Below are 107744 nucleotides of genomic sequence, written 5' to 3' on the forward strand. Positions count from 1 at the left end.
CAATTTGAAGTTAAAAAAATCTTGTCGACCATACAAAATAAATTTAATAAATCACAGATCATTTCAAGGAAGGATACCTGCTGATACACCAAAACATTTCCTTGGAAGTGTCACGAGATACAAACATCTGTGGCTGTCTTCCCTCTACAGATCATGTACAATATTTGTCCTAGAGACAAACATGTATGTATTTAATCAAGGAAACATTTCTTTTGTTGAACATGTACAATATCTTAAATGTAGGAAACATACATTTTTCACATCACACGTGTACAGATATACACAATATCTCTCTACTCTACAATATATATATAACAATAGTTTTTATATCATCGTGCAAAAAACAGAACTTTTAAACAACATCATTCTGTAACAACATATTTGTGTAGGCACACCTACTTCACATCTCAGGTTTTTAACATCAATCAATACCGTACTTATCCTGTAATGAGCCCGAGGCCAGTAACTAAACTCTGACTACATTTATACCGTACTTATCCTGTAATGAGCCCCGAGGCCAGCAAATAAACTCGGACTATACCGTACTTATCCTGTAATGAGCCCCGTGGCCAGCAAATAAACTCGGACTATACCGTACTTATCCTGTAATGAGCCCGAGGCCAGTAACTAAACTCCGACTACATTTATACCGTACTTATCCTGTAATGAGACCCGAGGCCAGTAACTAAACTCGGACTATACCGTACTTATCCTGTAATGAGCCCCGAGGCTAGTAACTAAACTCGGACTATACCGTACTTATCCTGTAATGAGCCCGAGGCTAGTAACTAAACTCGGACTATACCGTACTTATCCTGTAATGAGCCCGAGGCCAGTAACTAAACTCGGACTATACTGTACTTATCCTGTAATGAGCCCTGAGGCTAGTAACTAAACTCGGACTATACCGTACTTATCCTGTAATGAGCCCTGAGGCCAGCAAATAAACTCGGACTATACCGTACTTATCCTGTAATGAGCCCCGAGGCCAGCAAATAAACTCGGACTATACTGTACTTATCCTGTAATGAGCCCTGAGGCCAGCAAATAAACTCGGACTATACCGTACTTATCCTGTAATGAGCCCGAGGCCAGTAACTAAACTCCGACTACATTTATACTGTACTTATCCTGTAATGAGCCCCGAGGCCAGCAAATAAACTCGGACTATACCGTACTTATCCTGTAATGAGCCCCGAGGCCAGCAAATAAACTCCGACTATACCGTACTTATCCTGTAATGAGCCCGAGGCCAGTAACTAAACTCCGACTACATTTATACTGTACTTATCCTGTAATGAGCCCCGAGGCCAGCATATAAACTCAGACAATACCGTACTTATCCTTCAAGGAGCCCAGAAGGTAAAACATTATGCTGACTCTAAGCAGGGGATAGACTAATTGCAGGACAACAAAATAATATTCCTTAGCACTTTACTGCCATAGGCATGGTGGATATATTGCCACGGAAATACGGTAAACTGTCATCAGTCAATTGGTCAAAATATGTCTCCACAACAGTTCCTCGAACTCGTGATATTACAGGTAGACATTTTATCAACATTGATTTTGAAAACATTTTTTTTTGAGAGTTAATTTATATCTCAAATTACAGGTACTAATTGACAAGCCAAATTGGTAGAATCAAAATATGATTTATAATTTTTTTCTGGTCAAATATGACTGTTCTGTAGAATTAATTGAAGCAATATTGTCCAGTCTATGCATCTAAAGCAGAACTTATAAAAAGCTGAGAAATCAAGTATGTGTGTGAAAATAATTAGGAATTTATAATTCCTTTATCCCCACACTAAATTCAGGTGCAGTTATAAAAAAATAACAAATATTTTGATGATTTTCTGACAGTTTTAACTTACAATAAAACAATGATCTTGGCTTTCTGATGCTCCAGAAGCCTTCCTTCACCTGGTTGATGTCTTATCTATCAAATGATTATAACTCAGCATAAAATGATGAAATAAATATGAGAATGATCTGAGGATTCTGATCTAAATGTGTCTTATGAGAATATTTTACAGTGATATAACTCACGATCACAGACATATATAACTGAACCCATTGGAATCAAACATTTATTTGAACATAAAGTCATGGAATTAAAACTCCCGTAAAAAAATATTCTAAGGAAGTATTGTATTGTATGGGGACTTTGTGTAAACCTGAATTAGTTTGACAGGACATTTCTAAGAATAAAGTAGTCAATTAAAGTGAAATCCTCAAAAAAACCTTATTCCGAGAAACACTTTGTTTTAAGCACACAAACAGGATGTTCATTCAGAACACCAAGGGTTGTGTATAAAAAGTTTTTATATGCTAATAAGTAAATTGTCCATGCAGTTTCATTCAATTTTCCCTACAAGTAAATTGTATATCATTATAAGACAAGCAATCCATGTCCCCTCTCGACCCCCGCTAATAATAATAAATAATACCTTGACCTCAAAGAATGAAGCTGCTAGAGCGCTGACAAACTTTAGGGTTACATACGTACAAAACAGACGGAAAGGAAATCTATAGTTCCCCCTAGTTTCACCAGTAGGAGACTAATGAAATTACTTTAATTTTCATAATTTTAAAAACTTATTTAGTTGAGAGAGAAATCAGCTTAAAACTGTAATTTTCTTTAAGGCTTCAAAATCTGAGCAAACAATCTCCCACATCGAAAGTTGGCAAGCACCTGAAAGAACAGCTTCTTATTTGCAATTTTAAGGTATTAATCTGTCAAAAGAGGGTAAAAAAAACTTTTCTGAAGATTGAAATTGCAAACAGGCACAATCTCTCGCCTGGAAATTACAGGAATTATAGAGATGAGGAATGACAAAAAGCACTGAAGACATGAAAACTAACATGGAAAAACAAAAAGAACAAAAACATTTGGTTTACACTAAATGAGGTAAAACTGGTACTTATAATAATGCCATGCTTGTTTTATAAAAACAAAGGCAAGAAAATGTAATTAACCAAATCAGCCCACACTGACAGCAGACTGCTGGGGAGGCGTCATGTTCAGTAAATCAAAATATTGGTTTTAAATTATGCAAGGTATTAAATATTCAAAATACTTTTGTGCCGCTTCCTATCATTCATTCAATATGGCCAATCAGTGAAAAATAATGGACCATTCATATTTCAATAACTTACATAATAATGTTGTTATAGATTGGGACTAATAGCCATCACCTATTGAAAAAGATCACTAGAGAAATTTAAAACATTTTTTGTTCTATAAATAAATCGAAACATCCTAATCCAGTATGCATGTCTACAATAGCCGAGTCACACTGAATTTTTACATGAATTCACAAATAAGGCGCTGCACTATTCTGAGACCAAATGTTGCATAATACATATTCATAAAAACAATGATTAATAAATATCTATTACTGGTACATGAATTACTGAATATTCATATCATCAAAGACACATTCAATATTAATTAAAATCTTTTGAAATATTCATAATCTCTAATGTAATGGCATGTTGTTATGTTACTACAGACCACATAAAAACAGGAGATCCACCTTCATGTTATACTACAGACCGTTTCATATTTCATCCCGAGTCAAAGACACGTTAATTGAAAATCACATGTAGTTATATGATCAATTAATATGCAATGTTTATTTCAGATGGTTTAAGTGAGATGTAAAAGGAACAGAAAGTCTGATAATCTGAAAATGAAGAATGCATCAGATCTTATAAATTATAATAAATAACAGCAGCTCAGACGTAGGTTTATGACAAAAAATAATCCAATAAGACAGAACTGGTGATAATGTGGAGACGATGAACATATAACATATGTATCTGTGATAAAACAGGTCATTCTCAAATGTTACAGGAACACAAATTATTGAGCATCGGTTATATTTCATACAAGTTCAAATATTAATTCAAAAACTCTTGACAGTGTAAACTATAAATTGAGAAAGGACAACAATTGTAATGTTTATTCATTTGAAATGTGTGTAAGGATATTTGTTTCAGAGGTTTTAATATTCAGACCTACAAGTTATCAAGGGCTGCATGGGAACACCTAAACTTCATTGAGATATCATGAACAAAAGAGTTCAAAAGATTATGATACCAATACTGGCAATAGTAAGATATGAAGATTTGATTTTTTTTTTTATAAACATGTTTTAATAGAACGGACATCATGAAAGATCAACTGTATTAAGTATAGGAACTGCACAACTGAGTGAAGGAAAACTGGACCTGTAGCGCTTGCACTGCACTCACATAATTTATTGCCACTTGAATAGCCTGGGACAATTTGAAGGTCTCCTTGTAGTAGTTGGTGGTTACCTCAACACACCGGAGGCCTGTCACATGCTATCCAAAGTAAGTGGAGTCCTTTTTCAGATTAAATGTGGTCTAGAAAATCTAGCCTCTTATTTCATAGACAAGCATTTCTACTTCTGATATATACAAAGTGATAAACTTTGTCAATTCATTATAAGCATGCATGGCTGCATTATGATCAAATAATTAGATTTATAATTGAAAAATAAATACCTTGAAGTATAAATGTTTTCAGAAACTACTAAAAGTGTATGTTAAAAGCAAGGTCTCCAGTAATGAATAAGTAAAATAAATCTTAAACAAGGAAAAAAATGTCTCAAGCTGTAAGAAATTCTGTTTAGATAAGAGTGTTTCTTATGACAGAAACTAAGAAATTATGACAAAATTATAAACATCAAATAAATACCTCGGTAACAACAACCATAATTATCTACTTGATAAGTAGTTTTATTAAGCACTCCGCTTCCAAGATTTTGTAAGCATTTATAAGGTCAATTATGATATCACAGATTGTATATAGTACAACACACAGTCTCAGGCCTGTAGTATCTTGTGTATATAGTACAACTCACAGACTCAGGCCTGTAGTATCTTGTGTATATAGTACAACACACAGTCTCAGGCCTGTAGTATCTTGTGTATATAGTACAACACACAGTCTCAGGCCTGTAGTACCTTGTGTATATAGTACAACACATAGTCTCAGGCCTGTAGTACATTGTGTATATGGTACAACACACATTCTCAGGCCTGTAGTACCTTGTGTATATAGTACAACACACAGTCTCAGGCCTGTAGTATCTTGTATATATAGTACAACACACAGTCTCAGGCCTGTAGTACCTTGTATATATAGTACAACACACAGTCTCAGGCCTGTAGTATCTTGTGTATATAGTACAACACACAGTCTCAGGCCTGTAGTATCTTGTGTATATAGTACAACACACTGTCTCAGGCCTGTAGTATCTTGTGTATATAGTACAACACACTGTCTCAGGCCTGTAGTATCTTGTGTATATAGTACAACACACAGTCTCAGGCCTGTAGTATCTTGTGTATATAGTACAACACACAGTCTCAGACCTGTTGTACCTTGTGTATATAGTACAACACACAGTCTCAGGCCTGTAGTACCTTGTGTATATAGTACAACACACAGTCTCAGGCCTGTAGTACCTTGTGTATATAGTACAACACACAGTCTCAGGCCTGTAGTACCTTGTGTATATAGTACAACACACAGTCTCAGGCCTGTAGTATCTTGTGTATATAGTACAACACACAGTCTCAGGCCTGTAGTACCTTGTGTATATAGTACAACACACAGTCTCAGGCCAGTAGTATCTTGTGTATATAGTACAACACACAGTCTCAGGCCTGTAGTATCTTGTATATAGTACAACACACAGTCTCAGGCCTGTAGTACCTTGTATATAGTACAACACATAGTCTCAGGCCTGTAGTACATTGTGTATATGGTACAACACACATTCTCAGGCCTGTAGTACCTTGTGTATATAGTACAACACACAGTCTCAGGCCTGTAGTATCTTGTATATATAGTACAACACACAGTCTCAGGCCTGTAGTACCTTGTATATATAGTACAACACACAGTCTCAGGCCTGTAGTATCTTGTGTATATAGTACAACACACAGTCTCAGGCCTGTAGTATCTTGTGTATATAGTACAACACACTGTCTCAGGCCTGTAGTATCTTGTGTATATAGTACAACACACTGTCTCAGGCCTGTAGTATCTTGTGTATATAGTACAACACACAGTCTCAGGCCTGTAGTATCTTGTGTATATAGTACAACACACAGTCTCAGACCTGTTGTACCTTGTGTATATAGTACAACACACAGTCTCAGGCCTGTAGTACCTTGTGTATATAGTACAACACACAGTCTCAGGCCTGTAGTACCTTGTGTATATAGTACAACACACAGTCTCAGGCCTGTAGTACCTTGTGTATATAGTACAACACACAGTCTCAGGCCTGTAGTATCTTGTGTATATAGTACAACACACAGTCTCAGGCCTGTAGTACCTTGTGTATATAGTACAACACACAGTCTCAGGCCAGTAGTATCTTGTGTATATAGTACAACACACAGTCTCAGGCCTGTAGTATCTTGTATATAGTACAACACACAGTCTCAGGCCTGTAGTACCTTGTATATAGTACAACACACAGTCTCAGGCCTGTAGTACCTTGTATATAGTACAACACACAGTCTCAGGCCTGTAGTACCTTGTATATAGTACAACACACAGTCTCAGGCCTGTAGTATCTTGTATATAGTACAACACACAGTCTCAGGCCTGTAGTACCTTGTATATATAGTACAACACACAGTCTCAGGCCTGTAGTACCTTGTATATAGTACAACACACAGTCTCAGGCCTGTAGTATCTTGTGTATATAGTACAACACGCAGTCTCAGGCCTGTAGTATCTTGTGTATATAGTACAACACACAGTATCAGGCATGTAGTACCTTGTGTATATAGTACAACACACAGTCTCAGGCCTGTAGTACCTTGTGTATATAGTACAACACACAGTCTCAGGCCTGTAGTACCTTGTATATAGTACAACACACAGTCTCAGGCCTGTAGTATCTTGTGTATATAGTACAACACACAGTCTCAGGCCTGTAGCATCTTGTGTATATAGTACAACATACAGTCTCAGGCCTGTAGTATCTTGTATATAGTACAACACACAGTCTCAGGCCTGTAGTATCTTGTGTATATAGTACAACACACAGTCTCAGGCCTGTAGTATCTTGTGTATATAGTACAACACACAGTCTCTGGCCTGTAGTATCTTGTGTATATATTACAACACTTTTACTGTTCCTGTTAAAATCCTACTGATTTTTTCACAATACCAACAATAAGTTATCTTCCATATCTACAAAATGTTGTTGTATTATATAACATATGTGTAAATTATTAACAAAATAATTATGTACTAATTTGTGCTCCATACATACAACATTCAAACACAAAAGCACTGCACCATAATTTCAATAATACCTCACAATGCTTGTTGACAAATTGTTTTTTGTGTAAATTTGCCTAACAAAATATGATATATCGTGTTTACAGGACCATTTCAAGCTTCAAAGTTTGGCAGAATGTTTCATGCAATGACGAAACTCTATGGACGGAAATCAACAAGATGGACAAAACATTCAGGACGGCCAAGGGACAAAATTCTCTGTGACATCACAGCACAACAATCTCACTTTCCTCACAGCATGTCATTCACGGGACGAAGATCTGATTTTCCTCATAACTTAGTATCACAGAATAAGGTGCTACCCTTCCCACAAGTCATCACGGGGGAAAGGGTGCTACTCTTCCCACAAGTCATCAAGGGGGAATGGGTGCTACTCTTCCCACAAGTCATCACGGGGGGAATGGGTGCTACTCTTCCCACAAGTCATCAAGGGGGAATGGGTGCTACTCTTCCCACAAGTCATCACGGGGGAAAGGGTGCTACTCTTCCCACAAGTCATCAAGGGGGAATGGGTGCTACTCTTCCCACAAGTCATCACCTGAGAAAGAATCTTCCAACGAATCATCACTGAGAAAAATACCACAATCCTCCTATGTCATCATTAGGCATTGGCCTCACTTTTGGACACAGTGACAAGAATCCCAGTTTCCATGTAACGTACGTATGTCATTGTCTAAAAACACTGGTAACCTTAGGATCATTCTTCAGAGGACCAATGTTCACATCCTGGTTACAGTACCTGTAACAGAGAAAAGAGAGGTTAGAAGCTTAATAATATTGCTTCTGATAAAATGATGGAAATTAAGCAATCTATTAATGAATGGTGACCTGATTGAGTAGGGGTAGAAATCATGATATTGTAATGCAGATCCTAACATAAACCTACTGCTTGTAGGTCACGGAACACATGGCAAAACAAAGCTTCTTTTTATCTGACTGGTTATGCTACTGATGTATTCAATATTTATTCCATGGAATATATAGTGGGAGTCTAAGACCCGGCAGGTTAGAACACCTACTAGGAATTAGTTCTAGAATTGCCAATCGGGGCATAATAGTTGAAAAGACAGCATTACGTAATAGTTGAGAGCTAATCACAATACACTATTATTAGGCTTAGAATCACCATAGCAAAAAAAAAAAAAACAAAGACCAGTAATTTTACCTGCCTAAGAAAGAATCATAACTATTTATAATTAATCAGCAAAGTAGACAGACAGTTTGAAATGATTATTTCTTGTATCGGTCTGTAAAGTAAACAGACTGTTTTGAATTATTGTTTCTTGTACCGGTCAGTAAAGTAGACAGACTATTTTTCATCATAATGGTGTCTTGTACTGTGAAAATAAGTCTGTATACAGTATAGGTTTTACTTCTGTGAAAATACGTCTGTATACAGTATAGGTTTTACTTCTGTGAAAATACGTCTGTATACAGTATAGGTTTTACTTCTGTGAAAATACAATGTAAGTCTGTATACAGAATAGGTTTTACTTCTGTGAAAATACGTCTGGATACAGAATAGGTTTTACAAGATACAAATGAGCGTTTATTATATAATAGCTAAGATTTAGGTTTCTCAAGAAAAGACATTCATCATGAGGTACGAGTCGCTGATCTATAAACATTTCAGTCTGTAGACATAATATACATATCACAAGTTGCAGCTGGCAGATGTAATATGGTCCATCAGGAACCAGATTTATGGGAACTAAAATACACAGTACAGCGAGACAGGCTTTAAAATAGTGAAGTATATCCCATTAAAACAGAACCTTCTGCACATTTGTCACCATTCAGTAACTTTATATCTACCGTATTAAAACATATAGTTTCAAATTTCTAAGGAATCTTCCGACCTCCTCCCTGTTAAACTGACCCCAATTAGGTGTAGGGTCCTTCCTGGTACTGTCATCGTTTGGACGACTTTCATAGCAGTGACCCTGGGTAGAGTTGTCTACCTTGATTGGGATATTCGTATGCAATGTGTATACAGGTTTTATTTGTTCATTTTGCTTGAAATTTACTCCCATCATGAAATCAGATAAACAACAATTGACTTAATTTTTTTATTATTTTTATTTTTCTTAATTTCTTTTCTTTATTGCAGGTGGGAGATGGAAAACAGAATTCATTTGTCTATGAAAATAACAATTTGATTCCTACAGCTGCCCTAGCATTTCTACATAATTTGGTAGAAATTGTACGCTCTGTGAATACCTCTATGACAACTGGTAGGCTACACCCCATAATTACTGGTAAACGCCAGTGTATCGAGTGTTTATTAGATTTTATTTAGGTGGAATATCCTGTTAACTTCTGCTGTCTTAGGTACGGGAGCTTTGACCTAGACCTTTGACCTTCTACACTCCCTAGTTACGACCTTCCTATAACATGATGATGATGGTGTCTTATGTCGTTGCTAAGTGTCAACAAGAAACATTCTGAACACAACAATCAAGTACGGTAAATATTCTTGAATCTGAATTAGAGAAAAATTATCTCACAAGGTCTACTATATTGTTTATGTGATACTAATTCTTGCCAAATGTGTATGTCAGTGTAGATTTAAAAAAAAATGATTATTATAAAAGCCCTCTTTCTGTTTTTTATTCTTAAAATGAAACTGTTTGTATCATAAATACCTTAGAAATCTAAATATGTGATGTACAACAAGAGGCTCAGTATGAAAAATCAATCCAATTATGATTAACAGAGTAACAAGCTAAACCACTTGAACAGGTTCACTATCACAGATCAGGTTCAACTATCACTGATCAGGTTCACTATCACTGATCAGGTTCACTACCACTGACAAGGTTCACTACCACTGACAAGGTTCACTATCACAGATCAGGTTCACTATCACAGATCAGGTTCACTATCACTGACCAGGTTCACTATCACTGACCAGGTTCACTATCACAGATCAGTTTCACTACCACTGATCAGGTTCACTATCACTGACCAGGTTCACTATCACAGATCAGTTTCACTACCACTGATCAGGTTCACTATCACAGATCAGTTTCACTACCACTGATCAGGTTCACTATCACTGACTAGGTTCACTATCACAGATCAGGTTCACTATCACAGATCAGTTTCACTATCACTGAACAGGTTCACTATCACAGATCAGGTTCTCTATCACTGATCAGGTTCACTATCACTGATCAGGTTCACTATCACTGATCAGGTTATCACAGATCAGGTTCACTATCACTGATCAGGTTCACTATCACAGATCAGGTTCACTATCACTGATCAGGTTCACTATCACAGATCAGGTTCACTATCACAGATCAGGTTCACTATCACAGATCAGTTTCACTACCACTGATCAGGTTCACTATCACTGACCAGGTTCACTACCACTAATCAGGTTCACTATCACAGATCAGGTTCACTATCACAGATCAGTTGCACTACCACTGATCAGGTTCACTATCACTGACCAGGTTCACTATCACAGATCAGTTTCACTACCACTGATCAGGTTCACTATCACTGACCAGGTTCACTATCACAGATCAGCTAGGTTCTCTATCACAGATCAGGTTCACTATCACTGATCAGGTTCACTACCACTGATCAGGTTCACTATCACTGATCAGGTTCACTATCACTAATCAGGTTCACTATCACTGATCAGGTTCACTATCACAGATCAGGTTCACTATCACAGATCAGGTTCTCTATCACAGATCAGGTTCACTATCACAGATCAGGTTCACTATCACTGATCCGGTTCACTATCACAGATCAGTTTCACTACCACTGATCAGGTTCACTATCACTGACTAGGTTCACTATCACTGACCAGGTTCACTATCACTGACCAGGTTCATAATCACGGATCAGGTTCACTATCACTAATCAGGTTCACTATCACTGATCAGGTTCACTATCACTGACCAGGTTCACTATCACTGATCAGGTTCACTATCACGGATCAGGTTCACTATCACAGATCAGGTTCACTATCACAGATCAGGTTCACTATCACTGACAAGGTTCACTATCACAGATCAGGTTCACTATCACTGACCAGGTTCACTATCACAGATGAGGTTCGCTACCACTGATCAGGTTCACTATCACTGATCAGTTTCACTACCACTGACCAGGTTCACTACCACTGATCAGGTTCACTATCACAGATCAGGTTCTCTATCACATATCAGGTTCACTATCACTGACCAGGTTCACTATCACAGATCAGGTTCGCTACCACTATCAGGTTCACTATCACTGATCAGTTTCACTACCACTGACCAGGTTCACTATCACTGATCAGGTTCACTATCACAGATCAGGTTCACTATCACTGATCAGGTTCACTATCACTGATCAGGTTCACTGTCTCTGATTAGGTTCACTATCACTGATCAGGTTCTCTATCACAGATCAGGTTCATTGTCACTGATCAGGTTCACTATCACAGATCATCAGTTTCACTAATCACTGACCAGGTTCACTATCACTGACCAGGTTCACTATCACTGATCAGGTTCACTATCACTGATCAGGTTCACTATCATTGATCAGGTTCTCTATCACAGATCAGGTTCATTGTCATGGATCAGGTTCAACATCACTGATCAGGTTCACTATCACTGATCAGGTTCACTATCACTGATCAGGTTTACTATCACAGATCAGATTCTCTATCACTGACCAGGTTCACTATCACTTATCAGGTTCACTGTCGCTGATCAGGTTCAATATCACTAATCAGGTTCACTATCACTGACAAGGTTCACTATCACGGATCAGGTTCAACATCACTGATCAGGTTCACCGTATTAAATTGCATGATAATTTAAAGACCCATTGTTTATGAAATCTAAAGGCTATAAAGCTTTACATATTTATAACATATTTCACTGCTAAGTTTTGTTCTATTTAATATTGCTTCTTCAGAAAACGACATTTCTAATTTATCACAGGTATAAAACACCAACTATACTGTACATCTCACATTATATCTGTCAAGTTTGAATATTGATATTCTCCCATATAAGGAAATTTGACTCTGTTAGCCCTTTCATGTCTTCAGTTAAACATCTTTACAAAGTACTGACAAAAGTGGTTGGTTTTAACACTAGGTTGTGATACAGACAACAGGCCTTTGTTTTATTGCGACCAGTCTGGGTTACTACCATGCTTGTGTCCAGACTAGGTCAGAGTCACAAAGATGTTTATCAACAGTGTATGATACACAAAGTAATCCAAGCTTCACAGTATAGTTTGTAAATACAGATATTCAAATAAGAAAAAAACAAAAATCAATAAAATATTTGGCAAAACTCAATAAAAATTTTAAGTTGAAACAGTAACATACAACACATGGAATTAGACCGATATAAATCTCTGTATACACAACCATGAAGGAAATAATGGTTTTTATTGAACTTTTTAAAAGTACAGTTATAAGCTTTCCTGAAACTGATAATGATTATTATATATTCTTATAATCTTAAGACCTATTGTTGAATTAAATATATAGTGACTTATTAAATTATTCTAAAAGACCAGACAAGACATTCAAATACAGTCATATAGATACATTGTATGTACATGTAAAGACGAGTCACCTGAGTCTGAAATGAATTCCAATACATTATACTGCACTGCCAGAACACTTAACTATTTTGGATTTATATAAAACATATTATGCAAATCATTAATAAAGTTTAAATACTAAATGCAAAACAGCATTATTGATAAAAACAGTATTTAAAAAAAAAAAAAAAAAATGCAGGATTTAGCAGGGACACTTAATTTGCCAAACTGTACATATTCATTTGTGCATCAAAACTATAACCATGATGCTCTATTTAAGGATTAAACTGTCTTTTTTTGGTGTCTATGGTCGCCAAAAAAGACAGTTAAATGCTTATATTTACATTCTCAACATATTTTTTTGTTATTTTTGAAAATTAAAATTGAATTAGCACAAAAAATGCCAATAGTCAGCAACTTCGTCAATGGGGTTCGACAAATGGAACAGCCTATCTTTTTAAAAGTCATTTGTCAAACAAAAAAGTGCATTGAAATAATCTGAAAAAACACAGTCTGTTCAATTCTTTGTATTATTTGTGTAACAATATTGTTTAAAATTTCTTTTTGATACTTTTTAATTTACATAAAAAAATGACATTATTATATATATATAGTCCTAGGCTTTTTTTTCTCTTAGAGCCATATATAATTGTTTACGTTAGTTACAAGTAGTTCCGGTGGGTGAATACATTCATGTGCGGCATGGATTGATGTCACGTTTTGGGTGTCAATTATGCTCACATAGACTACAAATCTTTTTTACTTAGTTTATATATATCGTGGCTTTGCCACCAAAATGTAAATATATATATATATAAACACTTCTATTTAATCTCTTCTCATGAGATACATTAACTACACGACTGTGTTATTATATTGTATCTAAATACTGCTATAATCTGATATGACATAACTTTCTGAATTATTTGTAATTTCCCACACATCTCATCATATCCAGTCCCATTAGGGATAGAGATGTCAAGAGATCCAGACCAGGTATCGTCTTCGATTGGAAAGTTTGATTATTAAGTTATACACCCCCAGAGTAAACATTGACATCATTAATTTAAGGATATGAAATATTACTAATATGTTTAAACGTATCTAGGAATACGCCCCTCAAAATCAATTACTGGGGTTATTTATGCCAACAATTGACATCGTAATCGAGTGTAAAATTTTAATGTATGCATCAAGACCCTATCATTCCGTATCAAGCTGTGACATCATAATCCTCCAAACGTTTGGCACAATATACAATAGTTTTAGCATATACATGGAATGTCTTCTTAACAACCGTGACAAGAATGATCTGTTGTTCGGGTACAGATGGAGGAATACGATAAGAATGTCTCACTACCTTGTGAAAATATCTCCTTTTAATCTCCACACATCACCTACAGAAGAGCCAGTGTCGATTATCACTAGTTTTCAGCTGACATCGAGGTAGACTGGGCCTTGTATTAAAAGGACAAATTTCGGGTTTTATTAAGGTAGAATGGATTCTCATTCATAACATAGAATTTTGTACGGATGAGATTCACCCCGGGGCAGGGGAAAAATCACAAGGGGCATCAGATTTCTTGTATAGTATGAGAGTATGTGCACTCGGGTTGATCTTCTCTCGTTCTTTCACCTGTGGACAATCATAGGAGATATGATATTAAATAATGGCGACCTATTCTTGAGGCGTCGACGGAGAATGTTTACATGGACTAGAATTAAGGCAGATCATATTCACATTAAATACACACCCACCGCCGTCATCATTCAGGTAAATATTTGTCGGAAAAAATAATTTATTTTCGTATTTGCTTTTCAACACTAATAACTGTTATTATGTCTGAAATGCTTTGAAGATCTCCGAGTCAGAATAACAGCAAACATGTAATTGGACCGAGAAAATCTAAACTCCGAGGAGTTTCAAAGATGATCCATATAACCATACCGTGTTTAATGAAACCCCGAGAAAACGACTAACTTTTTAGCAAACTAGGCCAAAAATTGACACTGGGTTATGTAGTCTGAGCACCGTAACAGAGTATTTGACCATTACTCTGATTCCTTACAGTGTTAATTTTGCTATAATTAAGATTGTGGATATGTTGACTAACAGCTATTTAAGACCTATCATCATTATCAACCCCGATCTCTATTTAAACACGAAGGCTCGTGATTTTTTACCATGAATTTAGATATAAATTGTATTGCTTTAAGCTATAAATTAGTCATTATGGTATCTGTGCGTGAACAAAACCTGAATATTTGTACACACATATCTTAATCCCTATGCAAGAAATATGTACGAGTAGAAAAGGTCAAAATAGTAAAAATAATCTTTATTTACATGATATTTGTTTTATCATCATTAAGATATTAAGACTGATAAGAGACAGATATGATATATATTTGTTTACTAACAGACACAACTGTAAACAAATAACTGCTAACTTACTCCACTTATCAGACAGATATCTACTATGTACATTCATGTACTCTATAGCATTCCTATGTAATAGATAAAAGATCACTTCAACTTGATCACAATTTCACCTGGTGAATTCAAACTTAATTTTATTCTCTAGTCCCTTTTTTTTTGTTTTTTTCCCTCTTACTACCACAAGTATTTTTAGTTTGGCAACTATATAGCTAGAGGTCTGTATGATATAATCAACAAAGGGCAATAACTCTGTAGGGAGGTAACTAGAGGCGTTCTAGCTGGCATCCCAAATAATACATGTATTTACATGCAAACTTTGGTACTTGTGGTGAAACAGTAGATGAAATATGCCCATTGATAATGATGAAAATAAATTAAAGAAACAAATTAACAAATTAGTTACCTTGTACTTGATTTCAAACCCTATATTTAAATTGACATTTTTATTATGTACCAATGCTACTACTTCTTATGAATAAAAGAATATTTAAATCCATCTGTCTCAGAGATGGTGACAGACTTAAAGTGTCCTAACTTATAGTCTGATACACAATATTTATAACTCAAACCCAGAACACAGAATTTACAGTTGGTAGACTAAAACAGACTCATCTAAATTTATAATGTCTAAACAGTAATTCCAAAATCAATGAAAGACAAAACATGCAGTTAAAGTTTCACATTTAAATTACCCTGCCAATTTCAAAAATACTTCCAATTGTTAAATGAAAAAAAAAAAAAAAAAATCTTGTGACAAATTTCAATGACTGTCAGCAATATGTCATATTTTTTACCTGAACATATAATTCATTCACAAATTATCATTTGTCAAATTCAAAAGTTTGGAATATCGTTGGCATAAAATTGTCTCCTGAGAAAATATTAAAGGTTTTCGGTTTCATAAGATTTGCAACCTGTCAAATTGAATGGAATTTTAAGGTCACTCACGAACAAAGAATCTTGACTTGTGAAAAATTTCTTAATGAGGAGAGTCGGTTGTTGAATTGACCCCCCTGGTACCAAAGGCCCATTAGGCCCAGAGCTGGATAATTGCGGCAATATTCTTCATATTGTACTGGCAAAGACCTCTTGACTGCATATGCTAATGATGTTGGCCATCACTAGAGTGTATACAATCCAAATTCCCCCAAAATGGCCCTTATTTTGTTAACACGACAATCACACACCATATCAAATTACCTGTAATAGCAATCAAGAGCCTTGGGTTTCTAAGTTAAACAGGAATTACTTGAGCGTGAAGGAAACAACAATGAGCATTTTTAACGACTCTGACTTGTATATAACATTGATCATCATGAATTTGCATTTTTCTTCTTCAGAAAATTTAACTGTTATTCTTTTGAAAATATGACAGAAACACTTTTGGAACCTTCGTTTTATATCTTGTTAGCTATTTTTGGAATGAAATGTCAGAACTGTTGAGAACCAAATTTATCCCAAAATACCATGATATGGTACCAATCAATAAACGATTAAAGACAATTAATGCACACTAATTATTGTTAATTTCTGAAAATAATCACAAACTTTAAGAAATGTTTGGTATCATATACAATTATGAAGAAAAAAAAAAGAAATAAAATAAAGAAATTCTTTCAGATTTTCTGTATTCATTATTGGGTTCTCAAAGTCTTCCAATTATTTTCCTTATTGTATTCATACTCCAAACAATGCACCATATATCTGAATATGAATTTAAAAACATTAATACAAACTGAATATAGACTTATAAAAGTAACCGCTACAATTTTTTCCCCCCAGTGAAGATGTCTTGAGACTGATAAGATTTGGACAAGATTATGCTACATCTATAAATAGCCCTTATAAACATGTCTTTTATACATCTGCCATCAAAATCATTTGAATGATCGGCAGATTCCCTGATGGTATAATTTATTACCATGATCTGAGTGGTAGAGATGCCGTGCTCAAGATAAGGGACATTACCTAGCTACCTAGCCGACACCCGAAAACACAATGCCAGACCAGACGACTCGACTTCCATACCCATAAGATAATCAGATGCACATCTTACAAACCCGCCCAGAACTTGGGAGTATTAAACGATCTGTCAACTTAATTAACAGAATTTTTTTTTCATAACAAGCCCTTTTCCTTCCTGTCTAAAAATCATCAACCCAATTATCTAAATCCTAATGCAATATTTTTTTATTCAATCCTACTAATGTGTATCAAATTTCAAATTGACTTTTGCTTACTGTAAACATGATAATTTTAGGGGGGGGTGGTTAATTTCGCAATTTCAATATGTAATATGTAAACTATACGCGTGGGGGTAATTTTAGCGATCAATTCACTTTTGCATGTTGTTCAAGATTACGCAAATTGCTATCAAAATAATATGTGTTGGGGAAATTTTCGGGAACAAAAGGAGTCAACGTAATTAGCGTAAATTTCCCCCGCGCGTAAATTTCAACATTTACAGTATTGAAATATCTCAAGTAAAATGCATGTTTAAATTCATGGTTTTCTTATCTTTTAAAGCCCAACAAGCTGAATTAGAAAAAAATTACAGGATTCACAAAATTTTTAATTTAATACCTCCATTATGACAGTAAGTCAAAATGGAATTCAAGATTAGAGTGTACCAAGATGAACATTTGTATTGCTTCAAAACATTTTTATGACTGAAGGTATAAATATAAAAGTTCAAGTTCTTATTCAATCTAAGATGGGTAATCTGCTGAATTCTTGTTTTTTCTATCTTTAAATTCAAGAACGTAGAATTGACTAAAACTGTGATCATCACAAACAATGAGTTTGTATGTGTTTGTTCCACCCCACATATCTAGGTACTATTACAATACTTACAAGGATTGACTTTAATTTAAATTACTTCAGATTTTAAGATTTTTATGTCACAAATCAACAATGAAACAAAATATTAAAACAAGTCCAAGATGATGGTATGAGACATTGACATCTGGTTCTTAAAGATCCTAATATATCAAAATGAAATGGACAAACACATGTCACACTTTTTGTTGATGGCAAAAGGTCTAAAGATTTAATATGCTAGTTCCAGCCACAACCATGAGTCTTAATCCTGTTGAGAGCACCGAACATGTCTTATTTAAATAACTTTTACATAAATCACGATTTAATTTGGACGAGAAAAAGTGAAGATTATCTGTGTAGCTAAAAAACCAGCAGTGTTAATACTACATCAATAAAGAAATACTGCAAAGTTATAAAAATAACCTCAAAACAAGCACAGAATACTTTTAAAAGTCCGTAAAACTCTAGCGTCCATGCATTAAGTTAAAAAAATAACACATCAAAAAGTCCCTAATACCAGTACATGAGCTTATGCTGTTGATAGTTTCAGAAAGGCACAAGGATCTTCATAAAAGCGGGATATTCTTCTGTCAAACACATGCACGATATCCAAATATCAATGCATGTGTTTGTGCCCATAAAGGAAACTAATGGCTTCTTGAAAATAGAAGGCAGTGTTTTCATGAATGATTTCACATAGCTATATAGCTGGCATAAAAGTAGGATATTACAACGACGGGGTGTCCTTTTTGACAAAATCCGATTGACAGATTTTTTTTAGGGAGAGCAGACACTGAAATCGAGCCGTCTGTTAAGCGTGGTACTAATCCCTTAACGAGAATACAACCAAAGGATGAACAGCCCTTACCTGATTTCTAATTCAGCAGTTTTACGGAGCACTCACAGCTTTATATAAAAATATCATTAACTAATCAAAAGAAGTTAATATTCTGAAATATTTGCCATCAGTTGTTCTTCTTTTTAAGTTAGAAGAGTATATATTGATTGTTTTAATTGTTCGAATGAACAAAAATTGTATTACAAAACTTGCTTCTAACTTTCTAGACTGATGATATAAAGCTCACCATGCTTCGATGTTTTGAACCAAAAGGTGAATGAAAGAAAAATTTTTGCGGTTACAGAAGGACAAGGTATCGTTACGATTGAGTATGTGATCTCGTGGATTTACTTGAAGACCGCAAAACCCATTCAGTATAATTGACGGCCACAGCGAAACAGTATAGAACTGTAGCTCTGAGCACGGGGCAGCCATGCAGCTTCTTCCAGGCATAAAACAGGATCTTCGCTGATTGTCGACAGTTCTACAGAATGAACATCAACTTAATATTAGATATTCAGTGTGCTTAATCGGACGAATTTATCTTAAATACTACTGAATGGGACGTCTTCAATCTGCTTGCCATTTGAACCCTCAGTTTGGCCGTTTTACGATACTTCTAGGCCACCTATAATGAAACTAGTACATTGTGTGTATGGCTCGTCTGTAGCCTACAAACACGCTGACAAAATATAGATCATCACCAAATGCTATCAATGCCAGACCTGAAAGATCAGTCAATTTTTCCCCTATTTATACGGACAAATGATGCTACCAATGTGACCATGCTGGTCCATTTTGCCGACATTTCATAGCTAAGTCACAGATCTGTACAGAGGATAAAGACCCTTTCCTGTGTGGCAATACGCAGAGATATGATCCCTATAATGATTGCCCACGTGAATATATATAGACTCAATTTGTATTGGTATCACCAGCAATAATCATACAGAGATTTATTTCTCATCTTAGTCATGATAATGTTTGCATTTTAGGGACAATCATTCATATCAGATAATTATAGTCACTGGTTTGACAAACTGTAATTCCTGAATTTAGCACCCATGGTGGTTTTTTTTCAGACAGCAAAAGAAATGTAAAATTCCAACTAAAGCAAGCTATGGTATAAAATAACTGCAGATGATGCACATAAGCCTGAAATGTGAGTAACTGTATGGGGTCCAGAGAGTAATACAAAAACATGCATTTGATCAGATTTAAGTGGTACTTAAGGATATGTATATTTACCACTATTTTTTTGTTTTTTATAAAATTTCACTAAAATTACATGCTCTGTAATACAGAAATTATACTCTAAAATCACTTTGTCCATACAACATGACTTCAGCTAAGCTAAAAAAATGTATCTGGCCAATTTGTTTTACACAAACCTGGTAGCATTATCCAGTCTAGCTAGAGCCCAGATTACAGTATGTTGTCTGTTTTCCCTGATCTTAAAGGATTTCATTAATTGCCTTCTTTTTGGAGCTAAAGTCATGTGATCATGCAATTTCGCTGTTTCATATTACATTGTAGTAACATATATCGAGATTCGTGATATTTACTTCAAATTAATTTATGATTTCAAAAAGTCAAATAAAAATGATTTATGACAATTTGAAGAAAAGCTTATATGATATTTCCTGATTCATTTTGATTTCTTGAGCAATATAGTGCGAGGTTATAAATATATCTCTTTGTGTGGAATATTTCCAGTATGAACATTCAATAACCTTTTCACTGGCTAGTGATCAGAATGAAATGGATATATTCAGATTGTAATTGGAGTTGAAATTGGAAATTTTAGAATTGTGCAAAACATCATTAGAATGAATTTCTACAGCATGATACCCGTCAAGAAGATGATAGTAATTAATAAACTGATGTATAGGAATCTATCAAGAATTATTAAAATTTTAATAGTATTTCTTTTCAGTACATGTTTACAAAACAAACTCTGTCATCTGAATTTTTTAAATGGAGTTCTTTAATTGATAGGGAAAACCAAGGTAACATGTAAGGCCAGTAATAAGCTTCAAATATCCAATTATTCTAATACAAATTTTTATTCAATAATAAAAAAAATAGAGAACTTCAAAATATCGTACATATGACATAACATCTTGGTTTACTTATCAGTGTGAACAACTCATCGACCTAAATCTTCCGTCTACCTCGATCACAAATAACATCCGGTAATTACTATTCTCAAAATCGTACATCAGCGACAGGTGACTTTTAAAAGAATTCCTTAATTGCTAAGACTCAGGTGAGGCCTTCGGGGCCAGGCACATATTACCACGTACAGAAAGACTGACTAAATGTTGTACTCTAAGCATCCATTCATGAATACCTCAGTTTAACAGAAAAAAGCAATTCTAAGCTTACTTAATTAAACATGAGGTAAATAAATTGAATAAAAATAAACTTGATTGTAAGAATAACATCATACAGGTCAGATTTTTGTTGTTTTAAACTGATTAATACATAATCCAATTTGATAAATTTCTAAAGTCGTTGAATAATATAAATTGAGTTTACTAACATTGGAATGTTATATTTTAGTGATTAAAGCTAAGCAAACTTGGATGGAGTCAGCAGGACACTTTGTACTGTGTGACACTGTTTGGTGCACTAAAGGCCCGATCTCCTCCGGTTATATTTCCACTTTAAAACTACTTCTTCTTTTGTATCTTTTCATTCCACTTACAACAGTCTTATTATAAAGATGTTCATTTACCTAGTTTAACTATCGGCCAACCCTTCCATTACATTTTTCATTTTTTCTCTCGTTATACATACCAAACTGTTATTGGGTATAGATACGTCCACCCTGCGGGGATCAAGATTGTGACAATTCACCTTTGAAACATTTGCTGGAAACACTTAAGTCAGATATATCCCATTGCTAAGTTGAAAAGATTCACACGACTTAAATCAACACAGAAAATGGAAGGTTTTAATATTTATTTGCTATTTGTAAACTTTTCTCCATGAATAAGTGAAATGCATCGGATTTGAATCTTTGAAAGATAATGGTACACAATTGTTCTGCTCAAGCGATCACATCCTAGATGGGTAAACTCATAGAGTTCAAATTAGGTCTCAGCTCAATGATATCACAAATATTTTAACCAAGAATGGCAAAAACGAAAGTGGTTAAGTCGGATAACTACCTAACTGTAACATCTGATTCATAGCTGTATATAGTTGTCAGTATCAATCTATTACTCAATCACTAAATTATACCTTCTTAAGTTTGAAAACTGATCTATTTCATTGAGGTTAAGGAATTATCAGACATAATTGAAGCAGATAAATCTTTATTCAAAACGATTTCTATTTTTTGTTGAATTACAAAATCTCACTATAATACCTAGTATATTAATCAATCATAATATTGTCTATCCTATTTTCCAATCCACAATTTTTACAATCTAAGAAATGTTCACATTTTGAAAGCTTAAATGATTGAAAGTTTTAATCTGTTATATTGAGTTTATATACACTCAATCAAGAATGTTTATCCAGCGTTTTAATACTCCAAAAAACATCATACATATTAACTTACATTTGTTTTATTGATATCACATGTTATATATACTGAATAATATAAGTTACATCCAGGTGTTGTTTTTTTTTTAAATCTTAGTTTCTTTCATAGTTTTTTTGTTGTTGCTGTCAGTTGCACTTTTGACTCAATGTTACAGTTATTACGGGAATAATCTCATTAGCTTATAGCCATTGAACAGTTATAAATGTTTATAATTAATGTAGTCCTAATGATTCTGTATTAACAAAACTTTATAATACAGCCAGAACAATTCACCACCATTACCAGACACATCTTTTTGTGTTGAAGATGATGTCCTATAATAATTTTAGATTTCTTGAAAGAGAGGTATCTAAACTATTTTCAAAAAGATTTGTTTAAAACATACTTATTCTACAAAAACCTACTTTTCTCACCTAGTTTTAAGATAAGAGAGGTGTCAATGAAAAGCTTTTGAAATATTTGAGAATTCACTTGTTTGTAAGAATTCTGACAATGTGTCCATTCCTATTGTACATGTAGAAACAGGCATGTATGACGAGATGATGGATAGATGTCAACTCTCCATGACAACATCACAGATGGCATGCAATGATAATGGGATTGAGTTTCACCTGAGAGCAAAGGGGGCCAGTAGAGCAACACAGAAGGAAAGGTGAGACAATATCGTATTTATACCCCATGATGTGTTAGTGACAGGTAAACAAAACAAGTATCACAGGCAGCAAAAATTAAGTAACAATACTGTAGATGAAAATCCCCCATCCTTTCTGTTATTTTCTCTCCTCTCTCACCCCCTTAATTCTGATATTACTGTCCCCTCCCCATCCACTTGATTATGATATTTCTCCCCCTCCCCTTCCATTAATTCTGATATTACACAATATCCCCACCCACTTCATTATGATATTTCACCCCCTCCCCACCCACTTATTCCTAAATCTCCCCACCCTCTTAATTATGATATTTCTCCCTTCCCCCTCCCCTCCCACTTAATTATGATATTTCTCCCCCTCCCCTCCCACTTAATTATGATATTTCTCCCCCCTCCCCTCCCACTTAATTATGATATTTCTCCCCCTCCCCTCCCACTTATTATGATATTTCTCCCCCCCTCCCCTCCCACTTAATTATGATATTTCTCCCCCTCCCCTCCCACTTAATTATGATATTTCTTCCCCCTCCCACCCACTTAATTATGATATTTCTCCCCTCCCCTCCCCACTTAATTATGATATTTCCTCCCCCCCTCCCCTCCCACTTAATTATGATATTTCTCTCCCCCCTCCCCTCCCACTTAATTATGATATTTCTCCCCCTCCCCTCCCACTTAATTCTGATATTTCTCCCCCCCTCCCCTCCCACTTAATTATGATATTCTCCCCCCTCCCCTCCCACTTAATTATATTTCTCCCCCTCCCCTCCCACTTAATTCTGATATTTCTCCCCCTCCCCTCCCACTTAATTCTGATATTTCTCCCCCTCCCCTCCCACTTCATTCTGATATTTTCTCCCCCCTCCCCTCCCACTTAATTATGATATTTCTCCCCCCTCCCCTCCCACTTAATTATGATATTTCTCCCCCCTCCCCTCCCACTTAATTATGATATTTCTCCCCCCTCCCCTCCCACTGAATTATGATATTTCTCCCCCCTCCCCTCCCACTTAATTATGATATTTCTCCCCCTCCCCTCCCACTTAATTATGATATTTCTCCCCCCTCCCCTCCCACTTAATTCTGACATTTCACCCCCTCCCCACCCACTTAATTCCAATATCCCCCCCCCTCCCCTATCCCAGGCAGCAAAACCAGGCCTTTACAGAGCTAAAGTTTCTGCTATATAGGAAGGTCAAATGTATCCCAGAACATTATACAGGTACACAGGTAAAAATATGTAACATTGTCCAAAATCTAGAAAACTGCAACGATTTTATGATAGAACTAGATAATAAATAATTTTAAATATATGGGATTTTAAAATGTTAAGAATCTGTTCACAATGAATTGGGAATAAGTCATGATGAGTAGAAAGAGATGACAATAGATAAACAGTACTGGTCTACAATGATGACAGTGTTACATCCGATGTGGTTTTCTCGGTCAGATCATTTTCACACATTGTATATCTGGTGGTGACTATCAATGTCATTCTATCTGACCACAGGTACGATGATATGTACGATGCCGACCTATATATCACACTGTACCTATAATGTGGTCTAACACTTTTCACTTTGATATTATACCTGTACCGATCTCACAGGCAGGTGTGGTGTAGTAATAATATATTAAATCATCTTCAAAAGTTAATTTTTTATACCATCTAGACAGTTCTGCCTTTTTACATTGGGCAACAACAGAGGCAACCATAATGATTTTTGATCCTTATGGCTTTAATAAAACAGGCTGTGGGTGTTCTTTACTGGGTTATATATGTCCCATATATAGTTAGGACTGTGCTTAAATGGAAAATGGGGATGTCCACATGTAATGACTAGCCCTTATATAGAACTATCCTATTATAATGTCTGTTCTCATATAGAAAAGTTCAATTCTTATTCTGTCCTGATATGGGAATATCTCATTTTATTACATTTTTACCAGTGAAATATCAAAAATTATTCATTCTATAAAAGTGATATTTTCACTAGTGAAAATATCACTTTTGCTGATTTGACCAATCAAATTAATGATTAGAAAATACCAAAATAATTGACCAATCAGAAAGCCCGACATATATGTCAGCACCTGGACAGGGGGAACTACTTTTTTTGTTTACAAATTATCGCTGTAGGCCTAGTTAGCATACGGGGTAGGTTTTTCGTTGATAAAAAATGTAATAAACAGAATATCTAACATTGTCTTCAGTAATACCAAATATATTTCACTCGTGTGGCTAATATTTTGATATTTTTCACTCGTGCTGCGCACTCGTGAAAAATATCAAAATATTAGCCCCACTCGTGAAATATATTTGGTATTATTGAAGACACTGTTAGATATCCTCTATGTCATTGTAATAATGTCTATCCTTATATGGAAATGTTCCTATGAACTGTATGTCCTTATATGGAAAAAAAAACAACACTCTTATTGTGTCCTTATATAGTAATTGTTCTATTGTAATGTCTAATGACTCAATCAAAATATTACGTTATTATACATGTCATTATATAGAAATGGCCCATTTAAAGGAGTCAAATGTATATAATTTTTTTTGAATACCCATTAAGATGACTGTCCTTGTATAGAATATCCCATTGTAATGTCTAATCCATATATGGAAATATCCCATTGTAATGTCTAATCCATATATGGAAATATCCCATTAATATGTTCATATGTCTGTCCTTAAATAGAAATGTCCCATTAAAAGGACTAAAATCCATGGCCATTAAAAAAAACACCTGTCCTTGCATAAAAATATCCAATTAAATGACCTCCTGTAATTCAGGGATGAGAGCAGCTGAATGTAAAAAAGTCTGAAATCCCAATTTGTAGTATGTATTAACTATGATGGAATATTAAAATTAATATCACAGCCAACATGAGAAAAAAAGTCTAAAATCAGTTCTTTATCTAAAAATTACATGCCTGTGTAATTAAAATGTCTGTTTAGTCCATATCATTATGAGAATAATTTCTTGTGAGTCTGTCACACAAGTTATCAGAAACAATAATTCTGTACCAGAAGGTGGAAGTAGATTCTCCTGATGTTTCACTGAAATCTTTGGCAATCATTAGAAGCGTTGGAGGGGAACTCATGAAGAGGATATTTTGACTGGAAACGTGAGTAAGGTCGGTAAAGATGGACTGCGACAGGTGAGCTTAGGACAGGGAGATCCGGAGCCAGAGAGATGTCAAAGGGAGCAGATTTAGCTGGGAGGATGTTCCTACACAATGGTGGGAACACTAAGGAGCCATGCTGTCTTACAGCTTACTATCTAGATCGTTGTTTAATGTAGCTAATCATCAGATAACTCCAGCTTTTTTCTCTCCAGCGATGGACTAAAAAGTTTTCAGGACAGATTGCCATAGCTGTTAATAAAAAGATTATCATCACTACGATCAACTCTGTATACAAACTTACACAAACAAAAAATTATTTATTTCTGCACACAAATCTTTAAAATGTCTTTATAAATGGTAACAAATGCCAATAAATTATATCATATTCTTCTTAACATCGGTGGATCTGACATCCGTGCGACACAAATTACCTTCATGGTGGTGATATCTCTCCCCCCATCCCATTCATACAGGAAAGACGGTAGACATGACAGTTTCTCTGTATCATAGAGATAAAATAATTACCATAAAATCATACCGATGGAGCAAATAAAAAAGAAAAAGAGTGAGAAAAATTCCCACAATTTTACCAGAAAAAAAATCTCCTTCCGAGGTTGATAGAAACAAGTGTTATCAAAGTATACAAAACAAATGGTCTCAATCAAACTGGGTCACATGATTGATAACTAAAAATACACCAAATGGAATGAAAGTCACGGATCTATCTAAAACTATCTTGATCAGTTTCAAATTGCATTTCGTGGAGATTTTTGACACATCAAGTTACGAATGATTTTAAAATGCGATTTGTAGTATGTCATATACCTGTCAGAATATGTAAACTTTTCCTTCATCACTTATCTTCAAACTCGAATTAAACGCACAAGCTTCCACAAAAATCGACTTCCTCACTAAATTACCTACTTAGATTCCGATTGAAAAGTCGGCTTCAAGCTGAAGATTTGATTTCTGTGATGGCTTCCATATCATGGATAATTAATCTGAAATGCACTCATCATTTTTTATAATTTCATCTGAAAAAAACAAACTTTTATCCATGGATTAAAAAAACCCCGACCCTCATGCTATATGCTATGGGTGGCCTCTCCTGCCAAACCACAGGATAGTTTTGCATGGTAGTATTATAAATATATCCTTGGTACAGCTACATATATATGGAATTTCATTCACAAATCTTTAGTAATTTGAGAGAGCATGATTGATACACAGATAAAGCTTCATTTATCCAGTTCATATCCCAGACTTAATTATCTCTTCTGCATCAGCAGATTCGTAAACTGCAGTATCGCTGCCTTAGTCTGATCCAGAATACTGCCAATATTTTGGTTAGACCAAGGGAGGCCATCCTTAAGTGACCATAGCTGTTGATAGGACGTCAAACAATATTAAACCATTAAACCTCCCTCGACGCCGTCCTTAAATGACCATAGCTGTTGATAGGACGTTAAACAATATTAAACCATTAAACCTCCCTCGACGCCGTCCTTAAATGACCATAGCTGTTGATAGGACATCAAACAATATTAAACCATTAAACCTCCCTCGACGCCGTCCTTAAATGACCATAGCTGTTGATAGGACGTTAAACAATATTAAACCATTAAACCTCCCTCGACGCCGTCCTTAAATGACCATAGCTGTTGATAGGACGTTAAACAATATTAAACCATTAAACTTCCCTCGACGCCGTCCTTAAATGACCATAGCTGTTGATAGGACGTTAAACAATATTAAACCATTAAACCTCCCTCGACGCCGTCCTTAAATGACCATAGCTGTTGATAGGACGTTAAACAATATTAAACCATTAAACTTCCCTCGACGCCGTCCTTAAATGACCATAGCTGTTGATAGGACGTTAAACAATATTAAACCAAATTTAAAACCTCCCTCAGCGCCGTCCTTAAATGACCATATCTGTATGTACTAGGATGTTTAACAATACAAAACCAAACCTCCCAAGCTGTTATCAGTAAACAAGAGGCCCAAGGGCCTTAACGGTCATCTGACTCTAAATTAAAACCCTTATATTATTGTAGTATGTATTCTCTGTAGTAAGTATATAGTGGCACTGTTGGCCATGGTGGCCATCTTGGATTTCTGACCGACCCAATAAATAACAACACTTGGTCTGGACCATCTCAGGATAATTTCTGGTAAGTTAGAGCTGAATCCCACTGGTGGAATTTGAGAAGAAGTTTGAAATAGGCATTGTTCAGGAAAACCATGAATGCACAATCATGTTACAAAATGGCCGCCATGACTGCCAAGTCAATGATTTTATGAGGCCAATAACAAAATAACACCACTTTGTTGGCCCTCCTTCCTTAACATCCTCACCAATTTCCAGCTCAATGGCACCAGTGGAACTGCAGAAGAAGTTTAAAATGTGTTTTTCAAGATGGCTGCCATGGCAGCCATCTTGGATTTCGGATCGGCCTGAAAAATAACAACACTTTGTCGTGATCATCTCAGGATAATTTCTGGCAAGATTCAGCCCAACAGCACTGATGAAACTTGAGAAGAAGTTTAAAATATGTTTTTCAAGATGGCGGCTATGGGGGCCATCTTGGATTTCGGATCGACCAAAAAAATAACAACACTTGGTCGGGATCATATCAGGATCATATCAGGATCATTTCAGGTTTTTTGTTTGATATCAAATGTATTGCATACACCAAAACAAATAACTCCATTTCATACATCCCTACTTGACCATTATCTTTCCTAAAATTCTGTATTCATATTATAAAGTGAAATTTTATACCATTTATTTTTAAATATAGCCTATTCACTGTAACTGGACAGTTCTCTGACAAATACTGTATCCTGATCACCCTCCAGCTAAACAGAAATCTGTTAACCATGTCTCTCTAAGGAAGAGAGAAACCCACCCCCAACCCTGTCACTAATGAAGAGAGACCGCCCCCCCCCCCCCCCTCTCCCTCCAAACTGGACAGTAGTCTATAGCACATTGTCTCTCTAATGAAGAGAGACCTCCCCCCTAACCCCCCCCAACTGGACAGTAGTCTATAGCACATTGTCTCTCTAATGAAGAGAGACCTCCCCCCCCCCCCCCAAACTGGACAGTAGTCTATAGCTATAGCACATTGTCTCTCTAATGAAGAGAGACCTCCCCCCCCTCCCCCCAAACTGGACAGTAGTCTATAGCACATTGTCTCTCTAATGAAGAGAGACCTCCCCCCTCTCCCCCCTCAAACTGGACAGTAGTCTATAGCACATTGTCTCTCTAATGAAGAGAGACCTCCCCCCTCCCCCCCCTCAAACTGGACAGTAGTCTATAGCACATTGTCTCTCTAATGAAGAGAGAGACATACCCCCCCCCCCCCAACTGGACAGTAGTCTATAGCACATTGTCTCTCTAATGAAGAGAGAGACCATACCCCCCCCCCCCAACTGGACAGTAGTCTATAGCACATTGTCTCTCTAATGAAGAGAGAGACATACCCCCCCCCCCCCCCCCCCCAACTGGACAGTAGTCTATAGCACATTGTCTCTCTAATGAAGAGAGACCTCCCCCCTCCCCCCCCCCTCAAACTGGACAGTAGTCTATAGCACATTGTCTCTCTAATGAAGAGAGAGACATACCCCCCCCCCCCCAACTGGACAGTAGTCTATAGCACATTGTCTCTCTAATGAAGAGAGAGACATACCCCCCCCCCCCCCCAACTGGACAGTAGTCTATAGCACATTGTCTCTCTAATGAAGAGAGAGACATACCCCCCCCCCCCCCCCCCCCCCAAACTGGACAGTATTCTACAACACATTGTCTCTCTAATGAAGAGAGAGACCTGTAAGACATTGTTTTTCTAATGAAGTAAGACCTACCCCCAAGTCCTAGGAATCAGGAGGCTTCCAGTTAAAAACTGGAGGCAACAGTTAAAGGGACTCAACCCTGACAAGTATTTGTAGACTCCAGCACTGACACAACCATTTATCAGTATCAAATCAGCAATTATATCTATAAATATATAGATAACCATCAGTTATTATCAGGAATCTCTTTTCTATACCCCTACCACTAATTGTGATTGCAGGCATCAGGTGTCCCTTCATCCATCCATCCATCAATCTGTCGTTTCGTCTGTCAGTACGATTTTGCATGGAAGTTCTATTACAGTCAAACAATTGCAACAGTGATGTATGGTGAAATTGGAATTTTTATTTTTTTCTTCAAATTTTAACATTTTTTTTTTTTACATTGACAAAGTTTTGTTTAGCTTCATTTCCATTAAAGGAGACAGTGCCCCGGCTTTAATTCAAGAAAACATTCCAGTTATGTATTACAATGTACCCATCTGAAGTTCTCCACACATACTACCAAACCTCAATAGTTACATCAACAATCTAACAGAGCACATACCCACTCAACAGAATGGTGGTCGGCATGTTTTTATATTTCAATAAAACCGGTTCAAAGAATACAAAATACTTATTGACTTTTTTCTTTCTTTTCAATTATTTTATCACAGAGATTATTTCATGGCCTTGCATGTTATCAATCAAGTTCGGTAACCAGCAGAGAAACAGTTTAACAAATTAAAATGCTCTCCACGAAAAATCAAATTGTTAATGGATGAGCCTAACCCAGTCATTGTGCAAATCCAAATACATTTTCAAATAATGAACAAGACCACCCAATAGTTACCACAAATTACCAGATTTATCCTGTTATATACCCAGGGACCACCCAACAGTTACCACAAATTACCAGATTTATCCCGTTACTTGGGGACCACTCAATAGTTACCACAAATTACCAGATTTATCCTAGCTGTTGTATACCCAGGGACCACTCAATAGTTACCACAAATTACCAGACTTATCCTGTTGTATACCCAGGGACCACCCAATAGTTACCACAAATCACCAGATTTATCCTGTTATATACCCAGGGACCACCCAACAGTTACCACAAATTACCAGATTTATCCTGTTATATACCCAGGGACCACCAATAGTTACCACAAATTACCAGATTTATCCTGTTATATACCCAGGGACCACCAACAGTTACCACAAAATACCAGATTTATCCTGTTATATACCCAGGGACCACTCAATATTACCACAAATTACCATATTTATCCTGTTATATACCCAGGGACCACCAACAGTTACCACAAATTACCAGATTTATCCTGTTATATACCCAGGGACCACCAACAGTTACCACAAATTACCAGATTTATCCTGTTATATACCCAGGGACCACCCAACAGTTACCACAAATTACCAGATTTATCCTGTTATATACCCAGGGACCACCAACAGTTACCACAAATTACCAGATTTATCCTGTTATATACCCAGGGACCACTCAATATAGTTACCACAAATTACCAGATATATCCTGTTATATACCCAGGGACCACCAACAGTTACCACAAATTACCAGATTTATCCTGTTATATACCCGGGGACCACCCAATAGTTACCACAAATTACCAGATTTATCCTGTTATATACCCGGGGACCACCCAATAGTTACCACAAATTACCAGATTTATCCTGTTATATACCCAGGGACCACCCAATAGTTACCACAAATTACCAGATATATCCTGTTATATACCCAGGGACCAACCAACAGTTACCACAAATTACCAGATTTATCCTGTTATATACCCAGGGACCACCCAATAGTTACCACAAATTACCAGATTTATCCTGTTATATACCCAGGGACCACCCAACAGTTACCACAAATTACCAGATATATCCTGTTATATACCCAGGGACCACCAACAGTTACCACAAATTACCAGATATATCCTGTTATATACCCAGGGACCAATCCAATAGTTACCACAAATTTAATACCAGATTTATCCTGTTATAAAATGAAATATCTGATTTTTGAACACATCAAAGTATTTCCATTCCTTTTTTTTTTTTTTTTATCTTTTTATTGTATTTGTAATGTAACAGGGGTGATATCACTCCCCCCCCCCCCCCCCCCCCCCCCCCCCAAAAAAAAAACAACAACCGAAAATAAAAATGTTTTCTATAGGAAGGAACTTCACAACAAACCCACAGGAACTGATAATAGCTGAGAATTTTCACCTGTGAAACACTGTACATGTGTTACCTGTCTAATCTGACACCTGTTGGATGCAGCATGATGGTCAGATTAGATTTTCATCATTTTATCAGGTAAGGCAGGATGTCTGACATTTCAGGCAAAAACAAGAGGCCCATGGGCCTTGACGGTCTCCTGAGTTTCGAAATATTTCAGTTAATTTAGTTGACCCTTTATGGCTCTACCCATCAGTCCATGAGGTCAGTCTGGGCCAACATGTGCATACCATTAAGCTGTCATCCCATGCTGATAATGTTAACAAAGTCAGATATATTCCAATAGAAATCAAACAAATGATAGTCAAAAATGTGATTTCCCAATATAAACTATAGTAAAGTTTACCCCTCCCAAGGGGCAAACGTGAGACTCCAAGATCATGAAATTCACAATTTTGGCAAAGCACCTTAAGATCCTTCCATCTATGAGGAGTATTTGATTCTACCTTAATTGGGTCTTGAGAAGAAGATTTTTGAAATTTCAGTCAATTTGACCCTTTTTAGCCCCGCTCATCAGCCCCTGGCAGTCAGTCAGGGCCAAAATGTGCAGATACCATCAAACTGTCATCTCATGCTAATAATGTTCACCAAGTTAGAATGAATTCCAATACAAATCCAACAAATAATAGTCAAAAATATGACTTCTCTATATAAACTAGAGTAAAGTTTACCCCCTCCCCAGGGGCAAACATGAGACCCCAGGGTTATGAAATCCACACTTTTTGGTAAAGCACCTTAAGACCCTTCCATCTATGAAGAGTGTTTAATTTGATCCCACCATATGTGAGAATTTTGATTGACCTTAAGCCATAGAAGCTTCTTGCCAAATTTCATTGAATCTGGTTGTAAATTGTTTACAACGGACGAAGCGATTAGAATAGGTCACTTGAGACTTCGTCTCTGGTGACCTAAATGTTTTTTTTTAAATCTTCAACATCAACAAAGTTGTCTCCCTTTCCAATTTTCAGAAGACAATATATAGCTCAAAAAGTGAGCTGAAATTGGGAATTAGTTTTTTTTAAATTAGGTCAAAGGTCAAGGTCAGCAGGTCCACAAATATAATACCAATGGAAAGGTTTTGCCACATGGGAACACACATCAAATACCTAAGCTGTATCGTCATTAGTATTGACACAACATAATTTTATAAAAATGTTTACCTAGCTTTGTCTTCGTCTTGGGGAGCTAAAAATCTTTAATATCAACAGAGTTGTCTCCCTTCTCTATCTACAGAGCAAGTTAAAATAACCTGGAATCCTAGATTTCAATTGATACATTAGGAAATACCCTTAGATATCCTTTGAGCACTTGTGACTTTGATACATTAGGAAATACCCTTAGATATCCTTTGAACACTTGTGACTTTGATACATTAGGAAATACCCTTAGATATCCTTTGAACACTTCTGATTTGATACATTAGGAAATACCCTTAGATATCCTTTGAGCACTTGCAACTTTGATACATTAGGAAATACCCTTAGATATCCTTTGAGCACTTGTGACTTTGATACATTAGGAAATACCCTTAGATATCCTTTGAACACTTGTGACTTTGATACATTAGGAAATACCCTTAGATATCCTTTGAACACTTGTGACTTTGATACATTAGGAAATACCCTTAGATATCCTTTGAACACTTGTGACTTTGATACATTAGGAAACACCTTTAGATATCCTTTGAACACTTGTGACTTTGATACATTAGGAAATACCCTTAGATATCCTTTGAACACTTGTGACTTTGATACATTAGGAAACACCTTTAGATATCCTTTGAACACTTGTGACTTTGATACATTAGGAAATACCCTTAGATATCCTTTGAACACTTGTGACTTTGATACATTAGGAAATACCCTTAGATATCTTTTGAACACTTGTGACTTTGATACATTAGGAAATACCCTTAGATATCCTTTGAACACTTGTGACTTTGATACATTAGGAAATACCCTTAGATATCCTTTGAACACTTGTGACTTGATACATTAGGAAATACCCTTAGATATCCTTTGAACACTTGTGACTTTGATACATTAGGAAATACCCTTAGATATCCTTTTGAACACTTGTGACTTTGATACATTAGGAAATACCCTTAGATATCCTTTGAACACTTGTGACTTTGATACATTAGGAAATACCCTTAGATATCCTTTGAACACTTGTGACTTTGATACATTAGGAAATACCCTTAGATATCCTTTGAGCACTTGTGACTTTGATACATTAGGAAATACCCTTAGATATCATTTGAACACTTGTGACTTTGATACATTAGGAAATACCCTTAGATATCCTTTGAACACTTGTGACTTTGATACATTAGGAAATACCCTTAGATATCCTTTGAACACTTGTGACTTTGATACATTAGGAAATACCCTTAGATATCCTTTGAACACTTGTGACTTTGATACATTAGGAAATACCCTTAGATATCCGTTGAACACTTGTGACTTTGATACATTAGGAAATACCCTTAGATATCCTTTGAACACTTGTGACTTTGATACATTAGGAAATACCCTTAGATATCTCATGAACACTTGTGACTTTGATACATTAGGAAATACCCTTAGATATACTTTGAACACTTGTGATTTGATACATTAGGAAATACCCTTAGATATCCTTTGAACACTTGTGACTTAAGTAGCCTACCATGTCCAGTGGTGATGAGGAACATCGTCAGTCCTCTAAGGGAACCAGACCGGGACCTTCCATGTGATCAGCCATATCGTCCAAGTCTGGCACCATAGCCTCTATCTGTTTCTTCTTCTGGAACTCTACTCCCTCTGTGGCACGACATGAAAATGAACATCTCATCTTTATATGACTTTAAAAGAGTGTATATCATTTAGGACAATGGTACTATCTTATTATCAACAAACATGTGGGTTGTGAAAACAAAATGAGATAAATGTGTCATGGATGCTCCATATGTATAATATGTGGGTAAAGGGAAATAATCGCAATAAAATTAAATGAAAATCCAAATTTATTAGGGCTATTCCAATAAAATATCTACCTGACCCTAGGACTCCACATTAAATCACTTCTATCCATGGTTAAATTGCCTTCCTATTACTTCTATGTGACTTATTGAATAAATTATCATTGGATAAGGTGGTACCCCTTAACCAAACCTGGAGTCCTGGGTTGGGGTAGATGTTTTACTGGAAAAGCCCTTATGACTTTGATAAAATAACATGCTTCAAGGGAGTATTTCTTCCTGAATATTGCAGCTGGTGTCTACTTAACTTTGGAAAACATTTTCAATATCTAAAATTGAAAGATATATGTGGCTCCACCTTTATTTTGGAAAAACAATACATTTTTAAGCGAGCCACTGATATCTGCCTAGATTTGGGAAAATAATACAAATATGTCATAAAAATGTATAAAAAATGTCAATGGCTTACCGTCTGGCCGATTTTCAACTGGTAATCCAAGGGCAGGTAACTCTGACATTCCATTGGGGTAAGATAAAGAATCAGCTTCCTTTCGTTTGTGTTTCTGTTTACCGAACTGACTACCAATCAGAGTCTCTGTATCATCACTAGTGTCTATGTGTCCATTCTCCATCACAGTTTTACTCGTGGCCGATATCTTGTTCTTCTTCTCCTTTCGTGGTGAAGGAGCCATATTTACTACAACATAATAGGTTATATGTGAGGGATGAAAAATGAGTATTATCTTGTACCTCTAAGATACATTCTATAATTCTATGCCCCTTCCCTACCAGGACACTACCTCAATTTGTGTTTTTGGTGAGTGAGGGATCCTTTACCCCTTGTGAGGAAGACTTTTGGCTCTGTCCCCAGGCTGAGACATACCAGAGTCTATAAAATTAGTTTAATACTTCTGCTTAAATACGCTTTTGATAACATTTTTGGGAGTAGGACGACTGGTTCGCCCATTGTCTGCATAATGTGACTAGGTGAGATGTCCTGCTGAATGTGTTTAGCAGTATATTTCATTATGGTAGCACTATAAAGCTGGCATCAGTTCTGTGAAAACACAAGGAGACAAACACAAACATACCATAGCTTCCCAAAAGATGAAATAAATTGCCCACTATACTTCCACAAACATCTATCCAAGCCCTACCTTGTTCCACGAGAGATGAAATTCATTACCTGCAGTATTTGTAGGCATGCCTTCCACAAGTCTTCCTCCCTTCCCTAACTTGTCACACATAAGAGCGATGTGTTTCTTGACTTTAGTTGTGTCATCAGGCATCTGTAGAGGTTGTGGATTTAGAGTCTGGTCCTTCGCGGACTTGGCCAGGGTTGTACGAAGAAGGTGTGTCACAGACGCATCCACAGACTCCTCCCAGCCCTGAGATGATACAAAAAAAAAAAAAAATAATAAAAAATTTTTTGATGACATTGCCTGGTTTCCAGCATTCAGATACAAACAAGATACAAACAATTCTGTATAGACATATATACAAACTTTCCATTCTGACATTCAAATTTCCTCTTATTCTACCAGAAGAGTTCATAATGACTCAAAAGAAAACAGTTGTCATACATAATTCTCTATATCCATTAAATAAGAATATTAATTAATTAGTTTGAGGACATCATTGTAAACATGAGGACATAAAGCAAACAATTCAATTGCACCAAATATTAGGTTAGCACTTCCGTATTGACCTGCTCCTGGGATCTGGGTACTTACCTGCTCTTGAGAACTGGGTACGACTGGTGTTATTGTCTGTTGTAGAACTTTAAACTCATCATCTGACATGCTGGTCCAGAGTCGTATGAGGAGGTTGAAGAGACGTGTTCCACAGTTGAGGGAGTTAGCAGCCATGTCTTGTGATTTATTGTTGTCTTCAACAGCATCCGCCAAATGTAACAACTACAGGGGACAACAGAGGGCGATATAGGCCAATGTAGTATCTGTCAAATGTAACAACTACAGGGGACAACAGAGGGTGATATAGACCAATGTAATATCTGTCAAATGTAACAACTACAGGGGACAACAGCGGGCGACATAGACCAATGTAGTATCAAATGTCACAACTACAGGGGACAACAGAGGGCGATATAGACCAATGTAGTAACTGTCACATGTAACAACTACAGGGGACAACAAAGGGCGATATAGACCAATGTAATATCTGTCAAATGTAACAACTACAGGGGACAACAGAGGGTGATATAGACCAATGTAGTATCTGTCAAATGTAACAACTACAGGGGACAACAGAGGGCGATATAGACCAATGTAGTATCTGTCAAATGTAACAACTACAGGGGACAACAGAGGGCGATATAGGCCAATGTAGTATCTGTCAAATGTAACAACTACAGGGGACAACAGAGGGCGATATAGGCCAATGTAGTATCTGTCAAATGTAACAACTACAGGGGACAACAGAGGGCGATATAGGCCAATGTAGTATCTGTCAAATGTAACAACTACAGGGGACAACAGAGGGTGATATAGACCAATGTAGTATCAAATGTAACAACTACAGGGGACAACAGAGGGCGATATAGACCAATGTAGTATCTGTCAAATGTAACAACTACAGGGGACAACAGAGGGCGATATAGACCAATGTAGTATCTGTCAAATGTCACAACTACAGGGGACAACAGAGGGCGATATAGACCAATGTAGTATCTGTCAAATGTAACAACTACAGGGGACAACAGAGGGCGATATAGGCCAATGTAGTATCTGTCAAATGTAACAACTACAGGGGACAACAGAGGGTGATATAGACCAATGTAGTATCTGTCAAATGTCACAACTACAGGGGACAACAGAGGGCGATATAGACCAATGTAGTATCTGTCAAATGTAACAACTACAGGGGACAACAGAGGGCGATATAGACCAATGTAGTATCTGTCAAATGTCACAACTACAGGGGACAACAGAGGGCGATATAGACCAATGTAGTATCTGTCAAATGTCACAACTACAGGGGACAACAGAGGGCGATATAGACCAATGTAGTATCTGTCAAATGTAACAACTACAGGGGACAACAAAGGGTGATATAGGCCAATGTAGTATCTGTCAAATGTAACAACTACAGGGGACAACAGAGGGCGATATAGACCAATGTAGTATCTGTCACATGTAACAACTACAGGGGACAACAGAGGGCGATATAGACCAATGTAGTATCTAATGTAACAACTACAGGGGACAACAGAGGGCGATATAGACCAATGTAGTATCAAATGTAACAACTACAGGGGACAACAGAGGGCGATATAGACCAATGTAGTATCTGTCAAATGTAACAACTACAGGGGACAACAGAGGGCGATATAGGCCAATGTAGTATCAAATGTAACAACTACAGGGGACAACAGAGGGTGATATAGACCAATGTAGTATTTGTCAAATGTAACAACTACAGGGGACAACAGAGGGCGATATAGACCAATGTAGTATCTGTCAAATGTAACAACTACAGGGGACAACAGAGGGCGATATAGACCAATGTAGTAACTGTCACATGTCACAACTACAGGGGACAACAGAGGGCGATATAGACCAATGTAGTATCAAATGTAACAACTACAGGGGACAACAGAGGGCAACATAGGCCAATGTAGTAACTGTCAAATGTAACAACTACAGGGGACAACATAGGGCGATATAGGCCAATGTAGTATCAAATGTAACAACTACAGGGGACAACAGAGGGCGATATAGGCCAATGTAGTATCAAATGTAACAACTACAGGGGACAACATAGGGCGATATAGGCCAATGTAGTATCAAATGTAACAACTACAGGGGACAACAGAGGGCGATATAGACCAATGTAGTATCTGTCAAATGTAACAACTACAGGGGACAACAGAGGGCGATATAGACCAATGTAGTATCAAATGTAACAACTACAGGGGACAACAGAGGGCGATATAGACCAATGTAGTATCTGTCAAATGTAACAACTACAGGGGACAACAGAGGGCGATATAGACCAATGTAGTATCTGTGAAATGTAACAACTACAGGGGACAACAGAGGGCGATATAGGCCAATGTAGTATCAAATGTAACAACTACAGGGGACAACAGAGGGCGATATAGGCCAATGTAGTATCAAATGTAACAACTACAGGGGACAACAGAGGGCGATATAGGCCAATGTAGTATCTGTCAAATGTAACAACTACAGGGGACAACAGAGGGCGATATAGGCCAATGTAGTATCTGTCAAATGTAACAACTACAGGGGACAACAGAGGGCGATATAGACCAATGTAGTATCTGTCACATGTAACAACTACAGGGGACAACAGAGGGCGATATAGACCAATGTAGTATCTGTCACATGTAACAACTACAGGGGACAACAGAGGGCGATATAGGCCAATGTAGTATCTGTCAAATGTAACAACTACAGGGGACAACAGAGGGCGATATAGACCAATGTAGTATCTAATGTAACAACTACAGGGGACAACACAGGGCGATATAGACCAATGTAGTATCTGTCAAATGTCACAACTACAGGGGACAACAGAGGGCGATATAGACCAATGTAGTATCAAATGTAACAACTACAGGGGACAACACAGGGCGATATAGGCCAATGTAGTATCTGTCAAATGTAACAACTACAGGGGACAACACAGGGCGATATAGACCAATGTAGTATCTGTCAAATGTCACAACTACAGGGGACAACAGAGGGCGATATAGACCAATGTAGTATCAAATGTAACAACTACAGGGGACAACACAGGGCGATATAGACCAATGTAGTATCTGTCACATGTAACAACTACAGGGGACAACAGAGGGCGATATAGACCAATGTAGTATCTAATGTAACAACTACAGGGGACAACACAGGGCGATATAGACCAATGTAGTATCTGTCAAATGTCACAACTACAGGGGACAACAGAGGGCGATATAGACCAATGTAGTATCAAATGTAACAACTACAGGGGACAACACAGGGCGATATAGGCCAATGTAGTATCTGTCACATGTAACAACTACAGGGGACAACAGAGGGCGATATAGACCAATGTAGTATCTGTCACATGTAACAACTACAGGGGACAACACAGGGCGATATAGACCAATGTAGTATCTGTCACATGTAACAACTACAGGGGACAACACAGGGCGATATAGGCCAATGTAGTATCTGTCACATGTAACAACTACAGGGGACAACAGAGGGCGATATAGACCAATGTAGTATCTGTCACATGTAACAACTACAGGGGACAACAGAGGGCGATATAGACCAATGTAGTATCTGTCACATGTAACAACTACAGGGGACAACACAGGGCGATATAGACCAATGTAGTATCTGTCACATGTAACAACTACAGGGGACAACAGAGGGCGATATAGACCAATGTAGTATCTAATGTAACAACTACAGGGGACAACAGAGGGCGATATAGACCAATGTAGTATCTAATGTAACAACTACAGGGGACAACAGAGGGCGATATAGGCCAATGTAGTATCTGTCAAATGTAACAACTACAGGGGACAACACAGGGCGATATAGACCAATGTAGTATCTGTCAAATGTCACAACTACAGGGGACAACACAGGGCGATATAGACCAATGTAGTATCTGTCAAATGTCACAACTACAGGGGACAACAGAGGGCGATATAGACCAATGTAGTATCAAATGTAACAACTACAGGGGACAACACAGGGCGATATAGGCCAATGTAGTATCTGTCAAATGTAACAACTACAGGGGACAACACAGGGCGATATAGACCAATGTAGTATCTGTCAAATGTCACAACTACAGGGGACAACAGAGGGCGATATAGACCAATGTAGTATCAAATGTAACAACTACAGGGGACAACACAGGGCGATATAGGCCAATGTAGTATCTGTCAAATGTAACAACTACAGGGGACAACAGAGGGTGATATAGACCAATGTAGTATCTGTCAAATGTAACAACTACAGGGGACAACAGAGGGTGATATAGACCAATGTAGTATCTGTCAAATGTAACAACTACAGGGGACAACAGAGGGCGATATAGACCAATGTAGTATCTGTCACATGTAACAACTACAGGGGACAACAGAGGGCGATATAGACCAATGTAGTATCTAATGTAACAACTACAGGGGACAACACAGGGTGATATAGACCAATGTAGTATCTGTCAAATGTCACAACTACAGGGGACAACAGAGGGCGATATAGACCAATGTAGTATCAAATGTAACAACTACAGGGGACAACACAGGGCGATATAGACCAATGTAGTATCTGTCAAATGTAACAACTACAGGGGACAACAGAGGGCGATATAGACCAATGTAGTAACTGTCACATGTCACAACTACAGGGGACAACAGAGGGCGATATAGACCAATGTAGTATCAAATGTAACAACTACAGGGGACAACAGAGGGCGATATAGACCAATGTAGTATCTGTCAAATGTCACAACTACAGGGGACAACAGAGGGCGATATAGACCAATGTAGTATCTGTCAAATGTAACAACTACAGGGGACAACAGAGGGCGATATAGACCAATGTAGTATCTGTCAAATGTAACAACTACAGGGGACAACAGAGGGCGATATAGACCAATGTAGTAACTGTCACATGTCACAACTACAGGGGACAACAGAGGGCGATATAGACCAATGTAGTATCAAATGTAACAACTACAGGGGACAACAGAGGGCAACATAGGCCAATGTAGTAACTGTCAAATGTAACAACTACAGGGGACAACATAGGGCGATATAGGCCAATGTAGTATCAAATGTAACAACTACAGGGGACAACAGAGGGCGATATAGGCCAATGTAGTATCAAATGTAACAACTACAGGGGACAACAAAGGGCGATATAGGCCAATGTAGTATCAAATGTAACAACTACAGGGGACAACAGAGGGCGATATAGACCAATGTAGTATCTGTCAAATGTAACAACTACAGGGGACAACAGAGGGTGATATAGACCAATGTAGTATCAAATGTAACAACTACAGGGGACAACAGAGGGCGATATAGACCAATGTAGTATCTGTCAAATGTAACAACTACAGGGGACAACAGAGGGCGATATAGACCAATGTAGTATCTGTGAAATGTAACAACTACAGGGGACAACAGAGGGCGATATAGGCCAATGTAGTATCAAATGTAACAACTACAGGGGACAACAGAGGGCGATATAGGCCAATGTAGTATCAAATGTAACAACTACAGGGGACAACAGAGGGCGATATAGGCCAATGTAGTATCTGTCAAATGTAACAACTACAGGGGACAAAAGAGGGCGATATAGGCCAATGTAGTATCTGTCAAATGTAACAACTACAAGGGACAACAGAGGGCGATATAGACCAATGTAGTATCAAATGTAACAACTACAGGGGACAACAAAGGGCGATATAGGCCAATGTAGTATCTGTCAAATGTAACAACTACAGGGGACAACAGAGGGTGATATAGACCAATGTAGTATCAAATGTCACAACTACAGGGGACAACAGAGGGCGATATAGGCCAATGTAGTATCTGTCAAATGTAACAACTACAGGGGACAACAGAGGGCGATATAGGCCAATGTAGTATCTGTCAAATGTAACAACTACAGGGGACAACAGAGGGCGATATAGACCAATGTAGTATCTGTCAAATGTAACAACTACAGGGGACAACAGAGGGCGATATAGACCAATGTAGTATCAAATGTAACATTACTACAAGGGACAACAGAGGGCGATATAGACCAATGTAGTATCTGTCAAATGTAACAACTACAAGGGACAACAGAGGGCGATATAGACCAATGTAGTATCTGTCAAATGTAACAACTACAGGGGACAACAGAGGGCGATATAGACCAATGTAGTATCTGTGAAATGTAACAACTACAGGGGACAACAGAGGGTGATATAGACCAATGTAGTATCAAATGTAACAACTACAGGGGACAACAAAGGGCGATATAGACCAATGTAGTATCTCTCAAATGTAACAACTACAGGGGACAACAGAGGGCGATATAGACCAATGTAGTATCTGTCAAATGTAACAACTACAGGGGACAACAGAGGGCGATATAGACCAATGTAGTATCTCTCAAATGTAACAACTACAGGGGACAACAGAGGGCGATATAGACCAATGTAGTATCTGTCAAATGTAACAACTACAGGGGACAACAGAGGGCGATATAGACCAATGTAGTATCAAATGTCACAACTACAGGGGACAACATAGGGCGATATAGACCAATGTTGTAACTGTCAAATGTAACAACTACAGGGGACAACACAGGGCGACATAGGCCAATGTAGTATCTGTCAAATGTAACAACTACAGGGGACAACAGAGGGCGATATAGACCAATGTACAGTAATCCCTCGACCTATCGCCACTCGATAATAGCGCCACCCTCGCATACCGCCACCTTGTCGATCCCCTAGAACGGATTTTTGCACTCTTTAATTCCCCCGTTAAGTCCGCCACCCTCGCATACCGCCATCCGCCATATGCTTTCAAGAACAAATGTGCCGAATCACTGTATATTTCCCTCGATTTCACCGCCATGTTTTTATCGCCGTGGAACGCTTTAGTGTCCTATTTTTAGATACTGGTACTCCCCATTCAAGCACAGGTGAAGTTACGCTTCAGTGATTCTATTCGCTGATCGAATCGTCATCGGTATTGGCAAAAGGAATGTTTGTTTTTGTAATAAAATAAGTTATGAATTCTACTCACATTGTGTATGTGAAAGACAGCTGACTGTCCGACAATTTGCTGACGCCGATAAACAGACAGAAATTACCGAAGTGCAGACAGAAAGCGACATCATTGACTCCGTTACAAGTTTTGACGACAGTGAAACGGACCTTAACACTGACGATATGACGGTGACGAACCACAACATATTCCGAGCGGAACAGAGGCAAAAGCCAATATAGTAACGGTAATGTGATTTCTAGAAACGTCGGACAAAACAACATAATTAGAAATAAACTCTTGCAGAATGATTTTTAAAAAAAATATCGGAAATTATCACAGACAATAGCAACAAAAGCATTTTATCAGTGATTTTTTTTTTACCAAACTACAAAAACAATAACCATGTTTAGACACTTTTACTGTTCAGTACCTGAAATTGAAATGTTTGTGTTTTCTGATTTGATCACAATAAAAGACATTGGATTCCTACATTTTTGTTTTTTCTTAAATTCGATACTACCGCCACCCTCTTTATACCGCCAATTACAACAAGAACAAAAGGTGGCGGTATAACGAGGGTAGACTGTAGTATCAAATGTAACAACTAAAGGGGACAACAGAGGGCGATATAGGCCAATGTAGTATCAAATGTAACAACTAAAGGGGACAACACAGGGCGATATAGGCCAATGTAGAATCCGCCAAATGTAACAACTACAGGGGACAACAGAGGGCAACATAGGCCAATGTAGTATCAAATGTAACAACTACAGGGGACAACAAAGGGAGATATAGGCCAATGAAGTAACTGTCAAATGTAACAACTACAGGGGACAACAGAGGGCGATATAGGCCAATGTAATATCCCCAATGGAAAAAAAATATGCAAACCTAACGATTGATGTATATAATGAGGAGATAGCTATCCATCTGCCATCAACAGATACAATATAATTCAGGTAGAACTGACAAAATCTTGAGGAAATTATGAAATTTTGTTTAACAAATTGACAAAACATAAGGTTTGACAGCAGCAATAGCCTTGCTATCTTATTACTGTAACTGTGACAAATATAGCTTTAGTGTAAGTAAACTAGAAAATGTCTGTAGGACATAAATGCCCCCACTGCCACTTGACAGCCCGAAACCTTAGCAGTTCCTCAGATTAGCGACATGTAGTTACATTTTTTCAAGGCAGGGGAATAAAAATAATACCAATGATAAAATTTCATATTACACTGGATCCTCATTAATACTAGTGAGAGATATTTAAAACACAAAAGACATTTATATTACCTATTTTCTTCGATTTTTGTTTTTTAATTTGTTTCTTCAAAAAAGGAGCTGTTGTTCAGAAAATTTGCCCCTTACTATTATCTACACCGTTAGAATTATTGCTTAATATGTATTGGTACAATATATTATATAACCTTTAAGTTCGGATAAATATCACAAACCTGAATCATCTACAAATATCTCTATCTATTATTCACCACTGATAATACCATTGGTACAGCAAGGACAATTTCAACACAATGCTTTACCTGTCTGTAAGTGCCTTCTAACAAAGTGTCCAGGTTACCCAGAGGAGCGGGTGTTTTATCCTTAAATCGTGTCAGAAGTCGACGTTGTATTGCACGAAACTGTGATGCTCGTTGAGCTAGCATTTCGCTACAACGCTTGGCATTCAGGCGGTGCTGGAAACGTAAAATACAATTTAAACATAAACTGCATGTCAGATATATATTTAACACATGGACAACATGAACTTATCAGATTTAAGCTGGACGCTTACTTAATACACCCCACTCCCATATAAATCAATCAAAGGGACATAACTCAGTGAAGTATACATAAGTTTTGGTACAATTGATTTTGCTAGACTGATTATTTAATGTGTTGTCAATCAAAATAAGTCGTTCTTACCTCGAAATGACTGTCGATGAGGTCAAAGTATTCCTGTAGGGGGAGCTGTGAGGAGAAGTAGATAGAGTAGCTCTCAACTTTGCCTTTGCTGAAGTGGTTGTTAAGGCGACCCACCATCTCCTTGGTAACAAGCCACAAGCCCTCAAACTTATCACATTGTAGTCTGTAGCGCTCTGAAACACAAAGAAAACAAACATACTGAGCATTGCTGAAGTAATACACAACTACTAAAGCAGAACCTTAAAGACCATATATTTTAGACAGTGCTCACCTGAGGATTCAAGTTTCCAATATTTAACTAGATAATGTATAGACATTAGAATAGAACTATGATATGTTATGATATGAAAACTTAAGTGACGTTTTAAAGGACAACACTGTAACTATGATAAAAAGGTAATGAAAATGTATGTGATGTTTTAGAGGTCAACTCTGTAACTATCATATGTAGGTAATGAAAACTTATGTGATGTTTTGAGGCCAACTCTGTAACTATGATTTGTGGGTACTGTATTTTACCAGCTATAAGCCCATGTTCGGGTAAAAAGCCCATCGCCCCTATTTTTGACTTTTTTTCTGCATAGGCTCATATTTGGGAATAAGCCCACCCCCAACTTTTGAATGTCTAATCCACAATGGAAAAAAATTTAATGAAATGAAAAATATGTAGTGAAAACGAGTAGGTTAATCTAGATCTAGATTCTATTTTTGTATAAAATGATCTTTTTCTGAAAAAAATACGATCTCTTTAAGGAATGAATTTTTTTTTTTTCCCCGGATGAAAACAATCTTTTTAGATTATCATTGATAATTTATTTTATTCTGGATAAATAACAAACATTTTAAACTTGCATATATCTCTAATTCATATTTTGAACATTTATTTTTCGTTGCAAAGCACAATGGTCCAAATATTACACATCGATAGAGTAGATTTTAAAATGACGAGAAAATTAAAGTATACAACGGACTGACACGGTAAAATTACTATTTGATTTCTCGAGTGTATTTCTCTTAATCAAGCTCAAATACGCAAACAATCTGAAGTAATTTATTCAAGACTTAATTCAGAAATTATTTGTTTGCAACAAGTAGATGTACAGCATTAATAACCAATACTTTCTTGATTCGCTTTATAGAAACAAATCTGTTGTCCGTGCCACATTATGAGCGTAAACATCATGATTGGGGTTTGTTGCTCGCTATCCAAGCTTATTCTTTCTAGGGCTCAACCGATATTATGATGTGACAAATAAGTATAATTTCAATCAGCCTGAGCAAGTGATAGCCTATACAAAATGCAAACTTCACCATTTTGTTCATGAAGCGAGTATAGACTACCGTAGACGTAGTTAAAGTTGTACATACCAGTAGACAGATGTACAGTACGTATTCTACAAAATATTTCTTAGTTCTAAGCGCCTTTATCTACTTGTGTGAAAATAAAACGACGAGAAAATGGTTCATACATTCTTATTTGTCTTCACAAATTATGCGGTGGCTTAACACATTTTCCAAACCTTGTAACTTACGATTATGTCATCTGAAATTTGTTGACAAGATCCGAATGGAATAAACGATGTATTGCATTATTTTTAAACAAATATTTGAGCCATAGATCATTATGTAGATTTGGCTATCCTCTTTCGTATTAAAATCTAAGATGGCAGCCGATTTTTTCCCCTTCTTGTATAGGGTCTTATCTGGGGATAAGCCCACCCCCCACTTTTGCCCACTTTCAGAGCACTAGCCCCCTGAGTTTATACCCAGTAAAATACGGTAATGAAAACTTACGTGATGTTTTAGAGGCCAACACTGTAACTATAGGACCTCCATAGTACTGGAACCCTAGAGCGGCTCCCTGTCCCCCAGCATTCTCCCCAGATAAATCTGTAAACACAACAAACTTAATACAGTGCATTCCACTTAATCGGGTAACGCTTAATCGGGTATTTCGTTTAATTGGGTAAAATTTCAAAAACCAAAACCATTTTCTCTTAAATCATGTTAAAAAAATTCGTTTAATTGGGTTGGAAAAGTCGTATTTTTCGGTTATTCGAATAAACAATCGGGTCAAAAAAAAATAGAAATGCTCCGATTTTCATGAAAGTCATCGCGTATTTCTTTAAGTTTTAGACATTCATCAACAAAAAAGGTTCCTTTGATAGTTATGATGTCAAAAACCGGTATAATATTACCTTAATCGTTAATGTTGTGTCGTTTTTATTTACTGTTACGTTCGTTGTTCTTCGTGGTTTTTTTCCCATAACAGGAAATTGGTTAAGCATTATGGGTAAAATCTAATGTTATTTTTAGAGCCAGCATTAGGCCAACGAAATGGAGGTTTTCAACAGCGATATTAATCTACTATGCAATTAAACTTTTTACCGCTGGGATAAAAAGAAAACTTGAAAGCGGAGACAAAAACAATAGGGTTTCAACTGGGTCGGACATTGCTATACAGATCGATTGATATCACCGCCAACTGTTGACTGTTAAATTGCGGTGGATTAAAAGTGAGGGGTTCGCCACGGGGGAAATGTGACGACACCGGTACACAGGTAAATTATTATGACAACGATATCGAGAAGATAAAAGGACAGACGCCCGATGTTAGCTTACACGTTATGCTCAGGTAAGGGTTAGAACTGATTAATAAAACATCAAATTGGATTTTGTGTTGTTTTATGAGGCCATCTCGCATACATTTGTATGGCGACACTGGTACACAGGTAAATTATTATGACAACAATATCGAGACGATAAAAGGACAGTACCCGGCGGTAGCTTACACGTTATGCTCAGGTAAGGATTAGAACTGATTAATAAAACATCAGATTGGATTTTGTTTTGTTTTATGAGGCCACCTCACATTTTTTTTTTTTTTTTTTTTTTTTACTTACTAATATCAAAGATGCCGCTATATATCCTTACTTATTAATAAACTATAAAACGGGGCCCAATTCTATCTTGCAATCATATCAACATTACGACTACAATCGGTAACATGGCCACCTCCGGAAAACGCAAACGCAACGACCTGACCCTTGCTGACAAGTATGAAGTTGTATAAAAATAATAGAACCATAAGGATACCGAGGCTATCAGTAGAAAAATTTCTTATGATAAATAGTTCCAACATCTAAATCTTTATGAAAGAAACTTTTGAATTTATAATAATTTAGTACTCTCAGACTGTATAATTCATTATTTTATCAGTGGATTATTTTTTGCATTTCTTTTGTAGGTCTGTGTTTGCAATTGCTAAATAACTTAAATCACAAAAATATCATTGTTAACTCTTATTTTTCAAATACAGCAGTATGGATGTTAAAACTTACCTGTGAAAATATCTAAAAGGTTAGCAGGAGGTTTGTTTGAATCTAGTGTAATCTTGTATTCCGCATTCTTTACTGGCAAAACTGGCTTCACCACCAGTTTGATAGGGAGCTTGACTTTGCCAGTGGCTACCCTCGGTGCTCCTGTAACAAACGTATACATAATATCAGATCTAGTTCAATAGTTATACAGGTTCTAGTAGGCATCTGTTACAGAGAAGGGTAATACAAACTATATAGAATTAAACTATCATCATGCATGTTCAGGTTATGGTGCGGAAGGTGAACTAGAAAACTACTTTTTACTGACACAGGGTGTTTTTTTTTTCCCAATTTCAATATTCATTTTCATCATTTAAATCAATTTAGAAATAAGGGAATGTATTTGGTTCCATGTTAAAACTAAAAATTTTTTATTGAATATTGAATCACAACCTTGACCTAATCTTAAAACACCAACAACAAAACTGAGAAATAATGAACTAAAGAAGAGGTACATGTATATCTTTTCCCATTATAATGCTTCAAACTATGATGACACAGTTAATTAATTTTACCAGAGGCGCTGATGTAGTTTGCAGATATTGTTGCTGTTAACGTCGTAGGGAGTCCTTTTCCCTGTACAAAGAATGACACAAAATGTTCTGACGGTTTATTGGGATCTGAAACACAAAGAATATGATGTGTGAATTCTTCTCTTGAATGGAAATACATACTGTAAGCAAATGAAAATTAGCCACACAATGACAAGGTTCAAACAGATCTAGTCAAACCAAATTCTAGGCCATTAATTTTCTAAGAAGACTTTCCATACATATAAAGATATTGAAGTAGCCTTTCAAAGGCCTAATAATTAAATTTAAGCCTATTTGAGGTCATTATAGTGAGGATTCAAGATTTTTTAAGTCCCCGTTTATACCAGGATTAAAGGCTTTTTAATGCCAAAATTTAATCAAAAGATTTTCCAGATGAGATATAAAAATTATTTAAATGAAGTCCTTAATCATGAGCATGGGTACCTAATGAAGAGACTAATTATACAAAATGACACAGTCTAACAACTGTTTTCTGACTAGGTACTGATCCCATAAATCATTATTGAATGATACAGGTATCAGTCTGAAGGATGTTTTGTCACGATACTGGGATAACACAACTTATTGACAAATCAAATCAAAGGGCCAAAGGCCCTGAGAAACGTCAGGGTCTGAGGTCATATTATAAGAAATTTAAAATTGGATTTTATAGTCAGACAGTTACATTTGTATCAGATGAAATGTCTTCATCTGGCCCTGGTATTTCTATTCTATATATATTCAAGAAAACATGTATAAAATATATCAGCTGACAACTTTACAATAGCTGAGTATAGTTCTTTCCCCATTTCTTTAATGCTTGTGGCAGATTATTGATATATTCCTGAATCAGTAAAGCTGCATGTAAACTTTGAAAAAAGAATCAACTGAGCGACAAATCGGTCTATTAACAGAACGTGTTGTCAAGTAACTACAACTAAAGATAAAATCCAAGATGTACACAGCCGAAGTTTTTTTAATTTTATTTGTAATATAAGTTATTAATAAGGCCTATCAAACGTCTATTTTATGACCCCTTAGGTAACACATTTTAACTCTGATAGAAAATTGCGGTCGCGTTGTCCGACGAGACATATCTAGTTTTGACACCGCCAGTACATCAGTCACGGATCATAATCATTAGATTCTTTTCAAACAACAAATAATAACCGTATTTAATAAAATCCTCACGAAAAACGGCAATGTAGTTTGTGACAACTTGCCCTCAATTCCTGGTCATATTTCTTGCGTATTCTAGCGACTTACAAATGAATATGAAACTGCGAACGGTCGAGTAGACATAACCGCCATTTTGGCTGACTAGAGTCGTGAAAAGTCACGTGACAGCTAAAGTTATCTCGTGGAATGCTCGGGTGCATTTGACTACGTAAATAGGATTGGTTTTAAGCTATCAAATGTTCCTGCATATGAACTCAGGATGAACAGATGTGGATAGTTTCTCTGTGAATGCATGTAAATTTCTACGACGATCAAACTGATTTTTCTACTTTCGTTTTCAAGGCAGTATCGAGACAGAACTACGTAATCCTACGCCAACAAAATTGCATATACTGACGAGAAAAAAGATTCATAATTATACTCTAAAATGGTCTAGAACACCAAACATTAACATTTCATTTTAAATAATTGCAGTAAACACGGTTTACATCACTTAAATTGTGTCAATAATTGCTATCAAAATAGGAACTATATTAGGCTGCGGATGTATATCATTTGTATGACAGAAAAGAGGAATAGTTAGCCGGAACAGATCTATCAGTAACAACATTCTCCCACCACGCCTATAACGGCAGGTGCCAAAGGCACCCTGACGTTAAAAAGGGGAAGCAACTCCTGAAGCCAGGTTATAGTGTATTCTATTTTAATAGCTGGTTGTTGATATGTTTTGGCCCTAGAGGCCCTTATGACAGCCTGCTTTTAGGCCATAATATGTCAACCAGAAGAAAGTAGAATATACTGTTTGGAAATCTGACTTCAGTACGTAGTTGCTCCTTTTTTTCTGATTTACTTGCTATGATATAAAGGGCTCTGTATCCACTAGGTGTCTACTGTAACCTAGTAGGTGAACCACAACACACAAATATAAACTTGGCAGGATGTTAGTTCTTGGAAATTTTTTCTAACTGGAGATTTCTCTAGTCTTGTTTTACATCAAACTTACCCACATCTGACACATCAAATGTCTGTGAACTGGACGCCAAAGGGAGGTCAACATGTACCATCACTTTTATCTTCTCCAGAAGTAGTCTGGCTTTTAACTGAATCTGCAGCACAGAATATAAAACATTAAGGATGAAAAATAAAGTTAATTACGACCAAGTACTAGCTTTTGGTGTGGCTGAATGTTAGCCAGAAATTCACCCTACTACCAATAGTAAATGTGCCTCGCTGGACACTGGGTGTAAGATAAAATGACCACATTATAAATGTACCAGACAAAGGGTCACCATATTATCGATGTATCAGATTTGCTTTATGGATCCAATGTATCCTGTCGAGGACCATACATTGTATCTACCTCATGGTAAGCCATTCATACCCAAAAATGCACAGAATCGAATTGAAGTGTACAAAATGGAAATGTGGAATTTTCTCCTATTTTTGTGGAACTGCATTATCCATTCAGTAACTCGCCAGACCAAATAATCAGGCAATTATGCCACCAACTGCTTCTACTTAATTAATTAATGAATGGATATTTGGTCAAATGACAGTAATAGGCAACAGGAACTAAGGAATCTAATAATAAAAGTACTGATTTTGTTAAAGGCACAATGGAACAACACTTTGATCCAGATAGGGAAAACCTTATTTCAGGACAACGACAGTAGAGTCTGAGCTAGAAATGTTGCATGTCTTAAACCATTTAAAGAAAATTTCTGCAACTTGTGTATTACAATTTGATTATTAAAACCTAAGGAAATTATGTTTTGAACATTATTAGGACTATTCCAGTAGATATATACATTCCATAGGAGGACTTACCCTAACAGTGATGGACGGCACTCCATCAACATCCTCATACTCCATACCCATGGCAACCTGCAACAGGATTAAACAAATTTTAATCTGTTATAAAAACAATGTAGATACCTTTATTAACTCCAAAATCATTCATTTTAACACTTTATCTTGACCAATGACTTAACTGTATACCAAATTCAAACCAGGTATGGAAAATGATGTTGAACATAATAACAATGTGTTGATTAGAATTTCTATTCAGGGTTCAGATGTACACACTTGCTCCCGTAGAGCGAGTAACAGACAAACAGTTGGATGTACACACTTGCTCCCGTAGAGTGAGTAACAGACAAACATTTAGGAGCATATAATTGTAAGACGATAACATTTATAAGAGAAAATATTTATTTTTCCAGGAAAAAAATTTCCAACAAACATGACCTAGAATGATAGATATGTTAAAGTGTTGTTGCTTACAGACATCAGCACACAATCCTAGCAAGATACACACTATCGGACACTGTTTAGCTGTGACTTACAGACATCAGCACACAATCCTAGATACACACTATCGGACACTGTTTAGCTGTGACTTACAGACATCAGCACACAATCCTAGATACACACTATCGGACACTGTTTAGCTGTGACTTACAGACATCATTACACAATCCTAGATACACACTATCGGACACTGTTTAGCTGTGACTTACAGACATCAGCACACAATCCTAGATACACACTATCGGACACTGTTTAGCTGTGACTTACAGACATCATTACACAATCCTAGATACACACTATCGGACACTGTTTAGCTGTGACTTACAGACATCAGCACACGACAGACGGTTCATCTAGACTAGAGTTGATTTAGATATACAATGTCAGACAGTGTTTAGCTGTGACTTACAGACAGTTCATCTAGACTAGAGTTGATTTAGATATACAATGTCCGACACTGTTTAGCTGTGACTTACAGACAGTTCATCTAGACTAGAGTTGATTTAGATATACAATGTCAGACAGTGTTTAGCTGTGACTTACAGACGGTTCATCTAGACTAGAGTTGATTTAGATATACAATGTCAGACACTGTTTAGCTGTGACTTACAGACGGTTCATCTAGACTAGAGTTGACTTGGCAGGAAATCGTGAGGTCATCTTCCTGCTTCACACTTGGCACAATCACTGTGATATAAAACAATTAAACAACTATAATAGGCCGCATCTACTATGAGACTCGAAAGATACTACTGATTAAGGTGTCCTGCCCAAAATATTTATTTGGCTTAAATCTTGCGTATGTACATGGCCTAAGGTAACACAAATTACCACTGTGTATCCCTCAATTAGAGCATATAGTACCATAATATACACACAGAAGAAAACTTGTTACAATTTACATAAAACATAATTGACATGCCATTAGAATATGTCTGATCTGTTAAAAAAAAAAAGGAAAGATTTTTTTCATTTTTAAGCAGATGAAAGTTATTCAGCTGCAGATTGTTTTAGGTACCTGCAGTGTATGCAAACTTTTCTAGATTGGAAAGGACATTTTTTTCCCTTCTTTGTCTGACCAAAGTTTCAATACAAATTGAATATTTTACCAGATGTAAGTTACATTTTGTGGGACTATATATTAAGTATATTATATATTCAGACAAGTACTATAATAATTTCAGAACCACTAACTTTAAATACTTAATTAAGAGATTTTGACAACTTTTATTTGGAGTGAAATTTAATTTCCCAATCGTCTATATTTTTTACCCTGCTTAAGTACAACGATGCGATTTTTCAATACGTTTTGGGTACAGCTCAGATAACTGTGTAACAATTTATTACAAACAAAAATTCATTTTTTTACAGAATTTGATTTTTATGACAGATGATTCAACCAAATCAAAAACAACATCTTCTCGATCACAGGAGAGCCAAAACTACTGACATACAGAACTCATGATATAGACCATACCTGATTTATTTGCTAGTTGTTTTATCTTCTTCTGCAGCATGGCCATTTCACGGTCCATGTCGGGGTAGTTGAGTTCTCGTGCCTCCGTCGTCGGAGGAATAAATAGGGCCGGGTCTGTCCCCAGGTATGAGCACTCCAATCTGCCTTCATCACTCAGAGTGACTAGAACGCCCTTTAGGTCCCTGTAACAGGAAAGATACAATCCTTCACTTTGGTTGTTTACCATACTGTGGTCAGCTCTGTTATATATCAACACACTTCTTAATGTAAATAAATAACTGTTGATAAATAGGACTACTAGAGGGATAACAAAGTGTGATGGAAAAGACAGACACAAACAAGGGGATGGACAGTGATGACAGAGTGTGATGGACAGAAGGACAGACAGTGATGACATTGTGATAGACAGAAGGACAGACAGTGATGACAGTGTGTGATGGAAAAGACAGACAGTGATGACAAAGAGTGTGATAGACAGAAGGACAGACAGTGATGACAAAGAGTGTGATGGACAGAGGACAGACAGTGGTGACAAAGAGTATGATGGACAGGACAGACAGTGATGACCGAGTGTGATGGACAGAAGGACAGACAGTGGTGACAAAGTTTGTGATGGACAGAAGGACAGACAGTGATGACAAAGAATGTGATGGATAGAAGGACAGACAGTGATGACATAGAGTGTGATGGACAGAAGGACAGACAGTGATGACAAAGAGTGTGATGGACAGAAGGACAGACAGGGATGACCGAGTGTGATGGACAGAAGGACAGACAGTGATGACAAAGAATGTGATGGACAGAAGAACAGACAGTGATGACAAAGTTTGTGATGGATAGAAGGACAGACAGTGATTACAAAGTTTGTGATGGACAGAAGGACAGACAGTGATGACAAAGAGTGTGATGGACAGAAGAACAGACAGTGATGACAAAGAGTGTGATGGACAGAAGGACAGACAGTGATGACAAAGTTTGTGATGGATAGAAGGACAGACAGTGATTACAAAGTTTGTGATGGACAGAAGGACAGACAGTGATGACAAAGAGTGTGATGGACAGAGGATAGACAGTGGTGACAAAGAGTATGATGGACAGGACAGACAGTGATGACCGAGTGTGATGGACAGAAGGACAGACAGTGGTGACAAAGTTTGTGATGGACAGAGGACAGACAGTGATGACAAAGAGTGTGATGGACAGAAGGACAGACAGTGATGACATAGAGTGTGATGGACAGGACAGACAGTGATGACAAAGAGTGTGATGGACAGAAGGACAGACAGGGATGACCGAGTGTGATGGACAGAAGGACAGACAGTGATGACAAAGAATGTGATGGACAGAAGAACAGACAGTGATGACAAAGTTTGTGATGGATAGAAGGACAGACAGTGATTACAAAGTTTGTGATGGACAGAAGGACAGACAGTGATGACAAAGAGTGTGATGGACAGAAGAACAGACAGTGATGACAAAGAGTGTGATGGACAGAAGAACAGACAGTGATGACAAAGTTTGTGATGGATAGAAGGACAGACAGTGATGACAAAGTTTGTGATGGACAGAAGGACAGACAGTGATGACAAAGAGTGTGATGGACAGAAGGACAGACAGTGGTGACAAAGTTTGTGATGGACAGAGGACAGACAGTGATGACAAAGAGTGTGATGGACAGAAGGACAGACAGTGATGACATAGAGTGTGATGGACAGGACAGACAGTGATGACAAAGAGTGTGATGGACAGAAGGACAGACAGGGATGACCGAGTGTGATGGACAGAAGGACAGACAGTGATGACAAAGAATGTGATGGACAGAAGAACAGACAGTGATGACAAAGTTTGTGATGGATAGAAGGACAGACAGTGATTACAAAGTTTGTGATGGACAGAAGGACAGACTGATGACAAAGAGTGTGATGGACAGAAGGACAGATAGTGGTGACAAAAAGTGTGATGGACAGAAGGACAGACAGTGATGACCGAGTGTGATGGACAGAAGGACAGATAGTGATGACAAAGAGTGTGATGGACAGAAGGACAGACAGTGATGACAAAGAGTGTGATGGACAGAAGGACAGATAGTGATGACAAAGTTTGTGATGGATAGAAGGACAGACAGTGATGACAAAGAGTGTGATGGACAGGACAGACAGTGATGACAAAGAGTGTGATGGACAGAAGGAAAGACTGATTACAAAGTTTGAGATGGACAGAAGGACAGACGATGATGACAAAAAGTGTGATGGACAGAAGGACAGACAGTGATTACAAAGAGTGTGATGGACAGAAGGACAGACAGTGATGACAAAGAGTGTGATGGACAGAAGGACAGACAGTGATGACAAAAGGGTATGATGGACAGGACAGACAGTGATGACGAAGAGTGTGATGGACAGAAGGACAGACAGTGGTGACAAAGTTTGTGATGGACAGAAGGACAGACAGTGATGACAAAGAGTGTGATGGACAGGACAGACAGTGGTGACAAAGAGTGTGATGGACAGAAGGACAGACAGTGATGACAAAGAGTGTGATGGACAGAAGGACAGACAGTGGTGACCGAGTGTGATGGATAGAAGGACAGACAGTGGTGACCGAGTGTGATGGATAGAAGGACAGACAGTGATGACAAAGAGTGATGGACAGAAGGACAGACAGTGATAACAAAGAGTGTGATGGACAGGACAGACAGTGATGACAAAGTGTGATGGACAGAAGACAGACAGTGATGACAAAAAATGTGGACAGAATTATAGACACAGAATCAGTGGGATGGACAGAGGGTCAAAGTCAAAATACCTATACTGTATATGCATATGATTTTATTTCACATAATAAATATTCACTTAATTTTTCTAATGAGATAAAATAGGAATGTGTTACCTTTACCTGAAATCAATTTTTTTTTCAATTCCAACAAAATTTCACTGACAAATTTGTCAAATGAAATATAAGTAGGTTTAGGCTTATCAAATTTTTACCCCATCCGCAGTTACACCAATGACCAGCTGTGGTAGCAAACTTACGAAAATGTGCCAACACAGACTTGCATTGGTACGTTGTCCAGCTTGGCGGCCCATTTGAGGGTACAGTCCTGGTAAACCATTAAGGACTTAGTGTGGGATCCCACTAGGTAATTAACTCCTCCGTCACTGACTACAGACAAAAAACAACATCACTGTATCAAATATAACAACTGGTAATCTATATCATGAATGTGCCTAAACTTAGGAAAGTATATAATGCAAGGCAGAGGCAGAATTTAAGTAAGTTCCCTACTGGTAACTAAGAATCTTTCATAAAATAAGAAAGTTTCTTACGCTCAGTAACTTTGTAAAAGACACACATGTGTCCAGTTTAAAAGGTCTTAATAGAGTCAATGTATAATTATTATACCAAGATGTTTTTTTTTTATCTTGTGACATCAAGTGTACAATACCTTACATACTATAATACCTGTTTACCTTAGATACCTAGCTTCCTAACAGATACTACATGTATTAAATTAAATGTGTTTTTAATACTAAAGATGTGTACTATATCATACTGCGAGTGATCTGTTAAATAGAGTTGATAATGTGTAAATGATAAATGATGTCCATGACTATATTAACAACTGGGGTTAACCTCTGAATTATAAACTATATAAAAAATCAAGGGAGATAACTAACACAAAATGCCAGACATGATGAGGGCTTGGTAGTATACCACCTTAATATCATATATCTAACTGACCTGAAGCGTAAGGTAGGAAACAGCTGGGATCACACTCCATCTTCTTCATAAACTTAAGTTTACCAGTTTCTGTTAAACAAAATATAGTCCTTTCTCCTGCAAGAAAAAAGTATTGTTATATATAAACTATGATCTTCCTCAAATTATCAATCTCTTAGAGATATCAAAACCTACTTATACCTGGTGGTCTAGTGAGATGATGCCAGGCTATGTGACTAGTTATAGAGGCCTGGTGGTCTAGTGAGATGATGCTAGGCTATGTGACTAGTTATATAGAGGCCTGGTGGTTTAGTGAGATGATGCTAGGCTATGTGACTAGTTATAGAGGCCTGGTGGTTTAGTGAGATGATGCCAGGCTACGTGACTAGTTATAGAGGCCTTGTGGTTTAGTGAGATGATGCCAGGCTACGTGACTAGTTATAGAGGCCTGGTGGTTCAGGGAGATGATGCCAGGCTAAGTGACTAGTTATATAGGCCTGGTGGTCTAGTGAGATGATGCCAGGCTATGTGACTTGTTATAGAGGCCTGGTGGTCTAGTGAGATGATGCCAGGCTACGTGACTAGTTATAGAGACCTGGTGGTCTAGTGAGATGATGCCAGGCTACGTGACTAGTTATAGAGGCCTGGTGGTCTAGTGAGATGATGCCAGGCTACATGACTTGTTATAGAGGCCTGGTGGTCTAGTGAGATGATGCAAGGCTATGTGACTAGTTATAGTGGCCTGGTGGTCTAGTGACATGATGCCAGGCTACGTGACTAGTTATAGAGGCCTGGTGGTCTAGTGAGATGATGCCAGGCTACGTGACTAGTTATAGAGACCTGGTGGTCTAGTGAGATGATGCCAGGCTATGTGACTAGTTATAGAGGCCTGGTGGTCTAGTGAGATGATGCCAGGCTACTTGACTAGTTATAGAGGACTGGTGGTCTAGTGAGATGATGCCAGGCTATGTGACTAGTTATAGAGGCCTGGTGGTCTAGTGAGATGATGCCAGGCTATGTGACTAGTTATAGAGGCCTGGTGGTTTAGTGAGATGATGCCAGGCTATGTGACTAGTTATAGAGGCCTGGTGGTCTAGTGAGATGATGCCAGGCTATGTGACTAGTTATAGAGGCCTGGTGGTCTAGTGAGATGATGCCAGGCTATGTGACTAGTTATAGAGGCCTGGTGGTCTAGTGAGATGATGCCAGGCTATGTGGCTAGTTATAAAGGCCTGGTGGTCTAGTGAGATGATGCCAGGCTACGTAACTAGTTATAGAGGCCTGGTGGTCTAGTGAGATGATGCCAGGCTACGTGACTAGTTATAGAGGCCTGGTGGTCTAGTGAGATGATGCCAGGCTACGTGACTAGTTATAGAGGCCTGGTGGTCTAGTGAGATGATGCCAGGCTATGTGACTAGTTATAGAGGCCTGGTGGTCTAGTGAGATGATGCCAGGCTATGTGACTAGTTATAGAGGCCTGGTGGTCTAGTGAGATGATGCCAGGCTATGTGACTAGTTATAGAGGCCTGGTGGTCTAGTGAGATGATGCCAGGCTACGTGACCGTCGTGTTCCAGTCGACTCTGCTGTAAATGAGTACAAGTCATGTGTAAGCTGTCCTGAATGGCAGCTCCAGCTGCATGCACCCCAGGAAGTTGAGAAAGACATTGGCCAGTAGCTAATTATTATAAGGTCTGACAGCTATGGATAATTTTTGAACTGCTTTCAATTAACACAGCTTTAATTTGTTTCTGTGATGAAGTGGTGTATATATTAAGAACTTCAAATTATTATCAGTAGTTACTGTTAAAGTAGTATTCTTGCTTTCTTCAATAGTAATTTTCAAAATCAATATTGACTATATGCTAATTAAACTGATATTCTTACCTAAAACCAATATTGTCTGAGGTGCATTTTGTTGGAATTGAGTAACAAAGATGTCGACTGCTTGCTCACCAATATTAAAACACCAGTCATACTGTAAAGAAAAAGTTAAATGAACATTCAGAAAAGATAAAATCTCATAGACAGAGTAGAATCTGAACGACAATGAACCATGATAATAAAAAAAAAAAATCAAAATCAAAAACGAATATTTTCAAAATATTTTAACATCATTTTGGGGAAAATACACTGAAACATCAAATTATCATATTAACCAAGGTTAAACTACAATTTTTAATGAGAAATCAAATGCATTCTTCAGTGTTGTGTATCTTTCAACCAGCTAATCTACATCTGGAATCTTTAGACAAAATCATCCAAATATTTTTTACATAAAGGGGTACTTTTCAGATTAAACAAGTACAAACGAAATTCCTGAAAATAACTGGGTATTCTTCAACTTCTATACTTCAAAGGAATATGAGGATAGCTTCAACTCAAACTCTGAAACAGATGTCAAAGCCGCATCTAGCCATTGCAATTTTATAGCTGTACTAGATCTCAAAAAAAAAAATCATGCAGACAGACACCTTTGAGTTTATAAGTGATATATTTTCTATGCACATCATGTCATATATAGGTATAGCCAAACATTCTATTATAGGTAATTAAACTAATCATGCATATATATGTTTCAGAAAGGAATAGTTTAAGCAATTATAAAATTACGTTCCTACAGAAACAGAAATCCACAAATACCATAAAACACCAGTTTACAGATTAAAATCATCATATCAGTATATAACTGTGACAATGACTCTCCATCCAGCATAAAATAAGTTCTTTTATTTTACAATTATGACAAGTCCACCTTCTATTTTTCTCAATTGATAGAAATAGCCATGTGTTGTAAAAGACATCACAAAACAACTACCTGTATATCTGCGAAGAAGCTGTAGTATGTTTAAGTTTATCTACATACAAAATGTATTTCTTTATCCTGCTACAATCAACATGGCTGTTCCAAATTCCACCACATTTTTGTGGAACAAAATTTAATTTTTTCCATTCATGGGTAAATGCCAGATATTTCTCATAACCAGTTAATTTGTTAAGTTGATTTTATGAGAATAAAATTAATCAGAAATCTATTTTAAACTATATTCCATATAACTGCTGACTTTAACCAGTTAAACATATCAGATAAAATTTGAAGTTGGATGGAATGTAAAAGGATACCATTATATCAACCACCAATTAACTATATATCTGCTGGTGACTTTAAACTGCATTGAAATATAGAAATATCCCTATAGTAAGTTGTATGTCATAAACAATAGAGGAAATCATCGGCATGCAACGACAGAGAAACAGAGCCTCACAATTTTTCCTTTGACATGCTGAAGATTTGGTCCGTAGAATAAGGAAATACACACAGAAGTCTCACCACTTTGATAAGAGTAAGGGATATATATAGGTAAGATCTACATATATCATTAAGTAAGTTAGAAATTATAGGCAATATTTCTATCTGTTGAGCAATACATATTTAAGATAAACACCTTCAAATTCTTTCTTTCATTGAAACTTTAAGCAGCAAGTTTTTCATAAAAATACAATTCTTTAGCTCTGAATGATTAATCAAAAACTTAATCAGAAGTAACGTGTACCAGTTTTGTAAAATAATGATAATTTTATACACAAGTACAAGATTCTATTCATCATAGTTTAGATAATGTTTATCATTGATACCGATCAGAAGAAATAATATCAATTAAATTGTTAGTTATTATTATTAATATCTAAAAACAAAGCCAATCGAATTTTGCTTAGCCGTAATAAGCAATAAACCACAGCATATAATTTCATTATCACACTCTCAATGTACAATATCATATAGCGGTATTCAGCATAGAAACACAAAACATGATGAAGCATATTTTTGTACAGTAGCTAGAGACTAAATTGCTTGTGTTGATATATAAGACTTGTCTACTCTCTTATTAAGACCAGGACTTTTGTTTCAAATTAGACATAAACAAATTCATTTATTCATTTTTTTTTTTAGATTAATAGAAAAATTATAAATTTTGAACTGAATAAATTTTAAATGCCAGAAACAAACGAAAAAAAAAAATTATTTACTTCATCTGTAATAAAAAAGTTATTCAGAAATTTTGTTTAAAGATTACATTTGTTATAATTAAATGTGAGGATAAAAAAATACACATTCAATCAAAACATATTACATATAAATTAATACATATTGATTTAAATAAAAAATAACCAAAAACCATGATAAATACAAATGTACATAAATTCTAATCAAACACCTTTTATTATTTTTAAATGCTTATGAAAATTTATGATCAATTCTTTGGCAAGTAACTATATCTAGCCAAGCAAGCATCAGAATTTTTGCTTGAAATTCTAAAAAAAAATTATATAGTGAAGTGTTCATAATTATGGTAAAAGCAATTACTTATAAAACAAGATAATAGTCAATCTGTACTGAAAAATGTTTTAAGTTATGTTTTACTCTACCGATCATGAAATCATACATTTTTCAGTGTATTTATGTCTGTCTGGATTACGGAAAGATTTCAGGAATTTTACCTGAAGTCAGTTTCCATTACAGTAAAATATTACTATTCTACTAGTTGCAAATAATATTTCAAAGTCATAAAATATCAAATGTAACTAAAACACTAGCCATGTTTCTGCTGTTTATCACAGATAAAGGAGACCCAGGTTATTGGAGATGTTTCAAGTTCAAGATTAATGAGTTGAGCTGTAAGAGGACACTACAAATACTACGCAGTATATATAATTATAGTCATACCTCACATACAGTTCCCCGGCCAGACACCTTCAAAAGTCGAATTCATCATACATAACATCTTACTATGATCAGAATATACTAATCCTCAAAGTATTCATCAAAAGTTGTATACAAATGTTAATTCATATTTCAAACAAACACACATGATTTGTAGACAAGTGATTGCTATAGTCTGTTTCAATCACACGGTAAAATAAAAGCCTCAGTCATTGATTATACATCAGGGAATATTAATTAGTGTGTCAAATGCCTCCCACATAATTAATTTGGTTACAACCCTTTTGCAAATTTTTGTTTTTCTGTATTGTCTAAAGTCAAATGATTTTCAATTACAGAACCGCTACCAAAGTGCATTTCCCGTGAAGACCCGAGCTGTTAGTGAAAGAACTTAATGTAAAATGCAGATAAATTATATTTTCATGCGATGTGCTGAAACAGATTCGGTACCAGGTATCACAAAAACAAGATGCTGAAAAATCATGCTAATATTTACTGGTAGCATTTTAAATATACCAGCTAATGTATGTATTCCATAGTGGCCCTTCAAACTGTATACACAATCAGTATGAGGTAACCAATTCTTATCTTGTATACATATGGTTAACCTCAGGACAAATATAAATAAATATTGATGAACCTGTCAGAGTTCTGAGCTTTCAATGGAGTTTGTCGAAAAAATCTTACGGTTTTTATCTGAAATGTTCAAATTTTCCGAAATAGGGTCTATTATAAATAATCAGAGTTTGAATTATCACTAGCTGAATTTTTTTTCTGCAGATTTGCCATACATCACTCCTAGCCTTAATGAATGGACAAACACAAAGCATGATACTTTGACTTACAAGCTTTCCAAATTACTCAAAACTTAAGTTTGGGGGGACCGACGCGGACGCCGGGTGACAGCATTAGTTGTTATCGTAACCGGTGAACAAAGCATTGTTTTTATTGAAAAAATTATTTCAACAAACTCAACGACCACGGGTTTACAGTAATTTTTCGATTGAATTAATATTAACTACTAGCTCATTTTGTATCTAAATTCTTCATTTTGACAGCCTTTAATGTTAGCATCAGAAAGGAAAACGGATAATTTGATCTCGGAATGTTTGGTTTATTTGATCTTGGTTTATTTTGTTTAACACCCTATTAACAGCCAGGGTCATTTAAGGACGTGCCAGGTTTTGGAGGTGGAGGAAAGCCGGACGGAGAAAAACCACTGGCATGCCTTCAGTACCAGGCAACTGCCCCACGTAGGTTTGAACTCGCGACCCAGAGGTGGAGGGCTAGTGATAAAATGTCAGGACACCTCTGAATGACATCATCTCAGCTAAAACTTATGCAACTGTATCAGACATAGAGAATTCTAAATAAAAATGAAGTTTCATACAGTGCAGATTATAAATATGTGTTCGGGTAAATTTCCAGTGCTTGTGATCCAAACAAATATCAAAATTCGAACATCGGTGCAAAATATCAAGAATATTTCACTGCAATCAACATATTTCTTTTTAACTTTTAAAATGCAGGTGCATATATATTATTCATGATACTGTGTCTAACACTTGTGTTCTGATTAGCACTGTAAGAATCAGAGGCTGTTACCAGTGGGACTTTCCCACTATACATACATTTACTCGTTTTCCAGACTTCATACTTTGTGATTCTTCCTTTGTCTTTGAATCTGTTGCGACAGCTAACACCTGATATCTGTTATAAAATATGTAAAATTTCATTTCATTTCTGATCATTAGTTTAGGATTATAGTTATAATATACAAGATCAAGTTCATTAAAATGGACCAAACACCTGTATTCATTACTTATCACTGCTGACGTACGTGCTGAGTCATGGTCAGAACATTTTCTTATTCTTCAAATTATGCAATACTTTTCTAGGAAGATTTTAATTTTATTCAATGTGTACAATGACCATCCAAGCAAGTCTATATCAATTATGACCATGATTCCCAAACCTATTGCATCATAGGGTTGTTAGGTGTAGTATAAGGTGACTCGGGTCTGATTGGGTGATCAGAGGTCTGATTGGGTGATCAGAGGTCTAATTTGGTGATCAGAGGTGTGATTGTGTGATCAGAGGTGTGATTGGGTGATCAGTGGTGTGATTGGGTGATCAGAGGTCTGATTGAGTATCAGAGGTGTGATTGGCTGATCAGAGGTGTGATTGGGTGATCAGAGGTCTGATTGGGTGATCAGTGGTGTGATTGGGCTGATCAGAGGTGTGATTGGGTGATCAGAGGTCTGATTGGGTGATCAGTGGTGTGATTGGGTGATCAGAGGTGTGATTGGGTGATCAGAGGTGTGATTGGGTGATCAGAGGTGTGATTGGGTGATCAGAGGTCTGATTGGGTGATCAGAGGTCTAATTGGGCTGATCAGAGGTCTGATTGGCTGATCAGTGGTCTGATTGGCTGATCAGAGGTCTGATTGGCTGATCAGACGTGGGGATCTTCTTCCGACCATAAGGGTTTCCTCTGTTTGATGTGTGGGGAGAGGATCTTACACTCGTGTCAATGGTACATAATATATGGAACTTATTGAACTACTTAATTAATTGCTTCAGCGCAGAACAGGAACACCAAGAGTCAGTGAAGCAATGTCAAAAAGGAATTGGAAGTGGATTCGCCATGTACTCAGAATGGATACTACTAGGCTTGTACCATATTAACGACATGGCACTCGAAAATTAGGGGAAAAGCAGATCAGCCAAAAATAACATGGAGGACTACTGGGCTTAAACAGTCAAAGTAGGGATGGAGATGTTAGGCATCAGCAAAGGGTAGCCAGAGATAGAGACAGGTGGGGACAGTGTATCAGTGAGACAGGTGGGGCAGTGTATCAGGGAGACAGGTGGGGCAGTGTATCGGGAGACAGGTGGGGCAGTGTATTAGGGAGACATGTGGGACAGTGTATCAGGGAGACAGGTGGGGCAGTGTATCAGGGAGACAGGTGGGGCAGTGTATCAGGGAGACAGGTGGAGACAGTGTATCAGAGAGACAGGTGGGGTAGTGTATCAGGGAGACAGGTGGGGCAGTGTATCAGGGAGACAGGTGGAGACAGTGTATCAGAGAGACAGGTGGGGACAGTGTATCAGTGAGACAGGTGGGGTAGTGTACCAGGGAGACAGGTGGGGCAGTGTATTAGGGAGACATGTGGGACAGTGTATCAGGGAGACAGGTGGGGCAGTGTATCAGGGAGACAGGTGGGGCAGTGTATCAGGGAGACAGGTGGAGACAGTGTATCATTGAGACAGGTGGGGCAGTGTATCAGGGAGACAGGTGGGACAGTGTATTAGGGAGACAAGTGGGGACAGTGTATCAGGGAGATAGGTGGGGCAGTATTTCAGGGAGACAGGTGGGGCAGTGTATCAGGGAGACAGGTGGAGACAGTGTATCAGGGAGACAGGTGGAGACAGTGTATCAGAGAGACAGGGGGGCAGTGTATCAGGGAGACAGGTGGGACAGTGTATTAGGGAGACAAGTGGGGACAGTGTATTAGGGAGATAGGTGGGGCAGTGTATCAGGGAGATAGGTGGGGCAGTGTATCAGGGAGACTGGTGGGGACAGTGTATCAGGGAGACAGGTGGGGCAGTATATCAGGGAAACAGGTAGGGCAGTGTATCAGAGAGACAGGTGGGGCAGTGTATCAGGGAGACAGGTGGGGCAGTGTATCAGTGAGACAGGTGGGGACAGTGTATCAGGGAGACATGTGGGTGACAGTGTATCAGTGAGACAGGTGGGGCAGTGTATCAGTGAGACAGGTGGGGGCAGTGTATTAGGGAGACAGGTGGGGCAGTGTATCAGGGAGACAGGTGGGGACAGTGTATCAGGGAGACAGGTGGGGACAGTGTATCAGTGAGACAGGTGGGGCAGTGTATCAGTGAGACAGGCTGGGGCAGTGTATCGGGGAGACAGGTGGGGTCAGTGTATCAGGGAGACAGATGGGGACAGTGTATCAGGGAGACAGGTGGGGAGTAGTGTATGAGGGAGACAGGTGGAGGCAGTGTATCAGTGAGACAGGTGGGGACAGTGTATCAGTGAGACAGGTGGGGCAGTGTATCGGGGAGACAGGTGGAGGCAGTGTATCAGAGAGACAGGTGGGGCAGTGTATCAGGGAGACAGGTGGGACAGTGTATCAGGGAGACAGGTGGGGCAGTGTATCAGGGAGACAGGTGGGGAGTAGTGTATCAGTGAGACAGGTAGGGGCAGTGTATCAGGGAGACAATTGGGGACAGTGTATCAGGGAGACAGGTGGGGACAGTGTATCAGGGAGACAGTTGGGGACAGTGTATCAGGGGAACAGGTGGGGACAGTGTATCAGAGAGACAGGTGGGGACAGTGTATCAGTGAGACAGGTGGGGACAGTGTATCAGTGAGACAGGTTGGGGCAGTGTATCAGGGAGACAGGTGGGGGCAGTGTATCAGTGAGACAGGTTGGGGCAGTGTATCAGGGAGACTGATGGGGACAGTGTATCAGGGAGACAGGTGGGGAGTAGTGTATCAGGGAGACAGGTGGAGGCAGTGTATCAGTGAGACAGGTGGGGCAGTGTATCAGGGAGACAGGTTGGTACAGTGTATCAGTGAGACAGGTGGGGCAGTGTATCAGGGAGACAGGTGGGGCAGTGTATCAGGGAGACAGGTGGGGGCAGTGTATCAGTGAGACATGTGGTGACAGTGTATCAGAGAGACAGGTGGGGCAGTATATCAGGGAGACAGATGGGGACAGTATATCAGAGAGACAGGTGGGGACAGTGTATCAGGGAGACAGGTGGGGACAGTGTATCAGGGAGACAGGTGGGGGCAGTGTATCAAGGAGACAGGTGGGGACAGTGTATCAGGGAGACAGGTGGGGACAGTGTATCAGAGAGACAGGTGGGACAGTGTATCAGTGAGACATGTGGTGACAGTGTATCAGAGAGACAGGTGGGGCAGTATATCAGAGAGACAGGTGGGGCGGTGTATCAGGGAGACAGGTGGGGCAGTGTATCAGAGAGACAGGTGGGGCAGTGTATCAGTGAGACTGGTGGGGGCAGAGTATCAGTGAGACAGGTGGGGGCAGTGTATCAGTGAGACAGGTGGGGACAGTGTATCAGTGAGACAGGTGGGGACAGTGTATCAGTGAGACAGGTGGGGACAGTGTATCAGTGAGACAGGTGGGGGCAGTGTATTAGGGAGACAGGTGGGGCAGTGTATCAGAGAGACAGGTGGGGGCAGTGTATCAGTGAGACAGGTGGGACAGTGGGGGGATACTTACTTATAACACTCTAACTGCCACGAGGATGAGGCAGTGACAAAACTGTCCAACTTAGGAATGTATTTAATGGGTCCAGGTAAAAGAGCTCCTGGTAAGAATCGACTAAACGAGAAACTTTCCTGCTCAAAAATAGACACTGTTCCATCCATGGATTGTACACAAATAAAATCTTTTCCTGGAAAAAAAAACCCAAAACAAATCCATTATTACATATTTATGAATTCAATAAGGAAATCACAAACTTTAAGATAGATTATATATTTTGTATTTTCGATTTCTGGTCACTTGAAACACACTTCTGATCCTTGAAAAATCAAATGTATCCACAATAGATTTACATGAAAGTTTCTATCACCTCTGATCAAAAGATGCCTGAACAAAAATGATGTAGATATTACTGTATATTAAGTCAATAATACTGAGTCTGAATGTTTATCATTAGTTGGATATTCCCTACCTCTAACAGATCCAAATGGACCATAACAGAAGTTGAAGGCAGCTCTCTGAAGGTTATGTTCATAGGTCTTTTTCAGCTGATACTGACGTCCATGGTCGACAGCCCCTGACATCACTACACAGGTAATAAAACTTGTATTCAGTGAAATTTAAAACAATTACTTCATTCAACTTTTACCATTTTCTTCATCATAAATAACTGCAATGTACAATTTAAGCTTTTAACACAATAGATTTATAAACAATGAATCTTCAGACTTCAACTTGCCCCAATTTAGATAGAATTTTATGTCATGGAGAATTTTTTGTCTGCATTTTTGACATCCATTATTTTTCCTTAAATACAATTTTGTGAAATAATTTATCTAGCTATTACTATTTGAAATTCACTTATTCTTACATTTCAGACAAAACAGCTAACTTCATTCACGACCATAATACCTGAAGTAGACAGTTATCTAAATACACTTCATTTATCACCGTCTTATGACAAATTTCTGGGGAGTACTAGTGGGGACCATTAAAAACAGTTCATCATTTCGGAAATTCTTTACTCGTAGTTCAAAAGAATAGTGAAGTAAATCAGGTTTTCAATAAAATAGAAGTTTTTATATTTATGTGACTGTGTTTTTTTAAGTTGACTGTCAATGAATTGAATGTACAAGAAAGCTCCTAGTAATTAAAAATGTTTTTCTTACCAGACACATTGTACACAGCCAACTTTCTCGAGTGCAGCACAGCTAAGTGGAGAAGGTCAGAGCCCCTATAAAGTATATAATTGCAAAATTTTCAATTTTAAATATATTTGCGTTAAAGTTTAATTCAACAAATTCAAAGATAATGTTATCAAAAGTCTATTATGTTATGATAATTTGAAAATACCATTTTATTTCAAAACAACTTTTCACTATAATTAAATGAATAATGAAAGCTAAAAAAGATCAAACTCTTGGAATCTGACAGGAAGTAAGTAATTGAGGTATATATATGCCCGTCCACACTAGCTTCTACTTCTGGGAAAACCAAAATACAACAGTTCAAACAAAATATGGAGAGGACAAACAATACAAAACAGTGACTTTAATTTGTTATTCTTATTTTACAAGGGCCTGTATTATTTTTGCTAATTGGATAAATGTATTATCAACTGATCTTTATAATGTTAAATCTAACTTTGATAAATGGAAACTAGTTGCATTATAACATCTGCTTGTGAAAACTTCACATAAAATATATTCTGATCAACATTTCTTCATACAAACAGGAACATTTCATTAAACAATTTCTGATGGGAAAATCAGCCCCAAATGTACCCCCTAAAATAATCACTGCAGAATGATTGTGATTTTTACAGTACAAGTTATAAGGCCAGTTTCATTTATTGTGCTTCAAACAGTTTGATGGGCTGGACCGAAATTGTTTGTTTATGAAATAAAGAAAGATCTAGTGATTTTATGTTGCTTCCAAACAGGCCTTGAAAAAAAAGCTGTTAAGTCCTTTACTAACATCTGACAAAATGATTCGTCAACATAAACTTACAGTTTGATCTGGAGTAAGTTTATAGTGATAAAAACCATGACTGATTTTTTTACCAATGTTACCTGGAACATTTCATTTCAACAAATTTTATTATACAAGATGTTATAGTACAAAGGGATTTGACAACAGGCTTTGCCTATATCAGTCTTCTCCCACATAAATGACATTTTGATAAAATAATATTGATAGAATTTTTCTTGACTAATTGAACAATAGAACTATATAATTTGGGTTATTTTTTTGTTTTTTGTTGTTGTTTTTTTTGGGTTTTTTTTTGGAAATTTTTTATTTTCTTCCATACATATGCATACACGTAGCAATACATAATATTGGTGTATATTTAATTGCAACAATTACACTTTTTCATACGCGTAATAAAAATTCGCTTATCAATACATGAAGTATACCTCAGATGCAGTTTCGTCCCAATACATTAAATCGTGCAATCGTATAAAATGAATGTGTTCATCACGATTTCATATTATCTCATTGTGTAATGTGGCTGATAGAACATGCTCTTTTATATATATATATATATATATATTTTTATTGTGTTGCTATAGCTATTTGTGGTATACTTCAGGTAAGGATATTGCCATATTAGTTCAGAAGAAAACTTTTTATACATGTAGATATACAAAAAAAAAAAGACATACATAAAGACTTCTTACATGCACAGACTCATACTTTAACAGTAATAGAGTTCTAAAAAGTAACAATAACAAGTTTTTCTTTTTTTGATTTGTTACGTTACAAGTGCTTTCAAATCAACCCATCGTTTTTCAAATTTTTGGACAGTCATATTTTTCCTATGAATGTACTGTTCAATTTTGTAATGTTTTTCTAGTTCCATTTTGAATATAAATAGAGCAGGCAGATGATTTTTATACTTTTGCTTGTATATGTGTAATTTTGCTAAAACAATAATTAAGTTTATGTTGTTTATTTCGTTGTCCGTTTTCCCAAGGATAACATCTGAATTAATCAAACTCAGAGTTTTCCCGGTTTTGTTTTCTACCCATGTGGTGAATTCTTGCCAAAATTTTGTAACAAGAGTACATTCCCAAAACAAGTGGATTATTGATTCTATATTTGCTTTACAAAATGAGCATACAGGCGACTTAATTACACCTATCATACGCAGGTATTTGTTTGTGCTAATGATTCTGTGAGTAATTCGGTATTGGAACCATTGAAGTGTTGAGTCCGAGGTTAACTTAAATATTATAAAGTTAATCTTTTCCCACCAATATTGATTTTGATGTATATCAAGTTCAAGTGACCATTTGACTTTGTATTTATCATTTGTAGTTAAATCTTTAATAAAAATATTATATATCGAGAGTCCTCGTTGTTTATTTGTTAAGATGTGATAAATGTACTTTTGACAATGTGGAAGTATAATAGTGGAATTATAATTTCTCAGAAAAGGCCATTTAGACAGAATGGTATTCCTGATGCCATAAAACTGAGTTATTATATATAATTTGGGTTATTTGTAACACTTGCACATACACTCATACACACATCATTGTAATAATTTAAGTAGTCATTCATAGTTTAATGGAATAATTTATATAGTTAAAAAGTATCAAAAGTTCAGGAAATATTTTTATTTATATACATTATATATAGAAAATAGATAATTATACAAGACTTTGTAAAGCAAAAGCGCTTCACCTACCTGACGGTGAGAAAGAAGAGTATTTTATTAAACAATTATAATGATATACATACATATCAATGAAATATTATATAATTAATTGATTCAAAGAGAAATAAAATAGAATAAAGAGAATACCTGGAACATAAACACATGTGCCCTACATTTGATATGATGATTGTCTTGTGAGGAAAATATGAACTTACGAAGCGAAGACTCCTGCTTCCACTTGTAGAATTGGGTTTGGTAGGGATGACTCCAGCAGAACGTCTTCTGGTCGATAGCCGGACCACCCATCTTCCTGTTTGGTAGGACGTGGGTTGTAAACACGCAGAATTCCTTGATAACTTCCTGTCACGACTTTGTCTTGAAACAAGAAAACAACACAAACTGATAATCAAAGATTTTTTTCGATGATTTCAGATGCAGCATAACTGCCTCATTTTGGGAAGAATAGTCAATTATTAAGGACATTTTCAGGAGTAAACTTCAAATTTGGGGAATTTGGCTTGATGAAATAATTTCAAACAGGAATGGACCCATTATCTGCCCCCAGAATAAAAAAAACTGATGTTTCTTTTATGATATTATAGGTGTCACATGAGTCTTGAGCATAATTAACATGTAATATATATATTGCTAGACATGACTAGTCATTAATGAAGAGTTTTTTCAGATGAGTCCAGAATACCATGTACAAAATTTTTTTTTTTTGACAAATGACATTAGTACTAGATGTATAGTGGGTCTTACAGGAAAAGCATAAGTTTGGGAATCAAATTTCAAATCCCAAAAGTCACTAATGACAAACAGAATATAGAATATGAAATATAAATGAAATAAAAACAAATTAAAAAAAAAAAGAACTTGCTATGTGAGGGACCTCTTCAGTAAATTAGCTATAAATAAACTCATTATTTGAAACAGAAGATGAATGGATAAATGTACACCTTTAAGAGGAGGGCTATTGTATTCGACCTAATAAGATCACTCAACACTTATATTACAACACACAAGGAAAGAGCTTAAATAAACCATGTACATAGAAAAATTTCTTTTTATCTGCATACAACATTTATAAATGTAATGAAAACAGTCTTGAGTCTTTGATTAAAAGACTAACTTGTAACCCTGGTAAATACTAGCCGCAATATACTGCGCATGCTCGGCTAGGGAGTTCTTCTCTTTAATTAGCTCATGGATCAATCGTTTGAGCATAAGACTAGCAATCATAAATCAGAGGTCCCAGGTTTGATCCCTAGCGGAGGCAGTGATTCAAATTCAATTAATCATGCACTCTGATGCATTCACAGGTGCCCACGTAGGTACTTGGGAATTATGATTAACTTTTTCATGCAATAGCATTGTGGTAACCCCTGGAAACTTAAGGACGAGTTCTTTGCTGGCGGGGGAGTATGTAACCCTTGTAAATACTAGCACAATATACTGCTCAGCTAATGAGATCTTCTCCTTAGCTTGATTGGTTGAGCGCAAGACTAATAAGCCAGAGGTCCTGGGTTTGATCCTTCTGGGAGGAAGTGATTTAAATTTAATTAATCATGCGCTCTGTTACAGACTGATAATATGGACAGATCAATGAGTTAAGGAAATTTTATATATATATATATATATTTTATATTTTCCCGAAAAAGATATAGGGGGTAGGTGGGGGGGGGGGGGGGGTGCACTTATAGGGTCACAGTCAACAACTCACCTAATCCATCTGAACCATTATCAATATTGGCCACACAAAGACAGCCAGGTCCGAACTCCTCAGCTTCGCCAACAGAGGTGGACCACCAGTCCCGTGCCTTAAACAACGACATCTTTGGTGTGGAACTCTCCTCACAACAGTCTTTAGAATTTCACCTAAAAAATTCAAGTGTGAACATAGGGTAGTCCTATAAAATAAGCCATCGTTATTTTTAAAGTTTATTATCAGATACTTATACATTTTTGTTATTTGCCGAACTTCAAAGTCTCATAATAGATAATTGCAAAAACGCTGAGCAAATCTCAAAATTACTAACACTAACAGGTACGTATCAGGATTACGGTGGTTTATTCTGTTGAACAAATGTTAACAGCACTTACACACCATTTGTTGACATCCATTTGAATCAATTCTTCTGCTGGCAGTAATATGTATTAAAGAAAAACACATTTAACAGAGGGAAGTAATTATAACTCCCTATTTGCCCCTATAATTTGTGTGGTGGCCCCTGACCTTCCCACAATCCTTAGCTCGGTTCAGTCAGCTTCACTTGATGCCATATTGGAGAAAACTTGAAAACCAGACACTGTGGGGTTTTAGAAAATATGAAATGTTATGAATAACATTTTTTTGTTTAGTTTTGAATATCGTTAGTAAGTTAGTTTGTGGATAATGGGGTAACATTATTTTAGGTTATAGTGTTGAAAGAAAATCTCATTGCGATACGTATACGAAATGATGAATATTTGTATTCGTTCCATTAGACAACATATTCAAAATGTTGTGCGAGGGCCCAAATATATAGACTCATCCGACCAGTGCTCGAACACAAAACATAGTTTTTTGTTGTTTTATTTCCAATACCTATTGAAAAGTTAAAGTTTAATTGTGATTATACAGGACAGACTTACCGTTAGTAATTTCAAGCCTATCACCGTGACTTTTGCACGTTGGTTTATTTTTGGCAGCAGGTCACATGACACCTGTGCAATGGCGGGTATTTACGTAAGTACAGACCAGTGCTCGAACACCCCTATAAAACTTTTGTTTTCAGTTTTTTTTGTGGTAAAGTCGGTTATATTGTAATGTACATACATCCTTTCTTAAAAAAATATTGTTCAGATTATCAAACATCCCGTGGGATAAAAATAGATCGGAACACAGCGGAAGCTGACATTTTGGACCAGTGCGCATATCTTCCGATTCAGATCATAGTAGCATTGACGAGTAAAGATGTCCCATACCTATTATATTTTGCTAGAAATGTCAAAACTTATTCCTCTTGTCTACATATGGTACACAACCATTGGTAATCGTCGACAATCAAGCTAAGGTCAACCTTTGTTGGGACAAGTGACGGTAGACAATCGTAGTGGTACCTGCTGTCACACCCAACCCAGAATCTGTCTTCGTCCGTCATTTTGATATTTTTTTCAAAACTGTGTCAGATCTACATTTGAATCATTACTTTTCTTTTAAATTATGTATTTTGCTATAATTCTTTCAAAATACAGATTTTTCCATGAATTCTAACCTTTCCGGAAACGATGTTTGTTTGATGATATTTGATTGTACACTATATGATGACCATTGTCGTCTGCTCAAATTTGGATTATCGTCCTTGATAGAAAGCTATCGCTACCGGAGGTAAGAAAGTGCTGTTACACCCCATAATACTCATGTGGAAAAAACGGACGGAAAGTACGATTTAGGAAATGAGAAGCAAAAATAAACAAAGTGTTCGAGCACTGGTCCCGTTCGAGCACTGGTCAGTATAGTCTATATAGTTATCTGAAAAGCCCGATTTACCTGTGCTCGTGTGTTTTTGATATATATAGGGGACAAGGCGCTCTCGATAAGGGATACGCTTAATTGACTGGTCACGAATAAACAGGGCCACCAGTTGTATGGGAAAATAGCGATGTTACTTATATCCCTAATACCTGGTACAATGTATTACCAGAGACCTATATATATACTACTAAACTAAACTATTAATATAGGTCTCTGGTATTACCCATTAAATTAATACTACACTACTGAAGACGATCTGGAAAATATGACATCTAAACTATTCTGTGTCAAAACATGTAAGAAAAGTCACACAGGGGTAGAGATATATCGAAAAATTGCGAAAAACATGTTGAAAATGAAGTTGTTTACATGATATCCAAGGAATTGACAGCCATGATGTCGGCCTGTCACGATTTCGGTTTTACAATATCGAAAAAAGTAACTGCATAAATCGACAGATTTTAGACTTTTCCCCCGTTCAATAATTAATAATCTTCTTACACTCCTTATTACAGGATATGCATCACATCTTCCAAGAATTTGACATCGATAACTCCTGTTACTGCCAAATGACTAAAGCTTCAAAGCTATTTTCACGTCAGCGCAAGCGTGAGATTACCGGAAGTGAAAATTACCTCTAAGTTTTCATTTTTACCATTCATATAGATTTTCATTCTTTCTTCTTGAAATATATTTCTTTGTTAAGTTGTTAAATAATGGCAAATCCTTGGATATAGTATGGGCGTATTTCATTTTCCCAACTAAATGAGATTACACGCACTCACACGGCGGCCATATTTGACATCCGGCGAAGTGCCAGACGGAAAGTATTCGTGCTGACACTGTCGGGATAGGTTAACGAAATAACGTCAATAGTCATTGTTTTAACGCAAAAATGGATCTGCAAAAAAGAGCGATGTCTGCCTTTCATTCTCTTGTTTACACTATTTTGGTAAGTCATTTGTTTCATTTGCCTGATCGCATGTTTATATGTCGGCAAGTGGCAGGTCGAATATAAAATCGATGAAAACAGGGCACCTGTTTCGCTATGGTGTCCATCGTGTTCGTTAGTCACGATGACTGTCGCTTTGGAATGTTTTATTTCCTTAAAGGCAGCCATGTCTGCATGCTGTATTGCATAGTAAATAATTACATAGACGCTATGTTTTCAGATGACCAGTCACAATAAGGTCACATGTATATATACGGGCCCCATTTTATTTACACCGAGAAACTTTTTTTGATTCAATGAAATCTATAAGAAACTATCATTGCCCGATGGCAGTATTCTTGTCAGTTGACGTGTTAATTCCAGTTAATTTCAGAACTTTATCCATTTATAGGTTGGCCACAACCCTGCATAGACAGGGGTTTTATATTAATAGTCCTTCATTTTTAACAGTTACTATTATCAATAAAAAGTTACTCATGATCAATGCAGGTTGATTTAAAATAGAAACACAAAGTTCTTTCATACATTTTTAACAAAAATGGTGTCATATTGTTTACTCTTACCATATGGGGGATTGTGCCTGACCCGTTGTATTATTGATCAACATATACAATCATAGTCTAATGGAAGTTAGTATATATATGTCACAAACTTTGTGTGATCTTCAATTTATTATACATAATGGCAAATTGGCAATGCAGTGTACTTGATTTTGTAAAAAAAAAGAAAAAGAAGTCAGCTTATCAAGTAAAGAAGAAAATGCTTACTGAATACACTGAAGTAACATTTTGTTTGCTTTTTCTAGTTTCAGCCAAATTACCTCGTTAATGCCAACATTTGTAAAAATCAATATTCCACCCACTTTGTAAATGGAGACTTTCGAGGATTGACATATCATGAAGTATAGCTATAAATACACTGAGGAATTTCAGAAACTCATTTCCTGATGAATTATTTAGCATGATTTTTAAACAAATAGAAATTTGTATACGCTGTAGAATTTAAAGGCCTGCTGTATTGATTCTAATAGCAGAACCCAAACACCATTTTTGAGGTTTTTTCATACCGTTTAATTTGTTTTTGTGGAGCATTTTTACTTTGGCACTAAAGCTTAACATCGCCGAAGGCGGTCTTCAGCGATGTCTTATAAGAATTCTCTAAAATCTAATCTAGGGGGTTTGGGGGGTTTTTAAGGTAAAAATTGAGTTCTACATACCTTATTTCGGTTAAAAATTAACGTTTTAAACGTTGTTTTTTAACTGCGAAATTGCATAGCTTTCATGATGGTTTCTCGGTTCACATTTTGGAAATTCCCCTCTGTTGACATGGGGGCGCGTGCAGCGCATGCGTATTTGTAACGTTTATATTTGGTTCAAAAATGTAAACATTGACATGTGCTTTTGTTTACCATGCCTTTCCGATTGCGAGATTAAGCATCGAAATGTGAAACTGTTGAAATTTTAATCGAGTGGCTTATCGGCTTTGGGTTATTATTGGATTTACGTGCCTTACCATGTAAGTGTTGTGAAAAGGGCGTTTTTGGACTCCGTAAAGACAAATCCTACTCCCGTGATGGTAATGTTTGGCGTTGTAGTGACAAAAACGTCATAAAAAAGTGTCTGTACGGAATTAAGGGATCATGGTTTGAAAACCATAAATTATAAATGACTTTGGAGCAAATTGTGTACATTACCTTTTTTTTTTTTTTTTATAAATGCAACCAAGAATTTGTTTGTCATGAACTCAGTATTTCTCACAAAACTGGTATAATTTTGCAAGAGAGGTTTGTACCGAAATTCTGTGTAAAAATGAAACTAACATCGTTGGTGGAGAAGGCAAAGTTGTGGAAATAGACGAAAGCAAATTTGGAAAGAGGAAGTTTCACAAAGGTCGAAAGGTTGACAGGATTTGGGTGTTTGGAGGGATTGAAAGAGACTCTAAAAAGTTTTTTTTTTCTGTACATTGGAGAACAGAACTGCTAATACACTGGGAGAAATTATTAAAAACAACATAAGACCGCAGGAACAACTATCATCAGTGATTACTGGAAGGCGTATACTCCTCCTTAGAGAAAGAGGGATTCACGCATTTGACCGTAAACCACTCCATCAATTTCGTTGATCCCTAGTCCGGCACTAACACAAACACTATTGAGTCCACATGGAGAGCACTAAAAAATTCATTGCCAAAAAACGGAACAGTTAAAACTTAGTCTGTAATTTTTCACAATACTGCGTCAGAAAAATTTTCCTTAATGACACACCTGAAAAATTTCCTAAGTTTTGTGAGCTAATTAAGGAGGTCTATGTCCCAAATACTGTCAAAAACGAAGTCGTTGGGGTTCGATCAACAAACAGTATTGTCTCAGTCGTTTCCAAAAAACCTAGACTTCCATTTGCTAACATAACCAATCTAAATGGAAGCTTGGATGACTTTCAAGTGTAAGGTAATTATAAGTCCTTTGTTATTTATTTGGGGCTGCCGCCCCAAAACCCCGCTTAGAATAACAAACCTGACCGAAGCGGTAAAACAAAATGGCCGATAGTATTACTCGACCTGGCAACCGACCTCGGGTCACGTTAGGTCATGGGTCATGTGCATTGAACACACTTCTGGGGACCGGCAAAGTAAAAACAACCCGTTTTTGTTCAAATTTAAGTCCAAAATTGAATATATTGATTATAAACAGGAAACTAAATTTTCACTGCTGGCTCATGAATATAACATTTGAATGGTAATTAGTCCCCCACTTTATTGGATATACCTGACAATATATGATGATATTATATATAGCCAATGAAATCTATTGTTAAGATATAGCCAATGAAATCTATTGTTAAGATATAGCCAATGAAATCTATCATCAGGATGTTTATTGCGGAATTTGCCAATGAAATTTATTGTCAAGATATATTAGCCAATGAAATCTATCATCAGGATAAGTAAAATCTTACCAGATTTCCATGGATAGCATATATATATAGGCCAAATGGATTAGAATAAATCTTTTCTAAACTTATTGTTTTAAATTGGGTTTATTCCATGTGACTTATAATTATGTAAGATCACATCTGAAGTTAAATGAGCTTTATACACAGGACATATTTTAAATAATGTACATATACATGCCTATATGTCCAACCATGAAGTTTATACACATACAGCCTTGCCGGGGCCAGCTGCCGTGGGGAAATATATTTATATTGACCCTGTGTGATGGATTAATTGGCAATGGATTGTAGTCTAGATAGCCTTAGGTTTATACATACACATACATACATACATAGATCACTGTGTGAGATTAATATATGATATAATTTACATCTTTTATTGATTAGTTGTTTTACTTTTTCAGCTGAGTTTCGTTGTAAGCACAGGGTCTGGAGAAGTTGTTCAGCTTGTTAGTAGCAACATACAGAATATCTTATGTAAGTATATTCCAGAGCAATAATTGTTTAATGGACAAACAAGTAAGGATTTCACATTAATCATGACATTTTTTATAAGTCTGTGAAAATTCAACGAAGGTATTATAGTAAATTGTATGTCTGCAACTGTCTAAAGAGATATACCCAGTATGATCTTCACAAGTTAAGGTTTCATATTAATTGGGATGCTTTTTATAAAGGTTTCACAAAGAAATCCATATAATAAAACATTACAATATTTAATTTGTAGAAATTCTACATAAAATAGATACAGTTGAATCTGTAAGTGACCACTCATGATCAAGGGAAGTTGAAAAACGGTCTTTTAATGCAAAGTTGTCTATTAGTAGAGATTGTATCTTAGATCTTAATAGATGATGATCATCAGCTTTTTATTCATTTTAAAAATGGCAACCATAATATGTTTGAAAAATAAACCATCCATTTGAAAAAAGAAAATCATGTTAAAGATTTCTTTACAAAAAAAAATATTATTACATACTTTAATTTTTTATCATAATATTTTTTTTTTCTAATTCTTTTACTATAGCAAATTAAAACACATAGATTAAACAATAGAAAAATTTCACAAGTTAATTTGATTACTTTCCAATGTCAGTTTTTATGTCTCAAAAAGATTAAAAATCACAATTTAACAGTAAATTGACTGTTTATGCATTCCTTGTTGTACTTTGTGCAAATTTAAGTATTTTTATCAGTCAAAATGTCTGAAAATTGTCATATCTCTAAAACATCTCTTCACCTCCTCGTCTGTCTTTTGATTAGAGAGTTACTGTTAACACAAGGAAAACAATTGTGGTTGCTATTAGCTTAAACAGAGGATCGCTTAATAGAGTTAGAATATCTAGAGCAAATTTAAAGCTGCTTGGGGGGAATTGAAATGGTCATTTAGAACAGAGGGTCGTCTAATTATAAATAGAGATGGTTGTTTGAACAGATTAAACTGTACATGTATATCCAGATCACTTAACAAATGTTCGAGTCGCCCCGATTGCCTTATAATAGTTTTCTGTTTGATATTTTATTTGTGTACATTTTAAAATTTACAAGAAACAAAGTAAGCCAGAAAGCAATGACCCTAGCAGAACTTTAAGTGTTAAATTTAAACTGCATACACACTTATGTGTTTGCCAAAAGCTTTGCATAAAATCTGTGATCCAGAACTAGGTATTGCTATATATGTATAAACATGTATATATGGGGCAAAGAAGTAATTCTAACAGTGTGGATATGAACAATGTCAAATTTTCGAGGCAATCCTCCCCTTTATCAAGACACAGATAATACAAATACAATCACATAATATATAAACAGTACTAGAAAATACAATAAGATACAGTAATACTTGTATTTTTGGAAGTAGGTGAAATAACTATGAACCCTTTGGCTGGTGTAGGCCGAAGGCGGTGGCTAGCGTGACATGTACAAAGCCATGCTCTTTAATGCACCGCTGTGTGACCAATGGCCAAGACAATCGAAAATATCCCGCGCGTGCAAATGCGAAGTGTTAATGGACTTTTCGTCCCAAAATGATTTTATATGGATACAATAAAGGAACAGGTGGACGCTATTGCATAGATACTTGATGCATTATATTATCATACATGAAATGATGATAGATATAATAAATATACTGTGTATAAAGTCTGGAGAGCTCTCAAAATATCCTGTAAAGAGACAAATGCAATCGGCCAATGCCCCTGACAGCAAAGTTATATAAAAAAAAACTATCAGGACTGTACAAACAAAAATTTACCGAGTGCCGAGATGTCACTTTGGGATACATTACAGACTGTTGGGGACTGTCGAGAAAAAGTTGAAGACAGGGTATAAACATGTACAGTCAAACTTGTAATAGCGGACACCCTTATATAGCGGACACCTGTCCATAACGGACACTTCCAGGAATCCCCAATGAAAATCACTATATAAATATCATGTATATAGCGGACACCTTCCTAATGCGGACAGCGGACACTTATTTTTGTCCGTAAAGTTGTTTAAAATTCCGTATAACGGACACGTGAAACCATAGCTGTGTTGATATTTGTGTGTAAAACGTTTCTAAATAACAAGCAGAGCCTTAATTACTCAATTCCCCTGGCAGCAATGCTAACTTAGGAAGCCACTTCATCAGTCACTAATTGTCCTGTTACCTGTAAGTTGCTGTAACAATGGGCAGTAATTACAAGGGAGTGACCGATCGCCATCGGCAGAGGTGTTTGTTTACTCAACCTCACCGGTGACAGCTAAGCTTAGCCATTCAACCATAGCCTAGACAACAAGAATGGTCAGGTGGTAATTAAATCATTATCAAGACCAACAAAAGAGGGACAAAGCAAGAGTTATGTTTGTCATAATTGTTTTACTTACAAAATCAACCTTACGCAAATCTGACAGCACATGGTTGTCAGCCGCCATTTTCTCACACTCGGAACTCCTCGGAATATGACTACGTAACATATGAAGAACATCTGAAGAGTTCCGAGTGTCTTTGTATACACTATACTAATTGACTGAACCAGAACACGGTATTTATTAAATTAAATCCCTACATGGATTTCAGAAAATAGGTTTCAAATAAATGCTGAGGGATTATAATTATCAGAGGAAAATGCCCTTTCATTTATAAAGAGTTCATTTTGTAATAGAAAAGATATTTCAAGCATATTTATTTTCCAAAATATTGAGGATTAATGAAAATTGTTTTACTATGATAAGAATTATCTTTACTTTTTTTACAATGTTGAGTATTTGTCTGAATAGATATTCAGTATAGTATGATATTGGGAAGATTTTTTTTAGAAACTATAGGCTTAATATAAATTATTAAAAATATCAGCTCTAATTTTTGTGTCAGATGAATAATTGAAAATTAATTAATTAAGCATTTATCTTTAATTATTTGTCTTTTATTCATTTGTTTAAGTGTTTAAATATAATAAATCAGGAGACATATAGTGTACTATGAACAGACTTTGGTTTGTTTCTTCCTTTATAAGGGACATAACTCGTTGAACCTCTATATAAAGGACACCTCTCTATAAAGGACACTTTTGCCTTGTCCCTTAGGTGTCCTCTATAGACAGGTTCGACTGTATATATATTGACCAGTGATCTGTACAGCACACCTGTTGTTAGAGCCATGTAACTGCAGCCGGTGGGCTAATGCAATCTTTATGTACTGGACCATCTGTTTATGATGATCTGCACTAATACTCTAAAATCTAAAATTTGTATAGGATTAAAGGTGTAGTCTGTATTGTATTACAATTTTATACCTTCCTTACACAAGCTTATGATATTATTGAATGTTATGAATTTAGTTGCTCTTGAGTGCAAAGTTATTAAATGGTTTAGTTATATTAATAGTCTTATTTTTTCTTTTCCAGCGACAAATGATGTTGTGTTTGTCAATTTTTATGCTGACTGGTAAGTATCTGATTTAGAAATTTGTGGGATAGGAAATATCTTACCGTTACTCTGTCAACAGAAAAAGTCATGATTTTCAGAATCATTTAAGAAAATTTAGACAGGAAGGAAAATAAACATTTGTTCAAAGACTAGGATATAATTAGCCAGTGACACAACTTCATACAAATTTACTTCTTATATAATAAGATTACTTAAGGGCTGCGATGGTGCCAAGTGGTTAAGGTGTCCAGACACTTTATCACTATCCCTACCAGCTCTGGGTCACGAATTTGAAACACACATAGGGCAGTTGCCTGTTACTGAACTCTGGGTACTCCGGCTTTCCTCCTCCACCAAAAACTGGCACAATCTTAAATGACCCTGGCTGTTAATAGGATGTTAAATAAAACATACCAAACACTTAAAGAAGATGAAATACACACAGTAAATTTGAATTGTTTATTCACTATCTACTGAATCATGAGGTCATTTTAAAGTTTTAGTTTGTACTATATATAAAGTTTACTTGTTATGGCCATATTTAGATTTATATATGTTGAACACAATCCTACCTAAGTTTATTGTTACAGGAAACAGTGTTCTGTATATCTATATAATAATCTGTTATTTTTTATTACAGGTGCAGATTCAGCCAGATATTAACACCGATCTTTTTAGAAGCATCAAATAAAATCAGTGAAGAATTTCCTGTAAGTATGAATATTTTCTGTATTGAAATGCTGTACAAAATAAAGTAGGTATTGGGTAAATTCTAAAAGATAAAACATACCAATTATTGTGTGGCAAAACTATTATAACAGAACAAAACCAATAGTAAAGATACTGATAATCTTGTAAGCTTTTGTAAATATGTACAAGAATAATAGGAAAGAAAGTTGAAATGGAATTTCAACCTGGAACTTTATTTCTCTTCACACAATCAGTAATGATAACAATTTTTAATATGTTATAAAAACAAAAGGTGGTACTGTTATGTATTATTATCTTTTATAACTAGATAATAGATAGTCCTGGTTTAAATTACCTGTCTTCAATCTGAAAACAAAGTATAACCATGCACCATTCTCAGCATCCTCAACAACATCTTGGTCGTTTTTCATTATAGAATTTAGTGTGTTACAGTGAACATAAAATTTGTCACGTGGATTTTACAATTGAGATAACAAATAAATTGTTACTGATTTCTAATTTTGTTTGATTTTTCTTGCAGCAATCTGGACGGGTTGTTTTTGGAAAAGTAGATGCTGATCGAGAAAGTAAATATATGTTAGAAAAGTCTGCTCTCTGTAGAAACGATGAAATTGTTACTCTTCAACCAAGTCTTGTGTTGTAAAGAGATAACTCATATAGAAAAGATAACTCATTCAAAGCTTTAGTAAGACTCAATATTGACAATTAAATTATAATTTTGTTCCCTGGATTAAGATAACACTAAACAAAATTGAACAAATTCAGAAAAATATATTTTTCTGTTTGTTTGAACAGGTACAATAGCAGCAGAAAACCATATATCAAAATACCCCACACTGAAGTTGTACAGAAATGGACAAGTAATGAAAAAGGAGTACCGGGGATCGAGATCGGCTGATGCTCTGGCAAACTACATCAGGGACCAGCTTAAGGATCCTATACAGCAACATACTACATTACAATCTCTGGATGAGATTGACGTAAGTTGGACTTGAATTTAGTGTCATTAAGTCATGTCATGTTTAAATATATTAATTATACGCTGTCAAATCTTAGGTTAGGCATTGTGTCATGTATCAAAAGTAGGTCACTGACCTACATCTTGACCTTCGACCTATATTAAAGAAAGTGTATGTCTGGGATATACTTTGTCACTGTGGGTCATGGGTTCACCTAGGTGACCTTTGACTTACATCAAAGAAAAGATTGTTTGGGCCTGATCTGCTTGGCATTAGAACTTGGGCCATAGGTTCATCTTACTTAGTGTTCACTTGCATTGAACTACTGATATTACTTACTTAGATTGGTATTATTTCTGAATTCATTCACATTAACACCTTCAACTGCAATTTGAATGTGGTGGGTCTGTCAAACAATCAGTGTGTAGAATTTGTTCCAGCACAAATTCATTATCTGAGCATTCTTGGCATATAAATTCACACCTGATGAGGGACTGATATATGGAATTTTCTTGGTTTGATTGCCAGTGGTTGACTGTACAAAACTTTTATTCTTTGACCTTTTTTTCAGGATAAACAGAGACATGTTATTGGATATTTTGGTCATCAGGAAAATGAAGCGTATAAAGCTTATCTGAGAGTTGCCACCACTCTACGAAATGAGTGTAACTTCCATGCTGCCCTTGGGTAGGTAGTGACTGACAATATAACAACAGTATAATCTGTTATAGAGTAATAGAATCAAACATGGGTCTGTTCCGTGGACAAAGATATCTCAACCCGAGTGTAACAATTTGGCCAGTCAGCACGAGGTTTGCAGAGTTCTAGCCAGCCAAAGTCTTACACGAGGGTTGAGATATCCTTGTTTGCGGAACAGACCCATGTTTGATTATTTTTCTCACATACTTGCAAGCAAATATGAGTTTTGATGAAAGGGTTTCATCGCACCATCTTTAAACCTCCTTGGAATGTGCATCAAAATTGATGACATCATCATTTATGACTTGGTTACTCAACATAAAATGATGACGTTACATTATTGTGAGCAGCGTCATATAGCACATGCTGGCTGTCTTTTCCCCCCTGTGTGAGATCATTTTTTTCTCTTACCCTGGACAGGGATATCCACAGTTTTAACGGAGTGAGATTTTCTTATCTTACCCTAGGGAAAAGACGAGCTACACATGCTCTTTGAATGCGCTCTTGTTCTCGATAGGGTGAGGTCACTATGACCTGACCCGGAACTTCTTTACGGGGTCATACACATGCATATGTTGGACTGTTTGTTTACCTGTGTCATTTGTTCTTTTTGAATGTTAAAATATCAGTATTATTCACAAAAGAAATTAACTCTCCTGTATCTACACCTAGGGTAGGTAGTGAGTGACAATATAAAAACAGTATAATCTGTTATAGTTTAGGCCATATAAAATTAATAAGTTGGTTCTCAGGCCAATTTTTGAAAAAATAGATGAGGAAGGGCAGCATTTTATTTTATCATTTTATTGGATAAAAAACAGATGCAGGTGATTCTTAAAAAAAATCATTCACCTAAAAGTGAAATATTTTAATAAATCTTTCGAAGCAACTTCTGTGTTCATTAATTTTAACAAGAAACAATAAGATTTTTGCAAAAAAACAAAACATGGCATACTTTCAGTTTGTCGGGAAACATCCATGTCACAATCGCAATGGACCACTCCTTTATTGAAGAGTATAGTTCTGCCATTGTACAAGTTTCTGAAAATCCCCCCCAAGTGTATTCCATGGCAGTATTATTGTTGATTATTTCCGAAACTGCATGTCGTGTGTGCATGGATATCACAGCCATCATAGGCGTGGAGATAGTCAGCCATTTGCCATCAACTAGCTAGGTCTCTATTATGTAACTCCTTTTTGTTCAAACACATATGAAAAATTGGTGAGACTAAAGCGCGAAGTGGAATGCGTACATTTTCCCCCAAATTTTTCCCCGAGTTTATGGCCGCATTAGAACAATTTTATTTTATTGTTTTTGTGATAAAAACGGCAATGCAGCTACATTTTTTTTAATGTGGGTGGGCCTGAGAACCAGTTGATTTATTTTTATGGCCTTACCCATCTCCTGTATCTACAGTTTCACTGCGTAGTGAAGGGGCGATGAATGGATATATATAGTTTACACAACGACTGGTTGTTGTATATGGTATTTCTTGCATTCAAGTTAGTTATTTTTCAAAAGTTACAAAAATTACGAACTTAAGCTTAAACCCAGCAAATAAACAAACAAAGGTTTGATTTGGAAGATGTAAAGCTTAAGCTGGTTAGATCTAGTACATACATAAAGATTCGAGATAGTCAAATTTGTTTCAAGATAAATATTAAACTGTCGATGTTAATAATTTCAGTCCTGTATCCGAGAACGAGAGGCTTGGAGGAGACAACATTGTATATCGGGCACCAAATGTAAGTAGCTTGAGCAACAGCATGCATCAAGAGATGGGCATTCAATGATGCCAGCTTCACAGAGAAAAATAGAAAAATAAAGTTATATAACTCAAGATATAACTTTTGATTAATAACCAATCAAAAAGTTGGGATTGAGATAATAATATACCTGGGTCATTTTCTTGATATCTTTTGATATGTGTAATGATAATTGTCCGGATGATGGTATGAAAATGTTAAGAGGTATTCCGGTGTTCCAGCTTTTTGTGTGGGAGGCACTTGTATTAAAATGTGATGGGTGGTGTTGGTAAATCTCCATTGTATTCCTTATACTAAATATGCTTTGATTTGATCGTAGGTAGGGTAAATCCTCATTTTACTAGTTTTCTTGATACAAAATGTTTCAATATTTAATGGGTCGGTAGTGGGGTAAATCCACATTATATTCCTTGTTGTAAATACACTTTGATATGATGGGTGGTGCATTTTACTAGTATTATATATACACTTTGATATGATGGGTGGTGCATTTTACTAGTATTATTTATACACTTTGATATGATGGGTGGTGCATTTTACTAGTTTTATTGATACTAAATATGTTTTGATATTTAATGGGTGGTGGGATCTCTGAAAAAATGCCTCTCACATGAATAATTTTGGAACAGCCCTTAGGATTCATGACTTGATGATGACTTGTTGTTTTCAGACAAAAAGACAAGACGTTAAGTACCTGGGCGTGCTGAATAACTTTGATGAGCTCCTGCAGTGGGCCACAAATAAATGTATGCCGCTGGTCAGAGAAATAACCTTTGAAAATGCTGAGGTAACATCAAACAGCAACAATGTTGTCAGAATAAGTAGTGATTTGAAGTTATGTTTTTAATTGTAAGAAGGTTGATATTGCAATGTATGTTTTTAAATTAATTTGTACAATAATTAGAAAAATTGAATTGTGTTCTAGAGTTAAATACATTAATAGTAAGAACTATCTGCTCCTGAAAATACTTTTAAAATAATAAAACCTATTAAATCAATTTATTTTAGAGGGGGAGCAAATGTGACATACTGAAAGTGAATCAGTTTTTTTAAGAAGTCTGTGTATGTCATTGAGATACCGTAAACATGTTTATTTCGGCTTAAACCTGAATTCAAACAGATCAGTGAAATGATGAAATGACGCATCAAAAATACTTCAGAAACAGCGTACAGATTAAATTGAAATTAGCACAATCATTATTTAATGGAAAGCTTTCAGAGTGAAAAAAGTTAAAAATAAGATTATCACTAAAATACATATGCTTACAGTATCTGTACACCTGTTGATCAGCTCACCTTCCCATTTATCTGTTTTGAAAGCCTCTCTTGGCATGGTTAAAGTTCATTGCTAGAAACCTTTTGTATGTTTTTGACTTGGTTTCTTAAAATACTGTTTAAATTATGAAATTCAAAAACAATTATATTCAAAACATGAAAGAAATGTCTGCATCCGATGCGAAAATATGATGCAATGATATTATTATTGGACAGGAATTGACAGAGGAAGGATTACCATTCCTGATCCTTTTCCATCACCCAGATGACACAGCAATTGTAGAGAAGTTCAATTCTGCTGTAAATCAGGAGCTCCTTGGGGAAAGAAGTAAGTCGTCACCTCAGTATAAAATATATCATTATTCAACAGAACCTCCAGAAAAACTAACTCATATGTCGTCCCATACCTCCAAGTTCAATATCACAGAACTGGGATCAAAGGTCAAAGTAGATATGAGACAGTTTTTATGTCCCACCCATTTCATGGTCAGGGATATATATAATGTTACACTTGGCTGTCATTCTGCATTAATTTTGTTTCTGCTAATTTACTCGTTATCAGATAGAAATATAATTTGAGTAGTTGTATAATAATGATAGTAAACAGGCCAAGTTCTGATTTTCCTATTGTTTTAGTCAATTATATCCAGGTTTATGGCATTTAACTTGAAATTTTCACAAAAAGTGTAGGGCCAAAATCGAAGAGCCTGGCCAAACTCAAGTGTGAATTCTAAAAACAAAATCACAGTATACAGACTGTGTAGAATATCTTGGTGAAAGGAGCACCCTAAATGACATATCTGGGTTCAAAAGGGAATTCACATCAAATGAAATTTGGACCAGGCTATCCAACTTTTTCTTGGCTTATATTATCAGCATCCCAAAACATTGGAATCTGTTGTAAGGATTTAATAATGTAAATTACATATTTCACCATGTAAATTTTGTGGTTTGTCTGTCAAAATTTTATTTGTTAAACTTCACTGTTTTCTTTCAGCGAGTGTTAATTTCCTTACTGCGGATGGTCTGAAGTTTTCTCATCCCCTTCACCACCTCGGCAAAAGTGCTAGTGATCTACCTGTTTTGGCTATAGACAGCTTCAGACATATGTATATTTTCTCAAAAAATACCAATGAAATGAAGTAAGTTACACATCTATAACTGTTTTCTCACAAAAACATTGTCTGTTTTTAGATAAATTGATGCAGGGCATCCAGTTGACCCTTGATTTTTAGCAATTTCAAAAGTTAAAAGTATCAAATAGACAAGTTCCTTCACAACCAAGACTCTGATCTTATTTTGGGGAGTCAAAAACCTTGCTCTCAATTCAGGTTCCACTGAATGCTCTGTTGTAACGTAACTGTATAATGTAAAAAAGCGAATGAGACTTGTCTTTAACCTTCGAAATGATAAAAAAAAGTATCTCCCTCCCTCATCTGTTGTTAGAAAAATTGGTATGAGAACCCCAAGTAATTAATTTTATTTCGCCTAACTATAGTCTGAATGATAAGATATAAACAGTACAGTACATGTAAAGTTCTGTATGAAATATTATGTATTACTTATTGTTACTGAGATTCTATATCACGAAGATACAATCTAAAATATAGAGGATATTGAATGGTTTCCCGTTTAATATAACATATATTTCATGAGTATGACAGAATATCGACATTATCGATATTCTGTCTTACTCGTGAAATATATGTTATATTAAATGGAAAATCATTCAATTTTCTTTTAATTGCATTTCAAATACTCCTAAAACATCGAAAAATCAATAGTGTCAAAAAATGCGGGAATCAGTAATGACGTCATCCCTTTGTGACATTACTCCACGTCAACTTGACGGCGCCATTTTGAAAGGACTGATCAGCGAGATTTAAGCGTTTCCTGCTGTTATCGGGGAATCTGTGCATGAATAGCTAACGTCAAGCGAGTATTTTGTCAAAAACTAGTCTGAATATTTCAGAAATACAGTTAAATAACCAATTTATCTTTCTTCGCTTCGATTGGAAAAATTGGCAAGTTTCAATGAAGTGAATACAAAGGTTCGCTTTGATTGGTCAAAAACGGAAAACTTATATTTTCACTGCTCATCGCTGCAGTGAAAGTATAAGTTTTATTAGTCCCCTGCCGTTTGAAAAACAGGGGGACTATAGGTTTACCGTCCGTCCGTCTGTCTGTCTGTCACGTAAGAGTTGTCCGGACAACTCCTTCTAAAGTACTACTCCGATTTTAACTAAGCATGGTATACATGATCAGTATAACATGTTGTTGTGCATCCCACATTATTTTTTCTAAAATCCATTTTACAAATTTAAAATGGCTGCCGACTTCTCATTGGTTGAGGCTTGTCGGACAACTCCTCCTAAAGTACTACTCCGATTTTAACAAAACTTGGTATACATAATCAGTATAAGATGTAGTTGTGCATCCCACATTTTTATTTCTGTCTAAAATAAATGGGAAATAAATAGGTGCACTCCTAGGTCAGGCAGGGGACTTTGTATTGCTGTTGCAATACTATCCATCCTTGTTAGTTTGATAAATTTCTATATTTCACTGGCAAAAATGCAATAAACTGATATATTTTCAGTGAACCCGGAGTGTTAAAGCAATTTGTACAAGATCTTCATTCTGGTAAATTACATCGTGAATTCCATCACGGCCCTGACCCTACCACAACACCACCATCAGATGTGAGTATAGCTATATCTTCCAGTTTTAAGTGGATTTGTTTATCAAGTTTATAGGTGTTACTACTATTCAACAATACAATGTATTTTAGTGTCAATATGACTGTACAAAGTAATAAAAATGATTGCCATGCGATATTTGCTCAGTAGGCACTATTTCAGTATTGATGAAGTATGTATCTAATATAACAATTCTTATAGAAATAAAACATTTTCTATTAGTGTCGCTTATCATATCACCATAAAACACTGGTTACCTTAAACTTTTAAAGCCGAATTAGGGAATGAACTTTCATTATTAAGTCAAGTACAAGGCTGTATACAAATCAAACATATACATTCAAAAACTAAGGCACGTTGAATTTTGTCCTCGTTATGACAACATTACAATGTTTGGATATATTCATCTATGTATAGTAGTTAAATATACGTTATTTTTATTATGCCCTCGGAATGAAATGGGGGAGGGGAGGCATGTAGTGTTATCCATGTCGGACCCGCTGCGTCCCATCCCGATGAAATGTAACTAGCTATCTCAGGATATATACGGAACTACTGATGCAATCCTCATCAATCTGTGTTTCGGGATCTCAAGTGGCAGCAGGGGCATTTATGTCTTAGACATTTTCTAGTAGATTTTATTATAGTTCAAACTAGCAATGGTTTGCATGGGATTTCATAGAACATTTAGGAAAGTATACAAAAAAGTGAGATGTAAAAAGAGGAAGAAAATAGTTTCTATGAAATCTTTCTAGAAATTATTATTTTGCTTGAAAAGCAGAATGTTATGAAATATTTATGATTTTTTTTTTTAAATACTCATTTATAAATGATAGTGTTGGGAAATCAGTTGAAAATCATAATCGATCATCGGTTGGAATCGGATACCCTATTCGATCCGATAATCGGTTAAATAATCGGTTTACTTTTCCAATGCATTTATAACTTTAATATCTTTAAAATTCCATTGAATATTAGTAACTTAGCATGGAAATAAACTGTTTTCAGTGATCTGTCTTTGTTTACTTTATTTTGTGTTGTATGTGTACTGTATGCTTCACCCCCTCTGTAGTATGTGAAACATAACTTCCTGTTGAACATGATAAAGTCTCTAATATGTTAATGCCACTTTATGAATCACTTAACCAGTTCCTTTAAGCACTATAGAAAAGGGGTGTTCCAACTTTATATGTTTTTGGGATTTGAGGATTTCTCAAAATAATTTTAATTACTGATCATGAGGACACATCAATCACAAAAAGCTACAATCAAGAAAAACAATATTTTTATTAACAATAAAAACAGCTTAATTGAGCTATTAAACTGATAAACAATAACAATTTAGTATAACAGAGCAATAACTAAACATTCTTGACTAGACAATTGACAGTTTTTGACATTTTTGACACACCATTTTTTTGACTAGAAAATAATAGTAAGCATTTATTGAACATGTACAAGGGTGAAAAACTCACAAATGCAAATACAATACATGCACTCAAATCTCCCTGGAAATGATTGTTTTTAATGTCTTTGCAATTTGGCTACCAGGGTAGCTAGATACAAGTTGATATATTGCATCATCGACCCGTCCTCTCCGTTCTTGACTCAATACAGTATTTGATCCTGATACAACATCACATCTTTTGACAAATGCAGCCGATATTGTTGGTTGAACTAATTTTGTTTCAACTTTGTCTGATCGCGATTGTGTGGAATTTCCCGACGGTAATTTGTGTTCCCCGTCAATATGGGCTCTGAAATTCGTAGTATTTCCTGAAAACGACGGAAGAAAACATTAAGTTGATACTTGTTCAAAGATAATAAATATACAACTGACAAGCGTTCTAAACGGCTGATACAATTTTGAGTTTACAAATGAAACACATGTTACGTCTGCCGTACGAGTTTGTTAGCTTGGTAGAACTTACCTATATTTCTGTAAATCTTGCGGCATAGACGGCAAACAGCTTGCGTTGTATCCAAATTCTTTTTTGATGGTGGTTCATTATCATTAATTTTATAAAATCCGAAGAATTTCCAAACATCTGATTTCGTTTTGGAGCCTGGGTTTGGGTATATTTCCCTTAGATTTTCTTCAGCGGCCGCCATCTTTGTACATTGTTTATGTTTTCGAGTTACGCCCCCTGACGGGCGCGTTCGATTACATATACTGAGGTTCGTTCGTTTCGGTACCTTTTTAAATTTGCCGATGATCGATTGTTGATGTTTGCCATCGATCATCGGCATCGAGATGCTATAAACGATCGCTAATCGATCTTTTCCGATCATCGTCCCAACACTAATAAATGATATATATTAAATGAGAAATTTGTTTATTTTAGTTTTTCCGAATGATGAAACATAGTTACTGTATTGTAGTAGTGGTGAAAAAATGTCCATTATTCCTGTTAAATTTGTTAATTTTGGTTTTCTCAGAATAATGAAGCAGAAGCAGATGCACAAACAGACCACATACCTCATGATACCAACGACAAGAACGCTGAGGTCAAGTCTCCAACATCACCACCAGAATCTACATTTAGAAAATTGGCTCCATCAGAGAACCGCTACACAATTCTACATAAGGATGAGTTATGAGGGGTTGGGCTACAGGGACTGCTGCTGTAGATTTAAAATATCTTTTGGTGAAGAAAAAGAAATGCAGGATGTATTTATTTCTTATTACGAAAAATTAAATTGAATTAAAGCTATTAAAATATGAAAAAATATTAAACTCTTGGAAACAGATATTTTCAACAAAAAGAAATAATAGTTAAAATTGATATGAATTTATTTATTAGTTAAACTGTCTGAATTCATATTATGGTTTTAGACACATAGATAAATATTTCTTTAATATCATGCTGTAATATAAACAATATTTAGGCCCAGAAATATGTTTAGACTTTTGGGATTATTTTTTTGGAGGGATAGTTTTAGTTGGTGATAATAAAGTTGAGTACTAGCTGTGGTATTTGTGTATAAGTAGATGTACAGTCTTAAAATGCAAAAAAGTTCTTCAGGTCTTTAAAATGCAGGTGATTTTCTGCTCATTAAAATCTAGTTAATCATATTGTGCCATGTTACGATATCAAAACTATATGTTTGTCAATTTATAATTTAAGTATTAGATTGATTAATTACATGTTCGGGTGTTTAACCAAGATTAGACAAATAAAATTGTTCACTAGTTTTAATAGTTAATGAAATTTTATATTGAATTTGCTATTAATTATTCCTGTGTGTCACTGTTGAAATGATATTAGAATAAAAACTTAATGAGATACAAACTTAAATAAAAACGATTTTATGATCATAATGTTGAAGTATACGTAGTCGGAGACAAGCCCTTGTAGGCCAATGATATTATTAAGTACACAGCTCTTTAGATAAAAAATCACGTATGTAAACATAAGAAGATATTAAACACTAGTAATCAGAAAATATGAGGGATACTACGATATCCTGTTGATTACGTTATAAATACAAACATTGGATGTTGGTTGTACTAGTGATAAACAATTGATTGATTGATTAATGTAATTGCTATTTCCTTTACACCAAATAGCCTTCTCATATAATTTTCACAGTTTACATGTTGTACGTCTTCAGAGCTCATGTTTTTTTTCTCTCCGTATAAGAAATATTGTTATTATCTGGTATCTTGAGGATAGCAGAAATTACCAGTCCTACGAAAATACATTTTGGCTTTGAAAAATGTTTTGAGAAGATTTTTCACACAAAATTGTATGTCACTGACAGTAGAAATTTGATAATTTTTGGTAGAAGTTGTCCTTTTGTTTAAAATACAATGTAGATATTTTAATTAGATACTCTATTCTACTGACTTCCTATTGCTAGGTTGTGCTGTAATTATACACATTTTACAATGTATGCCTCTTTCAAATTTTTATCAATAAATATGTTCATGGTATATCAAATAGAAAGCAGAAACTACACCTAGATTGTGGGAGAGAAATTGATATAAGCTAGAATTTGTTTTTCAATCCAAATGAATATGTTTATTATGATTACATATATGTATATAAGATGTTAAACTGTTCTATAAATACTGTTTAAACTATTAAACCATGATAACAAAACCATTCAATACAAATATGTGATTTTTGAGTCTCAATTAAGCCTACCTTTCAGGGGTATTATCACGGAGAAAATTGTTGTTGTTTTATTGTTTTAAACAATATTGTAAAAATTATTTAAACGGTTCTATTAAATGTGAAACGATTTCATTTCTCTTTTGATAGGAAGTATTGTAAAGTATATTTTCAAATGTTTTTGAAATGTCTTTTCAATCTCCGAAATGAAACATGTTATTGAATGATATTTATTGAATTAGACTCGACTTACTCGAACATGCATAAAGTAAACCTAGTACACTTGTAGAAGTGAAATCATATTGAGTGATTGCTCTGTTTTATAGATTGTATGGGTTTTCATATTTGAATATAAAATATTTCATTTAGATGTTAAAGAATTAACTTAAGGTAGACAGTCCATTTTTATTATCAAAGTATATACAGTATGACTTGAAAATTTATTATCATTCAAACAAACAATTATTCCAACTAGAACATAAAAGTAGCAAATTGACATTTAGAAATGATTCTATGTAATGGTAATTAAGATAATGATATTCAAGGATATTGACTTGTACTTGATTGATACCTGAGTGGATGAGATTTCTATTTTTCATGGTATGTGTATCTGTCACTTTTATTAATGATGAAAATAGCATAAGACTATTTCTTTTATATACTGATATGACTCAAAAGTTAAAGAGCAGACAACTCCATGTCAGAAAAAAGTGGTATACAAGTTTGAATCTTTGATAGATTACGTGCCTGGACTTTCTACCAGTTAAACTCATTTTATTGATATATAGAAAAACTGCAGCATTCACATTTTGAAAATGATGAATATGAAAGGGAAAGATAGGGTGATTGGGTCCATATTTTTATCATCGTCATCAACCTATATACAGAGTTTACTTCACAAATAAATGTACATCATATGTATATTATATTGAATAATTTTGTTTATTTTTGAAAGTTTAGCTAAAATTATGACCTGTTTGACAGGAGTTGATGAGGTGAAGATATTTGTGATTGGCATCACTGTTCATTATCATGTGATGACATTTATATTATATATAGACTTTGTATCTTTCCAAATACCTGTCTGTCTCTAATGTTGACAGAATAAGAGACAGATATGCCTAGCATCAACAGTGACACGTGTAATGGATTTTAGTCTATGCTTGTCAAATCCTTTATACCTTAAAGGATACCTTCTTAATGAAAGATTCACTTACCTATTAAAGACCTTGCAGGTTTAACTCAAGAAAAACATGTTCACCTGTTATAAAGATTGAGACAGGATGGCATTGTTCTGTGAAATTATGGCCGCTACATACCTCTCTGCCTATATTTGTCTGTCTATCCGTCTCTCCCACCCAACATGTTTTTCGGTTTATTTTCGTCATACCTGTAGATAATGAGATTAAAAGTAAAATCATTTTACAGATGAAGATCAAGCTTCAGTCCATTATTGCAGTTTTGAAATAAGTTATCAAAATTATGAAATTTATTCAAATTATGGTCTTTGTATCCACCCATCCAGATTTTGACATTGCTTTTGAGACTACAGACTAAAATATCTTAATTAGTTTTGAAAAAGGTTTGAAATGTGGTAAAAATTTGAGTATCTTTCGTACAATCCTATGACAGAGTTTGTTGCCCTTGGAACCCTTTTTTTTTTGTTTTTTTTTTTTGTTTTTTGTTTTTGTTTTTTTTTTCTGCATTTTCTTTTATTATTTTGTATTCCTGCAGATAATCAGCTGAAATTTTGCTGGTTGCTTGTTAAAACCTGTTTAACCTGTTCACCACAGGTGAGATGTTAGTTTCATTGTGTTATCCATATACATATACATGTAAATTAATACAATTGGAGTGGGGGAGGGGGTCAATAATGTGATTGTAGTGACTTTCCATATAACATTATAATTGTCACTTTGTTAGATTCTTTCTTCACACACTTATCATTAGTTGGGAGGAGATCGGGGGCGAATCTGTAACTTCTTTAGGCCCTCAATATGGTGTTAGTGTAGTTCATCCTTTTCACCAAAACTTCTGTGATAAATAAGTCTGGGGCTCTTTTTGTTTAAACAGACAATACCGGTATAATGTACAAAATTAATTTAAGCTAACTACGTTTGATCTAATTAATAAAGACGTTGGTGAAATTGGAAACGAAAATAAAATAGTTTCTTCATCAATCTTTTAATGTTTGAAGTCTGATGAATATATGAGTGCAATATTTAAAAGAATTAACATCACATATTAGAAATCTTGTAGATCATTCACACCAGATTATCACTGTGTAGGTGCTTGGTACAGTAGTGAAGTAAAGTGCATTTTAACTTTTTCATATATATAAACATGCGTGTGCTATTGTACTAACTGTAGCTGTTGATCCAGTCTTTAGTCAGTACTGGACCTTGTGGATTCTAATGTGATTGTTATAACAGAAATTTATGTAAATTACTGATACTCAACATATTTAGGTAGGTCCTAGTCAGAGTTTCCTCTGACCCCTGCACCAGATATTTGACATTTTGACAGACATTTGTCTAGTATATGTCAGAAGTCTATTTGTCAAACTATTGTCAAATATTGGTGGCGCAGGGTCGTAAAGAGTATTCTGACGACCTAGAAGGCTGCTGGTTGATAGATTTATTATTGGACATCATTGTGCTGAGAATTGGTTTTCAAAATATCTAAACCTCCGACATTGTCTGAGTAAGGGCAGAAGTAACTTGGACTAGCGAGATTCAAACATATACAGGTTCATGTTAATTTAATTACACAACATCCATACTTTTTGTGTGAAAAGATAACTCGATTATAAAGATTTCAAATCACCAGGTATATATTTATGTATATTTATGTAAACATTTCTTGTGTATAAAACATTGTTATCTGACTTTCCATACACCTGGATTGTCTTTCTGGGTTTGGTGTGGTGGGGATTGGGAGTTATTTTCTGTATTATCAGGCATTAAGTGCTTGTCTGGTAATGAGCCCAGTCCTATTTCATAGAAATACACACTGTATTTCACTGCCCTGTAAAAATTCTATCCCCAATTTAATCCTGTACAGTGGAAATACCAACAAATACTATATCACTGCCTATTTACATCCCCTATATTCAGTCAGTGTTTTGGCCCCCCAGGCTTCATACAGGATACAACACAGTTTGTGTTGAATTATTTGGAGATACAAGATGTTTATTAAATGAGTGAAATACATATGTAAGAATGAAGCAGAACATATTAGCGTAAAAGAGTATAGAAGAATTAGTTGAAGATTGAATGTAAGTCATATTTATGATACACCATGTGTGTGCTTGTTTTTGTTTAATTTTTTGTTTAATTTCCAATGAACTGACTATCAATTAATCAACTTTGCAATTTCAATTGAAGAGGTAGTTATTCTTTTGTGTAACAAGGTAAAAGACAGGCATGATTTTGTTCAAAGTAAAAAAAAAAAAAAAGATAGATTTTATGAATTTAAGAAATAAGGTTATTGGTGTGAGGTATTATAATAGTATTAGTTAAAAGCTCTACGTTATACAGAAATAGTGTGAATTAAGCAGGAGAGATTTACATTAGTAGGTAGCCCCATGCAGCAATCCAAAAGAAGGAGAATATCCGAATCAAATTTAGAAAAAAATGTTGTGGTCAAATCTGCTCACGGAACCAATCATTTCCACTATGCAATCTTTTTCACTCAAAAAACTGAACATTTTCTAAATAGTGTAATATATTTACAAGCAAATCTGATAGAAAGTTTTCTTATCCCACACAAAAATATGATACTGTACTGTGTTGATAGAAACTATTTCTGTGGTTTTATCAATGTTGTAACTTCAAAGGAAGTTAGTTAAGGATGTTCATTAGACTAGGACTGGGTATACCAGGTCCTAGTTCATTAGACTAGGACTGGGTATACCAGGTCCTAGTTCATTAGACTAGGACTGGGTATAGTTAAGGATGTTCATTAGACTAGGACTGGGTATACCAGGTCCTAGTTCATTAGACTAGGACTGGGTATACCAGGTCCTAAATTAAGCTCTGTCTTTTCCTGCATATTTCTGTAATTGTCCTAAGGAAAAGAGGCTAGCATTTGATAGGCCGAGACAATTTTAAACTTTAAACCTGCTTTAACTTTTCAGGCAATAATTGTTGATTATAATTTTATTTTGATTGTAAAAGAAAGCTTTAATCAGCCCTGACCTATACCTATTGATTAGATTACTGTTATTTTTACCTCCCCATCCCCCATTCTTATCCCTAGAAAAAAATCCTCTTCTGTTAAATCTAACAGCTCAATTGAAGTTTTGTCCTAACAACTTCTAATTTCAAATGTCCTTTTAAAAGAACTAGTTCTTTTGAGAAGAATGAGAGCTCAGAGAGTCCCTGAAAGCTGAGAATACCAATAATCTGAAAATGAAAATGATCTCTGCTTGTAAATATACTTCGTTTCTTGCCAAATTTGAAGAATTATAGCCTGGTGACCTGTTGTAGCTTTACTTTCCTACTTGTTGTCTTTTATCGCCCCCAAAAAATTTAAATCTTTAAGAGATATGCTACGTTGAAGCTATCATGCGGACAGAACACACGACTATATCAATAATCAGGGAGACGAAACTTCCCAGTAGGCATTGTCATGTAGGCAGTAAACCTGTAACTAACTTGTACCAAAAAACATTACGTCTCCCTTGAAACACCTGATATGTGTTTGATAGTAAGGAGTTGCTTTAACATGCTTTTTAAATATCTTCCAAAACACAGGGACTTGATACGTTCCTATGACCCTGAACAAAATATTTAACCATGGGGTCTAATCCCCAGATCACTTTCCATGTACAATTGTGTTGTTTCATTCAGAGTCATAGGTACATGTCAAGCCCTGTGCTACCAAATGATCGACATGTTAAACAATTCATCATAGACATGTTAAACAATTCGTCATTGAAGTTTTATCTGGATATGCTTCAGAAATGGGAACGTTTTCAAAAGTTTGCAGGCTATACTTAATCAAATGATATCTTACTTGGGTGGTTTCGAAAAGTAAGTTTACACTCAATCACTCCAGAATAATTTTGATTTTTTAGTGAGGCTTGACATTAATAAATATAAATGTGCTAAATGTTTTCCTCAACACATTAAGTTGGCCTTCTATAATTTTATCAACCAATTAAAAATTTTGTCTTACCTAAAAGTGCTTCATTTGACGAGAAATTTTGGAAGTATTGTTACAGTATTTGACCGGTTAAGAATCCTCCATTTTAATTTTGCAATTGTTGTCATGGTCACTGGTGTTTGTTATTTAAATGCTTGTTTGTTTTGTTTGATATTTTGGAGTAAGTAAACATTTAGGGGATATTGGTATTTATCACTAAATGTAATGAATGAAAGTTTTTTTTTTTTTATTATTAAAAATGTATAATTTGCGAGAGAAAGTTAATATATGTTGGTAAATGGAAATTGAAAATTTTGCAAGCCTTAGTGTATGGAGAAATATGTTTTAAAGTGAATAAATGATCTTTTAATAGCAAAATATTGTTTATAATTTTTAAGTCATTAGTCTCCTGGCCTTTGACCTTTCAGATGACCGAATTTTCATTCATCTTCTTTTGCTCATTTGTTTTCTTAAACATTTTGAGATATTGTCATCTAAACATAAATGATTTATCAAATTAAAAAAAAAATAACACTAAAACCGCAATATACTATACTTGGCTGTTATTTATATATAATAACATATTATATCAACTAAATTATCACTCTTATTGTTGGCCTGGATGGAACAACAAGAAAGGTCTTGGGTACCTGAAGGTATCAACCTGGTCAGGACAAATATTGAAAATTAGGATTTATTGATGGGGCTTTTGCAGCACTAGGGATTCTCAGAATCGTGGTTCTATTGTACCTCCAGTCAAAATGTTGAGGTATCATGGGACCTATTTTGAGTTTCCTTTCCTAGGTATCAACACTTTAGGTCATTAGTATCACTGACGAGTCCTAGGTATTAACACTTTAGGTCATTACTATCACTGACGAGTCCTAGATATCTACACTTTAGGTCGTTAGTATCACTGACGAGTCCTAGGTATTAACACTTTAGGTCGTTAGTATCACTGAGGAGTCCTAGGTATTAACACTTTAGGTCGTTAGTATCACTGACGGGTCCTAGGTATCAACACTTTAGGTCGTTAGTATCACTGACGAGTCCTAGATATCTACACTTTAGGTCGTTAGTATCACTGACGGGTCCTAGGTATCAACACTTTAGGCCTTTGTCATCACTGACGAGTCCTAGGTATCAACACTTTAGGTCGTTAGTATCACTGACGAGTCCTAGGTATCAACACTTTAGGTCGTTAGTATCACTGACGAGTCCTAAGTATCAACACTTTAGGTCGTTAGTATCACTGACGAGTCCTAGGTATCAACACTTTAGGTCATTAGTATCACTGACGATTCCTAGGTATTAACACTTTAGGTCGTTAGTATCACTGACGAGTCCTAGGTATCAACACTTTAGGTCGTTAGTATCACTGACGAGTCCTAGGTATCAACACTTTAGGTCGTTAGTATCACTGACGAGTCCTAGGTATTAACACTTTAGGTCGTTAGTATCACTGACGAGTCCTAGGTATCAACACTTTATGTCATTAGTATCACTGACGAGTCCTAGGTATCAACACTTTAGGTCGTTAGTATCACTGACGAGTCCTAGATATCAACACTTTAGGTCGTTAGTATCACTGACGAGTCCTAGGTATCAACACTTTAGGTCGTTAGTATCACTGACGAGTCCTAGGTATCAACACTTTAGGTCGTTAGTATCACTGACGGGTCCTAGGTATCAACACTTTAGGTCGTTAGTATCACTGACAAGTCCTAGGTATCAACACTTTAGGTCATTAGTATCACTGACGAGTCCTAGGTATCAACACTTTAGGTCATTAGTATCACTGACGAGTCCTAGGTATCAACACTTTATGTCATTAGTATCACTGACGGGTCCTAGGTATCAACACTTTAGGTCATTAGTATCACTGACGGGTCCTAGGTATCAACACTTCATGTCATTAGTATCACTGATGAGTCCTAGGTATCAACACTTTATGCCATTAGTATCACTGACGGGTCCTAGGTATCAACACTTTATGCCATTAGTATCACTGACGGGTCCTAGGTATCAACACTTTAGGTCATTAGTATCACTGACGGGTCCTAGGTATCAACACTTTAGGTCATTAGTATCACTGACGAGTCCTAGATATCTACACTTTAGGTCGTCAGTAGTTTCACTGATGAGTCCTAGGTATCAACACTTTAGGTCATTAGTATCACTAACGAGTCCTAGGTACAAATTTTAGGTCATTAGTATCACTGACGGCAGTTGTATGATACATTTCAATGATTGTGTTATTAGCTCACCTGGTCCGCCCGTCCGTCCGTCAACAATTGACTTATTTGACTTCTTCTTCATAACCGCTGATTGGAATTTCACCAAATTTGGTCAGAAGCATCCATATGGGTAGGGGACTCAAATTGTACAAATGATGGGGCTGACCCCCATGGGGGCCTCTGGGGCCGGGCCAAAATATTTAGCTATTTTGATATAAACGACTTCTTCTCTGAAACCTAGCAATGGATATCACTCATATTTGCTTGGTAGCATCACTATGTGGTCGGGATTCAAAATTGTACAAATGATGGGGCTGACCCCCTGGGGGCCTCTGGGGCGGGGCCAAATGAGGTCAATCGGGCTATATTGATATAAACGACTTCTTCTCTGAAACCGAGCAATGGATATCGCTCATATTTGCCTGGTAGCATCACTATTGAGTGGGGACTCAAAATTGTACAAATGGTGGGGCTGACCCCCCGGGGCGCTGAGAGGCGGGGCCAAACAGGGTCAATTTGGCTAAATTGGTATAAACAAGTTCTCCTCTGAAACTAAGCAATGGATATCTCACGTATTTGCTTTGTAGCACCTACTTGGGGGAGGAATTCAAAATTGTACAAATGGTGGGGCTAACCCCCAGGGTGTCTTAGGGGCGGGGCCAAAAAGGGCCTATTTGGCTAGATTGATATAAACATCTTCTCCTCTGAAACTAAGCAATGGATATCTCAAATATTTGACTGGTAATATCCCTTGCGGTAGAGATTCAAAATTGTACAATTGGTGGGGCTGACTCCCGGGGGGGGGGGGGGCCAAATGAGGTCAATCGGGCTATATTGATATAAACGACTTCTTCTCTGAAACCGAGCAATGGATATCGCTCATATTTGCCTGGTAGCATCACTATTGAGTGGGGACTCAAAATTGTACAAATGGTGGGGCTGACCCCCCGGGGCGCTGAGGGGCGGGGCCAAAAGGGATCAATTTGGCTAAATTGACATTTTTAGAATTACAATAAAAACAATGTTCATGTAACCATATAAAATGCCTATGATATATTGACATAGCAATACCAGTGGCAAATTAATATACTTAAGCATAGTTCTTGTTTCATATCTCATGAAACCAGGTGAGCGATACAGGCCCTCTGGGCCTCTTGTCTACTATAACTTTCAGTTTGTATTGATAAGTGTCGATATTTTGTGTTTGGCTTACTTTGCCATTAGTAAGTAGGTACAGAATACATTTTGTATATATCATAATGTAAGTAAACGACAGAAGAATCGTCGCTTACCAACGATGAAGATGAAGGTACTGAATCGTAACTCTTGGTAAGATGGGAGAAAATATGTAAATACATAAAACAATATCAATACAGATTTATATTAACTTAAGGTAATTACTTGTCCATAGGAAAACAATACAGAATTTAAAGAAAATGATCTTGGGTACGAAAACTTCCTGACATTCTTTAATGCTTTCTTATAGAACATGTACGGGAAATTGATGAAACTGGTCCTTGGTGTTCCAGAATGTAACCGTCTTCTGCCTAGGTAACAGGTCCCATTCATTCTCCTCATACGACAACGACTCAGACCTTCACTGATTGGTCAATATATCGGCTGTCCTGTTGCCCGGATCTACATATATCCAATACACTGGGGCTTCTCACACTGAATAGTCCTTATCGGCTCCCCTGTTCCCCTGACCTACATACATACAGTATACTGAGGCTCCTCATACTCACTGATGGGATGTTCTCCATTTGCCCACAATTTAAAGTTCAAAGAAGTGTTTATATAGGAGAACAATGAGAAACCATATATCTACCTGTTACCTGTGAAAATGTGGGAAAACAATTATCTGTCATGAAAATGAAAATAAAACAAAAAACTTAAACAAAATGATTATCTATCAATATATATTATACACGTAGTAGTATTACAGAAGGAATATATAGCACTATGTATGATACATATGAAATGCATGATACATTTATAAAACATGCATTTCAGACAGCATGCAACATTGGAAAGAAAGCACTAATATTACATGTACATGTACTTGAAATCAAACATTATAAAAAATGATACCCCTATATGTATTTACACAACATAACATTAAATTCTACAACGACATATATAGATACTATATTTCAGTAAGCAACACCTATCACCAAGAAATCAGTAATTACATTAATTTCATTTTATAGAAAATATTGCACTTTAAAAATCCCTTCATTTACACAATATCTAACATATGTATTATTTTAATCATACATTTGATTTACAAAGCATCTAAGCCGTATACAATACAAATAAAACATATTTTTACACAACATCCGGGATCTCTTGGTACGTGGTCTGGTTGGTCCTCCTGTGGCCTTCTGTATCCCGCTGATCTCGTTACTGACCTGGATCTCTTGGAAGTCATCTCTGATGATGGTGAAGAAGTTGGGATGGGAGTGACGGGCATTCTTCAGTTTCCATTGTCAGGCTTCCAGGTCGTTGGCACAGGTACTTGGGGTCAGGAACTAAAGTTATAATGGAATTTTCTAATTTTAATTTGTAACATCCTTTCTTGTCTATTTATGCACCGATACAACATTGGAATCGATTATAAAGCGCTTTAAAAAAAACCACCCGTTTCTGGTTGTTATAATATAGAGACCAATGTTGTATCGGTGCATAAATAGACAAGAAATGATGTTACAAATTAAAATTCCAATTCCATTATATATCCTGACCCCAAGTACCTGTGGTCGTTGGTGGTACAGCGTCCCTTGGTGAAGGACAGGTGTTCAAATGTATATCATCTCCACAACTTAACTGTTGTTAGAAAAAATTGAAAGTAATACATCAGTGTGGGGTTTTCTATTTTGGTTGGCCACATAAAAATTAAAATCTAATTGATATATTTTTTTTTCTAATTGAAAAGGTTTTTTTAACGTGTACATATTATAGGTATAAGTTACCATCATGATGTAACTCTGGTAACAGGTGAAAACCACAGGTAAATTTAGGTTAACTACTCTGAAACTATGTAGGGTGAAAGTAGTGTAACCCCTATATTAAAGGCGGGAAAAGACCCATTGGATCCACACAGCTATAGAGGGATATCACTTATATCTATACCGTGCAAAATGTATGCGGACTTACTTAATCAGCGCTTATATAGCTGGTTGGAAGTTAACAATATCCTAGTCGATGAACAAAACGGATTCAGGAAAAATCGCAGTTGTCTTGACCACCAATATGCACATTATACCATTCTAAATAATCGTAAAATAAGGAAACAATCCACGTTCGTCTGTTTTGTGGACATGACAGTGTTAATAGAGACCTTTCATGGTTAATTAATGGCTAAATTTACGTGTGGTGACTGTGATATTGACATTTGTTCTAAGTATAAATACTTAGGATTGTGGTTCCATGAACATCTCGATATACATCTCGCTGTACGAGAGTTGTGTAAATCTGCGAGTAGGGCCCTTTATGCCCTTTACTCAAAGTTCACCCACGCGGGAGGTATGACTTACTCTGTTTATACGGTTCATTCCAGTCTAGCCAACATTCTGATTGAACACCATTCCGCTCTGGCCAACATTTCTATTTTCACACCTTGGCCAGGCTTGGTCATACCTTAGTTACCACCAGGTAAGTTCCAGGTAAAAAGTTGTCACTTACCTGTGTTTGGTAAACTTCAAAGATATCGCTTCACACTTTACTATGGCCAATGCACAGATACAGGTGGATTTTCTGGAGAATGGAAGAGGGGGTCACTATCTCCTAAATGCGGGCTATAAATATTCCATTAAGACAAGAAGGAACAATAGAGTGTATTGGAGATGTGTTCGAAAAGATCTTGATTTAGAGAAAATTCCTGTTTTTGAAAATGTTAAGTCATCCCTTTACAATCACAGGATGAAGACCATTCCAAAATTACCAGTTTTGCAACACGAAATCGACCTTCAAGGCGAATGGAAAGAAACATATGCCGGGGAAAGATTTCTTTTAAATGACGAGAATATGCTCAGTGGACAAAGATTACTCATTTTTGCTACAGATACAAATTTGGAGCATATCAGTGAATCCTCTATCATTTTTGGAAATGGTACATTCTACTCATGCCCTGGACTATTCTACCAGTTATATACTTTACACGGCCAGGTACAACAAACAGTGTTTCCATTTATATACGGTCTATTACCGAACAAGACTCAGCAAACATATAATACTTTCTTTAGTGCCATTAGCCAGCTTTTGACCGACAGAAATATTCAGTTGACAGCTCATTCCGTTTTATTTGACTTTGAAGTTGCAGCAAAGAATGTCTTTAGGGCTGTGTTTCCAGCAGTTTCTGTCAAGTCATGTTTTTTTCACTATACACAGTGTGTTTGGAGGAAAACACAGTCTTGTGGTCTTG

The 107744-nt window shown here is 36.2% G+C and overlaps 2 protein-coding genes across 6 annotated transcripts; one reads left to right on the forward strand and one right to left on the reverse strand.

Annotated features, from left to right (window-relative positions):
* Positions 1–7352: 7352 nt before the first annotated feature.
* On the reverse strand, positions 7353–76505 carry LOC117317578 (protein PTHB1-like). Of its 2 annotated transcripts, XM_033872414.1 has the most exons (25): positions 76395–76505; positions 74100–74254; positions 72592–72751; positions 69882–69946; positions 69185–69298; positions 68728–68902; positions 65087–65165; positions 63459–63485; positions 60620–60710; positions 58756–58851; positions 58047–58176; positions 55015–55196; positions 54148–54224; positions 53055–53111; positions 52231–52333; positions 50031–50135; positions 49477–49617; positions 47930–48025; positions 46136–46308; positions 45754–45906; positions 37188–37370; positions 36641–36842; positions 35924–36151; positions 35163–35296; positions 7353–8102 (listed from the first exon to the last, which is right to left on the reverse strand). In XM_033872414.1, exons 2-24 carry the CDS (start codon positions 74209–74211, stop codon positions 35190–35192), a joined length of 2856 nt encoding a protein of 951 aa, XP_033728305.1. In that variant the 5' UTR covers positions 74212–74254; positions 76395–76505; the 3' UTR covers positions 7353–8102; positions 35163–35189. The 2 variants fall into 2 exon arrangements, with proteins under 2 accessions (XP_033728305.1, XP_033728306.1); XM_033872415.1 differs by lacking the exon at positions 63459–63485.
* A 167-nt stretch (positions 76506–76672) lies between these two features.
* Positions 76673–101462, forward strand: LOC117317579 (endoplasmic reticulum resident protein 44-like). Of its 4 annotated transcripts, none has more exons than XR_004530201.1 (14): positions 76673–76845; positions 80201–80273; positions 83687–83726; positions 84349–84418; positions 84940–84985; positions 85215–85399; positions 85950–86065; positions 87766–87823; positions 88515–88631; positions 89336–89447; positions 90117–90261; positions 91719–91821; positions 94258–99923; positions 99959–101462. XR_004530201.1 is itself a non-coding variant. In XM_033872416.1 (13 exons), exons 1-13 carry the CDS (start codon positions 76789–76791, stop codon positions 94417–94419), a joined length of 1284 nt encoding a protein of 427 aa, XP_033728307.1. In that variant the 5' UTR covers positions 76673–76788; the 3' UTR covers positions 94420–101462. The 4 variants fall into 4 exon arrangements, 1 of the variants encoding a protein (XP_033728307.1); XR_004530202.1 differs by having other exon boundaries at positions 94258–99819; positions 99924–101462; XR_004530203.1 differs by having other exon boundaries at positions 94258–99819.
* Positions 101463–107744: the final 6282 nt, after the last annotated feature.

Source organism: Pecten maximus, chromosome 19 (genome assembly GCF_902652985.1).
Source record: "Pecten maximus chromosome 19, xPecMax1.1, whole genome shotgun sequence".
Lineage (NCBI taxonomy): Eukaryota > Metazoa > Mollusca > Bivalvia > Pectinida > Pectinidae > Pecten > Pecten maximus.

Bases quoted from the DNA above. Each gene is read 5' to 3' on its own strand.
- LOC117317578 (XM_033872414.1), bottom strand. From the start codon at position 74,211: ATGTCGTTGTTTAAGGCACGGGACTGGTGGTCCACCTCTGTTGGCGAA. The intron at 69,299-69,881 runs GTAAGAAAAACA...TTACCTGTGTAG, and splicing joins GGCTGTGTACAATGTGTCTG to TGATGTCAGGGGCTGTCGAC. The intron at 63,486-65,086 runs GTATGTATAGTG...CGACTTTTGAAG, and splicing joins AGTCTGGAAAACGAGTAAAT to GTGTCTGGCCGGGGAACTGT.
- LOC117317579 (XM_033872416.1), top strand. From the start codon at position 76,789: ATGGATCTGCAAAAAAGAGCGATGTCTGCCTTTCATTCTCTTGTTTAC. The intron at 90,262-91,718 runs GTAAGTTACACA...ATATATTTTCAG, and splicing joins AAAAATACCAATGAAATGAA to TGAACCCGGAGTGTTAAAGC. The intron at 91,822-94,257 runs GTGAGTATAGCT...TGGTTTTCTCAG, and splicing joins CCACAACACCACCATCAGAT to AATAATGAAGCAGAAGCAGA.